The sequence below is a fragment of the Scophthalmus maximus genome, chromosome 4 (assembly GCF_022379125.1).
Source record: "Scophthalmus maximus strain ysfricsl-2021 chromosome 4, ASM2237912v1, whole genome shotgun sequence".
Lineage (NCBI taxonomy): Eukaryota > Metazoa > Chordata > Actinopteri > Pleuronectiformes > Scophthalmidae > Scophthalmus > Scophthalmus maximus.
Genome location: NC_061518.1, coordinates 8,439,623 through 8,570,000, shown reverse-complemented (window position 1 = coordinate 8,570,000; position 130,378 = coordinate 8,439,623). Strand labels below are relative to the sequence as shown.

Sequence of the window (130,378 nt, the reverse complement as noted above, 5' to 3'; positions counted from 1 at the left end):
TTGAGATTTGGTAGGGGGAAAAGCTATCTGAAGGCATCACCTTGGACATTTTGGAATTTTTAAGACATCTTATGGAATGAGCTGATAATTAATGGATCAAAAATAAATTTGTCAGATTAATCGAAAAAGGGAATAACCATTGGTGGCAGCCCTGATACAGTCTCTCACACTAAGCTCTAGATGTCATGCTCGTCAAAAGGGAAGCCGAGCGCAGATAAAGCCCGGTTAACTCTGCGTCACTTTCGGCACAAGCAGCTTTTCACAGTTAATCTGTGTTTCCAGTCTAAAAATACAATGTTGACGCCACCCTCTGTGTCATTAACTGGTTTGTAATACAGTAGCCTTTTTTTTTCCAAACTCACCCAGTGGCTTGTGTTCATCTGAACGGGACAGAGAGTATGGGGGCGGAGGTGATTCTGGGAATACAACAAAAAAATGAAGTATAAATTAAAATTGAAAGATTTATTGTCCTAATCATTAGTTATCAACTGAGTATAATAAACATGTGAAATGATTATGCCTCACACAGGATTAATTGCTGCATGAAATGTTTTTGAACCTATCAAAAAGCTGCAGATGTGAAAAGTGCATATTCATTGCATATTCAGTTATTTATATCATTCATCATCCTGGGCGCTGCTATAGCTTGGAGCAGGGTGATGTTTTCACCCTTCTGTGTGTGTGCGTGTATGTATTAGATGACAGAAAGATTTGAGGAAAGGATTTTCCAGGGTATCTCTAGATGATAAACTTGACATTTGGCTCTTACAGAGCAGGGCCGGTGTAGTACCGATGTCTGCCTGCTGCTGAGAACTGTGCCCTCGTCGCATCAATGTGCACAGCGAAAGAGCTTTTCGACTGACTTTATGCTGAATTCCTGCTTGCCTGCATAGGACGCTAGAAACTTAATGGGTGTTTCAATTGGGAAGCCGACCCCAGCAGGATTTCTCCCGGTGCTGTCGACGGTCAGTGTTTGTGTGAGTGTGAGTGAGAGATATATAAAGCGAGAGTGTGGCAAAGAGCGCTGCACACAGCTCTACAACCAGAAAAGGGCACGAAAAACTAAGTTACAGATTTTTAATGTCGTGTTAACAATTTTAGTATCATTACTAAACTCTGGCAGGACAAATATAGCACATATAAAGTACATATAGTATACAATGTGTGCACAGGGTATCGCCCCTCCGATGCTTTTGTTTTCATTGTTATGAACACACAAGTTCCCTGCCCACATGGGATTATAAGACACCAAAAGTACCGTTTCAGTGGTGAAAACTAACAGAAAATAATATATTTCTTACATATAACATTACTTTATACAGACATAACTATGTCTTCTGTCCCAAAATAAAATCCGCTGCAGAATGTTTCCAACCATAAAACACAGCTCAAGTTTCTTATAATCATCCATCGAGAAGAAGAAGAAGTCCGAGACATTTACTAAAAACGGCGGCCCTCAAATTATCATATAATGAATAATAAGAAACCAAATGTTTCCTCTTCACTCAGATCATTCAAACAGTCTGTTTCTATGGCTACTGGTAATGTCAGGACCATGTACCTATAACTGTGCACACAGATGTTTGTCTCTTGGCTAAATTCGGCTTAAAATAAGGCTTGTTTAATGAGGTGACATGTTCTGTGCCACACATCAACAGCCCGTCTTTCCTTATGCACCTTTCCTCATGAACAATATGAGCTGAGAACACAATTGCACAGCTGTAAACACATCTAGTCTGTCTGTTGGCCTTCTAATATGTACAAATCACGACCATAACTCAGATCCAACTTGTAGCTGCAAGTGGTCTATCGCCAAACGCTATAGTTTCCTTTAAAGGACAATTGAACTCGGTTTGTCAAAGTGTTCAGTTGCTTCTCTGCTGACATATTCAGTCACACACACACTCACTGAGCAAATCTGCTGTTTCTGCTGCTGCTGCTGCTGGAACAGTCTTCAGTCCAAAGTGGACGCGGGCTTGTGGCTGCGGCCCCTTTAAGAGCAGAGCCAGTAATTGCCGGAGTCCTCAGTCAGTCAGATACACAGCGAGTCAGTCTGGCGCCAGCACTAAGCAAACTGTATATTATCGGCACTCCTTCACCTAAATAACAAGAGGAGGACCTCCTTGTCAGAGAAAAAAGAGCCTAAGTGCAACTTGAGAGCGAACTTCAATTGGATGATGTGGGAAGCAAGCGAAGTTTGACGCAAATTTAACTGTGTGTGTGTGTGTGTGTGTGTGTGTGTGTGTGTGTGTGTGCAATGAGTTTGGAATGTCGAGAGGAAATCAAAATAGTGGACAGAGGTAAAGGCAGAGTTATGGAAGTATTATAAGGAGGTGGGGTATAGTCAATTAAACAGTGACATTTATTCTCAGGAGATTCAGTGTTGCGATTTGAGCTTTAAAATAATAGTAATCAGTGAAAAAGTCTGAAAAAAACAGATGACTTCATCAGGATAATGACTGAAGGAAAAGAAACAACTCAATTGGTGCCTTTTTCTGGCCCTGTTGAAGGTTTTAACGACATGCAGGCTTCAGGCAAACAAACATCTGACATAGGCTATTGGAAATATGCGCAATAATGTCATGTATTATTGAATATGGCCCATCAAGCTCAAGTGAAATCATGAAGAACGTCACTTTTCTAAGATTAAGCTTTGTGTCCGCCACGGGCTCACAGGGAGTCACATGAAATATGTGTGATGGTTTCATTTCACCGACGCTAAACTCTGTGGTGGTTTCCACCATACAGTTGGTCATTTGAAACGTCGTTCCTGAGGGCCCTTGGGATATAACCCCCCGTCCCTTCCCCCTCGCAAGTCGATGTCCTTACCTGGCCCACATAGGCGGCTGTAGTGATGGGGGTTGCAGCACACCTTGGCGCCGTCCGCTGCGCCAAAGCTCTCGCAGTGGCACAGTGGTTTGAGTTGTGCGGCGAGCGGCAGGTCGCTCCAGCGGTACAGCCTGCACAGGAGAAACTGTGGGGAGGCGCGATGAGCTCCGAGCCGCAGCTCAGTGCCCGGCACCATGACGCACTCGCTGGGCAGCCCTCCCTTGGCGTCCACGGCCCGCGCCAGGGCCTCCAGAGATCTCTCCTTGAGTCTCTTCAGGAAAACATGCGCGGTGCCCGCGAGTTCGTCCTCCAGCCCGGCGGGCCTCGCCGCGCACTGACAAGGCCCCCCCCCGACTTTCCCCGGGGCCCAGTGGGGGCTCCGCGGTCGCAGGTCCCATTCCCCAAACAAACAGCACGTCACCGTACTACTGTCGCCCTCCTGTCCCGGCCGACGGCCCCGGTGCTCCGGGACGCACATGGCACCGCGGTCATCGTCGGGCTGCTCCTCGTCCTCCCTCTCGGCGCACTCCGTCGGGGCCCCAGCCTCCCCCGCGAGTCCCGGAGCAGGGTCGGCGCGTGTCACCGACCGCTGCTCGTGTCTGTGGAGCTTCCCGGAGTGAATTCCGCAGGCGCCGCTGCGTCCTCCCTCACCTCTTCTGCCTCCATCCCGCCCGTCGCTCTCGGTGACCAGACGGCTTCTCCAGAGTCGCCGTACGAGACCTGAGCGTTTCGACTTAAACATACGACAGCCTAGACAGTTTTGGATGTGTCCTGTCGCTCCCGTCCGGGGCTCGGAAGATGCCACATCGATTTACAGTCGTCGCGCAACAGCGATGGTATGTGCCGGGTGCGCGCAACATGCGCAGCCGGTGGTCGCCGTCTCCTGGCTCTCCCGCAGCATCAGAAAGTCACATCCAGTCATGCGTCGCGTGGAGCATCACCGCCGGCTGCAGAGGGAGAAGGCTACAGCCACTGCTCGGTGACCTGCTGTCGCCGACTCAATTAAGACGAAAACTCATGCCAGCCCTCTCACAAAGCCGTCAACTCCCCAACACTCTGGAGATCCCGCACACGATCCACAAACCATAGTCAGACCTCTCGGGAAACGGATCCGTTTACATGAACACACACACACACACACACACGCGCGCGCACGCAAAAGAGCATCAGAAAAACACAACTCCAAAACTTTTACAGAGTTTCTCCCTCGAGCTTCGCGAACTCCTCGAGCTGTAAATGTTCACCCCGAAATAAATCCTCTCAACGCCGAGGTCCCGGCGATGTCTGTCGCTGCGGCGGAAGCAACGATCCCTCTGCTGAGTCCCGGGACAAAACCAGAGATGGTCGGCGACTCCGGTGCCAAACTCCAGGACGGATTCCGTGTTGAGAAGTTGTTTTAGAGAGAGCTGGATATACTCCGCTCTCCACTACCCTGCAAGTCTTACACACACACACACACACACACACACACACACACACACACACACACACACACACACACACACACACACACACACGCGCGCGCCAGCGTCAAGCCAGACAGAGTGAAACCAAATTGATAGATTTTCAAAATTAGGTTGACATGTTCCCAACTGGTTTGTTGGAGAGAAGTTAAAAAGCCTGTATATATATAAGCCTTAGTTATATTTCAATAATTTACAATATCCGGAAGGGTTTCCTGATTACCCAGATATACATCATTTTACCATCACCATTTGTGTATTATTTCAAAATGTATTCACCATACGCAGCCTATTGGAGGGTTTGCTTGGAGACTGCTTCAGTCGGCCAGGTTCAGCTCATCTGCTCCGACAGACTAAATGCTGCCAACTGATCAATAAGTTCATGATTTGGTCATAAGGTTTTCTGAAAAAGAAGTTGTCTTAAACTTAACCACAGGCTTTTATTTTGAAGCCCACATTGTTAAACACCTACTACTACAACATCTACTCTGACTTGACTCTCTCTCTCTCTCTCTCTCTCTCTCTGTCTCTCTCTCTCTCTCTCTCTCTCTCTCTCTCTCTCTCTCTCTCTGGCTCTCTCTGGCTCTCTCTCTCTCTCTCTCTCTCTCTCCCTCTCTCTCTCTGCCTCCCTCTCTCTCTCTCTCTCTCTCTCTCTCTCTCTCCCTCTCTCTCTCTGCCTCCCTCTCTCTCTCTCTCTCTCTCTCTCTCTCTCTCTCTCTCTCTGGCTCTCTCTGGCTCTCTCTCTCTCTCTCTCTCTCTCTCCCTCTCTCTCTCTGCCTCCCTCTCTCTCTCTCTCTCTCTCTCTCTGCCTCTCTCTGCCTCCCTCTCTCTCTCTCTCTCTCTCTCTCTCTGCCTCTCTCTCTCTCTCTCTCTCTCTCTCTCTCTGCCTCTCTCTCTCTCTCTCTCTCTCTCTCTCTCTCTGCCTCTCTCTCTCTCTCTCTCTCTCTCTCTCTCTCTCTGCCTCCCTCTCTCTCTCTCTCTCTCTCTCTCTGCCTCTCTCTCTCTCTCTCTCTCTCTCTCTCTCTCTCTCTCTCTCTCTCTCTCTCTCTCTCTCTCTCTCTCTCTCTCTGCCTCTCTCTCTCTCTCTCTCTCTCTCTGCCTCTCTCTGCCTCTCTCTCTCTCTCTCTCTCTCTCTGCCTCTCTCTCTCTCTCTCTCTCTCTCTCTCTCTCTCTCTCTCTCTCTCGGGGCCCCAGAGGAAAGCTCTGGAGCCATTGGTTGATTCCCGCCATCATGTGCCAGTCTAGACACTTTGGCGGCTGGGAGCCGCACTGATTGTTGCGCAAACACGGTTTCAAGTTTCTTAACTCTTAAAGACGCAACATCCTGCTCTGCTGTGCTCCAACTGGAAATGCACCGCTGAGTGGTGATCACAGTGAAAATCACATTGATCACGGGTGAACAGAAAGATTATAGCAGATACATGAAAAGAAAAGATTACAATAGCATCCCTCTCCACGACCTGTAAACTTAAAAGTACAACTTTTAAATATGTAAATCGATCCATAAAAGTTATTATACAACAGGGCTCACTTCAAAGGGATATAGTTAAAAGTGTTGCTGTTAATGGGGCAATTCATTATAATCAAGCCAACTGCTTTATATAGTTTTGACTACTTTAACCTATGGCTTTATATTTTATAAGTGTGCCTTTATGGATGTGCGTGTGAATGGGTGAATGTGACTTGTGCTGTAAATCACTTTGGGTGGTTGATAAGACTAGGAAAGTGCTTTATAAATACAGTCCATTAGAGCTGCAACAGTAAATCGCCAACTATTTTGATAATCAATTAATCGGTTAAAGTAGTTTTTATGGGGGGGGAAAGGTAAAAATTCTCTGATTTCAGCCTCTTAAATGTGAATATTTTCTGGTTTCCTCCTTCAATTGTGACAGCAAACTTAACCACCAAACACCAAACAACTAATTGATTAATCGAGAAAATAATCGACAGATTAATCGATTCTGAAAATAATCCTTAGTTGCAGCCCTACAGTCCATTTACCCGTAGCTCTAACAACATTTAAAATATTGTCTAAACTATAGGCCACATTTTCTCTATATTTAAGCAACCATAATAAACCTACTACATATCTATGCAGGCAGGTACAACTCCGCCGCGTGACTAAATCTTTTTTAGTTTTTAAAGTTACTAGATTTGTTGCAGAGTACAATCTTCGGTAATACAGCAATAGAGAGTAATGAGTAATGGTATCAATTGAACACTAGCAGCAAAGGGCACAAGGGGTAGATGGGGGGGTAAACAGGGGGTTAGGGTATCCCCCCCCCCCCCTTGGCATCTCGTCTCTGTGCCAGCGTGACTACCTCCACCACTGCTTGAGACGGGCATTTCAACAACACTACATGCGCAGGTTCAAGTGGATGTTACGGCCCTGGGATTAGCAAAGTGTTCCCGGTGGATGACGGTTCACACCTTGTAACAGAGGAGTTAATCCTGGGTGTGAGTGGCATGCCCGGTTACACACGCCGGTTCAGAACCAGTGTGGCCCATACACTCCACTGGTGTACGAGAGGGACGACAGGGCTGGCTTACGAAGTGAGAGTCAAGTTACAATGACAGGAGGAGAGAGTTGAGGAAGAAGAGGAGAGCTGTGTGTGTGTGTGTGTGTGTGTGTGTGTGTGTGTGTGTGTGTGTGTGTGTGTGTGTGGCTGGGCACCTGTTCAAAATGTGTTCCCCTGTGTAACTTAATCAGATGAAGAGATGCAGAGAGGAAGGAGTGAGGCGTTTTGGAAGAGCTCCATCTAGAGTTAAATGTGGTCTTTAAAACAACAAATAGCCAAATACATTTTTCAAATATGATCACAGACCCGTGAAAAGTTTAGTAACATTAGCCAACATCAGCCACTGCTCTCTGCTCTGGGGCTGTTCTCTAGTCCCCATGTTGTTGTTTTTTGTAGCATATTCTTCTGCTTTATCATCATCATCATCATCATAGCTTATTGATATGAAAAAATAAATAAATGAAAAGGGAGAGGGCTATTACATCAGCCGGGTCAAACACATAAATCGAAGTGGGTGTAACACACATTCCTAGCAGTCAACATTCAGTTACACATCGTTTCTTCAAAGTCAATAGTGGAAGATTCAGATTTTATAAAGATTGTATAAAGTACAAATACTACACAGTGAAAAATACTATATTACAAGTAAAAGTCCTACATTCCATACATCCTAATTAAGTGAAATTACAAATGTGTAATTGTGTGTAAAAAAATCTGCAAAATAAAGTAACAAACTAGACATACTCATTCTGCAGATCAATGGTTCCTGTGAATGAAACATTATTATGTAACAGATTATTAATACTGATGCATCATTGTATAAGCAGTCATTTACTGTTGTAGCTGCTCAAGGTATTATACACCACGAGCTACTTTAATCCGGCGGTTCCTAAACTATGGGTCAGCTCCTTCAGAAAGAATCACAAAACAAATCCTCATAAAACTTAGGACGTATTGGGGATTATTGTTTTGTATTTTGAAGTGAAGGCAGAAATGTCAAATTCTATTGTACCTCAAGCTACGTGGATAGATACCACTCGAGATAAGTAGTAAAATATGTATTTTTTTTGTATTTTGTGTGAACTGACCCTTTAACGCAATCTTTGTCGGCCAATCAGCTGCTGCTGTTGCCAAATAAAAGTATCCTGATTGTGTGTGTGTGTGTGTGTGTTGTGAGAGGGGGGAAGAGGAGGGTGGGGGTGTATAAAGGTTGGTGGGAGCATAGACAGGGTGTCCGGCACCAAACCACCTCCCAAAATAAATGCCGTCCCTGCGTCTCCGTGTCTGTCCAGCGGCAGACCCGCAGGCTCCCACAGCTCCAGCAGCAGCAGCAGCAGAGAGGAGTCTGGGGCCGGGCGGCCGGTCACAGGAACAACATGTCATCAGCTTCATTGCTCCCCTAATGGCTCTCCTCTGGACCAGAGACATGGCAGACAGTATGTTGCCACACCAAGGCAGCATTTTACTCTGCACTAACACACACACACACACGCACGCACGCACACACACGCACACGTGCATATATAAACATTCATGCACACACAAACACGCCTGCTGCCCACTCCCAGCCACTTACAGGCCGGCAGTGGAGAGACTAGGAGGCCCCCTTATGAAAACATACGGGGGTGCTGGAGATAATGTCTGGCCAGACCTCTGGACTCCGGCCAGGCCGGGCCGCCTAATCTGACGTCCATAGGAATCTCTGCACAAAAAAAACACTGCCAAGAGTTGGTAACGTTAGCCAGCTAAAATATTTATCCGTGTGGAGCTGATCCTGACTTAAAGGAGTAGTCCAACAATTTTTGGATCAAACACTTATTTGCTTTCCTTGCAGGGAGTTTGGACGAGAAGATTGCTACACCACTCTTGTGGCCTATGTGCTGGATGAAAATTAAACCTCAGCCAGCAGTTGGTTAGCTTAGCCTGTAAGAATAAGGGAAAACAAGTAGCCGGCCTCCAGTCTCAAGCTGTTGCTTTACCACAAATGAGAGTGGTACCAAAAGTCAAAGGATTCCTTTAAATATAAAGCTATAGGTAGCAGTACATTCTGCATAAAAAGTAGCAGTACAGTCTGCATAAAAAGGTCGAATTTGGGACAGAGTTTGATTAATATTCAGCATACTCCCTAAATATTGAGTGTGCACGTACGTTCGTGTCAAATCTCGCTGCAGTATCTCATCTCAACCTTCATTGGGACAAACAATACGCGTGAAGAGAATGAAAAAACAGTCCCGAGGCCCGACAGAACTGATCTCCTCGTTAACAGTTCTCACTTCAGCACACACCCGTCTCCGTCGGCTGGACTTGTGGCTCCACAGAGAGCATAATCGGACCTCGCTCTGCCCTCTCACTCGCAGTTCAGCCCTAATGCCACACCAACCCCTGTGAAACTGCACTCAGCTTCCCTTTCAATGAATTTCCATGCACATTTTCTTCCCTTTTTTTTTCTTTTTCAAAAGCCACATATTTATTTTGTTTCTTCCTCTCTGCGGGTCAGACTCTCACGCTCACCACTGGGGCTTAGGCGAGCCCGCTGGCTGCACTAGTTAGCTCATTAATCACTCTTCTCCTGTCCCCCTCCTTTCTGAGGAACAGAGTCACTAATTAATGGAAAGCACTTTATGACAGAACACGGGGGTTTCCTGGAAATTAACCATTAATCTAGACTTCCATTATATGTCTAATAGCATGAGGTGGGTGGGAATGGATGGGTTTTGAAATGGCTGGAAAAGGGGGGACGGCAGTAACGCAACGAGAGAAGTGTGTAAAACCTCATTAATGTTAATGCAAGCATTAGCCAAGTTAACCAACTGTGCAGGCTGCTGCATCACAGCAGCCGTATGTTCAAGGAGAGATGGAATCTCACGACAACTGGTTGTGTTTATTTGGACGCAGGCAGACTCGCGTGTTGACCATTTTGGATGCATTTATTCTGTAGTTCTAATTAAAGAGAAACTAAAGGCCCTATGAACTCACACACGGAGCAATGTAATTACATGCTGTGTGCCACAGACCATTAGGATATCAGGCCAAATACTAAATCATTATCAACAGATGCATTATATTTCCTCATGCCTGTGTAGTCAATTTAGTATTCTATTACACTTCAAGGACACTTGAGGTTTGGCCATATCTTTCCCTATCAACCAGTTCATTTGGGCACTTTGTTGCTAGAAAACATGCAGTAAGTCTGTTCTGTGTAACTCATGCTGACAGAAGTTATTTTTTCCCCAAGTTAACTATTCATTTTTTTTCAGTTTCTCTGTGGCAGACAGGCCAATAATCAACCTGTCACACACGCTCACTTCACTGTAAAAAACGATCACACACCGTGCTGACACATTCCAGCCTTTTCATATTGTATCTCCCTGGACAAGCACCAGAATCAAACACCAAGTCCAAGTCCTCGGATCCTGATGACACTGGGTCTGGTTCTAGTCAGTGCCAAGGTTGTGCAACATGATATTTGTGCATTTGTTTACTTTCACAGTATTGTATTTTGTTTAGACTTCCACTGGGGGGGAACAGTATCTCAGCAAACAAGGAAGGAAACAAGATGAAAACAAAGAAAGAGGAAGCGAACCCAGTGTGATGGAGCCTGTCCCTTGCTGATCCTGGTTCAGCCGGAGTCATGCAGACAGTGGCGCCACCGCCACAACTAATTGCTGCGGTCACTCACTGAGGACCATATATTTATTTATTTATCTATTTTTTCAAATGAAAGCAAAAATATCCAAACAAAATAATGAATGAATGGAGGGAGAGGTGATGTGGGCTGTTTTAGCTGTTATCACAACTCCACATCAGTCGTTGATCCTCACTGAGGTCAAGTGCCGGAAGAATAAGAATAATACGAGTTTGAAATTCGACTGGTGAGAGGGAGCCTCATATCGCTGGACAGATATTTTTAACACATTCTTAAATATAGCGTTGTCAAGGTAATTCTTCTGGTAAGTGCTTTTGTGGCATTTTATGCACACATAACTATCAAAATGCGTTTTTGTACTGTGATCAAAAGTCATGGTTTTGGGGCAATTAAGAGATTGTTGCCATCACAGAATGAAAAGTGAGGGGGTAGGAGGTTCAACGTGGCGGCTCTTCGGGATTGAGTCACACACACACACACACACACACACACACACACACACACACACACACGCACACACACTCACACTCACACTCACACTCAAAAAAAGAAATTATTTTGTACAAATCCTAAAAGAAATCACAGGTTTTAAATCTACTGACAAAACATTTAAAAGTGTAGAATGATTAAATTACATAACCAAGACACTATAAAACAATTGATTATATAAATAGATACAGACCAATAATATCTTATAACCATTAAGCTGTGGAAAAAACTCACCTTACTTTTATTTTATTTTAAATTTGATGTCATTTCATATCATTTGACTTCATGGCCTTCTTACAAGTTATTTTTATTTCACAAAAAAACATTAATTTAAAAAAAAGGTGAAAAGTACAGAAATTGGAATTCAAGGTGTGAGATGCAGCAAGGACATACATGGTTCATTCAGGGCTCTGGCTACGGAACAAATTAATTAAGTATTCAATGAATGAAGTATTTAGCGTCACAAGGCTTAGTTTTGAGAGAAACTCGAGACTGTGGTACAGGTTATTACAAACACGGAGTGTGTAAGAATGCAACACATTCCTAGGTGAAACGTGAATTATGTATGATTGATTTAGCTCCAGAGCAGAACATGCATTATTAACTTGACATGTCTGCCTCCCTGCTGATTTGTTCATTTGTCCCTGAATTACCTCGAATCCATGCAACCACAAACTAAGCAATTCATGCAGACGATGTTTTTTTCCAAATCAAGAATAACGTGAAGCTAATTTTCACCGTCTCTAACAGTAACGTATTTCATCATGGGATGGCAGCTGCATGGGGTTGTTTCAAGCCAGCGCATTACAACGTACAAAACGGGACTTTTATGCCTTCAAGTTCACGACCTTCACAGTTAGTATATGGCCTAACAAGGCTGAACTTTAGATCCGCAGGATATTTTACTCATTATGTTCACGATTTTCCCATGTTTCAGAGTTCACGTTGAAATCAAGGGGTTATCTTGGCTGTACTCTTCCCAGTTCTGCTGACCTGCCTGTGTTTTAACACTCCATCAGACAAATGTCTGACTGTTTCTTATATGATAGTACTCGATCGTGTTGGTAATGATATCATTTTTCCTATTTTTTGGGAATTATTTGATAGCAGACAGAAAGACAAAAAAACTACTGCAGGGCATTAAAAGTATTAATTTGTTATCATAATACTATTATATTGAATCTCAAGTTCTGCCACGTGTTGAATTCTTGGTAATCATGTTTTTTTTTGGACATATATCCATTATCAACATCAGACTCCACTAAATATACACAATCCAATAAATTCATTTCGCTGTGAAAATACTGTAAATGTTTCCTCTATATCAAAGCCTGGAGCCAGTTGAACCGCCTCTTTCCAACTTAGCCATCGTTCGAAAGCAAAGCTTTTTAATTGCAAACATAAACCAGTCGCACCACTCAAACAACTTCTCATGCACGTCTGTGACAAAAACTATTATTAGCTTAGCCGACATATTTGACCTGAAACTGTGTGCCAATTTGAATTAGTGGTTTGAAACTAGCTACTGAGGAGTGTTCAAACTTAGAGTTCAAACTTAGAAATGTACCTTAGCTGGTCGAACCCAATCCTGCTGCCTATATTACCCACAATCAACTCAACTGCCCACAATTTGGTCCGACGCCTTCCAAATGGAACTTGTGATCTTGTGGTTATTGGTGTGGGAAGTCGTGCATCTGATAAAACAATCATAGGTAGTAGCGTTATTGTTCTCCTACAATGGGAAACTACTGCTTTGCTCAGGTTTTTTTTTCATTAATTGACACAGAAAAAAATAACAATTGAGGCAGTTTGATAAAACATCTAAACCAGGCTACAAGATGGAGGCCGGAGCATTCATCAAAACTGTGATTGGACTTAAGTTATGCAAATTTACACACAGCTGCAACTAACAAAATGATGTTGACCCAAATGATATGAAGTAAAACTGGGCACCCCCCCACCACCCACCCACCGGGGCACGTGGGAAGTTGCGTACGCTACCCAGTTGCTAATCCATCTGTGAACTACAGTGCAAAAGGGCACAATATTATTTTTGATTTATGTAACAGGCATACTGCAGGATGGAAAATTATTGTGGAAGTGTTTATGTGCAGATACCTCATTCATCATAACCCATACATATGTTATTGGCTAATATTTCACAAGCAGCACTGGTTCCGGAAACACTTGAGAGCACCACCAAATGAACGGAAATATTTGGATATCTAAAATTAATGTGCTAATAGCCGTGGCACATTAACAGATGAGACATTATGTCCATGCTTTTTATTGATTTGTCATCTCTGTCTTGAGTTCGTGGTTGGTGACAAACAGGAGCAGATGACAGGCTGGCAGGGCACAGAGTGAGAGGTTAAACAGAGGTGACAATCTCTGAGGAAGGTGGAGTATTTGCCACCAAGTCTGATGCTCAAGATACTTTCACACTCACACACGCACACACACACACACACATACACACACACACACGAAATGCAGCAGTAATTCTTGTCGGCCTCCTTTTAAGGTCATGGTGGGGGCCGTGAATACTCCCTGGTCGGTGTCATCTTTAAGTGAAACGATGATGCTGGAAATAGCAATGCTTATTTGATAGCAGCAAGGGAACATATGGATCACAAGGAGAGAAAAAACTGCGTGGCTGCGTCTTGCTCTATTCCTGCTTTTTCAAAATGGATGTCCTGCACTGGCCACTCCTTCACCAAAACCCAAAGTGTACTCAGTGTTTTGGTCACTTAAGTCCAGAGTCAAAACAAGGCTGAAGTAGAGCAGAGATGATGAACTTCGGGAGGACTACACCCACAGCTATGCCAAACACAGCCCTGATTCTGTTTACACAGCGGAGGCTGAATGTTCAAGGGGAACACACTCTGCATCGCATGTAATTGCTCGTGATTCACTCTCTCGACTTCAAAGACAGGGAGTGCTGCAGTTCAAGGGTCAAAGGCTCGACTGTTGCCCAGATGCCCCCCAATTTCCTGTTTTGTCTGGCTCTCCGGGTCTAAAGGGATCTGAAATGTGAGGGCCATGTTCTGTCACAGCCAAACAGACAAAAGGCTCCACTGCTGTCATCTTATCACTCTGACTTCCATATATCCAGTTAGATTTTTGTCAAATACAATTTTAAAACAGTCATAATTGGTTAAATTATTGTTGTTTTTTTAGGTTACTACATGAATATTACTCACAGAACCTAGAGAATGAAATATAGCTTCAACTCCCTTATTTCATCTCGTCAGGATAAATGCATCTTTACTGCCATGATAAACAAGAACCTTGCTCTCCCACTCCCCCCCCCCCCCCAAAAAAAGACAGGCACTCTCAAATGCAGCAAGTTATTTTCAGAGATACTTCTCTTAAGCAAGACAATGTCCTGTTATGAAGAATGGAGAAAATGAGTTTGCATATTTAAAAACGAAGGTGTTGGGTAAATCCCTTCAATGCTTCAACTGAGGATTCTGCACATCTTCTTATAGAGAAACACAACAGTCAGAAAACTCAAAGTACATATGTGAGTTTTGAGGGGGTGGGGTCACTTGCAAGCCAGTGGCCCCAGTGCTAAATTACACTGCAGCATGGTCCCTCTCAAAGCCCACATCTGGGATTGGCCCTGACAACTGGATGCCGTGCTGCTCTAATTTTGGTTACTTTGTTTATAACCCTATAATAGAGACAGTAGAGGACCACAGGGCTGGAATGAAGAAGGAGTAAAAGCAGTCATTTTGTAAAAGCTTGTGGGGATGTTGATGTTTTAGAAAAAGTACAAAAATCTAGGTGAAAAAAAGAGCTATATACATGTATGACATGCAAGGGGACTTTGTGGATCGCCTGCCGTTTTGTTTCCTTTTAGAAAAGGATTTACACCATTGCAGTGATTCTCCTTCAAATCTGAAGAGCACAAGTTGTAGCTTGTAGAGTTGGGTAAGCATGGATGGAACAATAATGAGAAATCTGTAATTATATTGGGGGCAGATCTGGGCTTAGCCTGCCCACTCACTCTCTTCGGAGTCTGAGCATGAACATAATCACTGAACACACTTTGTTTGACTGTATAAAGTCACTTTGTGTACTTGATAATAATAAAAAAATTAGCAGGAAGACCTGGCTCAACCCGCCGGATGGAAACAGAAACATTAAATGTGGATATGGCAGCAAGCTGTGGAAGATTTTCTCAGTATCAGGGTATTCAAATGTCATCTGTACATTGATTTGTCAGATTCAGTCTTAAATCTCTCATCTCAAATATGTGAGCAGGTTCAGGATTCCTTGGAAAAAATGGAATTTGGTTTGAAGTGCTGCAGCCACTAACTTCAATGTGATGTCTGACACAATCTTTGACAATGTACATGTCACAATGTGATTTAAAGTGTGCTGCTTGCCATCAGCTGAAGCTGCAACTTTATTCAGGAGGCTGAAGTGCTGACAGTCTGATGGCAACAGGGAAATGTAAATTTAAATATTGACCTGTATTGAAAATGAAATCTTTCATACTAGGTGTTTTTATCAAATCAATTGGTGAAGTTTTGTAGTCAGAGTAGAAGAAAAAAAATTGAAGAATAAAATGACTGGTTTATTTGTCGAAATCATATATCAAGCTAAATAAAGGGAATATTTTTGTATTGAACGGTTACTCAGACAAATCACGCAATTGTGACCGTCACCCTGCCCCCCACCACCCCAATATTTGACATTTCATGGACCAATCAATTAATTGATTAATCTAAAACACATTACACGTTAACCAATAATGAAAATATTATGCATAAAATTGGTTTAGATTGATACTGAGCAAACTGAAATGTACTATGGAATATAAAATGGAACACTTTTGACTGAGGGTAAAATATCAGATGAAGTTTGGTAGAAAACCTTTCAGTTGGATCGAGCGATTTTAAAATGTGTTGAATGTATTTACTAAAAGGCACCAGAAGAAAATGTTAGTTTCCTAGGAAAATGTATAATTGCCCAGTCAATTAGTTCAACCATGACACAACTACTGAAAAAAAATAACATTCAAAATAAACTGCAAACACCAAAGGAAGATTTTTATTGCAAAAATGTTCCCAGTAAAAACTTGATATATAACCAGTTGATTTTAACAGCTCATGAATGAAATCTCTCTGCTCTCTAATGAAGGATCAATGAATTATGTTACACCAGAAAATCAGAATAAAAATAAAAAGACATTCAGTGGAAAAAAAAAGTGGCACTGGTGGAACAAATTCCGTTTGTTATTGGTGGTACAGTATTCAGGGTGTGCCTGAAAGGACATCGTCAGGAGGCAGTGTGACACGATTGTGTAACACAAAAGCTCTTAAATCTCTGCATGAGGACAAATGATATTTGGACAGTGTCTTTATTTTGACATTATCTAAATAGGGAACATTTAATTTCATATTTTAGGGAGAGAATTAGATTGCAGGAGAAGGCAGGAAGAAAACGTGGAAAACAAGATTCCACTGTATCAGATTTGGATGGAGTTAAACTTAATAACAGAATTTCTTCCTGAATAACTTACGAAATTCTAGCTATCTGTATATTAGATTCTGTGTATAAAAATACTGCTCCGTCCGCTCCGCAGCCTCAGAATCTCTTCATCTGTCTGCGCTCTTGTCTTCTCTGCTTCTTCTCGTTCACTTCCTCTGGAGCTGATTGGTTATCTGCCATGAACCAGGGGCCCAAGAAGTTCACCCACAGCAGGTGGAGGGCACGGGCCGGGGCCTGACGCAAAGAAGACGGGAGCAGATCGTCAGACACGAGTAGAGCATAAAAGAAAAGGAGTACGGCAGAATAGGAGCCGCTATCTCATAGAATTTAAATCAGAGAAACCGGACGGAGAAAAACATCTACAAAAGCTCTTACCAGCAACCAGAGGTACCAGAAATAAAAAGAGATTGAGCTGAGCACTTGAACTATGGCGGTGAGTAGGATGACGTCCTTCAGGTGCCTGAAACAGAACAAGCAGGCAAGAGATTATCACTGGTGCACACAGAAGAAGACATTTGTGTTGTGCTCTCTTTTTTGCAGTGGAGGAGGGCGAGCAGTGTTTTCTGTCCTGAGTGTTGTCTGCAAAGCTTCCTGTCCACAATATGCTTCATCCATCAGAGGGTTAGGACAGACTGAATGACGCCCGATAGGAAAAACCCCACAATAGCTCACAAGACGAGCGACTTCAGTAATATATCCACTGTATGCATATCGAAAATACATTGCTGTCTTCGAGGCAAAGCGCCTTAATATTGGCCTTTTGCCTCACGTGTTGGTCCTTCAGAAATGTCCTGACTCTTTTAGTTTACGTCCCCTGGATATAAAACCATATGCATTAAGTATTTTAAATGTATGTATGTATGTATGTAAGATCAAGATGCCATTTCTCTTGCCATTTTTATCTGAACTTGTTTGTATCTTGTAAGAAGACTTACTCTGCCATTCCCTGCTCCATGTTTAAGTCTATTCCTCCATCCAGGAGACTTCCATCCTCAGCAAACACTGGCTTGGCCATCGCTGACATGGATCGGTAACTCCCAACGTACACTGCTAGTGCAAACACGAGCAGCAGCTACAGGAGCCACACAAGGTTTAGTGGCAGGAAAGGAGAGCTGTGTTAATAGAAAAGGTCTCTGGATTTGCAGATATGAAGATTTTGAAATAATCTTGATCAAATAAACTCACCCATGTCCAAAATGTAGACGAACTGTAGAAAATGGCTAGATTTATGGCAGCGAATATCGCCTGTGGAGAAGGGTAGAATATTTGAAATGTGGATGACAGGACAGATAAAAGAGCTACAACAATCAGTTTATTGATCAACTGATCGATTAACCGATAGATAAGTTTCAGCTATTTTGATAATTGCTCAGTTTCTGTCATTTTCAATCAAAAACATGAATCTGTTCTAGCTTCTCAGTTGAGACAATTTTTCTTTGTCACAAATTATAATTAACAATAATTTACAAAAGGGGGATATGTTAATCATTATATTAATTTAAGGTTTTTGATAGTGTGAAAGGGGATTTTATTTATTTTGTCAAACCATAATGATTAACTGATTTGACTGTTAGTTCAATGAAAAGAGTATTTGAATGTGAAACATTAAAAAAAGTGTGAACATTAAATAAAGTGAAATGTGTCTGGCGTTTCAAACGGGTTCGAAAAAGTAAAAAAACAACAACAACCGTGATCCAGTGAGAACAAGGACAGACAACACAGAATTCTTTTCCTTGAACTAAAGTTAATGTTGTAAATATCAATGATATTTATGGCATTTATTTTGACTGAGCACACTAACAAAACACAAACACAACACTGGAGTTCTTACATTAGCTCCGAGGATGACTCTTTTGTAGAACCTCAGAGTCGCCTCATTCTCCTCGTAGATCTGCTTCTTTCCCTTTGTGCCAACTTTCCCTTTGGGCTGTTGGGAAAAACACAAAAAGGTTTCAGCATAATTAGACTGTTTTTCAAAAATATCAACTAAGCAACGCAGGTGCAAAACAGACTAAGCTTTTTTTTTGGTGCCTTTCTTCTCGTTCTTAACCAGACCTGCTCCTTTCTGAAGGCAGTGAATGCAAGTTAATATCTGACAGTTTCTTCTTAGTAACAATAAGTATTAATTAATCAAAAAAATTCATAGCTAATCAGAAATTTAAAATGTTTTAAAAAAGGGCATTCACATGATCTTGGAATTCAAATCAAAGTATAATGTTGGAGAAAAACTCTATTACCAATATCTACTTTTAGGTACATTGAAAACCAGAAAAAGTACATTAATTGAATATTAATTGATATGAATATGATAATAATAACATTAGCCTAATGTTATGGTGTACAGAAGGAACGATGAAATATTCAAGACATTTGTAATATGAAATTTAAGACTTTCCAGGGCCTTTTATTTTGAAAGGAAGTGAACTTTCCAACACTCCAGCACAAAACTTGAATTTCAATCAGATGACAGATCAGATGAGAACAGACTAACAGCAGTGTTCCAAGATGTTATTATGTGCAACGTTTTGACTTAATGTCACTATAATTTAGTGAATCTGTGGCGAGAAGGTGTTTGCCCCCCCCCCCCGTACAGATCGACGTCCAGCTCCTCCTGCAGCTCCTCCTGCAGCTCGTGTGAGTGTCACAGTAAACGAGGTGGTTTCCTCGGCTGTAAACAGGTGAATGAGTCAAGTGTTGTTGTCTCTGTCGCTGCTGCAGCAGCTGCATGTGTCTGATTCTCTCACCGCCATTCGCTCTCTGACCCGGTGCTGCTGATCGCTCGTCCACTGCCTCTTCTTTCACCCCGACCTCCGTGTGACCCGACGCCGCTGTTCTCCGTTATTGTACAACTGCATCAAAATTGAAAAACTAAGCCAGGAGTCTGCCTGCGCTGAAATGTCTTGGACCACATCAGCACTCAGGGAATTCGGAGGCTTACACTTCCGGCGCATGAAAGTGTCGTCATCAAATCGTGTTCGTCCTCCTGTGCATGTTGAGAAAGCGCCTCGTGAAAATTGGTAGCAGGGTGACACCTGCTGGTCTCTTTTATTATCACATTTTATTTTATTTTATAACTTACAATGCATTTCTTCAAGAAAAACACTACAATAACACATACGTCAACAACACATCATATTCGTATTGAATTCCTAACATGACCGTCTTATATGTAATATATATATATATATATATATATATATATATATATATATATATATATATATATATATATATATATATATATATATATATATATACATATATTTATATCACAGACCATTAAATCTGTGATGTACATTTTTGTTAGGGACTTGTGAACTGCAATGTCTACATTTTGTCTTGTTGTCCTTGTGTTGTATTCGTATTTTATTTGCTCATATGGACGCACTCTATTTGTCTGAAATAGAGATTAATAAAAAAAAAAAAAAATCATTTACTACGAAGTAATAGGGCCACGTTGAAAACATGAAAGAGAGAATACAACCGTAAATACATAGTTATTGAGAAGAAAGTCATAACATTTCAATAATAAAGTGATAATATAATGTGTAATATAATATATATTACCAAAAAAACATAATATCATGGGACTAAAGTGCTGTTTTAATGGGGGGGGGGCATAATACTACGGGAAAAAGATGGTAATATCACAACAAAATAGTTATAATATTTGCAGGAAAAAAAATACTCTTTCTTTCACAAAAGAGATCAGATCATTTTCTCCAAGTCAGTGTTGGTCTGTGTGTCCGTAGTACTCTTTTCCATGCATTTCTTTTTAAACCGCGGGTTCCCCTCCCCTCTTAATTTTCCCCTTCGTCGGCCACCGTAGCGGACAGCACGACCACTTTCCACATAACAACATGACAACATGACGCGATCCGCCGCTCTTATCGCTGTGTCGGTTCGCTTCTTGACAATCTAAGCACAGCTGGTGGAGAAGCTCACGCCTGAACAGCTCTATGCTTCAGAATGGAATATCTACTGCAGGTGAAAATAGGCGCTCTGGTCGGGCTACTGCTGCTCACTCTTCTCTTCGGATCTATCCCCGCCCGGGTCAAGTGGTTCAGACGCACGAACGGGACAGGTCGGGACACGCTGATATAGATGTATACATGTTTATATTTAAACACAAGCGACGCTTATAGGCGTGTGTTTACGTTTAGTTTGGTGGTTATGAAGAGAGAGAGAGAGAGAGAGAGAGAGAGAGAGAGAGAGAGAGCGTACATCACTGTCATATTCATTTTTCAAAAGGGAGTGTACTCAGGTTAACAATGTGGGTTATGGGGAACAAATTCAATGTTTACTTTTCAATTTTTTTTCATTTCACCGGAGCCGAACTAACAAATGACAATTGCTGATCCGTTTGCATCAGTCGTTCTTCTTCTACGACACGTTACTGTTAAGTGATAAACGAGCGAACCTTAAACTGACTGATTTTTAAACGAGGTTTGGTGGAAGATTCTTTCTGCTCGTGTTCCCACCAGCTCTGTGTGTCTGACCTAATCACGCTTTATGTGCAGATAACCGAGCAGAGGTAAAACACCTCTACTGTTTTTTTATTATCAACTGTGACTTGGAAAACCATTAACGACATGATACAAGCTGCTGACATTACAGAGTATGACAGAGGGTGGGCTTCAGTCATTCACCATAAGACAACCACCCTTATAAAAATGAGCAGTCATTTTGTTTTAATGTTGTATTTTCATCTAGTGTATGATGATCTGACATTGATTAATACATATAGCTCAATTACATTAGCACTGACATTAATGTCAAAATTAAAAATGTAATGTATATGTTCTATACTACCATTATATAACCCTCCTCTCACCCCTGGGTTGGAGTCACCTGATAGAGATCAAGCCTGAAGCCCCTAAAGCTTCTTACCACATGCTCACAGGGTCAAGATGGTGAATTCTGACTGAAAAAAAAGAAGAAAATGGAAGTGAAAGTAACATTTCTCTGCATTACTTGTGTGTGGGTGTGTGTGTGTGTGTGTGTGTGTGTGTGCGCGTGTGAGTCAGTTTGACTTATCAGGATGTGTCACATGATCTCCCAAAAATCATTTTCAAGGAAGGAAAGACAGATTGACTGATATGAAGGCTGATTACACATTAATGGCTTCAAGCAGTTGATAATAAAAAGTTAGAAAATGTTGATTGCCCCTTTAATGCCACAGATAATCATAACACACACACACAAAACCAGGGTAACACAACAAAAGATATGCCTCATTTACTTTTGCCTTCCATGCATTTTGGTTGTGGTAATTTTATAGTTGTGTGCGTGCGTTAATATCGAAACATAAGAAATGTTTTTGATTTTCATTTACAGAAGCCCACCACACAGTTCTGAGTCTGATCAGCTGTTTTGCCGGAGGGGTTTTCCTGGCAGCATGTCTGCTCGACATCATTCCAGACTATCTGTCAGACATCCATGCCGAGCTGGATGCTCGGAAGGTGGAGGTACGTCCAAGCATGGAGGGGTTAGGAAAAATACACATATTTCTTATACACAACGAGGCTGCAACCTGCAACTGATGATTGATTTTATTGGACATCTGTTAATCATTTAGTTTACAAAATTTCAGAGAGCAGTGGAGAATGCACATCTCTGTTTCTTAGAACTCACGGTGATTTCCTCAAAATCAAACGCCCAAAACATGTTTAATTGAAATTATAAAAAACAAATCCTCACATTTGAGAAGCTAGAAACTGGAGCAATGTTTAATAATTTAGTCAAATGATTTACCCATCAATCATAATTATATGTCAGTCGGTTAATTGACGAAATCATATGCACAATGTAAAGATTACATCTGTCTTTGTGATGAAGTCCAAAGTAAAATTAGCTGCTTCTATTTTTCAGTATTGTTAAAGAAAATGAATATCAGAAAGAATATCTTTCACAGTCTGAAACTTAAATCAAATGCACCTCTCATGAGAGTATTAGGTTTGCTAGTCGTGGGTTCTCTCCGGGTTCTCCGGCCTCCTCCCAATTCCAAAAACATGCAGAATGGGGTCAGGTAAATTGAAGACTCTAAATTGACCGTGGGTGTGAATGTGAGGGTGAATGGTTGTTTGTCTCTGTATGTGGCCCTGCGATGGGCTGGTGACCTGTCCGGGGTGTACCCCGCCTCTCGCCCAGTGTTAGATGGGATTGGCTCCAGCCCCCCTGTGACCCTTGAATGGATGGAGCGGTAGACGATGGATGGATGGATGTTCACAAATTATTGACTTTACAAGACGAAAAACTGCAAACTGTTTAATCTTTATATTGGTCTTATACAGACCAGCTTCCCTCTTCCAGAGTTCATCATGGCTGCCGGCTTCTTCACCGTCCTCCTCCTGGAGAAGATTGTCCTGAACTGCCAGGAAATGGGAGGGGCTCGGGAGGAGAGGGCACCGCTTATACCGGACAACAGAAATGGACACGGGCACGGCCACGGAACGAGCTCTGATCTGGAAGGCAGCGGCCACCACGTCCATGTTGACTTTCAGGCTCATTCCCCCTTTCGTTCGTTCATGCTCTTCCTCTCACTCTCGCTCCATTCAGTGTTTGAGGGCCTCGCTATCGGTCTGCAGAACACAGATTCAAAGGTAAGTAAAGACAGCGTACTTCACCTGATGGGAAAGTTAAATCTGTTCAAAGTTTCAGAGAATATGTAGCATTTGTTGTTTTCTCCACTTTCTTCGAATGAAATAGAGAGACACAGTCTTTTCACTCGCTTCAGTTACACAGTACAGTCCCTTAGACACAGTTTCTTTCATTAGACTTGAAATAAGTGGATGGCTTTATATCCATTCTAATATTTATTCTAAGATAAATCAAACTTAAACCTTCATGACTTTCACAAAGAATTTTCTTTGAGTGCAGAAAAAAAAATAGTTTCCACAAAAGAAAACTGTGCAGTAGCACAGATTCTTATTGTAACTTGGTTTTGTTTGTATCCATGAAACTCACCTAGGCTTTTAAGTCATTTTTCAGCTTTTTAGTTGAAATCTTTGTCTAAAAACCTCTACAGAGTCCAGTCCTCTTTGTCCTGCTGTTATTACTGCAGTAATGCCTCTCTGCATCTTTTTGCTTTATTGCATGTCATGCACTTGCCTTAGGAAAGTGCAGTTCAAACAAAAGTGGATCTTATACCACACCAGTCTCATATAATTGTTCACTGCTCCAGGAGCCAGGACCTTTTGACAGAAAAGGAATCTCACTGTCACGCGGATCAAATCTGCTTCTGGTCACAAGACAGCCTGAGCAGTCTCAGACAGTATACTATCAGTTTTCCCTCAGGACGTTTCAAACACAAGTGATTGTGTATTATGTGTGTGATCAGTTGAACACTATAAAAAAATTAATTGATGTATGCCAACTTAAACAAATTCAATTTGATAAATCCCTCATGAAAACACCACATGAATATCTTTTTGGTTAAAGCACTAAATTGCAAATCTGAAAAACCAGGTCACTCCACTTCCTTATTCTTTTTCTTTACAGTGAACTTGCTCTTCTCCACAATAACCTCATAAATGTTTTTGTGGTGTCATGACAATTTTCTAACCATAAAATAAAATAACCATAGCCATAAAATCTCTTTATTTTCTCCAGGTATTAGAGATCTGCATCGCTATACTTGTGCACAAGAGCATCATAGTGTTCAGCTTGTCTGTGAAACTGGTCCAGAGCGCAGTTCGTCCATTGTGGGTGGCCACTTACATCGGCGTGTTCGCCATGATGTCGCCTCTGGGCATCGCCATCGGCATCAGCGTGATGGAGGCCCAACTGCAAGCTGGAGCGCTGATCCAGGCCATCCTGGAGGGGATGTCAGCAGGGACGTTTATTTACATCACATTCATGGAAATTCTCCCACACGAGCTCAACTCCCCCGGGCAGCAGCTCCTCAAGGTGTTCTTTATCCTGCTGGGCTTCAGCGTCATGGCGGCTCTGACGTTTTTGGGATGAGATCTGTCAGGACGTGGCCTGGACTCCCTGTGCCAACTACTGCAGTGCCCGCAGGATGTCGGTTGACGTATGTACTGAAAGACGATTTGTCCCTGTCAGAAAAGAAGAAGTAGGTTTACTGACGCACTGTTAAGTTCAACCTCTGATGATTTTAGTGTCAAGTGGAGCAGATGTTGATGTGTTAGTGCTTTGACGAAAAGTTTCCCAATGGAGTAGTCGAGCAGATTTGTGTATATACATACATTTTTTTTAGATTTTATGTAAAGAGGAACCACTTACTGCAAAAGGCTTGTTACACAGAGTCCCCTCATTCTTCACTGGCCGTGGTTGGAAACATGCTTCGGAGCAGCAAACAAAACCACCATAGCTGACTTTTGACACTTTTGAAGAAACCACTGGAAACATAGGGTCATGTTGTATGGTCATGTAATTCATGAATTAATTCAGTCACGTCAGTATAGAGGTACCTCATTATTTTTATTATGTTTACATTTCATTTGAAGCAAATTCCAACTGGGAATTTGACAGCGTCTTGTTTCCAAAGAGAGCTCCATCTGTGCCTTTGCTTTTGTTCAGGTATTTCATGGTATGTTCTTGGTGCTGGCTGGTTGTTAATGATGTTTCCACTGACAAAGGTTGATTGGGTAAATACCTATATTTTAGTGTAATACTTTTAGGTGTAATTTCCAGTATTAGGCTTTTATGCTTTTTAAATAATTGACATTTCCCACATTTGTCTAGTAAATTAATGTAAATGCAAACTGACTCCCTGATTCCTTGAGGTGTAGGCAAGAAGAAAAGAGTCAAAAACACGAGTGGCAATGATGAGAAAACGATGTGGGATATCTTTTTATTCTTTCTGCACTTTTCCAATAAAGAATCAGTGATCATCTCCACAAATGTGCTAGAGACTTTTGCCGCCCACTATTTAAGCCGAGCACTATTATCTACATTATGCTGAACTTTGTCCTGGTTGAGTCTGTTCTGTTTTGCCACTTTGTCCACTCTCACTACAGCAGAATATCTGTCTGTCGTAAATAAAGACAGAATGCTGCCTTCCCAAAAACACCTTCTTAATGCAAATTGCATTAGTTCTCTTTTTTGAAACAGAAGCCTTAAATTTAAGGATATAAACTGTAAACGTATGCTTTATTGTATATTACTAGTGCACGCAACTGTACAACACAGTACGCACAGGAATCTGTGCGTGGGCCCAAACTGTATTTTTCATGGGTCATACAAATACTAAAAGTTTAATGATAATTAAGCATATGTGCGCCGAATCCACAAAAACTCAACCAGTGTGTAAGTGGATGTAAATAACTGCAGTTGTTCCCTGTTTCTCTTTAGTCACAAATCCGGTTTCAGTCTGTCATGTGATGGTCTGGTTGACTCATCAGCAGAACCAATATCAGGATGTGGGATTGTGTGAGGCTTTTGTTGTTAAAAACTTGAGATTTGCTAAATCTGATCTGAATTGTTTTTTTCACTGAAGGAACTCTGACAAAGACTGATGGAACAATTTACACAGAAAAAAAGAACTGCTATCACGAACACTACCAACATGTAGAAGTACAAAAATGTTTGACTGTCATTTTGTAAGTTGACCAACGCTTGTTTGTGCCTTATGATCATTTACCTCTATCTGTTGTCTGTAAACTTGATGAGAGTAAAGATAACAGAGACATTTTCTGCCTACTTGTCTGTTTCTGAGCCTATGATTGATGTTTAGTGGATTCATGGTAGTAATTATAATTAGAAATACAATTATACTTAATCTAGACAGTTGAAATATAACTCAAATTTACTGAAATTACTCTTTCATTCCATTTCATAATAAACACTGTATATTAACATGCTACTTAAAGATTTGAGGTAGTATATATATTTGAAAATACACAAAGGATAACTTTCAATTCATTTCATTACAGCTTTATGGTTTCCCAGCATACACAGTCAACTGCACTGAAGTTCAAGTATCTTGTTATTTATAGTTAATAAATGTCAGGTTTGTATGTAAGAAATAGCACACTATGAATCAATAATCATGATTTGAAATATGCTAATTAACTGCAATTTTTATGTATATATTTTTTTGTTGTTTTCTACAAAGGCCGTGTGTAAGCACTGAGGACAGAACGTGAGATCCTCCTCTGTTAAAACATATTGATACCAAAAGCCTGTTGTTAGTTTTAGTGCAGCATATTTGACAGATTTACTTCCCCTCCCTCCAATAATGAATCCAAAGTAATCCTAAATTGAATACTGCATTAATTGAATGTTTCCTTAGTCCCCTAGTTTTAAACAAGGCAGCAGATTCGTCGGACCACTAGGTGGGAGTGTTCATCCTCTGAAGGAGAGCCTCCCCAGAAGAGCCATGTATCAGAAGATTTTCTAAAACTTTTTAAAGTCCTCTGGCCTCCTTGATTAATTATCCTTGATCACAGAAAATGCGCCACTGTAGAAAGACCACCGGTTTAAATAATGATTGCTCAGTTATTATCATCATTATTATTATTGTATGTGTTGTATGGTCTACTGTCACACTGGGACATCTGGGGGAAAAAGGAGCTTTGCGGATGTTAGTAGTATCATCTCTGCTTTTCCCACCAAGACAATTTAAAATGTCTGCTGTGAAAAACTATGTGTTGTAAAATATTCCTGTGATTATAAGTCATTCAGTCCTTGTTGCCTTCAGACTTCAAACTATTTGAACTGCATCCAAACAGTTGAAGCAGTGTGATTCATAATGCAGAGGAAAGTGTATGCATTTTACAATCATGCAGGCCTATCCGTCGGCTTGCAAGGTGACATAACTGTCAGGAATCCCTTCACATCAAAGAACGTAACTGGGTACCGGAGACAAAAACACTTGATACATGGAGGCATTGTTAACCCCTGGTTGTTTCTGCGAAGGGGGGGTCGGAGGTTATTCATTAGCATCCACTAATGAGAGGAGCTGATAAAGGAACAATAACAGAGTACAGTAGGCCTGCCAGTTCTGGATGACAGAGGCCTCAGTGTGTGGAGCAGGGAGACCCAGCAGAGCATTGAGCTTTAGTGGTGGATGGACGCATCCTCTGTTCACCCACAGCTCATTAACCTCTCCTGTCAGCTCGGCGACTGCACTCTCTGCTCCGTCAAACGTCTGCTTTGTCATGCTGCGATGGCATGAGAGGAGAGACAAATATGCAAGCCACGGTTAATCTTTGGTTGTGCGAAACGGTGCCAAGTGGTGCCGTTTTTGGACATGTCTCTACTAAAACCTGTCTAACTTGTCTCTGCTTCACTTCATTAGCATGACATTTGGGACAAGTAATGTTAAGATGTTGTGCTATGGATTTCCAGAGGTGCTTGTGCTATAACTGCATTATTACATAGGGCTTATTAGCTCTTAATGTGACATTTTTCAGGGGGCCATAAAATATTTTATCTATGTTGTGTTCCATCTTCATTTACTCTGACTCAGTAACATCTATACTGCTATATTGCTACATCTCTGCTGTAATCTCACAAGTCTCACCTTTATATAGACACCAATATTATTCACATGGACCTTGTAGTTGCAGAGATATACTCTTTTCAATTTTGGCATGTCATTTTCAAGCAGGGACCTGAAAAAAAGGCTGGAGTGGTTAACTATGCATAAGTAACTCATACAACCCAACTTCAAAATCAGTGAACTATCCCTTTAAGTAACAAACATGAAAGCTGTCTTTTGGTCTTCACATCCAACTCTAGACAGGATATTTTAATAGAAATAGTTCTAACTATTATTTTCAATGCCTTCCTTCATAAATCAGGGGGATGGATCAATAAATAATGAAAAAAGGGAGCCGAGTTGTCTGATGTTGTGCGATCATGGATTAGTAATCCATAATCTGGGCCGAAAACAAGTGGTTCCCTCTGGGGGAGGGGGGGGGGGGGGGGTTTCAAAAATGCAAGGAGAGGAATGTGTAATGTGGAGCTGAATGTGTGAGTTCTCCTTCACAGGTGGTCTTCTCTCTCATACGACAAATCCCACATTTAATGTCACGTGCTGGTTCAACGGCCAGGCCGACATGAATGTAGGCTATGGCTTTTGCATAATTTTTTTATTTTGGGCGTGGGGAAATCCAGACTATGGCCAGAGGTGCAAAACACACCAAACACAGGATGAATCAGATGAACAGAATAGTTTCAGTTTGTCAAATTCTTTTCTAAAATGTTGCTGCATTTTCATGAATCTTGTGTTCATGTTTTTGTTTTATTTTTGCTGTCAGTTTAATCCTTTCAAATTTGATCGTGGCAATTTTGTCAATGATTTTATTCTTTGTCCGTTGAAAAAAATCTGTGATATCTGTGTGATTTATAAAATGTTGTTATGTCTTTATGTTTGCATTGAGCAACAGAGTGATAGTCCAGGTCTTTCTACTCCAGCTCCCCCTGCTACACTCCACAGTTTGCAGTATGCAGATTATGCCACTCATGGTAATCCACTGTGTCCTTTTAATCCTACTCAGAGTGACGTTTTCCGTGACTCCTCCCCTCCTGGTCCTCTCTCCTCCTGTTGTCTCCTCTGCCACTACGACTAATTCTCTCATTCCGTCTGCCTAAGGTAAGGTTGCTCATCTCGTTCGTTTGAATAACCTGGAAATAAAGATGGTAAAAGACTGATAATTACCAGCGTTCACTGTAATCGGTGACTGAGTCGTGAGGTGTGTAAAGTCAGTCTCCATGCATTGTGTGTTTTGTTCATTGTTTGATGCTCTGTTTTTGAGCTTTGATCAGTAAATAGTTTTAAACACTAAGTGAAGTTTTGCTGGGGTGGAGCTGGGATATCTGCATCATGATTCTTGGCAATCTTGGTAATAATATTAGCAGTAGAAGATCATTTATAACCATACTAATTTAACACTATATGGCCATATACAATATGTTTTTTGAATGTTTTAAGAATTGTAAAAGAATGTTTTGCAGATTGAGATCACTTGATCAGCAACCATGCACCATGTCCTGTAAATGCAGCTCTGATTTTGGTTTTGCAGTTAAATTGGTTTAAAGCCCCAGTTTAATGTTTTACTATTAAATTCAAGTAACAAAGATTAGCATCTGATTTTACATTAAACAAAAGCCCAGTGAGCTCTGAAAAACCCAGTGTGTGTAATCGTTTTCTACCTCCAAATGTTCACTTCTCTGTTTATTTGGACAAAAAAATCTGTTACCTCACAATAAAAAAATGCTTTTTTTAATAATCTCAAACTGTGCCTCCGTTTCCTAACCTAAACAAAAATGGCATATCTAGCACAGCTTGAACAAGAATGTAAAAACATGTATGTGTCTGCATATTCATAAAAAGTGCCCAATATATTATTTTGTGTTTTACAAAAAGAGCAAGAATGTATTTAATTTATTGCTATATTACAGAATAGGATAAAATCTTTTCAACTGTGCAGCAAACAGAATATTTAAAAAGAAAATCCAGATTGTTAAAGGAATTATGTGTTGTTAAACTATTGCAGTTTTTCATATATAGCCAGGCATTTTTTGTGTAAATTCTGATCATACTTAAGAATCAATCTGTAATAATTCAGGTTAATGGGAGAGCAGTGCTCAATAGATAAGAATTGATTTGTTTTGTTTTTGATCCTGTTATATAAGCAGATGTCTGCTCTGATGTCTGCTCTGAACCTAAAGGAAATATTGGTGTTTTTTTAAAATCACTCAGTGATCGTGTTTGTGCCAATCTGTCTTTCTTCACAGCGTTGGTGAAGCTGCAGAGAGACGCTTGTAACCATGGCTGCTGTAAGTATAATCATTTTGCATCAGTTCAGGACAAGTCCTTGAGTGTCCCTTTGTCTGGTTCCCGGGTCAGTGGCTGAAAACATTGGGCCTGGTTCGGGGTCTTGGACGTTTGACAGTGAGCGCATGATGCTGCTTGATGCTGTTATTGTGCCACTGGACGCTGGCTCTGGGATGGAACCTTAAGCTGTTTTTTTGAGAAGTGGCTTTAGAAGTCCTTTCTGTAATCACGTGAAGCAGATTAACCAGCCGTCCACTCACTGGTGTGTGTCGTTTGGGGGTCTGCTCCGGCTCAGTTGGGTTGTGGGTTCTCAGGTCCCCGTGCGGTGCATCAACTGTGCCGCATCGAAGTCATTGTAATGAGCTGCTGCTGATGTGAACAAGCAAGTGGACTTAAAAGAACGAGCGAAAAAAAAATAAATCTGATGACGGACAATAACCTGCATTAGCTTGACATGTCCTTTACACATTCGTCCTCATTCAGACTGGGTCTTTCCGTATGGTGTCAGAGGAGGAGCAGGCCATGCGCTCCAAGCTGGAGCATTTGACAGTGAAGGATCACGGGCCGGTGTTTGGGCCGTGCCAAAAACTGCCTGGCCACACTGTGCAAAAGGTACGAAATACTGTATACAGATGAGTTCAAATCAGCATATTTAAGTCCAAATTGTTGTGACATTTTAGTCCCCGCAGACCCCAAATATCTGTCTGATTGTCTTCTGTTCCTGTGAAATAATGTCCTTTTGAAATAGAGCATCGGCTTTCTCATTCAATTATTTTCCCTCCAGGCAAAGGATGAGCTGAATGAGACGGATGAGAGCCGGGCGTCGTCGCTGAAGGACCTGCGGGCCATGATGAAAGAGAAAGCGGCGGCCGGGGACGACCTGGCCAAACTGATGCTGGAGCGCTTCGGGGACGAACCCGACTCCCTGCTGCTGCGCTTCCTCAGAGCCCGCAAGTTTGACGTCGTCCGAGCCCACGACCTCATGAGAGGTGAGTCACAGAGGAGGAGACCACCTGTCAGTCGGCGCAGCTTTGTGTCAATAGCCGCTGTTGTCGGGAGGCAAACTGAGATTTGTCTCATCACATGTGAATTTGTTTTGGTGTCCGTGTGTTCTCTTTGGTTCAGACTCTGCAGATATTCTCCAGCAGCTTCGGTAATTGAGCGTGAGAGCTCCTTTGTGCTCCTCGTTTGCGTGAATCCTGCCCATCACTGAGACAGGGAGGCACATGTTCATTAATTGGGAGCACTGAGATGCTGCTGAGTTTCTGGCGGACAAAGACCTCCTTTGTGTCCAAATAGGACAGCAGGTTTACTGTAACTTGTGAACCCGCCGCGTTCGGCTAGGAACTTCACAGGGCCTTGCTCTGAGGGGATGAAATAGCTGAGAGAGGTTTGACTCTCTAGTGAGGAAAGTCCATGCCTCTGGCTTTCTTGTTGTACACTCTCAAACTATTTTAACTTTGTTGTATTTTTCAATTTTCCTGATAAGCAAAAACATAGAGGGAAATGTTGCCTGTGGAGATTTTCATTCATCCAGGTCATAGTTATCCACTAGGGTGTCGAATCAGGAGCAATGGACTCTGTTGTAGTTCTATGAATAGTCAACTATTCTACTACTACTTCTAACTACAACCAAGTCCATAGTTAAATCACCGCAGTTATTATCTCTTCTGTAACCTAAACTCTGTTTTATTAATCCCATTGGAAAGCCATGGATTTACATTGTTACTTGATGTAAACTTGCTATTACTCAAATGCACTCAAACCAAACCCTTATGCTCATAAATAGCTGGACAAAAGTCACATGAGCAGGACATCGTGCTTCTGTTATTTGACTAGTTGGTCTTCACAAAGACAGACGCACAAGAAAAAACGCACGCATTTATGATTATGATTATGAATAAGAGGATCTATTGAGTGTAAGAGGGGAATGTTGTTGTTGTTGTTTTTTAAAATTTGAATTTCTTTGAGCCCAACTGGACTATTCTTCTAGTCTTCAGTTTGTGTGATGGGAATGTGAACTTGTGCTTTAGGGTTAATTGCTATTTGCTCAGTACAGTACACACACATACACACAGAGACACACATACACAGAGGCGCACACACACATACACACACACACACACTCTTGTCTCACAGGCACACACACGTTTACCATGGGTTAATTGGTGCGCTGGTATGAAGAGGCTTAGCGCAGCACTGTCGGTCCAGTAAAACAGTGGTGTCATTGTGACAGTTTGTGAACCGTTGCCCAGCGAGAGAACGCAGTTTCCCCTTTTGAATCTTTTGCATTACTTTATTCTGTGATAGAAATATGTTATGTTAGTGGCAGCTCAAATATGAACCATTTTGTGCCAAATGTGTTTTAGAGAAACATAAGCTAATGTTACTTTTAATACTCTGTAACCTAATCAAAAATGAAATAAAAACACCTACCTTCAGATATGTCCCTATAATTACAAGTTTAAAAAAAATTCTGTTTTATTCTTAAAAAAGAAGTGAAATCATTTATCTCCCCAATTGTCTATTTGCCCCATATTGAACAATGCTGAAGAGGAGCTGGTTGAGTCTAACTGCAGACCCTTGCTCTAGGCTACATGCGCTTCAGGAAGGAGTATCCTGAGCTGTTTGAGAACCTGACCCCCGAGGCGGTCCGCAGCACCATCGAGGCGGGCTACCCGGTGGTTCTGCCCAGCAGAGACAAGTATGGCCGCGTGGTCCTGCTCTTCAACATCGACAACTGGGACCTGGAGGAGATCACGTTTGACGAGGTATAGCTGCAAAGCAAAGTCACAGCTGCACAGGGCTGCATGTCAAACAGCTGCATGTGAAGGCTTGGGCAGAAAAAAAATAATATTTTGTTGATTTTTAATGTGTAAGTGCAAGCACTCCAGGGAACTGATTATAAAACCAACCTTTCTTCAAGTGTTAATTGTTCCTAAAACATATAAAACTAATTCAACAGTAATCAGGGCGTGTGCAAGTGTGGGCCCCTGCTCAGTCAGTAGTACTCTTTACCAAATGTGACCTTTGTAGTAAACTTTGCTAACTGTTAACTGTTGTGTGGCACATGAAACACTGCACTAAAAAAGAAAAAAAAGATTCCACTGAAAGTCAACAAATTCTGCATGTTACTGTCCTGCAGTCAAAGAAAGTGAAACTAAAAATAGTTTTTAAAAAATGGACTACCTCAAGAAGCACAAGCTGAAGCTCATGGAACGACCCTCACCGTCCCCTGACCTGTACAAGTGTGTGTGTGTGTGTGTGTGTGTGTGTGTGTGTGTGTGTGTGTGTGTGTGTGTGTGTGTTAGACAAGTGAGAACTTGAAGTGATCTCCAGGATGAGTGGGTCAAAACTCCCTAAATTGAGAACAGGCAGACTCTTTGTTTGCAAGATGTCATATCTGTCAAAGTGGGGTTGATAAGTATTGACTTAGTAGAGGGCACACACATTTGCGCACGTCACAATTACTGTTAAAGCGTTTCCTTTTTTTTAAGTTTGAGAAATATAAACAGATTATTTTCACATATTGTGTTTGCTGTATGGGTTGTATTATAAAATATATAATTTGACCAACTGCAAACACACAATTTCAAGCTGTTTTTGTATTTCTGTAAACAATAAATCTGTGTGTGTGTGTGTGTGTGTGTGTGTGTGTGTCAGATCTTGAGAGCATACTGTGTGATCCTAGAGAAGCTGCTGGAGAATGAAGAGACCCAGATCAACGGCTTTGTGCTGATTGAGAATTTCAAGGGCTTCACCATGCAGCATGCCTCGGGGATCAAGCCGATGGAGCTCAAGAAGATGGTGGACATGCTGCAGGTCAGATCAGACGCAGAGAGAACACTGAGCATTCATGGATGTGGTGCCTCACAACTGTGAACCATTTAAAAAAACGCTTTGACCTTTCCTGCAGGACTCCTTCCCTGCCCGTTTCAAGGCGGTCCACGTTACCCACCAGCCCTGGTACTTCACCACCACCTACAACGTGGTCAAACCGTTCATGAAGAGCAAACTGCTGGAGAGGGTACGGACAGTCGCCGTCAACACTTCAATCCACAGCTGACGCTCGGTATAGTTTTCTTTCGTCTGATCAGGTTGCATCTCCCCCTCAGGTCTTCGTTCACGGTGAAGAGCTGGACAACTACTTGAAAGAATTTGATGCGGACATCCTGCCGGCAGATTTTGATGGGAAAGCCTCTGTTGCCGACTACCAGGCCGTCACCACCAAGCTCTTTGGCTCCGAAGACACTGCTCTCTGAAAAACAACAAATCACTCATGCCATTTCAAACCCAAGAGTTATAGTGTCCTTCACCCTAGGTGCTTCTTTTTGATCACATCAGATACGTGCTCTATTTTGACGCTAGGTTGATATATTTTATTCTTATTCAGGCAGTTCCTATGAGCAAAAAGAGGTCAGGAGCAGAGGATGGTTTTCGCAAAAAAGCGTAATACTATAGGAATGAGAACAGAGAAGGATGTTTAGATGTTACAAAGAGAATAACTGATGGTTAATGCTTGTGATTTTATAGTTCTGCTCCTCTTCTGATTATTTTTCTTGTGCCTGTACAAGCAGACGGAGGATGATGAGAGAGTTGGTAACGCGATGACGTAGCTCACAACCAGAACGGGGTCAGCCCGCGTTTGGTTCGGTGTTCTTTGCCTTAAACATGTATTTCACAACGTACAGAAGAGCATTGGTGCCTACAGTCCTGTCAGATGAAAAGAGAACAGAAGTGCATTAGTCTCTCGAGAGTGAATTTAAGAAAGGTATGAGGAGGGAAAACTGATGAACGGATCAGCCTGCATTTGATTGTTGTTCTGGGAGCAGGGGCCCCCCGATGCACTGCCATGGGAACAGCCTCGTTTGTGTTGTTACACTCAGACCCCTGATTTACCACAAAGATCCATTCTGCAGTGTGCATTGGATTGTCAAATTTCAATAAAATAGTTTTTTTTTCGTGTTTCTGTTTGTGGATTAACATGAATTCTCCTTTTTATCATTTGTCCCCTTGTCTTTTCGGCAAACTTGATGGGCGTTTCAATATCAAGATTACCAGTGTAAACCAGGATTCCCTTATAATATCATGCTGGTTTTCATCTAATTATGTGTCATAAAGGACGTTAAGATTAGTCTGGCCTAAGTCAATATGGAAATCCATCTCTCCCGACAAGGTTAGGCTGGTTTTCATGTGGAGCCACAGTCTATCTGACTGACTGACACCGTTTTCCTCCCTGAAGGTTCTTTATGTTGCTCTAAGCTCATCTATGCAAATATTTAAAAAAAAAATTACAAACACCAAATGCATGGTTGTAACTAAGTAGTGAGTTGCATTTCTACATTTGTTTTCAGTTTAAATGTCACTTTCATATAATACAAAAACACTTTATCCAAAACACAAGAAAGCAATCTGGAGGTATATTCATGTTGTATTACAGATCATCTGAAGGAGTTTATGTAACATCCTTGAATCATATATCCAAATATTTAGCCATGTTAGCTATAATCCTTGATATGACCTAAATAAGAGCTTCTGTTACATTTAAGATGAAGAGGTCTTAAAAAGGACATTTCACCATAAAAAACAAAACACTTTTTCATTTGAGAAAATAATTTATTTTGGAACACAACAACCATATTTTCTCTCATAAATGGATCACACACACACACACACACACACACACGGACACACACCATTGAGTCATGTTGTGTGACTATGTGCTCCGTCTAGTTTCAGCATCAAAATGTGTGTAAACACCTAAATTAAAGCTGCATAATGATTATTACTGTAGGTCGACACTGTGGGCTCTCATCCGCCTGCTTAGGCTGATCAGATTTAAACTTGAGAAATTAATTCAAAAGAACAACACTGAGCGGCCGTAGTGCATGGATTCATTGACATTTAAGTCACTTAGGTTTATATTTAACTCTCTCAGTTTCCAAGCAATTGGAGCCGAGCCCACAATGTTGAAAAGAAAGATGTCTGAAACACTGCGGTTAGGAAAAAATACAGAGGAGCACATGATCATATCAACAGAGTAAAACTCATGTCAGATCCCACACACGTGAGGCAATTGAACGTGACATGTTTTGGTCTAATTGACTTTGACACCATTTCCTGCCACATTAGCATTAAATGAAAACAGAAATTTGTCCTGGTTGGTTATTGCCTTTAATTTTCCTCCCTTGTCCCTCAAATATTTCAATATACTCTCTATTTATACATTTCTTTAGCTTTTTTAGTTTGTTTTTAAAGTGAAGAAGTTTTGGTTATTGTCAATCAGAGGTGGTGATATGACACAGTACACACTTGTTTACTCATCAGCACTCACACTCTGATGCATTTGCACAAGACAAAACGTCATAAACAACAATACAAAATACAAAAAAAAATACACAAAAGAATCAACTAGAAAAAAAATACATCCAAATAAAACATCTTAACCTGCTTCTTTGTGGAAAATGTGGGGGCGGGGGGACAGACATCTTCAACGAACATAAAATGGCTTCCACTGCAGAAAACTGGGTTTGCGCTGGTGTCGTCAATCGGCATCAGATTTTTCTATAAAGCAGAATAAATCTAAACCAGACATTTTTTTTGATGCCGTCGAGATGAGAGCTGTGGACAGAGTGAACCGTGAACTGAATTACCTCAATGTTTTAATGTCACATTCACCCCGAATGAGAGGACGTTTGCCTTTTTAATGACTGGCAGTTGTAGTTCGCTTTCCCTGACAACAGATGGCAACAGTGATCTGTGGTCTGAGCGATGCAGGATGAAAAGTCATTAGAGGAAAAGAAAGTGGCTGGTGGCTCAGATCGGTGAATCCCCCCTGAGGGGATTTCATTATAAAGTCACAGAATAATCTCTGTCACGGTCGTGGAAGTTCAAGCCGTGACATCTAAACAAAACAGTTCTCGATAAACCAACAAATTATGCCAAAGAAAAAAAAAAACTTGATTTAAGTAGTGATCATATTCACTATTACAGTGCTTTTCTTTGGCAGAAATAATCTCAACTCAATCCACTCTCTCCCAGAATGAATCTGGATAATTATTCTTCAGCCATAATGTTGCAAAGTGCAAAGACAAAGACTTTATTCGTGTTGTGTTTGCAGAATCAGAGGCAACGTATTTGAGTGTAAACAAAAACTGAAAGACTGTTCTGTATGCACATCTCAATGATGGACAGTGTGTGTGTGTCCCATTTATGAATTGCCTCACTGTGCCAAATTTGGGCAATTGGAATAAACGCTTCTACTTGCCAGGTCTTAAAAAAAACACAATCCTTGGCCTTAAACGGCTCACGAGATGCACTGTTGTCAATCCCCTTGTCGCCCATCTGTCTCATCACAGTGTTCAGTAGCAGGTTTTAGACGACAGATTTACTTGGCTGGACTTTGCCATGGAAGAATAATCCCTTAAAACAAGGTTTGCACCAGACTCTCAGTCAGATTCAGGTTTTTAAAAGTCCACAGTTCCCAGTACGTTGTGATCAAAACTGGATTGCGACTAGTTTTAGGTTGTTAATTGCAGCAACAGCTTCAACACTAGGCCCAGTTATAAAAACAGAAAATGCTTTTCAATGTGGTCTTTGAAACTAAAAATATTCCCTTGCATTAAACTCTTGTCTATTCTTTCTTGCATGCAGTGTCCTCCATCTATTTATACAATATAACAATCACCAGTATGTTACAAACGACCCACTAAAATAAACATTTGGTTCAGCGTTTGTATCCTCAGTCCTCCTACTCATCACACCTCACAGCTCAGATTATTTAAAAAAATAAATAATCTAAAAGTCTGCTTCACACTGCTGAATTTTCCCTTCAATAGAACCACACGGACCAAACAGTAGACTGAAGGTTAAAGAGTTCAAAAATCTGCTGCAAAGTTCTATTCAAATATTTCTGTTAAATTAGGCGTGTTCAGGTTGGAGAGTCTGTGTTCGTGTCTACGCAGTCAGAGAAAGATATCAGAGTTTTGACAGGACCTGCAGCTGATCAAAGGCAAACCAAAGAGTAGGAGGGCTCAAAGACACTGACGACAGAAAACACGGGGAACACTTGAGTCATCTAACTTCTCGTCATCATCGTTGCTCCCTCCAGTTCTTTTTCTCAACCCTACGAGACGATGTGTGAGTTAAAAAATAGAAAAAAGAAAAGCTTGTGGCATACAGGGTTTAAAGTGCACTGAATCAAAGTGATAGAATGCGACCAAGGGAATGTGTATGAATCCCGTGTGGGGTTGATCCCTGGTCATGTCTGGTAGGACACCGAACATTCTCAAGTGCCAGAAGGATGTTATGAACTGGAAGTAAAGTGTAAAATCAAACCATAACAATTACGATGTTTTCTACTGAACATTTTCTACAAACCACAGAGCGACAGTCCACCCAGAGGAGTAGACATTACGAGGGCCAACAGACCGTGAACAGAGAATTTGGATCACACCAACCAAACACAAGGATCACATGCTCTGTCACGAGCCTCCAACTCTCCGTCTACATGGGCGCACACAGACATGTGAACTACATCTGTGAGGTACAAACATACTACAAAGACGCTGTGTTGGTTAAGACAGCAGACTAGGCTACATGGCCTTGCCGGTGATAAGCAGGGAGCTCCTTAAAGGTGCAATAGACGGACACCTTCTACACCACAGCTTATATTTACGTTAAAAAGGAGGCTTCTCGTGTGCTCTTATTTTTCACTGGACTACCTAAAGAGGAATTCTCCTTTTCCCTCTGATGCCAGCTTGAGTTTACCTTTCGTCATATTTGGTCAATGCCTCCATCGGCCAGGGATCATTGCCGTGTACATGTAAAGAAACAAAACGTCAAAGTTCTCGCAAACGGAAACGAGCACAAAGGCAGTTAGTCGTTTTTTGTTCCTTGACATAATGTAAGGTGACGGTGATTACAAATGGGAACTGTGGTGAAGGCTTGAAACATGTGGGTCAGTAGCAGAGAGTAGCACCAGAGGAGAAGGCAGAGAAGAGAGAGCAGTTTTAGTTCAGGTGTCTCCTCAGTGCTGGGACAGTGGTGTTGGATAGGGTGAGAGGGAGGAGAGACAGAGAGAGAGACAGACAGAGGTCAGAGGTTTAGGCTTTTCCCTCCGTGCAGGAGTTCTCACTCAGGTGGCCACTTTGGCACGGCGGTTTCTGTTTCTCCCACTGGCACAGGGCATTGGCGTAGCCCACAATCACTTTGTCCATCCAGGTGAGGGGCTGGGGGAAGAGCACCGCGCCCTCGAAGAAGCCCAGGTGGCCTCCGTGCAGCGTCAGGGCAAAGATCACATTCGACTTCTTTGCTAAAGGGCGACACAGAACACAGCGATTAGACCTCTGTACACTGTACAGTGCCAACTCCTCAGTATCTGAAAAGCAACCATGGACACAAGTCAAAATATGGGTTTGCCAGGGATCATTATGCCAGTTGAAGATAGTAAGGGTGAGTTTGCCTGGTCGTACTGATAACAGCATGAATCAACGTCTGGCAGGTGGCAACTACCGCTGCTGAAAGTCTGAGCCGTCCGTAAGTTGATAAAGACTGAGAAAAGGTAATGAAAAAGAAAAACTAATTCTCTCTTGAGTTACAGAAATTTGTGAATGTTTTTCCAAACAACCCTGACTGACAGGTCAGTCATCTTTCCTGTCCATGTGCTTGTGCACAAAAAGATTCAAAAATATATATATTTTTTAAATGTTTGCTGTGACTGGTCTGCGCAAAACCTCAACCTACTCAAACTCCTTTAGGGGTGAACTGAGATGCTGACATATTGCCAACCAGGTTCCAAATGCTCTCATGTATGCTCTCATGTCCACATATTTTGGGCATGTGGTTTTAAAACTCCATTCATGAGATTTACGGGTATGACTGATACTACCTCTGTGTTTTTCCTCAGTATATAAATACAGCAATCCATTCATATTGATTTAATAAATCCCTAAAACTCAAAAGTAGGTCATATCTACAGAGCAGAAAAAATAGTGGGAGCTTTCTGATTGTGAACCTCTGTAGAGTGCTGCGACTGCAGACGACCCGTCAGAGTGGTCTCCCGAAAAGGTTTGGCCTGGATTTCTTTATTCTCCTTCTCTTATCTGGGTTAGTGGGGGAGTCTGATGCGGTTGACTAGTGATCGAGATCCCACAGGGCTTTCACCACTGTGCACTGTTCATGACTGCCGCCGATCCCGCGACAACTGAGTGCTCGTCCACACCAGGAGACGCCATCGCACCAGGCCCCGAGTGACCGGGGGGGAACAGAGTAGTCTGGAGAACATGTTGTACTCGTAACAAGATGGAAGAAGCGCAAGGTTTAAAGAAAAATACACTGGCACATCAGTCACTGTAGCATGACTAATAAATTATTGCAAGTCCACTGTATCAAACCCATTGGTCCTTCTCCCAGAGCTGGAGTCACACTAAAACTTTATCTAAATTTGTATCACAGCAACATTCCGTGCCTGAATGCAATAAAGAAACAACACTGAGCTGAGTAAACCTGGTTTAAGTGCAGTTTCAGTCACACCGAATCCAACACGTTCACTTCCGTAAACTCTTCTCATCAAACATTTTAAATCTGAGCTTATTTTAGCAGCAGCACAGCGAGTGTTTTTTCTGTCGAGTCCTTTCCTGGTAGTCGTGTGTGTCAGTCACTGTATGACAGCTGATCCTGTAAGATCCTCTCTGGAGACCCGTGTCAAATAAAATCGCTTGTACTTCCAGTCAGGACTCCTCTGACCACACCCTTACAAGGGGGATTTTCCTTTTCCAAAATAGTTTAAGTGGCAGTTAGTTTAAATATAACACACGCTGAGGAGAAGGAAGGCTTGTTACGTGATATGAAATGTACGAGCAGTCAAACTGACTGGATTTTTATGTTTGAGGAAACGAGGTAAGAACTTTTTTTATTTCTTGGTTAGAATGTTTGATTTGGCTTGTGAAGGAGTTAAACAGATAGAAGGAAACCTCAGTTCTATGTATGAGTGATGGTTACAGCTGCGGTGAATAATAAATAAATAAACATTACTCATGCAATTGACCTCTGTGCCTCTGTGCCACACCCTGACCTGCTCAGGGTGCTGAGCCAGCTCATAAGAAAACCCTTAGAGACTGCAGACTTACTTAATGAAAACTAAATCTGAGGTGTCAGCCTCAGACATTAGTCAGACGGGAAAAGTCTGTTGATAAAGGAAAAGAGACTCCAATTGTGTCATGATCTGCCTGCGGGTTGGTTATCAAACAAAAGTAGAGAGCTGCACTTTACAGAGCCAATTTATTTTTATTTATTTTTTTTGAAATCTGGGATAAAATAGATAAGTATAATAGAACATGATAAATCTTCAGTGTTCATTTTGGCAGGTAAATGCCCAATAAAAAATAATAATACCTTCAAAAATGTTCTTTAAGATTGCAGAGGTGATCGTAGAAGACTGTTTTTTTTTTTAATAATGGTGTTTAGTACTGCTTCTGATGACATGACGCAGGTTGCTGGTTACCTGCTAATGTGCGAGGGATGGTCAGCAGTGAGCCATGAACCAGAGGATCATCTGCAGAGTTCACGAGCAGCAGTGGCACATTCACCTGAGGAGAAGATAATCAAAAATTCATACATCAAATACACAGACAGATCAAAAAGAGAAACAAAACATGAGATTATGTGAGGTGTATGCAAAAGCAGCTCTTACATTGTGAATATAATGAACACAACTCTCCTTCTCATAGTACTCTTTGAGAGAGCTGTGGCCATGGAATTTCCTGTCAAAAACCCCCAAAAAAGAGGAAGAATTAGAAGAAATTTGCTAGAGATGGAAATCTGAGAAGAACAGATCTGATATTTACTGATTCTCGACACTCACAAATACATCAACATTACTGTCAGCAACAGCTACGGTACAGATAAGAGCATCTTAAAATCTCAGATCTTTAATCTACTCTATCAAAACAACCCTTTTACTGGATGTAATCCCAAACGTTCACCACATACCTCATGACGTTGTCGTCGATCTGCATGAGGGAAGTCGCTGTGTACAGTCGACTAAGGTCTGCATCGATCACTTTAACGGAACTTCCTCCAAACAGACTGTGTCTGTAACAAGCAAAAATTCACAAAGACACACAAACGTCATTAATAAAGTAAGTTACTTAACATTAGTTCAATGCAGTGAGGGACTGGGAGTTAGGTAGGGGAGTGGGGGTTGAACTTTATGTTTAACATTTTAAAGAAGCTAAGAACCACATTTGTTAATATTTTATTGAGATCCTCCCCTTGAAAAAAGTACTTCCAACTAATACTTCTAAACTATATAGCAGTATTGGTAAAAATACGCAAGTGTAACTCACAGACATTTTCTCTTTGCAGTTCAAAACAATGTCAGAATGACTCTGAAGATACTTGGCAGTATCGAGAGGATGTGGCACAGTTTAATGTGGGAAGTTTAGGGAACGTTCAAAGAATTGACAAATCACCCTAGATGTGAAGTTGTGGTGGTGTCTTGCAAACACCAGAAGACAGCTTTGTAAAGATAAACATGTTGATCTAACTTAAGGGTAAAAAAATAACAAGTACTTCATAATGCAACAGTGATACCTGTGTGAGAGGATGATTTTCTTCATGTTGTCAGCCATGAGAAAGTTATAGAAGCGTCTGAACTGATCCCACTGCAGGAATGTTTCCTGGGCCCTGAGATACAAACACACAGGAAGTAAGCTTTGTGCAGCCGGTCTGCATTCCAAACAACACACTCAATGTCCTGTGTAATCCACTGGACAAAGGGTCGCACTGGTGGAGAGTAGCCATGGTTTGAGGCATTAATATGCAGCTCACTCACAGAGACGGGCTGAAGCACAACAACGGCTACGGCTATTCAAACAAATAATGACCATTAGAAAAATGTTTTTGTTATTTCAATACCATTTGGTATGGTATGATTTATTGATCAAACACTATTTGCTAAAAAAATTGACAGACAAAAGTCAAGGAATGCTGACTGACGGGCCAGATGAGCAGAATACAGTCAATCCACCGTAATATAAAAGGCCAGTGTCTACTACACACCCTTCCCTCACTGCCTACACCCAAACCATAACAAACGCAGCCTGTCATACCGCCAGGAGACGCTAGCTGCATTTAAAACACAGAAGGTGTGGCTCAGCCTAAATGATCACGGGAAGCAGGATCCACATGTACTAGTGGTTTTTAAACAACATTGTGACACACTGGTGTGTCCTCAATGAAACGTGACTGTGTGCACAGAAGGGTCTATTCAGGGCTGGTTTCAGCCAGCCACTTCAATCCATCACATTCTGCAGGTTAACCCTTTGTGCATTATACCAGTCTACTCATATAAAAAGGATTTTGGCGACAGTGGAATAAAAAAAATGACTGAATGACCATCACAAACTTGTTGCCTAAATTTCTTCAAAATTACAAATAACACGTTATTTATCAATTCAATTTAAAATATCAACACAATATGTGAATGATTCGACAGCATGATTGGTAAACTTGTGTCTAAACATTAGATTAGATTATGTAAGCACAGTTCATATTTAGAAGAGTGTGCACATTAAGTGCTGTAAAGGGGCTCTAATGATGCAATGCATTTTAATCAAGAGATGAGAGGACGACGATGACCCACCTGAGAGCGCTGTACCCCTGACAGACGCTGACGCAACACAGCACTCGCTCCTGGTTCATCCTGTTCTCGCCCAGAAACTTGCATACAATGTTCCCACCCAGACTGAAGCCGACCGCAATCAGCTGGGTCTGAGGATACGTCCGCTTGATGTAACCAACCATGGATGCAAACTCCCATGTGCACCCTGTAAGAAAAACAGTACAGAGTTACAGATCAATAAAGAGTAAAGCCTCTGAAGGACGGAGCATTTTTTCTCTGCTCAGCAGCTGCCGTTAAAGGTGCCTTTAGCTCAGAGTATCACATTTATTTATCTCCATTAGACCTTTTCAATAAGCTCAGCTCTGAAAGTTCTTGTTATCTTTAATTCTTGGAGCTTTAGGGTCACCAACACACTCATATAGCCTCATATAGTCAACTCCTTGGTCTCACCATAAGTGAACATTCGTGGAGAGGTAAGCTCAATGTTGGGAAGAGCTCCCAGGTGGTTCAGGACAGCACAGCGGTAACCGTCCTTCTGGGCGTGATCCACAAAGGTCCGGATGTAATGCTTCTCACTGTGGTTACCAATACCAGGGCATATCACCATGGTGATGTCACCTGGTGAAACAGGTAGAAGGGTTGGAGAGATATTCGGCAATAAGGAATATGTTAGCACAGATAAGAGGGTGTCTCCCCCCTAAACAGCACTTGAAGACAAGGCACTGCAGCCGATACAAAACGAAAGGATGATTGCCATTGCACTGGCAAATAAACCTTTAGCAAAACAAAATGGAAATAGTAACACTACTTTTTTGGGGATAAAAAATGTCATGTGAGTCATGGGGTGAGGTCCAATTGTCAGATTGGCTTAGGAAGTTTCCTAAATCTTCAGCAGCCATGATAAGAGCTGTTCGGATTCTCTAAATGCATAAGAAAACAGCTTCAATGCTTCCTTTGCTATCTCATTTAGCATAAGGTACACTGGCGCTTCCTTTGCGAGAGTAAGGAGATATAGACGCCACACAATTCATTGCGGCAGCGATATTTAACGTGAGGCGCCATGCACGAACGTAAACAATTCAGTAAGGTATAGAAGAAGTAGAAGAGTATGAATATGACCCAGAAGAGACGCACCTCATCATGTCAGTTACTGTAACATATGAATCATTTACATGTGATGTCACATGGTGGTAAAACACAGAAACATGCTGATGCAGCCGCTACGTTTTTCGTAGTTCATCTTCGGAAATTTGTAGTTTCACCACGGCAGACACACGTCAATACCATCCACCTTCACGTGATGGCGTAGTATAGTGAAAGTCGAGTCGGATTCTCTAAGCAGCGTTGTCGGCTTTTCCTTAGTACTATGAGTCCTCCTTTACACTTTTCGTATAGAATAGTAGATAGGAATAGTAGATAGGAATGACAATTCGACCTCACCCTTAAGCTTTCTGTGGGGACTATGAGACTAAAGGTGAGGTAGCAAGGTCAGATTTCAGCTGAGGCATCCAGAGAAAATACTTTTTTACTGTCTTAACACAACTACATGACAGACATGGTATGCCTCATCAAAAAGATCAAGAAATCAAGAAAGAGTAAATTATATTATCATAGCCGACCTGGAAAACTTCACAAAAATAATGAAAGCTGGACAAAAGCCTATTTCTATAGATCAAAATCTCAAGTTTGTCTCAGAGGGATTCACAGCTTACGATTCTCCCTCTATCCCTGAACCTCGAATCAAAAACAGAACCATCAGGTACAACAAAATCTAATAAGTACTGTCCGAATAGCAGCAAACAAAAAGCATGAAAATGTTGGAAAAGAGATCTTCACCTCCTGTTCGGTGGTCCCCCTGTGGCTCAAAGAGGTCAAAGGTCGCAGTGGCCCCATCCTGCATGGGTAAGTACTTCCTGATTCCACTGGGGTGGGGGGAGTACACGCGGCCAAGTTTACCGTACAGTGCTGTCTGGAGGTGGCCGCTCTTTCCCCACAGTAAGGGAGGAATGTACCTGGAAAAACATCAACACATTGTTATTCTGAGCACCAACATTTGCCTCGGTGGTTGGACACAGATATGAACGTTCTGGCACACGGTTTGCATACATGGTCACATTTCTGTTCCAGCTCTTGAAAGATTGCTCCAGGCTCTGAACACGCTTCAGTGTTCGATGTCAGTCTTTTGTTATGTTCTGCTAAGTTACGCTGTGCATGTGCACTTTAAAATTCCACTGACACCTCTGTAGGAGTTAGCTGTGGGAGTGGAGACTTTTGGATTGTGTAATATTCCTTTAAAATGTTATGCCTTATGTTGTGCATTATCACAAATCCCCAGAAGAGACCAGAAGCTTGTGAATAACTCAGGAAAACCTTTTTAGATACTAGTATTTTTTTTCCAGTTCTTTATCCCATCATATAAAGGAAAGTTACATCAATGCAATATTAAAGTCTCGGCTGGCAATAAGAGCAACAGTATAGGGCTAACAGCCAAAACATCCTTTTGTTTGTGGTCAAAATTTACAGTATAGAGATTTTTCAACTATTCCTGGGGGATTTAGTTCAAGGTTCAGTAAAAGACACACAGACTTCAGAGAAACTCTTACAGGACCAAAGTGACCTGTTCTCAGTGTTTGGAAATGGCACATTTGTAAACGTTACAACAGATAAAGAGATACTTAAGATCGGCATAAATGTAGACTGACACTAGGGGTGTGTGCGGTGCATGCGTCAAAACACACAGACAGTAGAGCAAAGGTTCAATTACATCAACAGTTGCACAAGATCTTCAACCTTGTGTTTCCTCATCTCTTACCGTGGCGCTAATAATTGCTGCACCTATAAAAGACACTGTTGCATAAGAGAATTGTCAATCACAAAGTCGCCTGCTTCCATTCAATGATAATGGAATCACCTCCAGCGTAGGTGAGGTGAGGCTAAAGCACACTCTTCTAGAAGCTACTCTGACGGTTTATGAGAGGAAGAAGAATACCTCATTGTTGTAATGTGGGGATAAAAATATCAACAGTTTTGTTTAGTTCTACGTTTGCAAGTCTAACAACTTAAAAAAGCTTTCTTCACAAAAAATCCTTTAATTAAAAGGCCCAGTTCCTATTTTGTAACCCGAGATGTGCATTCTGTGTTCCTCAACTGATATTAACTGAAAATGTAGGCATTCGGTTGCAGTGTACAAATATTTATCATTAAAACACTTGAAGTTATAATTTACATGATTAAAATATATCTTGTTGTCGAGTCTTAGTTTCTATATTAACAAAACCTTGGGCGTGACCATAGGTTACGGTCTCTTTTTGAATATGGGTGATTTTGGATTTTTCTTCTGCCTTTTAGAGGAGTAAATGTTACCCTCCCGAACAGAAAAACGGATACATCAGTGGGGGTTTGATGTAGCTAAGATCTAAAAGACCACTTCAAAGTCCAGAGGTAATGTCACTGTCTTTTGATGCTAACAAGCTGAGAAAACACCAAACACTACAGTTGGTAAAAATAGATACTAAATGGCTTGCCCTGATGATTTGCTAAAAAAATGATTTAAAAATGGGTTAAGTTCAACATTACAGTAACTGCACCATGCTGACCCAAATCTATCAAGTGCTCTTTAATGCTGTCATTTAACTTTTCTTTCTCTTTTGACTTTTACCTGTTCTAACACTCTTGTTATGAAACTCTTTTTAACAGTGGGAACCAAGGCGCTCTTCGAAAAAAGGAAATCACTTGTTCTTTGTTGTCCATTAGCCAGGGCCTCAGTGTGCATGTTCCCAAACAACGTTTTTTGATTGTTAACCTCACAACACCCCTCTTATGCTTTGCGCTGTGTAATGGATCTGTTATGCAACACCGGAGAGTGTCACCATGGGTTACAAACGTGACTTTTCAAAAACACAGATGATGCTCCAATGCCAGCAACAACCATGCAGACGGGTTCCAGTTATCTCAGTTCAACGACACAGCGAAGCACAAATTCCCATAAGAAAAACAAGGCAGTTCAGGACGGAATGGTAACAAGCCAGACACAAAGGTAAACATCAGCGTGCCCTTATGATTCACTGCAGCTGAAAGCCAAAGGGCTCGGTAACAATCGGTTGCATAAACAGCCACTCCTGATGAAGACGTGGCGCGAGAGGCCCAACAGAGCTGAAAGTCCCTCTGGCGTATTAAAAAAAACAGCAGACGACAGGACGTGGAGAGTGATGCTCATTCAGGAAAAATGACAAAGTGTACACCGTATAACGCCGCTCCTTCTTAAAAACTAATTGTTTGTATGAGTTCCTGATCTCAGATGAAAGATTCAAATTATAGTAGACATCAGACTTACCCCGAAGGGAAGACTAGCATTATCATGGGTGTAAATCCCCTTGCCCTGCAGTGCTTGAGTCTAGATTTGTAACGCGAGTTTGACAAGCCCAGTCTATCATGAGATAACCCTGAAAACACAGCCTTGTATTTAATTGATAAGAGAACTGAGGGTAAAGCCAGACATATCTTCAGTGCAGACATGTGGCACACTGAGGAACACTGATGACAGATGGGACCGCTGCCAGACAAACTGCTACCTCTACTGCAGCCCCAGATGGCTACGCAGCAGCGCCATATCCATGGCCACACTTTGAGTGACAGACTAAGAGCTGAGAACGCAACTCACTCTTTGGTCAACTGAGGACAGGACTTGAGAAGGAATCGGTTGAGGGCCGTGTCCTGGTAGGTAAGGTCCGGGGGCGCGGTGGGGCTCTTGAGGTTCAGGCAGCGGACGATGATGTAGAGCACCGTGGCCACCGCCGCCAGCTTCATGCCGTCAAACATGGCCGGCAGCTCCGGGGAGATGGTGTGCACGTCTGACTTGTGGGTGTTCATGATGGCGCTGAAAAAACAAAACAATGGACAAAACATATTTTCAGTTCACTTCACAAATTTCAATGACAAATATATTCACTGATTTTCACAGTCAATGAAATGAGAACTGAATTTTCAAAAACCTCCCATCCTTTCAGTATTTAATAATAAGTACAAAAATCAAATGATTTAACATCTGACTGACCTAAATATTCCTCTTGGTGCCAAAGGCGCTGTAGCAACAGATCTGTGAGAATCCAGGGAGAGAGACAGAGAGCAAATCAGTCAGATAAAGAATAACAAGAATCAGTTATTTAATACATGCCCCTCAATGTACACTACATAAGAAGCCTTGCTACATAAAACAGAGAGGTGTGGACATTACTTTAAATAAATCATTACATTCAGGAGATGCACTGTGAGTTAACACTGAGTAATATGGTTTCTAAGGCACAATACAGTTATATTTTAGAACATTTGCTTTAAAGTTAACATGTCTTTTAAAAAATATAAAAACAAAAGTCCTCTCTGGTTTGTCATAACAGAAAAAACCCCCAGGAAGAGTAAAAAGTACACAAAGGCCACAGTATCCCCAGCTAACAAAGAAACAGGAAGTTGTGGTACAGGATTTCAAATTAGAAGACAGTGTTTTGTATTGTTTACTTACTTTGTATGTTCAAGTTAGCCTCCTGTAACACCTTGTTCCAAAAGTCTGAAGTCACAGTGACGTGGTCAAATCTTAGAAACAGAAGAATAAGACACAAAAAAAGTTCATTGAGAATATTATACAGTAAATCACCCATTTTTCTCCTTTCTAAACAGGTTCCTTACACCATGGTAATACAAGTGTCCCCAAGACTCCTCTTCAATGTGTTTTTATTCGGGCTGCAACACTAACTTGAATTAATTGATCATTTGGTCCAGAAAATGTCAGATTATTTGTGAAGAATGCCTTTTATAAGATTCCACAGCCCAAGGCCACATCATCGGAGGTGTTATTTTGTCTGTGGGACAGTTGAGTTAAACAGTGCACAAATAATGTATGAAGCATATCACAAGTTACTCCCATGCAGTTTTTTCAGAATTATGTTTGAATCTAGAGAGAGAGAGAGAGCCGACATGAACTCGGGGCTTATTTAAGAAAACAAGGGTAAGGACAAATCCCCCAAAAAATGAATAGATGTGTATAAGTTAAAGGGGAACCTCTTTCGGAATAGATGTGATGAGGAACTAAAAACATGTAGCTCAAGTTGAAAGTTGATAAACAAAAACACAGCTGAGATGTTATTATCTTCATGTTTGAAAAAAACAACAGAAAATGTAGTTGTACTCTAAGTTTCAATTTTTGATCTTTTTTTTAGAGTTGCCAATTAAATAATTTGTATGAAGGGTAGGCATTATGGATAACTTCAGTCTAAACCTTTTTGGTCTACTTATACTTGGTCCATTCATATATTTGTTATCCTTTATTCGTTTTGTCATTGTTTCATTTGTTTAGTATGACATTTCTTGAGGGAATAGCTCATGTGGACCAAAATAATCGGAACGAACCAAAGATCAATCTAATTTGAAAGGCTTCGGTTTATTTTAGGCTGCTGGAGGTCAAAGGTCATTAGAGACAAACCGTGAATCAGCCCACCTGTATGTTTTAGTTTAGTTTAGTTTTTTAACATTACATCCAGAGATATCAGGAGCAGGTAAACAGTGTTCATCTCTCCACATGGTCCAGTCCACATCGGAGCAATTTTTTTAATAGAAGCAACTGTCATATTAAAACGTCACCACTCCCAAACAGACGTGGATCCAATTATATCCCCAGCTTCATAAGATCAGCTGGATGACTGTGCCCAGCTGATTCCCGTCTCCTGCACTGTCCGTGACAGCTGCCCGTGTCTCTTGCCAAGACAGAGACGCTGTTCTTTTAACTAACAAACGAGCCGATCATCTCGGCTCTTCTTCGTCTGTCACGACGCTCCACAACAAGCAGCAGGGCGAGAGGCGGAGTGAGGCACCGACACGAGGGCGCGTTGACTCAAGCTCTTGTTGGTATTTAGCGTGAGCCAGCTGTTCAACGTGTTTCGCTGCGAAGGCCAACCGGTCCGGAAAATTAAAAAAAAAAAAAGAAAAAGAAATAATAAACCCCGTCGCCTTGTGGTGGACGAGGTCGCTGGTGGATGAAGCGCGGCTTCACATAGAAGCGACACAGACACGCGATCAACACCGGTGTCTCCTTCTTAGTCTGTGTTTCACCGCAGTCGATTTTATGACCCAGAGCATTTGACGGTTCGATTCCTTCCGCCCATAGTCGATGTACCGAGGCAGCAGCAGCAGCATCACCCGAGCAGCGACGCACCGCACACGCACTTACACGGACACGCTCGCTCACTCACTCACTCACTCACCTGTCTCCGCCGGGAGCAACAGTCAATCCGCTCCTTGCTGCTGGGAAGTCCTCATTTATATTCGTGGCATTTTATTTATTTATTATTCGTTGGGCTGGTCGTTTTGTCCGGTCCGGTGTGGGTACGGGACGCCCTCTGATTCGGTGCCAAGGCTAGCAACAGCAGCTCTGGCGGCGGTTTGTCATCTCCGATTCCACTTCCTACCAGAATCGGTCATTTGCATACGGGCTCTCTGATTGGTGGGAAATGGCATGTGACACGGCATCCTGAGCGCTACGTCACTCGGCGTCCACGGGTTATTATCCCTATATTGTTTGTTAATTAATTACTTGAATAATTTCATCATAATGGCATTTTTTTAAAATAATTTACACAGTGTGTGTTTTAGTTTATTTTCTCATATGATTTTTCAAATCATTGTTAGTTTATGCAATAAATTACAAAATTTATTGCAGGGCAGTGCACTAAATTGAAAAAAAGGTCTTAGCAGTAAATTACGGATTTTTATATAAAAACGTAAAAAAATATATATCCATTCATTATAATAATAATCATCATCATTATTATTAATATTAATGTTAGTATTTGTACTAACATTAATATTAATATTAACATTAACATAATTTCCCCCATGAATATGATTGATATTTAAAGAGGGCTGAACCAGATCCTTCCCGAACGTGATAGGAACGTGAGCTAAACCTGTTACATAACATTCCAGCTACACGGATCCCTAGATCCCTATACAGCAGCCTATACTGGCAGAACCAGGTTATAATACAGTGTAGGTTATTTTTGTTGTATGAATAAGGTAACAATGATGAAGTCACCAGTTGCTTTAAACATAAGGGCACCATGGACCTCAGCTGGAAAGAATCCGAAAAGGACATTAGACACAAAACGACACAAAAGGGTCAAAAGTAAAACACAAAGATGTGAAAAGGCGACAAACAAACACAAAACAAAATACAACACAACTAAAAGTAGATACAAAACACGCACAGAAACGAAAGAAAAAAAGTTAGGCAGCTTTTTAAGCACCCAGAGGCCCCTTGTGTCACAGCCTGTCCATGTGTAGAGTAGCCTATAGCTGTGCAGTTACATAAGCGCAGCTATGGAGTGAAACATGATACCTCAGCCAGTAGAGTCCCACTGACAGACCAGTGCCACACCTGTTGCAGTTACAGTAATATCCACCTGATGGAGACAGAGTTTAAGAGATTGTCTTATGAGGCCCTTGACCCCAGTGATGTAAAAGCATATATGCATTTGGTAAAGTTTTATTGTGCTTAGACGCCACGAGAAAGCTTGAAATTTGTACATATATATATATACATATATAGTTGTTATACTGAATGACAGCCATTTAGTACATTTTTTTATTCAATTAAAGGTTTGCATTTTCAATAGCTCGCTCATTTATGAATGTATTGACATCAACCCACCTCTCATGTGTCTGTGACATCCTCTTACAACTTTCACAGCTGTGCCTTTGTGAAACAGGCCTTAGCAAATATCTTGACATCCCTTAAAATGTTTAATAGCTTCAATTTAAATATTGGAAGTAGGATGATCATTTGGAGGCTGGGTTACCTTAACCCTTACCGGGTGGGCAAGGTGAGCAACCAGCTGGGGGTTCAGGACCCCCAGATTAAATAATTTAAAGGTTAATACGACCATGATCCAGATCCCACCAATAAGTGCATAAAATGTGACGTTTATTCTCTTTCATGTGTATTTGATAATCATCCTCAGCTACAGGTATTTTTATTTTGATCATCCTAAGCGCAACAAATGAAGAAAGAGAGAAAAAGAACGACAATAATAGTGCAAGGGCCAAAATAAAACCCTCCCATGAATGAAAACACCGGGAGACGGTTCTCTGACACGGCTCTGATTGCCCCGCCCCTTTGTAAACGTCACATGTCTCTAACTCGGGTATTATGAGAAAATCCCAGCTGCCTTATTCATCGCGTCGTCGTTCCCTTTTCATTAAGTTCCGAATTCCATGTTTTTTTCCGTCAGCACTTGAAGGCGGCATTGGAGAGAAGGTCCAGCCCCCGACGAAACAAACAAACAAACAAACAAACGGCGGAGCAAACAAAGTGAGAGTAAACAATCATGAAGCGTCCCGGAAATTCAATCACAGCGTTTCTAACGACATCAGCTCTTCTACTTTGCCTGGTTTCAGTCAGAGGTGAGTCCACTTTTTAAAAAACGACATCCTGTTGTCTGACAATGTCGTAGCCTTTCTTTAAGTTCTCTGCCTCTAACACCAGGTTTTCATTCACTTTTGATTGTGACCTCCAACTGTTCCCACTTTCCTTGACCTTTTCTTCCCTTTTTTCCTTTAATGATGCCACTAAAGTCTAAAGTAGTCAAACTGGCCTGCTGCTGCTGCTGGTGATGGGAAATGTGGGGGTTTTAATGAATGAAATGTGCAGCAACAGGCTGCTCATTCCAACTACTGATCTGTGCTAAATGTATTTCATTTTGCTTTACAAAAGTTTGAGCGTAGTAATGACTGTCTGCAACGTTTTCCACCCACAAATTACCCATGAAAACAACGTCAACATTCAGGATGCAGTCATGACCGTGGGCAGTTTTTTCCCTGAGGTCAGTTAATATGTAATTTGTACACTACACCCATAAAGTCCAAGATACCAGCTTATTACTGTCACGGTGAACTGGGTGATTAACTGTGAGACTACCCCGTTATTATATGTGAGACTCTGCTATTACAAAGTAAAGTGGTTACATTGTAAGAGGTAGGTTTATAAACAGAAGCCGACTTGTATGGGTTTTTTTCTGGTTTTGTTTCTTGCATCCATCACCCGCAGAATGGAGTTTGTGAAATACATTTCTCTGCATATGTGGACACAATGCGTCGCTGTTGACAATGCATATGTTGAATCTGTATTTTAGGGTTGTATTGTTATGTATTGTCGTCCTGGGGAAACCTTTCTGCTCACTTGAAGAGGTGCTGCAGATGGTGTAGGAAACTAACACCATCTGCGGCCTACGCGAACCAGCTGTCCACTCACCAAACTTTAGTTCAACCTGGAAATGACCTGCACTTCCAACTCCGGGTCTTAGCCTGTGTTTGTATACATTCAGGGCCCCGTTGCTTTGCCTGCTACACACACCTGTCAGTCAGGTGTGCTGCCTGTCCTGAGCCGCGACACTGTCATGTTGTGTAACTGCTCATTCCAGAAAGAGCTGCATGCCTCCGTGAAACGTGGCTAATCCTGCAAGCTCTTAATCCAGCACACGTGCTGTTGTTCAAAATTTGTTTACACTGATACAGTAGACGATAGACCACACCATTACAATGAGTCGGTTAGAGCTGAAACGAAAAGTCGATTAATCAGTTAGTCAATGTACAGAAAAATAATTGTTGAACATTTTTATAGTAGATTAGTTGAAAAAAGGCATTTTTCAAGCAAACCGGTAAAACTGTCTCGACCTCCAGCTTCTTTATTCTGAGGATTTGCTAGATGAGGCCACCTTGCTCTTTAGAAAAGGGTGACGGGCATTTTCCCACTATATTATGACAATGAATGAAAAAAATTTATGAAATTAATTCAATTATGAAAATATTGTTGGTTGCAGGAGACAAACTATCACCACAGCTTATTTTAAATGCTGAAATAGACACTATTGCATATATATAAATATGAAAAAGATAAACAAAATACTTAAAATATTTTCAGTTTTTACCTCTGCCATTCAGTGCTCCTTTTTTCAGTTGCCAGTTTTATCAAACCGCATAATAAACTTTTGTAGCAAATTTAGTTTTCCCAGTAAGATGTTTTTTCATGGCCTGAAAATGTCACAGTCACCCAGCCCACCTCCCTCACCTCCTCAGCCCAGTTTTAAAAAAAAAAATCCTTTTCCCAATGTGTGGAATGATTCTTGGAGCTGGAGGTTAAGTTACACTTTCATTGTGGCAGCTCTAGAGTGACTCATGAAACTGTGCCCTGCCGCTCCCACTGGATATTCCCTGCCATCATTTCCTGATCTGACCAGGATCTGTGACTCAGCACTGCAGCACCACGGTTGTTACCAACACACAGGCCAGATACTCCAAACACTGTGGATCCACCTTTTCCCCCCAGTAAAGTTACAACCTGGGTGCGTGGAGTTTGAAAGGCATTTCACTTTGTGAGGGAGGTTCTCTTAAGAAATTCACTAGTGAATGGGGTTAAGGGGAATGAGTCATGGCCTACAGTGAATGAACTGTAGAGTAGCTCAGAGTTAAGAGATCTCAGGCTCCGCTGCTTCAGTCGTGGTGATTCTCTTCCCCGAAATCGTACTGTTAAATACACATGTTCATGTGCTGTAGTACATGCAAATCTACTACATGCCATTTATTTTATTGTTATTTTTATGATTTTGAATGAGTTTTATAGGATCTAGTTGATCTTAACTTACTGAAGAAACCTCCTGAGCTCTCTTAAATCAAGGAGCCTTTTAGTTTTATCTTTCACCTGAGTCCAAAATGTTAGTTACCTAGGACTGATTTTATGATGAATTGTTGTCACTCACTCCTTGTTTCACCACAGACTGCCTTCATTTCTTCTACTCAACATACTGAGCAGGAGCTTGTTCTGGTCAGCCGTGGCTTAATCTTGTTGGTGGAGAGAGCAGCATCATTAGCACAACAATAACACAAGACCAAGAGTTTCCTCATTCAAAAAACTAGTTCAAGGATCCAGTTCACTGCGGCGTCTGGCGGCAGAGAAATTGTTACCACTGCTTTCCACAGCAACAAGTTGAATAAATACACCTACGTAGTTCAACTTAATGCGCCAAAATGTGAGCTTCATTTGCTCAGCTGCATTGTCGCTGGAGTCATCTCACACTCTTTTTTCCAAATCTCATTCATCCAGGTGACTACTGTGATGTGAATCATTGCCACAATGGAGGGACGTGTGTGACAGGTGTCGGAGACGATCCCTTCGTCTGCATCTGTGCGGATGGCTTCGGCGGAGACACCTGCAACCTGACAGAGACAGGTATAGGAAGAAGATGAAATGAAATTCATTAACTGACAACTAATAATTGTTGTTATGCACTAAAACTAACATATCCCCCCCCCTTCCTCCTCTCAGGACCATGCAGCCCTAACCCCTGTAAAAACGATGGATTATGCGAGATCATTGCTCCGACCAGACGAGGAGATGTTTTCAAGGAGTACACCTGCAAGTGCCAGCCCAGCTTCGAGGGAGTGCACTGTCAGATCAGTGAGTCACTTGTTGCCCCGAGCTGCCCTCTTTTTGTCCGTCGCATCGATAAAAACACACATCTGCACTTACATCGTTGTGTCTCCACTGAGTGCACATCCATCTTGTAATTTTCCACGGAGACACGACATAATATTAACTCGATGCATTTCAGTATATTTTATTAAACCAGTAAGTGTTCACACTCTTTTTTATTGCCTGAATAAAAAGAAGAGCATTAAGACACGAAAAAATTATAATTGCACTGATTTATTTTAATACACAAAAAGTATGAAAACGGGAGAAAGACGAGTCAGATTTTGTCAGTAGTCCTTGAAGTGTAAGACAAATTGTAGTAGGCTCCACTCACAGCAAAGGTGTGGACATGTGAGGTTTTCCCGTGCTGTCAGCTCAGCAGTTTCATGAAAGGGTCTCATTCAGTGGGCTCTGTGGTCACTCTGTTTGGCTTATTAGTAAGTTGAATCTCTACAAGTCTCTTAGCGTGCAAACACCTTCCAAACAGGTTCAACATGGAATCTGTTTTTGCTGAAGCTTGACCAAATCAGATGAAGAATTTGATAAGTTCCACCATATCCTCTTAATATAATGGTTAAATTGGGTTGGAATTATTGCAGAGGTTTTGGTTTATTAGTAGAGGGATGACTGAGAGAAGGAGGGAAATAGAGGATTATATTCAACAAGTGTGAGTGACGTTATCCAAATCCTCTGGAAAAAGAAAAAGGTTTTTGATCTATGGCTGACGCCCATTAGTGGGAGTTGAAACAACTAAGCTTTGTGTGCATGACTGCTGAGAGCAAAACTCCTACTGACGAAGAAAGATAGAATTATAGTTTGAAAATGACTTTATGTTTTGTGATGGAACAGCTCACCGGCCCACAGCCCACAGTCTGACCACCAATTGTAGTGTTTTTGGAGCCTGGTCTTCTACTCCTAGTCATTTTCTAATTTTGACTCAGACAGACATCAGAAGTTTGACTATAATGGGCTGGTACCTGTTCCTTTTATTATATATTATATATTAAGATTAATTAAATTATATAGATACTGTTTATTGACTTAGCCCATTTCAAAGGCTGACAAGATTAAATCAGCAATAGTCGCATTTCATCTGAAAATCATGGCACTCTCAAATTTTGGGTGCCAAATTTCATGAATTACTTGGCTTGAATTTCTTGCTGATGTTTTTGCCAAACAGTGAAAAATGTTAAGTACAGCCAGTATGGTGCGGGCTGGATTTAGAGAGCAATTCAGCAAGGCTATTTCACGGTGTTTGTAGGGTAATTTGTTTCTCGTGTTATTAGCTGTGCGGTGCCAGTGTTGTCACTGCCATACAGGCATTTGTGTCTAAGTTTGAGCAATCCTCTTAGTGTTAGCGGGAACCAGAATTAAACAGACGGACCCATGTGGCATTACGTCGTCCTGACATCTACTTTAGTCTGGATTCTTGGGTACAGGAAAAGTGACACAATATATATTTCTTTTATCGTTCTTTTTTCCCCCTTCAAAATCTTATTTTGGATCAACATTAACGCAACCTTGCACTTGCGACAATGCTTATAGGTTTTTTATCGTATCATATATTACTTTGGATGCATACACTGTACCATGATAAATATAGATAGATACATATTAACCTACATATCACCCTAATACATATGTGACATAAACAGACACAAACGGTAGCTTCCCTCATACATACATACGCACATTGATAGATTCAGTTGCCTCTGATTAGCTAGGGTGAGGGAATAATATCAACATACACTTGAAGGCAATAAATCCCTCAAAGAACTACTGTTATTGACCAGGTCATAATGTGTAATAGCAAAGACAATTATTGCCAAAGGTTCTAAAAACAGGTTCCTGCCGTTTTCTGTCTCATCAGCTATGTGTCCCTCAAAAACTCAAAAACCCAGCAGCATATAGAGAAGCATTACAGACAGTGAGGTCTGTAATGTTGTTGGATTTGGTTATTTTTTACTATTGAGTAGTGTTTGAATGATCAGCAGTTGGTTTTAGGTCATGTGAAAAGATGTTGTTGCTGTCGTAGTTGACATTATGCCTCTGCACTAGTTAGAGCTGCTCTCAAAGAACGCCACCTTGTGGAGCTTGAGGGGTGTTTCATGGGCCTTGTCTGGGAATGGGGGTGCTGATGACAGACTTGCCGTGTTGCCATGGCCACTATGGTCGTTGGAACAATCTACGGTATAAGGAGGATACACTGGAAAACCTCACATCCAACATTTACTGACGGGTTTCACCACATCAACAAACCATCCTGAGCTGGAGAGAACAAAAAAAAATGATGAGGCAGAGACAAATTTTGTTTTAACTAAATGATACAGTTACAGTTCTCTCTTCACGAATGATCTTATAATACATCCATACTGTGGCCTGGGTCTTGTCTGACCGTGTCTGACCATCAGTCCAGTCCAGAGTATCCCGTGTCTCGGATCTACCTAACTGCCAGCATGGATATAGAAGACATTTAGATTACACAAATTCACTGGCACAGCCCAGTCACCTGTCTGTCACCCAGAGCTCTGTCCTCACCATTCTCATTAACCAGTTGCTACGAAACGCACACAGATATAACCTCATAAATCTCCTGGGCATGGTCACATTCATCGAGCCTAGACACAAGATTTCACTATCAGCTGTGGCCTTTGACCCCTAACCTGCCGTGCCCTTTAAACTGGTTCAGGGGGCATTTCTGTCATCGTGCCCACATTTTAGAGAGACGACTGTGTGTTGCAGACACAATGAGTCTATTGTAGCCCTCCACCTGCCTCTACCTCCCCTCTGTTCTCTCTGTGAATTTTAGTGAGCAGGTGTCCATCACATCTGTGACCATCAAGTTTGTTAAAAAAAAAAAAATGTTGGTCCTTAAAAAAAAAAAAAAGTAAAAGTGAATTGTTCTTTTATTTTCAGATGTGAATGACTGTGTCAACCAGCCTTGTAAGAATGGGGGGAAATGCAGAGATCTTGATGGAGACTACACCTGTCAGTGTCCCTCACCATATGTTGGAAAGCAGTGCCAGCTACGTATGTTCACTTTTACTCTGATTTACATGTCCATTCACTTGAAAGTGGCCAATTTTGTCAGACATACTTCTGCAAATATGTATTTCACAACAGCTCCATTTATCAAAGAGCATATCTCTTAGATTAGCCAGATTATGTGCCCATTAAATATGATAATCTCTAGTGCAATGAGTTGCAGAATGTCCTGATCATGGACTTTGCTGTTAGTTTACTCAAGCATAAGTATAAAAAATATATAATGTTTAAGCTAATATAAGATTTATTCAAATTAAATGTTAATATGTTATTATTAAATAAAGAGAACATTACTGTGTTTGATTTTACTTTTTAGAACTAATTCCAAAAGACTGGCAAGATATATTATTTTCCCTTTTTTTTGGGTAATACATAATAAACCTACATAACCAAATGAAAGCTAGATTACTGTTTTTTTTCCTAACTATTTATAGCTTCAGTTTCCAGTGGGGACTGGAAGAAATGTTTATTCTTAATTTTGGACAACTAGAGGAACAATTAGCTGAACAAAAATTGTTTTAAGTATTTACTTCCACCTTTGGTAATAGACTCATTGCAATGTCCCAGGTTGCATTTCTCTGTTGGGGATGGAGGGAGGCGCAATTGTAGAGTCGCAGATTTCTGCTTCCTCTTTGCACTACGGCATTCTGGGTCTCCAGCGCTGGGGCCCGGAGTTGGCTCGGCTCAACAACCAGGGCATCGTCAACGCCTGGACGTCAGCCGCCCATGACAGGAACCCCTGGATCGAGGTGAGAGAAGCTACACTGAGCACATCAATGATGACTGACCTGAGAGAGCGGTGAGGTTCACTAACCCTCGACCCGCTTGTTGTTGACTCCAGATTGATATGCAGAAGAAGATGCGTCTGACGGGCATCATCACTCAGGGCGCCAGTCGCATGGGCACGGCTGAGTATATCAAGGCCTTCAAGGTGGCGAGCAGCTTCGATGGAAACACTTATACCACTTACAAAATGGATGGCCAACGGACTGATAAGGTTAGACCATACCTTGTATTAAATAGAGGTTACTCAGGATTTGTTAAATGCTCATCTTACTCACATCATTTTCCCGCATCGGTTTATTGCAGGTTTTTGTTGGCAACATAGATAACGACAGCACAAAGACCAACCTTTTTGACCCTCCAATCGTGGCCCAGTACATCCGCATCATCCCCGTGGTTTGCCGCAGGGCCTGCACCCTGCGCATGGAGCTGGTGGGCTGTGAACTCAATGGTAAAAACAATTGTGATTCTACTTGGCACATAGAAGCAGCAGGTTAAAAAACAAACTTGATATAAACGAAAAAAAGACAGATGGCCTTTACAGTAGGATTTATGATGTTGCCATTGTGAAATAACGTTTAAATTCCTAGGAAAAAGCGAAGAAAGGCTCTTTTGTTTATCTCCCCTTTTGTCTTCACTGTGTTGATTTCTTTTTACTGTGGTTTCGCTGACGAGCAGAATGACAGTCAAAGAGTTTATCCAAACTGCCAAAACATCCAGCCGTGGTTTGACCGCATAGAAGATGTCTAGTATAAACAGAACTCTGTGGGCTGCCCTCGCTGTGTATTGATAGAAATAGCTGTTACAAACACTCACAGATTGAAAGACACATATTTGTGTTTTGTCCACCTCAGTCCTCTTGTCCTTTGTCTTTGACATTCACAGAGGAACATGGTAAATTCATATACGCTGTATTCAAAGCTGGATGCACTCTGCATGCATTCTTCTGCCCTGTGCACTTCTCTGTATTTCCTCCACTTGCTCATTGGTGGGTGTAATAATGACTTTAATCAGTCACAAGCTTTGTGACAGTTCCTAATTTTCTTTAAAGGGTGATGGTGGAAGCTGATTGGTCTTTTCTTTGGGTGTATTCATTTGTCGCCCCCCTCTTTTCCTCTCTTTCTCCCCCTGTGGCTTTCCCTCCCACCGTCTTTCCACCTGCTCTTGATTCACAGTTTATTCAAACACGGCAGGTTGCTCAGAGCCTCTGGGGATGAAGTCTCGTCTCGTCTCAGACGGGCAGCTTTCCGCCACCAGCTCTTACCGCACGTGGGGCATTGACACCTTCACGTGGCACCCTCAGTTTGCGCGACTGGATAAGCAGGGAAAGACCAACGCCTGGTCTCCGGCCTGCAACAACCGCTCCGAGTGGATCCAGGTGAGGAAAATCAAACTGGTTCAATATCATTATTGGTAAAAAAAAAAAATTTTTTAAATCCTTTGATGGCAGCACATGTTGCAGAGAGTCACTGTTTTCGTTGTCCCTCCATCAGGTGGATCTTGAGAAGACAACGCGCCTCACAGGCATCATCACTCAGGGGGCGAAGGACTTTGGGGTGGTGCAGTTTGTGTCGGTGTTCAAAGTTGCTTACAGTAACGATGGCGAGTCATGGAATACAGTGAAGGACGAGATCACCGGCAATGATAAGGTCAGACATGTTTTAATCCCTAAAAGGACTTTCCCTAATACAGTATACTGTATATGTTCTGTTTGTCTCAAAAAGAAGAAGAATTTTTGGGGGTCAGTCTCTTAAGAGTGATGAATAATCTCTTTTTTCAAGGTGTTTTTGCATCAACCCTTGACTTTATGTGGTAATATGCGAAGCCTACAGTTTTTCTAAAAAAACAGTCATACATAATTATCAGCCTCTCAGTTTCCTTTTGGGCTCTCTTTCTTAAAATAACAATTTACTTCTACCGAGAGAACTAGTGCTTTTTTTTAAAACATTTTTTTCTTTCCTTTATTGGGGCATTTTAATTACAGTGTCTAGACCCCCAAAAAAAAGAGCTTTGATGTTTTTATTGGGCACAGAGCCAGTAGGCTCATGGCATAATGGTGCTGCTCGGGGCTTTGTCTGAACGCTCTGAGCAACCTGGGCGCGGCTGGTAGGACCCACTGTAGTTTGTGGAGTTGTCAGAAAGCAGCACAGCTCACATTGATGAAAAAAACGACGTCTGATAACAATTTGTCCCTAAGACATTTGATGGGTTGTGTCCAACGCAAATTACACTTGTGTTAGTCAGCAGAAATGTCAAAGGAAAATTGAACAAAGTTGAACAGCCCACGCTTTGTATAGATTAACCTCTGCTCAATGAGTAATCGTTTTTGCTTTAACCACAACCCAAACATTTATTTGCAGCTTTTCCAAGGCAACGTTGACAACAACACCCACAAGAAGAATCTATTTGAACCTCCGTTCTACGCCCAATATGTCCGAGTCGTCCCCTGGGAGTGGCACGAGCGCATCGCTCTACGCATGGAGCTGCTGGGCTGCGATGACTAGACACTCATCCATAAACATGTACTGTATGTGCTCCACGCTCATCCAGCTGCCCCATCTCTGCAGACCGCAGTGGAGAATGCATCTTGACCAGAATCATCTGTTTTGTATTTAACGGCGATAGCTTGGACTTAAACACTTGTAGCACTTTCTGACTAGTGACATTTTTTTTTTATGTTTATGTTAATAAATTGTTTGACATTGCAGCTTGTTTGTGCTCACAGAGAGTCGCCTGTTCAGTGTCATTGGTTTTAGTAGATCTATACACATTTGCACAGGTTTGCTTTTTGTATTATTTTCTCCCTTTAAGAATCCGGATCGATTTCAGGCTCTGTCAAGTCTGGAGTCTTGATAACGGTCCTTTCACCTCGGAGCTAAATTGCCGGTTTTCAAACTTTTCTGTCCTTCCTGTTTTAACAGTTTTAACAGTAGAGTTTTTCCAGATGCTGTTTTCAGCAGGGTCTGTGCAATATATTGTATATTTTTTGGCATTTCCAAGTATCCTGGAAAAGAAAAAATGTCAAGGAGCAGGAAATTTAAATTTTCAAATTTGAACTGCGGCACACTCAATGAAAAGATTGAATGACAAAATGTTGGGCTTTTTACATTAGGTTTTTCATGTGATGTATGTATTTTCCAAATTTTAGCAGTTTTTTCTGCTTTATCCTTACATTTGATTTCATTGTAATTTGATAATTTTTACAACAAATGTGAAATAGGTGAAAAATGTCTAGAAAATAAGCATAATTTTACTTTTTTTTTTTTTTTATTAAGCATTGCTCTTGTACTAAGATTATTTAATAAATGTTATGAGAAACCCGTGTATTTCTTTCCAATCAATAGAGATGAAACATGTTTTTGCCTTGCTTTAGTAAACTGGACCAGTTGCAACAGTGTTGGTCAGATGATGATATAAACCAAAATATATATATATATATATATATATATATATATATATATATATATATATATATATATATGTTCTTGAGGAATGTAAAGGGACTGGATCCAGAGCACGTATTACACAAACGGTCTGAGTTCCGTTTGTGCAATACGACTGAAACCTCTCAATTTCAGGGACTTGAAACTCTCAGAAAAAACAGAATTAAATGTTTTGACGATAAACCGGCTGTCACTTGCATTCTGGTTTCCTGCCCAAAGCACAAACTGTTGTTTATGAGGGTAATGACACGCTGTTAGCCCCTCATCTGGCTGCTCAGATCACAGTCCTGGTATGCCTGGCCCCTGGCAACAGCTTTCATCTACATGCAGTGGATGACGGTGCATCCCTGTCCTCACTGTGTATGTCCATGCCTACTGTATGTTGATGTGTATTTTGTATATGTTTTCCAGAAGGATTTCCTATAAAAGATAATTGGGCTTGCAGGAAAACACAGCTGCCAGCTGGACTGATGTGGGGACCTTCTGCAGCGAACATCTGCTTTCAGAGAGTTTAGGAGTTGTAGCCGCAAAGTATCACCCCACACAATATGAGCCTTTTCTTCTTTTTTTTTTATGGTTGAGCCTATACAGTGAAAAAATACACAAAATTTCTGTGATAAGCGTTTGTGGGAACAGGACCAAAACAAGTGGTTGGTGCTGTAGGACAGTGATTCACAGGGCAACGTTTTGCAGAATAAAAAGTTCACTTTTAATAAAATCATAATCATACCTTAAGTTCATATTTAGTAGTTTAGTTTATTTTAGTAGATACTTTATTTATCCCGAGGGAAATTCAGGCATCCAGCAGCAGTTACAAACATACATACATTAAACATACATCAATCCTACATAAAATAAAAATACAAAATTAAATTAAATATTAAACTATAACTATAAAAACTAGCTTATGACAGTGCAAAACGGGAAGGGTGCAAAATGGATGTGCAAATGAAGGAGAGTTAACAGTCCATACGTTATGGTGTTTGGAGAGAGAACATTTTATTTAGTGGAAATTTTACTTTAATCATCAAAAGTTACTGGCAGTAATTCAATTAATACACACAAATACAGCAAATACAATAAGACATTACATACAAAGACGGGCAAATTGTCTGAACATACAGCAAAACGAAAACACAAGAGCATAAGTGACAACACAATATCTATATTGTTAGATTTGATATGTTAAATTTGAGTATGGAATTCAGAGGGGGAAGGTGACGTTTGTGGGAATAAAATCCACCGACTGAAATATAAAAATTGAAATTTCATTGGCAGGACTTGTTATCGTGTCCGATATTATTAGGCTACTGATAAAAACAACTGTGGACCACTTCAGACGAGGCATCACTGTCCAACATGCTGGGCTGCTGTCCCAGTTGTTGAATACAACAGATAGGATTATTGACCGTCCGACCATATGGTTACCCTTGCTTTCTCATCAAGGATCGGAGGAGACTACGCATGTGATTGATGCTTCGAGTGCTTTGAGCCGGTAAACCAGTTTCCTCTCTCGGAGACGTTTGACTCCTCCTGCACATCCTTTTCCTTCAGCTCCTCAGCACCAGGTCGTTTCTTCCGTGGGGACTGAAACCACGCAGGCACAGCATCAAGGTGGTTTGTGGTGAGTTATGATAAGGGAGCATATCATACTCTTTATAACGTGAGTCTCTTTATTAGTCAAACTAACCTCTGGATTTCGAGACTTTTGCATTTCGACTTTTTAAAAGAAAAAAATACAGTTTTGTTCTCACCTGGCCTCCAGGTGCGCTGTGATATATTTATAGCCTACCTGCAGTTTGGCAATAAAAATCTGCTAATTGGTAATTGTTAAGAAAGAGTTGTTCGGTTGCAAACATTGTTTTTACGGACTTTGTGAGGCGAGAACTTTCCGGGTGGCAGAAGCTGTGACCCTTTTTCACGAACAACGTTAGAGCTTTCCAACATGGTGTCACGCTGCCCCCTTGTGGCGCTGTCAGGCCACAACACCCGATTTTAATTGAGCTACTATTTCTCTCCACATGTTTAAAGATTGCACAGAAGAGACCATTTGGACTCAGGATTTGTCCTCGCAGCCTGGATGATGATTCGTTGCCTCCAAACTCTGCTGCTGTTGTTGTTGGGGACTCGGCTGACCCAGAGTGCCCCCACAATCCAAAACAATTTCTTCTACCGCGACCTCTTCGGTGGAAATGGCAACAGAGAAAGTATGCACATCATGTATCATTTCATCTGGCTTCAGGTTTCCCATACAAATAAGTGTAACACGTGTTCATTCAGTCCATATTTGTAAGCTCTGTTTCTTTGTATGTGATGTCTATATTTCCTACAGTTCCTTTCAGTGGTGTGAGGATCCATGTGGACCCCGCTCAGGCATCAGTGTTTGCAGTCAGAGGGAGCAACGTCACTCTGCCATGCAGGTTTTGGTATGAGCCTGAGTTGAGCTCACCAACAAGAGAGGTCAGGGTCAAGTGGTCCTGGCTCCCCGCGTCTGGGGGACAGGAAGTAGACGTGATGGTGGCGATCGGCTCCCGATGTCGAAGCTTTGGGAATTTCAGGTTGTTGAAAAGGAAAAGTTATTATTTCGTGCTAGAATATTGTTGTGTGATCTTGTCTGACTTTAACTACAAGTCACAGTGTGTCGATGTGTCTAGGGGCCGTGTGCAGCTCAGACGAGACGTCCCAGGTGATGCTGCACTGTTTATGACTGAACTCCAGTTGAATGACACGGGCCGCTACCGCTGCGAGGTGGTGGACGGACTGGAGGACAAGAGCACTTTCATTGACCTGGAGCTACGAGGTAATCTTCATTCAGTGTTGCCAGATCTGACTGTCAAAAAGTTTCCTAATCCCAATCCTTTTCCCCCAGCTCTCCGGATAATGCAACAAATTGAGCCTTATTTTTTTGGACTATTTTTTGTTATATTATGGAAAATTAACTGAGCCGAATTTACCACTGGTGCTTGTTTAGTTTAACTATTGGATGGACAGAAAATTATCAATAATGACTTTGTTACCGATGCATATTTCTCAGGCAAGTTCTGGAGTTATAAGAAGCATATTTCTTGGGGTTTTAAAATGATGTACATGGGAGATTATGATATGATCTGAAAGTGTGTAAATATAAGTCATATTTATATGTAACTTTGTTTAGATTTTAGAGAATTGCCTCTGGGTTTTTTACACCCCTCAAAGCAATACTAATTATAATTGTAGTATTAAGAGAAGTAGTCAGAGTAGATGTACTAATGGCAGGAGTACTGTGCTACTCCAAGGTGAACATGTTAGTGTCTATACTTCGAAGGCCACACACTTTGTGTTACAGTTTATCTTATTCCTCCGCCCAGGTGTGGTGTTTCCCTACCAACACCCTCGGGGTCGTTACCTCCTGAGCTTCCTGGGAGCCCAGCAGGTCTGTGAGGAGCAGGACTCCTCGCTGGCCACCTTCACACAGCTCCTCCAGTCCTGGAAGGAGGGCCTGAACTGGTGCAATGCCGGCTGGCTGGCTGACGGGACAGTCCAGTACCCCATCACCCGACCCAGAGTGCCCTGCGGGGGGCACGGCCTCGCTGCGGGTGTTCGAAACTACGGCAGACGGCGCCTGCACCTTCATCACTACGATGTCTTCTGCTTCACCTCCTCACTCCGAGGTTAGACGGCTTTTTAAAAAAGAAAAGAAGCGGAAGGTGGTGTGAGACCAACGGTGTCAATGTTTTTCAATGTTTCCTTCAAAGGGAGAGTCTACTATCTTCAACCCTATCGCAAGATGAACCTGACCGAGGCTCAGCAGGTGTGTCATGAGGACGGGGCGGAGGTCGCCAAAGTTGGACAGCTCTACGCTGCCTGGCAGTTCAGAGGGTTGGACCACTGTGACGCTGGCTGGCTGGCTGACGGAAGCGTTCGCTATCCCATCACCAGGCCACGCAAAAACTGTGGGCCCTCCGAGCCAGGGGTCCGCAGCTTTGGCTTCCCACCACCACAGCACAAGCATGGAGTCTACTGCTACAAATCAGTGGATGAATGAAAGAATATAGATGCCCACAGCTCCTCTTATTCGGTCAGAAATGTAAAGTTGACTGAGAAAATATTTTGAAAATATATTAGAGAGTAATGTCTTTTTAGCAGTGTCATTAATACTGTGGTAACCACTGGTTTTCAACCTGGGCTCCATAATTGGGTCGTAATATGATTAGATAAGAGGTAGATAATGAAATATTGCAAAATTATATGATACAAATAGAAAAGAACTCTACAAAAGATTCTATATGCATGATATACAAAGAGTGCACGTAACTACTTTGTGAAAGTAGGCTAAAAATAAACGGAAGAGGATAACAGAATAAACTGTTTATCTTGTGAGGTCCTGGGTGATTTTACATCTCCGTGCCTCGAGAAAACAATCACTCTATGCTTTACTTGGTAATCGACAGTGTTGATGCTGATTTTTCCTTCCGAGGGGATATTTTCAGTGTATAATGGACAGTGAAGATGAAGATAGGAAACATGGGGAGAGATGGGTGTAAAAATAAATAAGTATCCCGCTTGTAAATCAAATCAGCGATGTTGTGGTTATAAAACTCGAAAACCAGGATGATTCAGCAGGTTGGGAACCACAATTGTTATTGTACATTTTAATGTAGCACACGACAGAAAAGCATTTACTTTACTGTGATCTTGTCTCACTGTTCATGGCATACACTGTTAAAATTAGCATTTGCAAATTTGCATTAGCTCTTGTACTGGAAAGTCTATTCAAACTCAGGCATGTGGATTGTGAGTTGAGATTAATGTGTTCCTTACACTTCTACTGTATAACCATGTACCTCAGGTGATTTTCACACAATAATTATTTTACATAACTGCAAATATAACTTATTTTTGTATAACAAATGCCTTTCATAGCTATTAAAGTAATCATACATAAGATTTGTGTCTGTCTTTCCACACAAATATCCAAAAGATCAAGAAGGCTGGGAAAGAAAATGAATTGGAATTTAAAACTGAAAATACAAAAACAGAGTTGAAGGATAGAAAATACAGGCACTTTAATTACATTAAAAAACAATTTACAACATTGGATTAACAGACAGGAGCTTGAATTATGTTGTCTATTTAAGACACACTGGCAAAAGTATTGGTATTGGTAGTGTCTCGATCGGAGACCATTTCTGCAGCTGTAGTTGGCTGAGCAGTCTCTTTATCCAGTACATTCATATGTCTTGTATCAAGGTACAGTAACTTTTATACACAACATGCACATCTATAACTACACAAAATAATGCTCCAATAAAAAAATGGTACTATTTTGAGTATGGGAAAAGGGGACAGTAGCAGCACACTGGAATAAAGAATATTCCCAAAATCCAGAGGTAGTTGTTTGAGGGTCCAGTCAAACCTTTTCATCCTTGTTTCTTGTAGTTTGATCAGTGTACTCTGACATCTCTATATTTGTAACTAACCAGGAGCCCATTTCACAAAGTTGAATTGTGAGCACTGAATACTGGCAAATCATAATCATTACATTTTACAAATTACTGTTGCAAACAAATTGCAGACACATTTGAGAGTCCTTTTGGATTTTTTGGGGGGGATGCTAATGGTCTGCAAGTATGACACTTGTTTTGATCCATAAGATTTAAAATACACATGACAGGAAATTATGCCATGTTGTAAATCCCTGCTTTCCAATAAAACATTACACACAAAATGTTTCTAGAGTGTATAAACCCTTTTCTAGTCAAACTCAGCTTCAAAGAGAAGTCTCTCAATTTTCATCCTGACATCTGCCTTTTTCTTGAGGGACAGCTTTTTGAACAGTTTCACAAGGTTCATGAAGTAGAATTCATCACAGTCTTGTGGTTTTTCTATGTTTGTCTGGACACTTTGGTGACATTTAGAAGAGTCTGGCGCCGTAGTTCTGTTCGTTTGCCCCACAGTGTCACATTGGCTGGGCTTGGGGATGACGGGAGACACTAGCTGGCTGCTGCCCGCTCCTTGGCTTCTGTCCGACTCTGGGACGATGGCGATGTTGTCACTGTCATCGCCGCTGTCCTGTGGGGACAGCAGAAATATTTTAAATGAAATGAAATCAGTATGGTCTTGTTACAAAAACAAAGGGACTTGTGTTTTTAGGTAATATGACGCAGCGTTTAAGTGTGAATGTCCAAAGCTGGCTCTGTCCTTGTCTGTAAATGTTGACTTGACAGGGGAAAAAATTGACAAAAGATAGTGAGAAAAAGTTCTGGTTATTCATGAAGAACAAAATTAGAAGTAGCCCAAGATTTACATCACCCACTACCAGGATGGGTCCATGTTGGTGCAGATACATTTCTTTATGTGACAGAATATTAATCCAATGTGTTAAATTTAACTACTTTAGGCAGAATGTTACACGGCTCACTTAAAAGTGCATCATACATTATCAAAGCCTTACTATGTAATATGAAGGGGTCTCTCCAGGGGTTAGCGATGGAGCGCCTAGTCCATCCGTTTGCTCTCCCTGTGTCTTGCCATCCTCTAAGGGTTGGGCTTTCTGCTGTTGAGCATTGTGGCACAGCGACAGATGACTAAGGATATCTATTCTCAATATCGCTGTGGCTGTGCAGTACAAACAGTGGTAATGTTGCTGTTTCCTGCAAACCAGGCCGCATCTATGGATCGTGTGCTCTGAAAAATATGAACGCCACATTCCATTATCAAGGAAACGCTTTGCCGAAGCCATCAGGTCATTACAGAGCAGAGGATGTGGACACCTTACCTCCAACGTAAAAGGCTCTCCTCAGATGATGGGCGAGATGAAGTCGAACTCTGGAGAGCGTTGTGGGTTTGAAAAAAGCGGTGGAGCAAAATGGACAATGATACTGGCCCGGCGAGCAGCAACTCTTGCACTTTCGCAGAGGAGGAAGGACCAATCCCTTCTGGATCGACACGTGAGGCTGGAAATAGCAAACTTAATTAGTCATAAAGCCGATACATTCAACAGAGTAGAATCTGTGCTGACCAGGAGGACAAGAGCAGCAGCAGCTTCAAATTAAACTAACTTTTGTCATTTTAAAGACGAATGAACACAGAGGTTGAGATCTGGGGAACATTTTGACAGCTGCTGTTTCGTCTTATCGTACCATACATGAATATTAACTCAATCATTATTATTGACCTCCATAAAAGCCATTGTGTCTTCATTTCTCGTCCTACGATTAATCAATTACTGGTTGGCTATATGAAATGTCAGAAAAAATGGATTTCTAAGTATTTGTCTAAAGGCACCATGTTCTTCCAATTGCTTGTTTTTTGTCGGAGGTCTAAACTTTGGATAACATTTCTCTCACCAGCGACACATATGGTGGAAGACCTGCACACGCAACGACCAAGCGCACGTGGTTCAGTGTCAAAAAATAGTCTTAAAATGACGATAATATTGTTAATCGCAATAATGTCTGGGAGGATATATCGTGCAGTGTAAAGAAGTTATCGTGACGGGCCTAGCTGCTGGTCTGTTGTGATGCGTCTGGATTGAAAAAAATGATTCACTTGGACCTTTCTATCAGGTTGAAGTTGATATTTCTTCTGAACTCCTCAATGACTGGTCGGTGCTTTGGAGTTAAGTTGAGACTAAAAAAAAATACAAATGGAGACCATGGTCCATTTACACAGTTAGGTAAAGGTTGAAAATGTATCTGTACATATACAGTATGCGCTTTATCCATTATAGATACTGGCTGTTTATTATTTGGGCCCCTATTCTCAAGCTCCAGATAGCAAGTCACATTTCACTCATCTCCAATGTGTCCTATTTGATTGTTTTTGTATTTTTAAAACGTTTTTGTGCATAAACTAAACTGAACCAGAGCTGCAACAATCAATCGATTACTAAATTAATCGCCAACTATTTTGATAATTGATTAATACGGGGGTTTTTTAAAGGTCAAAATTCTCTGATTTCAGCTTCTTAAATGTAAATATTTTCTGGTTTCTCTGCTCCTTTGTGACAGTGAACTAAATATCTTTGGTGTGTGGACAAAACAAAACATCATCTTGGAGTTTTTCTGTTTCTTTTATGGACCAAACAACGAATCGATTAATCGAGAAAACGGTAGACAGATTAATCGACTATGAGAAAGCTCGTTAGTTGCAGCTCTAACCTGAACTGAACACAAACCCCTTGATGACTCTACTTCTCTCACCCTGCCAGTCTCCTCTGCCAGCAACATTTCCATCTTTCAAGACCTTCGTCATTCCTGTATGTCCGATCTGATTTCGCGGTTTTCTTTGTAACGAGATGTGTATTCCTGTCTCCCTCCCTCCCCCCACAGGCTTCACTGCTCCATGGTTCTTTCTTTGCACTGTCACCGCCCCCTGCTTAAAGCTAAATGTGCTCCTCTCTTCCTCCTCATTCTCTTTCCTCCACACCATCATCTCTTTACAACACACCACGTCCTCCCCTCTCTGGTCCACTCACAACAACTACAACGACGACGACGACGACGACAACAACAACAACAACAACAACAACAACAACAGTTGTGGCTCCAGCTCGTCGCGTCGACACACTCGTGTTAAAATCTCGTCTGCGACCACCACTCGACAAACGTGTCTCACGTCCTTTCCTTCCACCTTCCGTTAGTTTTGTTGCAAAGTTTGAACCGTTTGCGCCAAAACACCATTCCGCGACCTCCTCCTCCTCCCGCCATACATCGATCATTGTTATTGGTCCGTGTGTTTTCTTACTTTTGGCTGCTGCTGATGATCACTCTCCATCTGTGCCCACAGAAAACAACAGCGACAACCACAACTACTCCACCTTTAATTCTACTACTTTTACTACTACCACTACTACTACCACTTCTTCTTCTTCTTCTTCTTCTTCTTCTTCTTCTTCTTCTTCTTCTTCTTCTTCTTTCTTTCTTTCTTTCTCTTCTTCTTCTTCTTCTAATGACTTTCCGGCAGGCTGTAACACCGTGGAGCGCAATGCTGCCCCCTACAGTCCAAGAACGGCTATTTGACCTATATATTATTTTATACAGGCCACTAGGGGGGGGGGGGGGGGGGGCTTTCAGGACTTCCATGCCAGCAAGTTGAACATTTGTTTCAGATGAAAATATAGATAGAATAGAAATCCCATCTGACAAGCCTGTGAGTAAGTGTTGTCTTTCAGAACTGTATTTATTACATGAGGAAAACAGATTGCACCATTGCCATAGTTTTATTTATTTCCTGGGACAGTGCAGTGGTTTTTACTAGAATGCCTCTCACATGCTGTCCTTTGTCGATGCATGTGACAAAAAATACATTGTCTGTTGCTCAGTCCAGCTATTAATTGGTTAACTAAGAGGGTGGAAATCCTCTGAGACTTTAATCTCTTGATTTTGTAGTTTTTTCAAACCTTAACAGCATCTTAAACTCAGTTACACTTTCCATCTTCGAATAACCTTTTCTTTAAAACGACATCCTGTCCAGTTTAAGGGTGACATAGTGCCCTGGATGTTAGGTACACTAAATCAGATTGTGTGTATGTGTGTGTGTGTGTGTGTGTGTGTGTGTGTGTGTGTGTGTGTGTGTGTGTGTGTGTGTGTGTGTGTGTGTGTGTGTGTATGTGTGTGTGTGTGTGTGTGTGTGTGTGTGTGTATGTGTGTGTGTGTGTGTGTGTGTGTGTGTTTACCTGTCATACAGTCCACATTGATAACTGACAAGGAAAACAGGACCAAAAACGGACAAAGGTTTAAAACCAAAAAGGTTTCACAACCACCAGGTGGCAGTCGGATCTTTGGCTGCTTTCAGTAAGTTCAGAACAAAATGTACAGCCACTACTACTAAACTGAATTTATCTTTCTCATCTCTATAACAAATACACAACCTGTAGAGAAACTTAAGGTTTCATATCCTGATCAGCACTATTGCAAGGCTATCCGAGCCTTGATTCAACATGGCCCACCAACTGCATCATACAGCCTGGAGAGAGAATTTCTTAGAATTCACAAAGAAGAAACTGCAGTCATGCAGAAAATATGGCATTTATGGAAATCCAATCACATTAAATGTGAAGAATGCATGATGACACAATTATGGTGGTGTGTGTGTGGGGGGGGGGGGGGGGGGACTAGACTAGTACAGTCAGTGAGGTATGTTCACACCCCTCAGTAACTCTCAGGTATATGAGACATTTCCTGGCCGTTATTTACTGTCCAGCAGATGCAGCATTTCAAGTCCTATAAAATAAAATACGGACCTAGAAAAAAAATACTTCATCACAGTGAACCTCAGGTCATACTGGAGTCAATGCTGTGACTGGTCATATTGACCGATGTAATTTGGCTGAACTAGCTGTAAGATATTGTCTTGGAAAAAATGATGCATAACTTTACATAATCGCATTTATCAATGGTCCCTAACCAATGGCGTAACTTGTGTGACACAATACTTGTGTGAGTAGAAACAATGACATCAGTAAACTCATGTTTAACTATGAGGGGGGGGGGGGGGGGGGGGGGGGGGGGAGCAAAGCCTAGACAGCTTACAGGAAAATAATCACGTGTTAAAATTCCCAGAGAACGGGAGAGCCTGCAATGACATTTGATCAAATAACAGACAAAAACTTAATGAATGAATATTATATTACAAATATAAATTAAATGTTTCAGTTTGGTTAGATTTAGAACAAACAAAGCATATTTAGTTCCATCTCACATGAAAAACATATTCTGAATGATACCTCCAAAGCTACAGTATAAGTACTTTAAACTATTGACTTATGATTGTCCAAGTGATATGTTGTATGTATATTTTGTGCTACTTGTTACAAACCTTGGCTTGGGATTTGCAAAAAAAATAAGAGTCAACACAGTAATCAAAAGTGCAAAAATGTGTTTATGAAATGAAACATAACAACTCAAAAGGAAATGTAAAGCATGGGTGTTGAAGTAAAGAAAACATAACGCAAAGGCAAACCTATCTGGTGAAGGCCATGTGGAGGGCTGAGCAAATGAGACAACAACCCCTTGGATGGAAGTGATTTTAAAAACATTAGGTCTTTCTCAGAATATTGGATGTGAGACACTGGGCTCTACCAAAAGGTTCCAGTCAGGTATATAGGCTGGTTTCCATAATATGAAATTAAAATAGAAAATGAGAGCAATCTGAGTTGTCATTCAACTTCCTTATTATACTTATTTTCAGCAGTAGGAGTAGAACCCAAAGAAAAAATAAGAGTTGTCAAGTTGATGAAGCAGGTATTACATACTGTGTCTGTCACCAGTCACCAGTGCTCATCTGAGTACTTCACTTTTCACTGGTTAGTGCATGTGATATAGCAAAGGTGAAAAGCCTTTTTGACTCGATACAAGAGTGGATTGTGTCTCTCACCAAATACCATAACACTAAAATTAAAAATTTGACAAGGAACATCAGTCAAGCGAGAGCTTATCATTTATTTTGTGGCTTCCCAAGGAGTTGCTTAAAAAGCATGCAAATAAAACATCACGTCACACGAAAACATCTAGACCGAATAAAAGCATGAGAGCAAAATAGGATTTACGCTTTACGCTTCTGGTTCCAAGAATGCCTTTCAGTACCAAGAATTTCTTACATTGCATTTTAAAGGTGATGTATTGTCACTAGATCACATGGTGGTCAAATGAAAAGAGTCAGGTGGAAGAAATTCATCTTGCTTGTAAGATATTAGTCTTTTATCACAGCATTGGTGGAAGTGAAGAAGTGTATTTGCCGCAGCTCAAACCCCTCAAAACATTTTACATAACCATTTTTATTTTATTTTGCAGTATATTGTTGTAGATTTCAAGAAACTCCAGAAAGAAACCCCATGGCCAAAAATTGTCAGAATGTAGCAGAGTCAAACTATGAATAGAAATTTCACAAACCCAACTGAGTTCCCAAACTTGGCGACTTCCTCTTCATAGTTGAGGTTGTTGAGGATGTAAACACCAACATAAGTAATATATAGGTATAACCTCAAGAAAACTATGTCATGGAGTTGGTTGGTAAGTTTCTAAACAAAACAGAGAGGTCAGCTGAAGGCTAGTGAAAGAAACACCACAGCAATGTGAATGAGTTTATAGGTGTTATCATCTGTTTCTTTTGTGCCTGATCCAAACACTTATATCATAATATGACATCTTGCATACGATGTGTATATTGATGTGCATTGTGGTTAAGGGACTCGCTAATAACACTGCTGAGTGCAACTAACACAAAATTAATAAGGGGAAAACAACTGACAGGTCACCGGTTGCACTTCATTTTACACGTAATAGTAAATAAGAAGAAGCTGCCCATTGTTTCCCAATAATCAGATGATCTAAATGCTACCAAGAATGAAGTGCAAGTAATTACACACTATGTAATGCACTTTTTTAGCAATTGTCTTGTTGATTGTCTGACAGTGTTTTCCCCCCTCGTGTTTTCCTTCTTCATGGTGATTTTAACCCATTAGCCTCTGCTGTATGTGTCTCTGCCATCAATTCATTTAACAAAGATTTTGTGATGGTAAAGCTCAAGCAGTGCCCCCATAAAAATACTAGAAACACTAAATAACAGACCTACAGTAAATATTAGTGATCTTAGCTTTTGACCGGTGTTCCCTTTTGTTGTGATTTCTGTATTACCATGATAAGTTTTCTGAACTTTAATAAGGTCCAAATGAAGCTGCTATTTAGCCTATACCTTCATTGACAAACGTCGGGGTGGACAAATAATAGAAACTCTTGGCCCCTATAACGCCGTACGATTCAACAGCACCACAGAGCGTGGCCTTCAAAATGACCAAGAGGTTCAATCAACACAAACTGAACATTATAATCTTCATGTGTTTACTGCAGGCCGATCTTTTTGACTACATGAGTTTGCAATTTCAATGTCCAGAGTGTAATACTGGAACACTGTATATATTCTGTTCACTATATTCTGTTTATACTGTTCATATTATTTCTATTTTTTTGGATTTCCTCGTGATTATATTGTTTGTGTATTTTATTTATTTATTTTTCACTGCTGTTTGTATTTCAAGAAATACCCCCCCGCCCCTTCTTCCAACACTGGTGGGCAACTACTTTTCTCCGCAGCTTTTTTTTCATTTCTTGCATTTTTAATTATAAGAGTTAGATGGTGGGTTAGGGGAAAAGCGGGGCGGGGCTGCGGCGACACTCGCTCCTGATTGGCTGCCGTGAGCACGCCTTGCTGCTGGGTGTGTTTAAATACCCAATCATGTCGCCGTGTCTGGTATGTATAGCGTAGACGGCGAGCACACAGCCCTCTCTCAGTGGAAGGCCGCGTCCGAGCGACACCTCGTCTCCGCCGTTCCTTTACTCACTCAACCCAACTGCCATGGAGGAATCAAGTAGTTGACGTTTCCTATTGCAACCTTCTCTTTTTCAAGCTTTCTTCCCGTCCGATCACCGAGTCTCGCAGCCGGTTTGTTGACCCCCTTCGCCACGTTTTTTCCTCAAGAACATTCGAACCATCCCATCCGAAAGCATGAAGTTCATCATCGGCATCGGCGGGTGAGTGAGTCCCGGCGGGCGGATGAATGGCCACGGAAGCTGCGCTACGTGAAGCTAAGCTAAGCTAACCGGCTAACCGAGGTGCCAGGCCGCCGAAGGCCTGCCACACGTGGGCAAGGGCGGTCATTGAACTCCGCTATATATTTAAAAATTTGAATGTCAATGTAAGGGTGCAGTAAATAACTAAGTCAATGCTCGTCCTGCAGCTCATGTAAACACTTAGCTCAACCCTCCCTGGGTAATCGAGTCAGTCAACAAATGAAGCTGATGGTTATAGTGATGTAAGAAGGAGTGAGGAGAACCCCCGCCATGCATCCAGGCGACCCATCCCTTCCACATCATATAGACACGAACACCTGTCATTGCATGTGACGATACTTTGTTATCAAATGCTCTGATGTTGTTTTTTTGTTTTGAACATGTTTAAGTTAAATGGGATGTCATGGTAAAATGAGGTTTAACATGCGGGGAGCTGTTAAATGTGTTCCAGCCCTATCACATGGACGACCCTGATTCTGTGAACATCTCATCATTTTCTTTTGCATCTTGCCACCATTCATTCCCTTCATTGCTTTGTTTCCATGCAGCGTAACCAACGGAGGCAAAACCACCCTCACCAACCGGCTGATCAAGAACCTGCCCAACTGTTGTGTGGTCCATCAGGATGACTTCTTCAAGGTGAGCCACAAACACACGTACGCACATCTCCAATTTTGAATTTTGGATATAGTTAACCCCGAAGGGATTGGATTTGAGTAAGTTGGTGGGGTGTCAACACGTTGCTGGCCGCGTTACTAGATACAGTACGAGCTTGTGTGTTTTAAAAAAACTCTTATCAGTTTTGAACTTTGCTAGTACTGAGGCAGAGTGTACAGTAGTACCAGTGGAATGTACCTGGGTACATCTCTTCAATGTATGTTTCAGCCCCAAGATCAGATTGAAGTTGGTGAAGATGGCTTTAAGCAGTACGATGGTAAGCCTGGGTTTTTAATGTAAGGGCTGATATGTGTGTGCGTGTGCTTGTTGGGCCGCTGTGTTTATGTTTGCACCGCTGTGTGGATGTTTGCTCCTGTTGTGACATGGTGACTCATTTGTAATCTGCATGCTTTTGTAGCCTAACTTGAATACCCAACACATGCTTCTTACTGTACTTGCTCTCTTCAATTATCTGTACGCTTATCTTTTTCTTTTTCTTTTTTTTTCCTCCCCGTCTTTTCTCTTCAGTCATCACTGCTCTGGACATGGACGCCATGATGAGCACGATCTACGCATGGCTGGACAACCCAGTGAAGTTCGAGAAGTCGCATGGCGTCAATAACACCCTGGATACTGAGATCGTCCCAAAGTCTGACCATAAGGAGGAGGAGGAGGAGGAGACTCACATCCTTATTGTGGAGGGCTTCTTGCTTTACAGCTACGGGTAAAAAATGCAATATCTACATTTCAGTTTTTCCCCTACTGTAAAACAAATTGGAACATTATTTAATTTGTCTCTGCCCTTTTTTAAAAAAAAAAATTTTTTTAGACCTTTGATCGACGTGTTCAACAACAGTTACTTTATTTCCATCCCATATGAAGAATGCAAAAAGAGGAGGTGGTAAGTGCTTCAGTGTTTAGTCCCTGGTGTTTGTAGTCTAGTCTTGCCTCTTATTACATGTTTTTCTAATTGGTGCTGTCTCTCTCTGTAGCTCAAGGAACTACGCGGTGCCAGACCCCCCCGGCCTGTTCGATGGTCATGTCTGGCCCATGTATTTGAAACACAAGAACATCATGGAGACATCAGATGTTGGCGTTGGTAAGTCTGTTTCCATTTTTATATGAAATTTTTGCTTTTTTTTTATGCTAAAGATTAAAGTGTCTAACATTTCTTAAATGTATTTGCTATTACAGTGCAGCTAGATGGAACCAAGTCAAAGGAGCAACTGTTCAACTTTGTCTATGGCGACATCCTGAATAACATCCAGAAGACTCTTTAAAAAAAGGTACGCATCATCAGACTGTCCTGTTATCAAGTCTTTCAATTCAAATGTGAGCGTTATCATTTCTTTTTCTTTTTCTTGCAGGTCAAACAATCGGCTAAAAGGAGCATATATACACACACACACAGCCAGCAAGCAGAAGACCACCCTGCCATACGTTCCTAACCTAGCAGTTGACTGCTATGAAATAAAAGAAGAAAAAAAAAATGCAAACGTTTCACTGACAGCATCAGGTGCTGGCATGATTTTTTATAACAACCATATTTATTGCTTTGTTACAGCTCACACTCCAAAGAGAGCTGATGGATATGTTCAGAGGATGGATGCACTTGTGTCAATAAATAATCCTCTTGATAACTCTGTGCTCCTGTAATTACTTTGAGATGACACCCTCACTACAACTGTTATAAGAAGGCAGTATGAAGTCACAACTTAAAATAAACCATTAGAAGCACGTCTGTAAGAAATTTTGCATGTGTAAAAATGCATATATATAAATTGTGTTCAGTATTGCTCCCTTGTAAACACTGAACTGCTAAGTCGGGTGCAGTGAACTGGCAGCTTTCATATCTCACTCTCCGGCAGCAGCAGTTGTGAATGATAAGTGGAGTCACACGGCTGAACCTTGTCACATCAGGTTTTGAGCAAATCGCTTATCTAAATCCAGACACACTCAGGTCTGTAAACCTGGAGTTAGTATGTAAATAGGTTAGTTTTAAAGGTCATCTTTACCTGTTTATGAAGAGCAACAGCTCTCTAATGCAGATCCAAGCGAACAAGTTGAAATAAAGGCACAGAAATTTACTTGACCTGCCTGGCTTTACGTTAAATTTAGAGTCAAGATAATAGACCAAGGTCTTGTTAAGCTCATGCAACATGCTTTTGTATATTGGGAGCTTTTTTTTTTTTTTTAAGCATTCTACAAAAATGAAAGCCTGGAAAGTGTGCAAAGACATTTATTCTGAAAATATGCTTTACCCCATTTGCAATGGACTTGCTCAAATAGTTTGTCAGATGCTTCCCAAAAGTATTCTTCCCGCAAGCACACAAATGGGAATATACACAAATACATATTACCATGTTTTACGAGTATACGCAATAGGAGGTTCATTACGACTATAGGCTGTGTCACGTATCTGAAAGTGAAAAACCGCATGACTTCTGCAAAAGTAGAGAAAGTGTTTAACAATATAATAGCATGAATCTCTATCAGCTGTGGTGCAATTACATAATGCTGTGCGCATTAGGCCTACATGTGTGTGTGTCAGTGCAGCATTAACTTTCTCGCAATGGAAAAATACAGCTGGTGAAAGCTTAAATTAAACATTCAGAGAAGTATCTGAGTCCTGGTGTGTCAGGTCCCTGCTCTGAGGGAGCAAAATCTGTTGGCACGCAAATAATGTTACTATAGAGGAAGAGTGGAAGTAGGTTACATGTCGAGAAAAATAACACCTTCCTTTGCCACCATATGAGGAGTTGATTTTTTTTTCTTGTTATTGTGTGTATTATCTATTATAGTAGCTGTTTTAAAAGATCCAATTCATGAATTAATGTATTCATTTAGATTCAGAATCAATGTTTCCCTCCAAGTGTTTACCCCCTTCTTTGACAAGTGTGCCTTTTTAAAACAAACATGATATTTTTAGATCTACTGCAATAAATCTTTTTTTATCATACACTGCTCCAGTGTGTCACTGTGGATAAAAACTATTTTCAAAGGATGATATTGCAGTGCATGCAGGACAAGTGGAGCCATGACAAAAAGGGTGTTGTATTATTCCCAGCTTATACAGCTCTTGCGTGGGTCTGTGGTTCCAGAAGGACTGCGTGATTATTGACATGTCAGAGTTGCTGCTGCAACAGCACAGACACAGTGAACATCTGCCTCATGAAACATTTTTTAACATACTTGCATCTAACAATGGGTTTTCAAAAACCTGCGTATTGTTATTTACTCAAGAATTCATGATTGAGGTTTCATTGTTACTTTGATGCATTTTGATTGGTCTCAAACGACCTCTCATTATTTTCTTCTTCTCCGTCCTTTGACTTTCCAGTACATAAAAACATACCTGCTGAATGTGTCACGCTCATAATCGTTCCCATCAGCCCTTCCAGTGCGGCCAATGATCCTTTCAGCCCCATACTTTTTATGGATTTCTATATGAATTGAGTTCAGACCGACACATTCAAATGTATCGAGGGGGAGTGACAGATAGATAGTGTGTGGGAGATCTTGTTACAGTCCTGTCCATCATGGGAATGTCCTGTAGCCTACTTCAGTTTCAAGCAGGACAGACACTAAAGAAACTTCACCCTATTGGTCTCAAATGCTGTTCTGTTGCTTGGACCAAACTGTTTAAGGTATAAAGTTCCACTTGGTTGCTAAAGCAGATCCTTTATTCACAATTTACAAAAAGAGATTTCATTTTTGGAGTATGTGACATTCTACATGTGTGTTAATTTCCTCATATGGCTCATTGTGTTAACAGTAGCTCATGATATGCTTAACTTCAATGGCAAAAATCATTTTTGAGTGGTGTTAATTTCCTCAGAGGGTAGCTAACTCATTTTTAAACAGGTGTCACTTCACAAATTGTGCAAGCAGGTCAGTCTAGACTTGAATGTGAGAGATAAGCAAGCAGTTATATAACCTCGACTGCTGCTGGCAGGGCCTCCCTTGGAGAAAAGAAGAGAGCGAAGACTGTTTCAGATCTGCACTAAGACATGGCTGCATATGTTTTATTGACATTATGCTTATGTAATACTTTACCTTTCTGTGCATCACATATGGGAACAGCTGAAAAAGAGCCCCAAAAAATGAGCCTACTCTGTACTCCTTGTCCTCACATACAATACTTCATGGATGAATAGCACCATGGTGGTAGAGGACATCGTCTTCTGACACCCGTACTGCCTCTGGACTACAACAAACCCTGCAGTTTTCTAAACCACACCAACCACCACACTGGGGTTATGAGGGCTGCAGTACTGGCTCTTGCTGGATCTTGTTTATGTATGCGAGAAAGTGTGTGTCAGCCTGCCTCTCCGTCTGCATGGGTGTACGCGTGTTTGTGCTGCACTCGTCCCTCGCTCTGTCTCCTCAAACACCTCTCTATGGTGCATCAGAGGAAGCAACAGTCTGCTGCGGTCGGCTCAAATAGAGCATATAAACAACACTATAAATCCTCCCTTCAGACCTCCAACTCTGTGCAGTTAAAGGTCGGATTATAACATCTCACCTCAGACAGGTCCGACAGGACACGGCCATGCAACCACTAACCATCCTGGCATCAGAGGTGACTGCAATTCTGTGGCCACCTATCTGAAAACAATTTCTTTGTCTCGCTCACAGCTTTGCAATGCAATTTCCTCCTGTTTTCCTCTGTTACCCAACTGGGGGTAAAAAAGCACAACAAAGACCGGGCACATTTTTTTAATCAAATCATCCTTTTCCTCCACCACATGCTCTGCTCTTCAACGCCTCCTTTTTTCAGCCTGCAGTTGTTTCTATATTTATTACTTTTACTACAGTCTAAGAGGAGCCCATGAAACCACCATTCATTCCATAAAAGGCCGTGTGACGTTTGGGGTTGTTGTGAGAACTTGATTTGATAATGAGACTAAAGTGGAAGTGAGCTGAGCAGGGTTAACCTGCACCTGCCAGGCTGATGTGAAAATAGCTCTGTTTCATCGACTCTGTCTGTGTTTACACTGAGTGGACCTGACCTCGGGTAAAATTGTACCCTGATGCAGACACAACAAGCAACCCATAATATGAACCATAAAATAATAACATGACAATGAATCATTTTTTCTCATAATACTCTGATACCTTGAGTATATTTCTGAGATTCACACTCTATTTGCATTAAATTACCACATAGCAAACCTGTGGCTACCTAATATTCCAGAATAGAACAAAACTGGACACAATACTTCAAGAGCAGCAGGAGGCTCCAACTGTCGTTTTTTTAAAAATTCTATGACAGTAATATTATGAGCTGACCATATGTTTTGTTACAGCAAAACCAGTAATGTGAATGTTGTGGAGTGAGAAGTAGAACATCTCCGTGTGAAATGTTCTGGAGTCAAAATACCATATAAATCAAAACAAGAAAACAAGGACAAAACTGCTTCCAATCAATGCACAAGGTTCAAATAGATGTGAAATGTTTAATTACTGTTTTGAAGAGATGTGGTGGTTACAAAGTAAACTGTTGTGCTTGAATATGTACCCTTTACCATCTGTTGAGTCAGAGAAACCTAATTGCTAATGTTCTCCGTGCCCACTTATCCAGACTTGCGTATGAAGAGTTATATAAGACCTGGTTAAGAAGGGAAAGTTTCACACCACAAACAGATATGTTTTCCAGAGCCAGTCCACCTCTTCACATGGTACAAAGCGTGCATGAATTCTACCAAATGGTGAAAACTGAGGGAAATAATAACATGATCCAACCATCCTTAGTGTGGGCCCGAGGACCATATCCTGTTATGGTGGGTCTGGGAGAGGCCTGGTGCTGCCAGTCTCATGCAGACCACAGCCTCCCACTCCTCACCCGTGTGAATCACTGTTTACTCAGACAGGAAGGCCGCCCGCTACAACATCATCAACTGCTGCTGCTCCATGTCTGTGACTCGCTTGTGGCTTTGGAGAAGTGGGGGAGTTGTGTTTTCCCCGACGGCCAGGTTTCTAAAAGCAGAGACGAGTCAAAACCAAGAGCTTGGAAGAGCAGCGCCCACCTGCGGAAACCGCTGCTCCTCTGAGCTGTCCACCTCTGAGGCCTTACACGCCCCCTCCTTCTGGACGAACAAAGCAGCATTCCATCAAAGTCCCAACGAATCAAGAGTAGATTCTGTTTAAGGTGTGGTTGGTAAAATATTATGATGCCAAAGTGTGAAAACACAGAAAAAAAGCACCCAGCCTGTAAGATATTTTCAAGTGAACAAATGAAATAAAGATTAGAGAACTGTGGGATATGACTGAAATATCAGGACAGAGCTAGTGAGCTAAGATTTTGAGTTGTGCAAGGATTCCTTACTGACCAGATTCCATGCACTTTGACTCTCTAAAGTTGATCTAATTTAATTGTTTGTTTGCTTTCATTCACATATATAAATAATCTCAAAGCTCAACAAATATAACAATAAAACATGTCATGCTTGTTTCGTGCTCATTTCTGATGAGAAAAAGAAAAGGACGTGCTACATTGAACACTAATAACTGACAATTCATAATGGACTCTGAGTCCTCTACATCTGCACAACTTTTATATATCATGGACCCGAGCAGAACGTCCCTTTTTAGCCTTCACATTACACTGACCCAGTTTCAGAAAAATGAATGAGAACATTTAGGGTTGCAAGAAGCATTTACATATGGAGCAACTGTATATACAGAGAAGAATGTCAATAAAAACCAAAGTTAAAGTGCAGAAACTATATGCAACATGTGGTTTCCACAGCACTGTTTCACTTCCATTAGTGTGCAATCAGGTGGCCCCTCTCTCTGAATCCGGACCCCTCCATGGCCAGTCTGTGGTGCAGTGTCCGCTCCAAGAAGGACTGCGTGGGGGCGGACCGAGCCGTGCTGGTTTTGACCGACTTTCGTGCCGTAGTAGTGAGTACAAAATTAGAGTTTTATGTGAAATGCAGGAGGTGGGTTAGATGCATGGTTGTGTTTGGATGCAGAGGAATGTTGCCTACTTTCATGTAAACAAACTCCTGTTTGTGTAACTGGTAAATGTCAAAGGTGTAAAAAAAAACATGAACAAACATCTGCCCAGTGTTTTCCAATTGAATTACATTTTAATATGTTTGGGGACAGGCTGAAGCAGAATTGGGATCCATCAGTCCTGGTGCTCTGTTCCACCTGTCAAAGCAAACTTGCCGTCAGCTACGTTCACTTGGCCCCCAAGGTAATCAGAGGAATGTAATTAAACATTCAGAATGTGTTCATTCTGAATGTTTAATTGTGTGCGATGAAGGGTTGGAGGTGTCCTTCAGCACATGGACGCATCATGGAGCGAGCTCTGGCGAAATGAACAGGCCTCTGCTGACATCTGGTGGACTGAGATGCTTAAAACAGTCAATCATTGCACTTGTGGGACAAAGAAAAGGGAAGTGTACACCTTGTTACAGACATGACACCAGAGAACCTGTTTTACATTACAATTTAACTGACAGTAGCGCAACAGCAGGCAAGAATCCTAAGACATGAGACATACCGTTAGAACTTATAGTACAAGAATCTCGTGCTATAACTAAAAATACTATCATGGCACTCGAGTGCTCAGTAGAGTGCAAACCTCCGCCAAAGGCCGAGCAATTCTCGGAAAGAGAAAAAAAAAGTCCGGGATCGGCCCATTCATTCACATCCACACTAATATTTAATGGGCTCGTCCCGCAACCAACTTTGGTAGATAGTGGTTCACTGTTTTTTTCATAATCCTGCTCACAAACAGGCCCTGGACTAATAAGTCAACTCACTTCAAACCAGTCTGCATTGCTTTTATTATTAATGGTACATTAATGGTACAAACAGTGGAGACATAAGTAGTGCATAGAAGCCTCTTGAAAGGTTTAACAACTTTACAGATTCTGTGTATGGTTTCGGGCAAAGTTTGGCGCATATTATTATCAATTACAATATTTACTGGACCCCAGTAATACAGTCAGTCAAATTTAGTGCAGATCTATTTGATTTTAAACAACATTCAACACTAATAGGGCAAGGGGCCCAGGGAACAACACATTAACACTTTTTAAAGATAGTAAACACAGTGAGTCTCCTCCTGGTCATTGTGTGACGGTTGCAAAAGACACTCTCAGCGAAGTGCTTGAGTTTTTGTCGTCACACGTCGATAGTGACAAGTACCAGCATTTCATGATTTAGTCCATGTCTTTGGTTTGTGGTGAGCTTGGTAATGTCAGAAATAAAGGATCTGTTTAGCAAGTTTTAGCCCCTTTACTCAGAATCACATATGCTGTTTATTAAGTGGACCATTTTCCAAAGCATGTTTCCCATCATCTCTTTCAATAAAGACTGTTTCACACTTTCCAGATAAAAAAAGTTGCTTGCTGCAAGTTTGGCTCCTACTGCAGTGTAGGTATAGCAGTGAATAAACAACAGGGGTCAAGCTACTGGATAACCACTCACATCCTCAAAGTCAAAGTCTGTAACGCTGCTGGAAACAAAGACAAACCAAATGTATGTTTAAAACCATTCTTATTTTAACAGCTTTGTATGTCCTACGACATGTTTGCAGTAGCTGTCCCTCAAAATTAAAAAATGTATTTCAGTATTTTCAGTGTCATGATGATGATTATTATCATTATTATGTATTAAGCTCATTTCAAGTGGATTTAATAGCTGCCTGGATGGCAGGGAAACACATTGATAAAAATTATGGGGTGTTGGGGCCCCTCGACACCCCATCATTTTCATATAACCACAAAGACTCCAGTTGGGATATGTTTGGAAATCATAGTGCTGCTGTTTTCTCTGATTCTCTAGTGTATTCTGTCAAATTAAGATCCAAACACTAAAAACTAAAATACAAGCGCTTTGGAAAATGGTCAGCACTAATGTAATGCTGTATTGTTAAAATGTAATAAATAGGCCAAAACATGCTAAACCACCTGTCTTGTCATTTAATACAGCAGGCATACAGTGCTTGGGGATCCTATGTTCTTTTAGCAGGTTTGGCAACAAGCTGCCGTTCTCTCTCCAGCTCCTTCTCACGCTGCTGCTCCTTCTCCAGAGCCTCCTTCTGCTTCTGCTGCTGCAGCTTCAACGCTCTTTTCTGGGGGAAACCAACAGTTAACACACAATCAGTGAATGATTTGTTTAATCCGCTTCTGTCTAGGAACATGGGCTCAACTGTAGCAACCCAAGCGAGACAGCCGTGTTAAATCTGACTGAGACGAGAGATACCTTTAGCTTAGTTGTCCTGTCGTGGAGCACGATCATCTCTTTCCTTATGTTCACCAGTTTATTGTGGTAAACCTTTGCCTCTGTAAACTAAACACAACAAAATGGATTAGACATCATCCCTGCGGCCTGGTTTACAGAACACAAACAACAATGGGTGAACAAATGAGATTAGAATTCAGACCACACATACCAATGAATTGAGGTCGGGTAAGGCATTACATTCCCTGAACTTGGTGACTTCCTGGTCCAGTGTGTCTAACAATATCAGCTGATTTTGTCTAGTTGAGACAAAAAAAACCCATGTAGTTTAAGGGAGAAATTATTCCATGTGCATTACTCATGTTTAAAGACATCACCTTAATATTCTTCTGCAAAACGCTTGACGGTCGACATACTCACGTGAGCTCTTGAAGTGCTCGTTTAGAGTTCTGAAGATCTGGTAGGTAGTGAGAGAGAAATCCCTCTGTGAGTTTATCCACTGCTTCCTTATCCACACACACATTATCTAGAGGCTCTGACATCTCCGGATCCAGGGATTCCTGCAGTGCCGACTGAACATCTTTTAAACATGACAGGAAAAAAAAGTTAAAAGAAAGTGTTGAGTATTGTGTTTGAATTGTGATGTACTTCAGGTTATGTCTTGGAGACAATCAAGTACATTTTTACTAAATTTGAAATCATTTATTCACCATACAATGCTAGTGTAACATACATACGATAACAGGAAATTTTGCCCTGCAAGTAATTTGTTCATAAATATACTGAAACAGATTTATTGAATCTTGCACGGTGATGAATTATCTCTGTCAGTGACCATCTTAAATCTTTTTCTATTCTTGTGTCTCATTCATTCTTCTCTGAATATCAGGCCTAACCTGCTGCAGTCACTGGTTGATGCTGCAGGATTCACATAACAGAAAATGACCCAGGGAAGACTGGTTTTACTGTTAACTCAACTCAAGTCGACTAAAACTCAAAAACATTTATAACTTGCTATAATCTCTTTACTCAACAACCAGAGGTGGGAGGAGGGCACTCTGCTGGTTTCAATCATAAAGTGGATTTACTTGTGATATGATGCAAAGGATGGCCACAACGACATGTTGATTTTATTAGGGTTTTTTTTCTTAATGCACTTTGTATAAAGTTGCATTGTCATAGTATAATTAACACTCACACACACACACACACACACACACACACACACACACCTTCACTCTGGGACGGTCCTTCATCTTCCATCCCGTCTACCTCCATCTGCAGTGACTCTGTTGTCCCAGACTAATTTTTACAACCTGAAAGCAGACACCGGGCAATCACACAGATGTTCTCCCTCGAAATGTTGCCCCACCAGTCACAGTTTGTCAAAACTACACGTCGGGCACCCACACGTTAAGGAAGTGCTTAGCCTTAGCCGCTTCACAACGTTCACGCGGACGCTCGTTGAACGTCCCGCCTCATTCAACATCATCTTACCGGTTTGAACCTTTAAGTGTTCGGTTGATTCTGACCCTCGCGACTGCGACGAATTGAGCTTTGTTGACCTCAAGACAGAAGAGAGAGACGGTTTGTGAGATATGTATCTTTTAGGGGGTTTGGTTTGTTGCTGCGTCCGAGCGCACGTCATGTGACCCCGCCCACGTCACGTGACCCCGCCCACGTCACGTGACGCCGCCCGCGTCATCACGTGACTGCGGGCGAAACCTAACCGATCTCGCTGATGCGCCTTCCGAGTGCGGAGGAGGTGGAGTGTTCGGGATGTTTACACCCGGTTCATCGCGACAGTTGTTTCTACTCTAAAGGTCGCACAACGGGAACGAACATGTTCAGGTGAGTGCGGCTCGTGTTGTTTTTAAACAAACCACCGCACTCGGCGGGGCTTGTCCTCTAGTCGCCGACTGACGCGAGAACATGGCTAACCTTTACTAGCTAGCTTGTTACCGTCCGGCCGAGGCTGAGCACTAAAGTTGATCGGCTCGTGAGTGATTTCTTTAACCCGTCACATTCACAGTGACACACGTTGATGAGCTGTACTGACGTGACATGAGAGTGTCTGTGTTTTGGGGGTGTCATTTTCTTTTTGTTGTTGTTGTTGCGGCTCCAGGTGCCAAGATGGAAAACAAATGCTGACGCCGCGTCGAACAGGTGGACAGTGACCCAGACAGACAGTGATCCAGACAGACAGACAGACAGACAGAGAGACAGACAGTGATCCAGACAGACAGTGATCCAGACAGACAGACAGACAGAGAGACAGACAGTGATCCAGACAGACAGTGATCCAGACAGACAGTGACCCAGACAGACAGACAGTGACCCAGACAGACAGTGATCCAGACAGACAGACAGACAGACAGACAGACAGAGAGACAGACAGTGATCCAGACAGACAGTGATCCAGACAGACAGACAGACAGAGAGACAGACAGTGATCCAGACAGACAGTGATCCAGACAGACAGTGACCCAGACAGACAGATAGTGACCCAGACAGACAGTGATCCAGACAGACAGACAGACAGACGGACAGACAGACGGACAGTGATCCAGACAGACAGACAGTGATCCAGACAGACAGACAGACAGACAGACAGACAGACAGTGATCCAGACAGACAGACAGACAGACAGACAGAGAGACAGACAGACAGACAGACAGACAGACAGACAGAGAGAGAGAGAGAGAGATCAGCTGGTTCTTACCTCCCCTCGTGATCATTGAAGATGTCCGCTGGGAACCTCTTCAGCAAGGTGCGCTCCGCCTTCAGGAGGGAGCGCAGCGACTTGGACCTGAGCGACTCGGCGCCCTTCGACATGTCCGACGAGCTGGCGGAGGACGAGGCGCCCAGGTTCAACAAGCTGATGGTGGTGGTGTCCGGCGAGATGTCGGACTACTCCGCCGGAGCTCCGTCCAACGGGGTGCCGGTGAACACGCTGCTGGTGGCGGCGGACGACGACGACGACGACTCGCTGCTCGACTCCTCCTCGAGCCTGGGCAGTCCGATCAACATGGACCCCTGCGACAACTGCGCCAAGAAGAGGGAGAGGATCAAGCACCGGAGGGTGATGAGGAGGCTCGTCATCGCAGCCGTGCTGTATTTCCTGTTCATGACAGGGGAAATCATAGGTTAGACATTACCCACAGTTGTGTCCATCACAGTTTCTCACAGAGTCCAAGGCGATGGGCTGAATTCTTCACAACCAACTGGCAACTTAAGAAGCCCCAAGTTTGCTTCATGTCGCTTGGGTCTACGTGATTTTATTGATCAGTATGTCGATCCAGAGAATAAAAGTGACTTTATTTATATGTAGTCCTATAGACCACTCAAAGCGCTTTACAGGAAAGTCACATTCACCCATTGACACACATTCACGCAGCGCTGCTATTTACCGCGCATTTTTTCCGTCACATTCATACACTGTCGGAAGAGCCGTCAGAGGCAAGTTAGGGTTAAGTGTCTTGCCCGAGGACACAACGGCATGACTGGCGACTGGAGGAACCCTCAAAGTGTTGGGCAATCATGAGCTGACTCAACTGCTCTCTGGAACTCTACTGGAGGGATGGAAATCCATTCTTTCCCTGATTTTGGTGTTTTGATGATGGTGGTCGAAAACGTCAGTGCAATAGCCCACGTGCAATTTTGTTTTGCAGCATGAGACAGTGAACCTTTGTTCTCTGAGTCAGTGGTTTCTAAAAGCAAAGAGGTGACTGGAACGCAGCTTCTTTAGCGATGTTTTCTTAACTGTTATAGTGGGACTTTCCACCACTTGATAACATAGATATCATTTTCCTATAGTCACATTACTTCATATTCTAATTTATGTTGATGTTTTCAAAATGTAGTTAGGTGGTTTATGTATATTCACATGGAGCCACAGCCACGCCCATTTAAACTTGCGTGTTGTATCTCAAAATCTGTGCGTGCACAAATAGCTTTGACAGGTCTCAGCATTTATCATTTTGATTAATCACATTGTGTTTTACCCTCAGGTGGTTATCTGTCAAACAGCTTAGCCATTATGACTGACGCCGTGCACATGCTAACAGATGTGGTGGGCATTCTGTTCTCCCTGCTGGCCCTATGGCTGTCCACCAAGCCGCCCACCAAGAGATTCACCTTCGGACTGCATCGCCTTGGTACGCTTCTTCCTTCACGCTTCTTCTTTCACTTCCCGTGTCTCGTCTTCGCTCCGTCTTTTGTGACAGATATATTTGGTTTCGATGCAGATGAATCGAGAAAGAAAGCCTGTGTTCAGCAGTGTTCAATCCAGATCAGATTACTGATACTTACTTTAGATACGCTCATACATAGAGATGCATATGATTGATTTCGATTTCTGCCTTGAAAATTTAGACCCCTGCAATCTTTTATCATCCATCACAGTGTAACTGTAATACCAATTTCTGCAATCAGTCAGTGTGATAAACACCATGGAATTACATTTGCACAGCAGGTAGATTCTTCAAAGTGTTCCTGAAAGAGACTCATTGAGTCGCCTGAAGCTAAATTAAACACGTTTGGTGTAAACAACCATAAAGAACAGGTTGACTGGATCTTAATTAAGGTGTAAGACGGCAACTGTCAAACAAGGGCTTTGTATATTAATGAACTTGTGCAGCCACCAACTTTGACATAGAAAAGTGCACTGATGAGTTTTGAACTCTGTGGTGGAGGCAACACCTCTCTAATACTGGAACTGAGAAAACGGCTTTATGATCCTCTTTCTAAACGTCACAGTGAAGCTGGTTCTGACTCAGTATAAAAGGTACAGCTTCTGTTACAGTTAATCATTATGTTGTGGTGATTTGCGCATTACTGTAATCCATATGTCTGTAATCTCAGGATGGCTGGAATTTAGTTTTGTTTTCATCGAGGGGTGACATTCGGTTAATAGGGCATCTTCCTCTGCATAAATTTGGAATAAAAGTAGGAAAACAAACCCTGTATAAAACAGTATTGTAAAACCCAATCAAATGCATAAGAGGAAATATCCGGTATACAGAAACTGTTCGTAGCATGGACCCTGAAAGATTCTACATCTTGTGTGTGGCAAAATAAGTTACTGAAGAAGTTGTAGTCAATATCATAAGGAATAGGTCCAATCCCTCTAATCATCAGAAAGGATTCAAATATGTGAATTGATTGTAAAGATACAATTTTAACTGACTAAATCAATAAAATGTTAAGGTACGGTTATGAAATCTGCCAAATACATCTCCACTGATATATTTGGCTTAATACTGATATATGACAGATTTAATTGCCCCATCCCGGTTACACGACCTGTATTGTGCGAGAGAACACAAAAGGGCACATTCTTCCTGTCCGAGAGTTAATGTTGAAATCATGTTTTTCTCGCGTCTCTTATTGTTATGTTCTGAATGTGCTTTGCTTATACAACTGATTGTGGTTTTCCGGTCTAGAGGTGCTGTCGGCAGTCCTCAGTGTGCTGCTCATCTACATCCTGACGGCCGCACTCCTCTATGAGGCGGTTCAGAGGACGTTTCACCAGGACTTCGACATAGATGGAGATGTCATGCTCATCACTGCCGCTGTTGGAGTGGCGGTCAACCTGGTGTAAGTAAAAGGCTCATATGTAAATGTTTGTTTGGAGAAAACTGACCTCTGCCTTATTGATTTAGCTATAAATGAAACGTGAATATTTAATTAAGCAAAAATGTAACGGTTCAGTACAAGGAAACGTCTAAACACCACTTTTGAGCTTTAAGTTGCTGATGCTCGGTGTGTGATGTTTGACCACAGTTAGTAGCTGATTAAATAACTTTGCACTTTCTAAACAAATAATTAAATTAAATCCCCCTTTCTTTGTTTTTTCTCGTGTCTTTTGTTAGAATGGGTTTCTTATTAAACCAAGATGGCCACCTCCACGGCCACTCTCACGGCCACGGCCACTCTCACGGCCACGGCCACTCTCACGGCTCGACAGCTGCGTCAGGTTCACAGTCGGCGGGGTCGGGTGAGCAGCAGAGGTCGCACGGCAGCCTGGCTGTCAGAGCAGCCTTCATCCACGCTTTGGGAGACCTCCTCCAGAGTGTCGGGGTGCTCATTGCTGCCTACATTGTCCGTTTCAAGGTACTGTGACTTTTTAAAGAAGTGTTCAACATGTGTGGCAACAATTAGCATGGTTTCTTATGTTACTTCCTTAAATTGTGAGTGTTTCTTACTCAATCATTTATTATTGGAAAGGAATTTATTGCATAATTTGAGGTTTGTTTCTAGGTACATTTCACATTTTACATTTAATTCATGCTTCACGGTTGTGCAATATTAGCCTTCAGGAATAACTGGAGAAGTACCAAATAATCTTTCCAGGAAAGTTTTAAGGAGATTGTTGCCTCTGTCAAGGAGGTTGTGCGTTTGAGTTGGTTTGCTTGTTGGTTTGTTTGTTTGTCATCAGGGTTAATCAAAAAGTTAAGGATAGATTTGCATGAAAACATTTTTTTAATCAAAGATAGGTTTCAGCTAGCCTGGCGTAGCTCAAATGTGTGTCTCTCGGTTCATTTTATTGTTTTGAAGGATTCTTTAGCATTTTCGAGAGGGATTGTTGCTCAGCCTTGGAGATGGTCTGCGCTCTCTGAGTGCTCTTGTTTAGAAATATGAGTTCCTCCCTCAGCACAGTGTGAACTACATGCTCAGTAACAAGGAAATGCAAGTGATGACTTTGTTAAATCGCCCGTTGAGTCGTGGCGGGAATTTTAATCTTGTCACACATCAACTTTCCGGACAATTTGCTTTCCCAACAATGGCCAGTGACACCTTGTTGAACTAGTGGATTTGTACCACGTAGTTTTTTAATTTTCCTGTGATGAGTAATTGCGTGAATTAATCATAGGAAGTAATTATATGCTTCAAAAAAATATTTTTTTTAAACTTCAATTTCAGTTGATGTGATGTAACCCTGTGTCTTCACAGCCAGAGTTAAAGTTGGCGGACCCCATCTGCACCTACATTTTCTCCGTTCTGGTTCTTTTCACCACTGTCCGCATCATGCGAGACACAGTCGTCATCATGCTGGAGGGTGAGTCTCGTCTCTTGTCAGATTATGTTGTTTAGAATTAAGGGTATGGAATGAGTAGTTTTGGTTTTTTTTTTTACAATCACACTGCATCAGGTGTTCCCAGGCACCTGGACACTGAGCGAATCAAAGAGGACCTCCTGAAGCTGGAGGATGTCCAATCAGTTGATGAGCTGAATGTGTGGGCGCTGACCAGTGACAAGGCTGCAGCAGTAGTGCATCTCCAGCTCAGTGAGTGAAACATCAGTACACACGATAAGAGAGAGGGATCTCAGGGGGAAATGTTGATATATATTCTTGAATATTATTATGAAATCTAGATTTTACATTAGAAAAAGTAATTCATCTATATTTACAATTACCTCCTTTCTATTTACACCCTTAGCAAAGGAATGTATAGTACAATACATTTGATAGTTGTAGTAGCTTCATAATCCTAAAGTCAATCTAAAGTGCATTCAGACACATTTGATTTGTTGTTTTAGCCCCAAGTCAGAAAGAATACATATGCATTTTTTGTCTCCAGTCCACTCAAAATATTGCATGATTACATGGCCAATTGTAAAGTCACTGAAAATGTAAAGCCCCAGTGTGTAATTTTTGTACTTTTCAGGCAGCATCTGGTGGTAAAGTTGCAAACTGCAACCAACTGAGCACCGACATGGGGACACTTTATGATGGCGCACAGCTAATTCCATTTCCGGTTTGCTTTCCGGATGTTTTCTGCCAATTGTAGCAAATGAACACTGCATGGTGACAAAAAGATGTTTAATTAACTCACCAGATGAATAACAGATAGTAAAATATAATCCATTTGAATTTTTCTCTTTGCAAAGAAACAAATGCTTTTTATATTGTGTGAATAACCTGTTAGTTGTATCTTTGGTCTTGTAATGCATCTCAGAACATGAAATATATTCACATTAATCAGCGACTTTGCCTCAAAAATGCATTTTTGTGTCCACAGCGCCCTCTAGTGCGGACAGCTGGGAGGAAGTCCAGGCGAAGGCCCGCCACCTCTTGGTTCACACCTACGGTCTCACCAGGTGCACAGTGCAGGTGCAGACTTACAGGCAGAGGCTGGTGCACAGTTGTACTCACTGCCAACAGTCCAGCACTTAGAGAAAGACACACGCTCACATTGACTTCCACAGTGTATTTTCTGGAGCTGGACGGCAGAGAATACAGTAAACGTCGGCCCTGGATGGATGTCGCGAGGCTGTCACAGCTCAGTGCCATAGCAGGAGCCACATTGTTGTAAGTGTGGAAAAAGACTGGTGCCAAAACACAAACGCACATTTCTAATAAAAAGGATCGCCACAGCCTCCAGGGACCTTATGCTCTCTTCTGAAGTGTAGGTTGAATGCTGAATGAAAAATAACTTGCTCTTAATTCACCATTAAAGCCTATTCCACAACTGATGTTATATCATCAGATGTAAAATTAAGTTTTGGTTAATAGGTCTGAGGACTGTATATTAAGATTGTATTCCTTGACTTTTGGGCATCAGCGAATGAAAAGGTTCCTCCTGTCACTTGATAATAACTGTGGTCACAGTTCATATATGCTGTGCTCCTCACCTCTGGCACAAGTGAGGCAAAAAAACAAAACAACCCCTTTATTATATTCTCTGTTTGAGACTTAACAGTTCATCTAATGCACTTAATCATTAATATTCGTCAGCCAAAGTCTGTTGTATGGCAGATTTTTTTTGTTTAAAAGACAACAACCTTAGATATTCTTAACGTAGTCTCTATTGACTTAACTGACCAACAATTAAAATCACTCATCCCTTTTGACACATTTATTTTTATGCTAGTTAGTCTCTTGATTCATTGTGCTGAGCAGCCAACTGACAATCAGTGTTACTGACTAAAGACTTCAGATTTCAACGGACCTCTTGTGGTTTCTTACACTCTATACACAGCTTTTTCTCATATCATTAACTGACAGTGTAATAACGCAGACAGGTTAGGGAAATCTTCAGTATTTCATAGTTGCATCGGGAAGAGGGTGTGAGCTGAAATTTGCCAACAAAGGTGTTAATAGTGTTTTAAGTGTTGAGAGGCTGTGGGGGGGAGTTTATGCAAACGTTTTCCATGTTCCTGATATTGTTCTTCAAGGGGAATCAGGAACTGGATGACTGTTTTTGTTTGTAATAAAGTATTTAATCGTTTTTGTTGCTCAGTATCTAATTTCTTTGGACAAACCGAGGAGGAGGAAAACAGTGTGGTTAAGCCCTGTTGTGTATACAACATACAACATATAAAAGCAACATAAGAGAATAAAAACTAATTAGAAAGAAATTATAGAGTTAAAAAGAATAAAATATAGAAATAAAGTGATAATCAAATAAAAACAACTATTACAGGTGTTTGACCCATCTCCATCCTCATTTCTGTTGTTGACGAGTCATTCAAGCACATTTAAACAAGAGCATCCACCTCCATCTTAAATACATGATAGGTCATTATAAAAATATGATGTGAAGATATGAATCAAAATGTCAACTTTTGCCCCTTTATCTTATAATGGTGAAGAATCCTTCAAAGAATATCTGGATCAGACAAACTGAACCAGTCACCTAATAAGCTCACGACAGCAACTAAAGTATTAACAGATTAAATGTAACTGACTCTGTATTATGTGGTTTGCTGGATGTGTTGCTGTCACTCCAACTCTAGGTGGTGCACTATGTAGCTGAAAAAATTTCTTTCATGACGGGATCATTTTGAGATAACACGGATATATATATAGTTTGCGTTACACCTCTGTATATACCTCATTTAACCCTTTCAATGCTGACGCACACACGGGCTGAAAAGAGGCATTATTTTATTGCACAAGTTTTAATTAGCAAATAAAGCTGTGCTTATAAATATTTATGCTCTACACATTTTGTACATTGATATAAAATGAAAATAGGTCAATTAGGTCCTGAAATGTGTCAACGCTGCTGCGTATGTGGATAACTGTCTGCGTTAGAAGACTGAAAAGACTAAGTATAATAATATAATGGAGCATATTGTATTTATTCTGTAAAACAAGGTTAATATTTTGGTTATAGCTGATAGACAAGAGGGTTTTATTATTGTCAACATGAATAAAATGGGAGTGTCTCTTGTTTCCAGGCAACGGGTGCATTAACATGAGGCCACTGAAGCAGAGGGAGTGAACTTGTGTTTGCCTCTGAGCAGAGCCAGTAGTTTACAGCATCCACTCACCTGGCCTGCCTCACTTGAGTGTACCATAAAAAATACTCGACTGAATCTTCGCAGTCGCCAGAGTCGGCAGTTACATTCAATTATTCTGAAGAAAGAATATGTATTTGTTTTTTGTTTTTTACTTTAAGGACTTTTAAGTCGTAGAAGTGTGGAAGCACTGAATTGTACCACTAACAAACACGAGGGGAAATCCACCCTCACGTCTCTGGCAGTGTGTTAGCAGTACCTGCTTTACTCACTGGTCACATGGTGTCACAATGCCTGTGACCAGTCACGTACTCAAATTCCAGCACCACACACCCACACACACACACACCCACACACACACACACACACACACTTCCTCGTTATTGTCTCACTGTAGGCCCTTACTGTAACTTGATAGCTGAAATTAAGTTATGACTAGCACATGAAGTAATGAGTAGTCATAGTGTGTGTGTGTGTGTGTGTATATATATATATATACACACAAACTATGACAGACAGCAAAAAGGAAGAATATGTCTTCAAAAAGAAACACTTGTGGTTTGCATGTAAAACCTTGTGTTACCGTATGTGAGTGAAACCAAAGAGGAAAGTGTTTGCTGATAAGTGCAACTCAGACCAGGAAACAATACTCATGCCTCTCCCTCGCTCTTCCTCCCTTCACACTTGTTGTTCAATGTTTAATAATTAATCAGAAATCCATTCAGATTCAGGGTGCAGCCATAGGCCGTGTGTCAGACACTTTGGGAGTGTTTTTTCTCCCCTGTCCTCTGAGATACAAGATGGACGTTGAGAGGATTGTCTCATATTATGAAACACAATGATAGTGTCGAATGTCCATACAACCATAAACTTAGCAGATGAGTGCATCTGCCCATTTGCTTGGCTGTAATCACTTTACAGCCGTCCTCGCTGGCAACACCAAAACATTTTCTCAATCACAATTCAAATCATATTTACAGTAAACGATACAACTTATCGGCGCTGCGTTTATTGTCAGTTATTGTCCAATGCTTATTGAGAGGCGGAACGGACTAAGAATATTAGCCTGAAGACATCAATGTGAATTTTCCTCCATGAACATCTTTATACCTTTGAGAACAAAAGCAACAATCTGACAAGGACATTTTTGTGTTCATAACAATAATTTAATGACACTGTGCAGCACATTATTTTCTTAGATCACACGTTGTGTCTTTACATTAAGACACTATCATACATTCACATCTACTGTAGGAACATCTGGGTTACTGTGTGACTATCAACGGGGCAGTCACATTTACCTCATTCACCTCTAATTGAATATAGATATAGCTCCCTGGTATGAGTATGAGTATCTGTCACCATAGTTTTTCTACTGTTGAGGATGGGCGTCCGTGGGTTTAGCAGGGGTGAAATCCCACCAGTGGAACAGAAGCATTTCCGCACACTGAGTGTCAAAGTGTCCTAGTTTGTGCAGAAAGGATTCTGTTAGACTGATGGGGGTAAAGGTAGGCAGGTAGGTAGGTACTTGGTCACACTTCATTCGAGCAGATTTCTGCCTTTTCTTTTTTACTTTTGGAGACTCTTCACCAGCTCCAGCGTCTCCACTGGTCTCCACCGCTGATTGATGGTGATGAGCTGCAGTGAAATGCCAAAAATGAAAATCAGGCTTCCCCTGACCCATTTGAAACTAAGCAGAAAGGTAACATGAATAGCTACACACTGCCAGCATGTGTGGCAACACAATCCTCAAAAGCCTGACACTTGCTTGATAACATATCTTCCTGCTTGGACTTAGGGCTTATTAACAATCATTAAAACATTAAAAACATACAATTAAATAATAAGAGAATACCTTTTGTGGTTTCGATGGGTCCACTCTCTCCCACGGCTCTGGATTGTTGGTCTTATTCATACTAAAAACAGTGAAGGGAAATATCAAATGATTAACAGGCATTTCTTCGATGCCAGAGGCTGATTAAAAAGTAATCTTTAAATATGAAAACAGGTTAAGTGAAATTGAAAGCATTATTAAAAGAACACAGTGGAGTATAATCACACTCACATGACATCAGTTTTAGTAAATAGAAAGTAGAAGGCAGCAGAGGTGGCTCCTGCTGCAGCAAAAGCCATGAAGCCTATCAGAGGGATCAGCTGCAACAGGCATCAAAAGAATTAAGCTTTCGAATGTGTATCACAACATCAAAATGCCTATGACATTGCACATTAGCTGTAAAACCAGCATCCATAACACAAAATCATTTACCATATTAAAACTATAAACAGCTCACCTCCTTTTTCTTTCTCAGCATTTGGAAAAATCCAACCATTTTTGTTGTTGTTGTTGTTTTCAAATACCTAAAAGAGAAATTTATAATAATTCCACTTAACAATTAAGGTTAGAAACAATTCAGTGATGTAAAAGTCTACAGGTCATGAGAAGCAGCGATGCGTTGGAAATCCTCACCTGTTGTCTCAAAGAAGAGCTCGGCGTCTCTCGGCGCAGCATCCTGTGAGCCGGCCTGATGTAGGCAGCATTAGGGGCAGTACGAGGTGAAAGGCACGTAGACAGACAGAGCTTCCTGAATCGAGAGGCAGCAGCGGCGTCCAATATTTCAACCAGATCCACTTTGCTGATGATCAATACATTTTCTGGTTGTGCAGCGCTCTCTTGTGGCCACAATTTTAAAGTGAAAGTCAAGTGGCTGGTTGACGTTTTGACTCGGGGGAGGAAATGCTCGACAGTGACAAAAAAAGAAAACGCAGGACACCAATTGTCACGTTTTACTAATTTATTATTATATTTTCTATTACAATTCATCAAAGCATAGGACATGGTCATGTGTGGTTTGTCATCTGAGGGGTGTTTGATATGCGTGGATCTGCTGGGCAGTGAGGGAAGGGCTCATTTTTCGGAGCGACTGGAGGAAGTAGGTGTGTTTGATGACAGAAGCCTCCATGTTCTCCTCTTGTAGTGCCAACAGAGCGGCCTGGAAAACATACAAACACAATACAAATACAATCTGTTTGCTTATGTCAGCATTTAGGGTTTAATAAAAAGGCTTTTCGGGTTGGGCTGAACTATTAATCAGAAATATTATCGAAATTGCAATTTGGCCAAGTGCAGTAAACAATTTGATAAATGTAAAATATTTCACAACATTCCATTGTACTTTAAATGAAGCATTGTGGTACTACAGTGAGGCCCCTGCCTACAAATCATATTCTCCAAACATAAGGAAACATGCTTGTTTGATATAGACTCCAGCAAATATCACATCATCATTATTACATTTTTCTTTTTCACAGAAAATAAAATGCAAAAATTATTATCCCCACGAAAATTGTGGCTCAAATTACAACTGTAATAATTGTCAAAATAACCACGATTTCATATTTTTTGCACATCATTCAGCCCTACATTTGAGTGTGCTTTACACTACCTCTTTACACAGGTTCTCCAGATCAGCTCCAGAGTAAAGTGTGGTCTTTGTCGCCAGATCCTCCAGACACACATCAGCATCGACGGGCATCGAGTGCGTACACACCTTCAGGATGGCAAGTCGAGCCTAGACACATGAAATGATGCATATACAAAGTCAGCCAGCTATTTATTTGCTCTTTAAAGGCACATTGATGCCAAACGGCACAGAAGATCATTTAACTCACCTCTTATTTTTCATATCATAACATTTTTGATTTGTATTCACCTGCTGGTCGGGCGGTGGGACATAGATGAGGTGGTCCAGTCTGCCGGGTCTGAGCAGGGCACTGTCTAAACAGTCAGGTCTGTTTGTGGCAGCGACAACCATCACATCTTTGTTGCATACTTCCTGGCAGTCCAGCTGTAACAGAGCTTATGTCGTAACTCATTCACTGAACAGGTTCCTACCTATCCGATGTTTTCCATGTGATGGACGATGATGCCCTGAACTCATCAGCATCACATCTGACCTGTTCCTGTGTGTGACTCTCCTCCGCTCCCTCGGCCTGGAGGATTTTCTCGGTCCCTCTCCTCTCCAGCGTCTTCAGGCCGACCCCGTCCATCTCATTCAGGAGCACGGACAGGAGGCGTGTGTGTACACCGTTCGGTGTCTGACTGCTCGACCGTGAGCCAATCAGAGAGTCGATTTCATCGAGGAACAGGACACAGGGAGCACAGGCCCGGGCCTGACGAAACAGCTACGTGTGGACAGACAGGTGCACGTGTTTAATGGACGAAAACAGACAGGACACGAACACAGCAGTTATTCACGTGTGTTTTCGTTACAGGCTGTGAAAAGAACGTACTTGTGCTAAAGCCTTTTCCGAGTCTCCGACATAAGGAGAGTAGAGGTCAGCACCACTGACGGACAGGAAGGCAGAGTGAGAGGAGGTCGCTGCAGCTCTGACAAGCGTCGTCTTTGCACAACCCGGAGGTCCGTAGAGCAGAACGCCACGGGGCCGACTGAGACCCAGACGTACAAAGGCCTCGGGAAACCTCATTGGCCACTCAATACTCTTCGATGTTCGGACACAAGAGAGGACAGGAGTATCAGTAAACGAGCTCAAATGACAACTATTTGGATTCTACATTGTGTAGTTCAAGCATTGCATTTACCTGTCTAAGTTTGAGTTTGACCTCATCCAGGCCTCCTATCCGCTCCCAAGACACTGGGGAGAGCTCGGTCCTGCCCAGGCTGCTGCGCAGGCAGGAGGGACGCACCAACTTCAGCGCCTCCTGGAAGTGCTTCATACGCACCGCCTGCTCTCCTGAACCCTGCAGGAACAATGTCAAAGAAACAAAATAAAATTATAATAAATACAAGGTCTTCAGCAATCTGGAGTTTTTAAATCTAATTTTCGATTCAGTTCAATTGACTTAATGTCATCATGATAATCCACTCATTATTAACATTACTTTCGAAATAGATATTGAGCAATTGAAGATTGAATGATTGCAAAGGGCATTTTTTAAATATTAATGCATACAACATTGTTGTAAAAGCACTAGAATCCAATATGTGCAAACCACCTTAAATGTACACAACCATATGTACAATATAATGTGAATTCAAGTGCATCTATTCACTTACGGAATGCTGAACCAACTTTATAGTACACACATCTCAAACTGTTTTTTTTGCCTTTTAAAAATATTTATATGTGTTAGGTTGCCAAATACGCCCCATAATATCCTTCTCGCTGTAAAGCCGAGCGATAAAATGAGAGTTTCCTGTTTCCAGTATCCAGACAGAAAGAACACAATTTTTGCAAGTGATAAAATATTAGGTGTTTTGTTTCTATATAATACGTTACTTGGTGAGTTTACCTTTGAGTTTTCCCGTATAGCGCTCATGGCAGCCTCCCTGCACAAGGCACTGAGGTCTGCTCCTACGTAGCCCGAAGTTCTCTGTGCAAGCTCTGCCATGTCCACAGTGGGACACACAGGAAACCTGGCACACAGAACAGACAATATGGCTTTTCTCTGCTGCAGTGTGGGAGCTCCAATGACAACCTGAAACAAAGATGTACAGAGTCAGAGATTTACATTTAATATTTCTGTATTGATTTATGCATTTTTTCTTCGTACCTCTCTGTCGAATCTTCCAGGTCTGCGCAGTGCTGGGTCCAAGCTGTCCGGCCGGTTGGTGGCTCCGACAATGAGGAAGCGATCAGAGCGATTCATCCCGTCCATCAGCGTGAGAAGCTGAGCAACCAGCCGGTTCTCCGGTGTCGATGAGCCAGTTCTCCTTGGACACAGGGAGTCCAGCTCATCTAAGAACAGCACACATGGACCCTCTTCAGCTGCAGACCGAGCGCGCTGAAACACAGCACGCAGCGCCTCCTCGCTCTCACCTGGCCGTGACCCCACCACCTGAAATAATCATTTACAATTACTATTAATCATAATCAACTGTAATTACAAACAAAATGATGCTCAATGTACAAACAAAAACTGAAAAAAGGTCAGAAAGTTTATGTTGGTTGTAAAATCAGTGTACCAGGACAATTATTGAATAAAAGAGATCTCTAAAAATCTCTAGTGGTTCAAATTGCTTAAGTAATTCATTTGAATGATTCTCAATCTATTACCAAAAATATAAAACATCAACAGGTCTCTGGCAGGACTCCTTATAGTTTCTCATCATCACAATGTGACTTTTTATCTTTTTATTAAAAACTTTTTTAAGGAAAATGTTGTTTCTTAAAGGCTCAAATTGTCAAATCTGTTGTCACATCATGGACCCCCTCGGCGCCTGAACTAGAGATTTGGTGTAATGATATATAAACCCTGAAAGAGACAGATTGTCAACTGACAGATCTACACAGAAATAGTAATTTTAGCCTTTAATACCTGTGAGGTCTTTGTCATCAATCTCAAATATTCATTCACTGGATTAGGGTTAGGGTAAACCCCAACAAACATCAAGTTACTCTATTTTTTGACAGCTTCTCAGTTAAAATGACAATTTATGAGAATTTACTACTTGATTGAGACTGGAAATTTCTAACAATGGAAATGTTTAAGATAATAATGTATTGTAATGAATCACATAGACTATTTTAGAGGATGTCATTATTTAAATTTTTTTTTACCTCTGGCCCTCTGACCACCACCAGGCTGGCTCCCACCTCCCCCACCACTCTGCGGACCAGCAGCGTCTTGCCCACACCCGGAGGCCCCACCAGAAGCACACCCCTGGGACACGACACACCCAGAGAGCTCAAGGTTCCTGGATACAGCAGGGGCAGCTGCAGCATCTCTCTCAGGGAGGCACTCACCTAAAATACAGTAAAAAATAAATGTAGGTGTCACATAGTTGGAATGAACTCCGCAGATGAACATCAATAATGTCAGTACAGTGAAAACATGCTGACCTCCTCCAGACCCCCCAGTGACACTGTGTTCTGGTCCTGCAGCCCACTCCTGTAATGCCGGACCGTCTGGATGCCAGCGATCTCCACACCGGTTTTCGAGGTGATGAATCCAGCACTGGCAGAATCCGGGATGATGCTTTCAATGACAACATATCTAATCTCCGTGTCAAAATCCTCCAGATTTACCACATGCTTCTCGTGGACATGTACCCCTTTCAGCATGTCTTTCACGAGCTCATGAACAAGGCGGGAGGGTGTGTGCTTCTTAAAATCAAAACTCTGCACTACCACAGTTATCTTTACACCTTTCAGTTTGGGGCAGGGTAAAGGCGTGAGCTGGCCGGGGGCCAGGTGCAGGTGCGTGGGAGGCTGAGAGATCAGGCCGGGAGACGAACTCTTCAGGTCCATTTGCAGAAAGCCCTCAGCCAGGTCAGACCGGGGCCAGGCGGTGCACAGGCAGCTTCCCCCGGGGACAGACACCAGCAGGGGGGAGCCCAGGCTCAGACCCAGCTCCGACATCAAGCCTGGACCCAGCCTGCATCTCTGAGAGCCCCGGTCTGACGGGTCCACTGACAGCAGCCTCAGAGACGTCATTGACCAGCAGCAGCCACACCGACCACACTGACAGTGAAATACAGAAAGACAAGCAGATGGGATTAACTCTTAGACAATGGTGACCATCTGGTGTCAGGGTTCAGTTTGTTTAATTGTGTTTGGATTCATATTTGTCTCTTGGTAGTAAGTTTTCAACTGTCGCACCTGCACATGTATTGTGTCCCTTTTCTTCTTCTTTTTTTTACATCACAAACACAGGGACACAGTCCAGATCGTAAAGTATTTGTACAGTTATTGTATTCGAAATAAAAAATAACACCATATCAAATCACTACAAGGTTGTAAAAATATTGTTTCTCTTCATACAAACAAACACGGAGGGAAAATACAAGAAATCAAGCAATAACAAAGTCTATTGACATGTACAGTGATTTGAGAACGCTTCTGTAAGACACATACAATATTCATAATTTCACAATATTAAACCATTGTATCTAACGGTCCAGAGATAAATTAGATAGTCAGTTAAGCATCAGCACTTTCAGCTCTTCTGTAAATTGTTTATCTATAAAACATGCTCCGCGTATTCGCTCATCAACAGATTGACTCCACATGGTAAATGAAATTCAGATACATTACTGTGGCTACATGCTACATGCTACTAGCAACCACTTCATTCTTGGCGATAAAAACATCTTAATGATTAAAAGTGTCGCTCAGTGACTCACCAGGTAGAGGACGATACAGGATACAAGTGACTGGAGGCTAAGATGTTACGAAGTCATCAGCAGAGCGGCTAATGTTTACAAAAATCCATGTGCCGTTAAACGCACACGGTCAACCAAAACCTTGTCCTGGGACAAAACTGCTTCCGGTTTGCAAACTTATTCGTTAATCTTATGATTTCCAAGGGAAAAAAAGTTTGTTTTTAGATAATGTACGATAAGAAAGGTAAATCGTATGAACTGATCCTTAACAATATTATTATTATTATTATTAGTAGTAGTAGTATATCTAGTATTTGTCAATTGAATCAAACGCAAATGACTGAGTATTCACATTTTTATTGTTTTATTTTATTTCATTTTTATTAATCTGTTCTTTCACCCTCACTCCAAAAGTAGCTGCGCGCAAAATATTTTATTTTAACTACATTTAATATACACTCATTTATAGTTTAAACCTTGCTCAAACTAATGCAGTGCGATATAACAACAAATCCTACCTTTTGAATGTTTTAATGTTCAGTTATACTCAGTTTATTGAAATTTTTTGTAGAGAGGTGTTGATTCAACTGTACGATAGTTGTGAAGGATGTTGTTTGTGGCGCAAAGTAATAGTCATGGTCGTCCAACATTTTTTCCAAACTAGGTTTACATCTCTCGCTGGTCCTCTGGCGCCACCGTGTGTACAGAAAAGAAAATGCAGTTGATATAACAAACGGAGCTCAGAACCGTCCAATGCTGCATTAGTGTTGCCAGATTGGGCTGGTTGGTGTCAATCCAATTAGTTTCACTTTATTACATTGTTTTTAAACTAAGAGGAGGCAAAGATGGTGAAATGCTCAGGTGCATGTGGGTGTTGTAAAAACAACATGGAGTTAGTTATATTGGTTTGGGTGCTTATCAACAGCAGAGGTAAGCTTCGGTTGGCTGCTTTAAACCCCTTAAACTCGTGTGTAAAAACTAAACACAGGCATAATTATCTTCCATGACGTCGACAGATAAACGTCCAAACTTTCTTAGTAATAATTAAAAGACGCTTCAAAACCTGAATTAGAATGAAAACATGTTTTTTTTTTAAATTTTCGTCAGTGTCAGAGATTTTTTCAAATATTTATTCTGAACCTTCAATAGTTAGATAACAAAGAGAAGGCGCTTATATACAATTCGATTTTACAATTACAAAAAACGACTTAACTTTCTTAATAAGTAAGTGGATATACACAAAACACCCACTAAATAAAAATTAGAAATTGTTCGTCAATGGCAGGGAGGGTTCTGAGCTCTGATTGGGCAACAACTTTGTGTTAGTCTATGACTGCAAAAGTATTGAATATATCTGATAAAAATGTTGATCCAAGCCTTGATTTGCAGGTGGCCTGGCGGGCTTTCAGTCTCAGTCTCTGCAGGGAGGGAGTTTGTCTTCCTCAAGAGAGGTCAACTCACGTGGTTTGCTATTTATACATCAATAGTGGAGCAGTGGTGTCCAGACTGCAGAAGGTCGTCTGTCTGAGTTTTGGTTGGACGCCTCACTGCCACAGGTGACCCTGCTGCTGAGGGAAAGTTGAACCACATTATCCTGCAGATTCTGTAAATCTGAGACTGAGAGGCAAGTTTGCGAATCAACCAGCCTTCCATCGTGTGAAAGCATTGGTGAAAATGGAGGTGGAGGATGAAGGACACCGTGTGATTCAGTGGGAATAACTGAATGAATGAGTGAATGGACAAAAATAGCAACTACACTGTCAGAAACAACAACTAACCCTAGCACCAAGTAGAATACTACAAGTGAATGAAATTCTGTGGATTTTTATTGTAAACACAACATTTATTTTTTTTTACGCACGAAAATCCTGAGCTGTCCCCTTCCAGTCCACTACACTCTCTCTGACTTATCTGTCTGTTCGCCTGCCACTCTCTGCTCCTGCCCACAGCAACCAGGCCAGACTTGGCACAGTTTCCCTCTGCGCCGTCATAATTCCAGATCTCGCGAACAAGCCCGGAGTTTGTAATCAACCCTGCACCGTGTGTGTGTGTGTGTGTGTGTGTGTGTGTGTGTCGTGTCCTGTAGAGCTGAAATGTCACTGCTGTCCCTAGGCCTCGCAGCACAGACAGCCTGAGAGTGTGACTCCAGGGCCCAGGACCTACTCAGAGGTGGGGGATTATAATGTTCTTCGTAATTTGACGGCGGATTCAGAAGTTGAGTCGACTCGTCTACCTCTGCTTGTCCGCGTTCATATTCAGGAGCCAGAGGCAGTCTCGGGGCAGACGCCCGGTGGCCATGTCGACCCTCCTGCGCTGCATCTCCAGCTCTTCTGTCACTTTCCTCCAGCGAGGGGTCCGTCAGAAGATACCCGGAAGGAGGCAATTCAGGACTTTCCCCGTCTTATGGGACCAAAAGGCCGCCAGAGGTAGGACACGTTAACCTTTGGTAAAACCTCCCTGCTTAACCTGAACTTATTTTTCCACAGCAGACAGGTTGGGTCTGCGTGCTTTCTCTGGTTTGTGCTTCCTCTGCGTGTGAGTGGAGGAATGGGGAGCGTAACAGTTCACCCAAGGACACACTCCTTCTGGCCCGAAGAGTGGAAAACTCTCACGAACTGTGAGAGCTGCAGGCTACTTAAGATGTTCCCCAAAAATAGGGAACAGTGTGGGTGTAAACCATGTGGTAACTTTGCGCTGCTCACATGCGGGAACACACGAGAGGTCAGTTAAAGGTGACACATAAGTCACCTAGTCTGGCAGATTCTGCTGATAGTCCCCTGTTTACGGCGTCAGTGCTGTTTGTTGCCATTGAGTGTATGTGAATGTTTGGCCAGTTACTGAATGCGTTTTTTAAGTTTGATTTTGATAGCGTGTCTGTGTGGAAGTGTAGGCCGCACAGCGTGTGCTGGCCCAGAGCCAATCACCTGCTAATAATGTCACCGCGACGTCGAGGTCACCACGCCGTGTACGGGGAGAAATGTGTAACCTGACACCGCGTGAATCTCGGCTCCATACGCATGCTCCGCTGTGATGTCGCACAAAAGTTTAAGACACAAAAAATGCCCATTTTTTTTGTCTCTTTTTTTACACTGACAGGTTCTAATATTTATCTGAAAAATGTTTTTGATTAAAAAAAAAACAAAAAAACTTGCAAATGCGTTCCAGGGCTTCTTATGTGCCGCAGACTCAAAGTACCAGCTGGTTTCTGTGTGTCCAGGTGTGCTCTACAAGGACGTGGTGGTGGGCGTTCCCAAGGAGACCCTACAGAATGAGCGTCGTGTGGCGTTGTCACCTGCCGGGGTGCAGCTGTTGGTCAAACAGGGCTTCCAGGTGCAGGTGGAGAGCGGAGCTGGAGACGAATCGAAGTTCTCCGACCAGCTGTACAAAGATGCTGGCGCCACCATCACCGACGTCAAGGGGGCCTTTAGCTCAGACTTGGTCCTCAAGGTGAGAACACATCTGACTAGTTTATTGGATATTACTGTATTTTTAAACTCATGATTTGCAACGCCGCTTCTCTGCTTTAGGTCCGAGCGCCGAGTTTGAGCGAGGCAGACCTCCTGAGGCCTAAGAACACGTTGGTGAGCTTCATCTATCCGGCTCAGAACCCAGAGCTGATGAAGAAGCTGACAGAGAGGCAGAGCACCGTGCTGGCCATGGACCAGGTGCCCAGAGTCACCATCGCACAGGGATACGATGCACTCAGCTCCATGGCTAACATCGCCGGGTAATGACCAATGGACATTCACATGCAGATATATATATGCTGGGAGCCATTCAGGAATGTCTAGTTAGATAAAACATGACTCTGTTTTTTTGTGATGTAGGTACAAAGCGGTGGTTCTGGCTGCCAATAACTTTGGCAGGTTCTTTACTGGTCAGATCACAGCAGCAGGAAAAGTACCCCCTGCTAAGGTAACGGTCAACACGAGTGTACCTCAAATAAAATATGTAACAGTGGAGTCTGTCAATCTCCCTGTACCATTATGTACGTGGATATGTTTTGCTGAACACAGGTCCTGGTTATCGGAGGTGGAGTGGCTGGTTTAGCAGCAGCCGGAGCTGCCAAGTCGATGGGAGCCATAGTCCGAGGATTTGACACCAGGTATAACTCGGGGGGCGGATATATGGACGACAGACTGTGTGATGTTGGTTGTGATGATCATGATTTTGACAATAACCCGACTGTCTCCTGCCGGCCAGGCCCGCAGCCCTGGAGCAATTCAAGTCATTCGGGGCAGAGCCTTTGGAGGTTGACGTCAAGGAGTCCGGCGACGGAGTCGGAGGCTACGCCAAAGAGATGTCCAAAGAATTCATTGAGGCGGAAATGGCCCTTTTCGCCAAGCAGTGTAAAGAGGTGGACATTCTCATCAGCACTGCCCTGATTCCAGGTCAGTCCCACCGGTACCCTCTCCATATGGTGTTTTTTTTCTTTCTTGCATATTAACATTGGACCAAACGATAAACATGAAAGAAACAAAGCCAGTTGAGACTCAACTACTCTAATCTGTCCACATTCGGCCCACATTTGATATCCTGCAAAAAAAACGCCCCGGAGCTGACGGATACAATGTCAGATACAGAGTTAATCATATAGCTGCTGAAGACCCAGATATTTTTCACGAGAGTTGGTGGGGACTGAATCAAATCTGAAAACTTTTGGGGTCTTAAAGTTAATACTAACGTTGCCTCATGTCTGCTGATTGTAAGTAGGATATCAATTGCTAGCGTGTGAGCCCAATCAACTTGTATAAGCTTGTTCAGATGTTGGTCTTCCCATTTGTGTCCAAAAATTGATCACTGCTGCTTTGATGTGGACATATGATCCCTCTCATTTGTCCCTTTTTAAAATGTTCTTCTCATGCAGGGAAGCGGGCTCCCATTCTGATTAAGAGGGAGTTTGTGGAGTCGATGAGGGACGGCTCCGTGGTGGTGGATATGGCTGCAGAGGCAGGTGGGAACATCGAGACCACTAAGCCTGGGGAGCTATATGTTCACAAGGTGAGCTTTCTGCTGGCTGGAATCAAAAAGAAATTCGGGCTTTATGATTAGTTCACCTACAGTATGTGTCAAATGGACTGGTGGTTTAACTTTTCTTTTATTGACTAGGGTGTGACACACATTGGCTACACGGACCTGCCCAGTCGCATGGCCTCGCAGGCCAGCACCCTGTACTCAAACAACATCCTGAAGCTGCTGAAGGCCATCAGCCCAGACAAGGAATACTTCCACTATGAGCCCACCGACGAATTTGACTATGGAACAATTGACCATGTCATCCGTGGGACTCTTGTTATGAAGGTGGGGTTTTTTTTTATTTGTTGTAACTGTCTGCTGGCAGCCTCCATCTCCGCTGGCGTCCCTCACTCCAAGCGTGAGTTATGGAATCCTGTCATGCTAGGATACTTTGCCAAATGAGCACTAAGAACCAGACCCCGGCTGGGAATAGCTCATGTCGGATTCCAGCAAGAATGTTTCAAAATATACATACTTGTCCAGGAATTTTGACTTTGACACGTTGTTTACGGCAGAGAAGTCATGCAACCTCAACAGGACATATCGGTTTACTCCTGGTTGAAGTAAGCATTATTCAGGCTCCTTAAAAGACAATTTATCTTTCAAAACCTCCGCTAACTGGTTCGTGATTGCTGTTTGTTCGGCATAATCTCCGACGCAGTCTGTGAGCGCTCCCACCATCCAGGCGAGATCACCCACAATGCGAGACTCCAAAAGTCTTGATGTGTGTTTCTCACGCAAAAGAACTCTGCGGACACCGTCTGCCTGTGTTCTCACAGGGTCTCTCTGGTGTGTTTTCTGTCGTATCCAGGAAGGCAAGAACATGTTCCCATCACCGCTGCCTAAAACGGCCCCCCCAGCACCAATAAAACAGAAAACCATCATAGAGCTGAAGGCTGAGAAGGCAGCAGCGATTTCTCCCTTCAATCGCACCATGACCTCTGCTGGCGCCTACACTGCAGGTCAGACACAAACACACAGATCCGTGCACTCCGACTTCTGGACATGTGGCACAATTTAATGCTCTGTGAAGTTATTTCCCAAGGGATTTGTAAGATGTTTTCTGTGCAAAAGACACGTATACTGGAAATTAACAAAAAGTTATTGATAATTATTAAAATGAACCCTAAATTTCTCAGGCGCTCGGTTTTTCGTATCATCTCTATTATTTTGATTCATTATATTTGTATTAGTTAAAAGGTTGGAAGTAAAAAAATGCCAAACATTTTGATGAGAGCCTCTAAATTGTACAGAGTTTTGAATTTGAATTTCAAGACAACCTCTCAGGTTTTAGTGATTGTTAGAGAAAATCATCAGGAGAATTTGTTGAAGACAAAAATAATACCTGGGGATTTGGGACTGGGACTCGTGAATGTAGACACTCTACGATAATTAAAAACAGTGGGAATATATTTTTCCGTTTTTTGAAGTTTCAAAGAAACTATGAATCATCACACTTGCATGAATGTTTTGAAAATGTACATATGTGTTTGTTTTTTCTATTAAATTATTGAAAACTGCACATTTCTCTCACTGCAGCAACACAGAAAGAACTGTACACAGGCATAAACACAACAACAACAACAACAACAACTACAACAACACTGCTCTGCTGTGTCCCTCTGCAGGTCTGTCCACCTGTCTGGCTCTCGGCGTCATATCCCCCAACGCAGCATTCACCCAGATGGTCACGACCTTCGGCTTAGCTGGACTCGTGGGATACCACACTGTGTGGGGCGTGACCCCCGCGCTGCACTCACCCCTCATGTCTGTCACCAACGCCATCTCAGGTCAGGGTTCTATACAAACGGGTCGTGGTCAAATTGTTTTTCTGACACTACACAATCTTAGATCTCCTTCTCTCCATCAGGTCTGACAGCTGTCGGAGGTCTGGTGCTGATGGGCGGAGGTCTCACGCCCTCCTCGACGCCCGAGTGTCTCGCCCTGGCTGCTGCCTTTGTGTCTTCCATCAACATTGCAGGTGGATTTCTGATCACCCAGAGGATGTTGGACATGTTCAAGAGGCCCACTGACCCTCCCGAGTACAATTACCTGTATGTGCTGCCTGGGGCTGTGTTTGTTGGGGGATATGGAGCTTCCGTGGCAGCTGGATACAACATTGAGCAGGTGACAGGACGTGCAACTCTATAACTCACTGGAGTAGTCAGGCTGGTGTGCGCCTGAGCCGTGACACAAGTTTTTTCGGAGGCGCATGATGGAATAACAATTCCCAGTCTAAAATATGTAATTTTATTTTATAAATAATGTTGCATTATTTATTTTGAGAATCACTATTCTAGATGACTGTTCCAGTGTTCATGATGACCACTGCTCATTCAACAGCAAAATACATACGTTTTTGTTGATGAGTTATTAAGAAAATGAAATGTCAGAGAATACTGAATAAGTATCATGGTACTGAAGGTGATGGACATTTCTTTTAATTTGATTTGTGGAACCAATGATTGAAATTTTCTCTAGCTTAACTAACTGATTAATTGACCAATTATTTGGTTTTTATTATTACTCTAATTGTTATTTTAATACTCACTACTTAATATGTTTATATCTTTAAATTAGTTTATTCCTTATCATGAACTAAGAGCATCTTGTTGACTGACTTTACTGGGACTGTACTTGTGATCGGGCTCGACACAAAAAGTCTGATTTGATGTTTGTTTTCTTTTCTACCTCAGATGATGTACTTGGGCTCAGGCCTGTGTTGTGTCGGGGCACTTGCAGGCCTCTCAACCCAGAGCACCAGTCGTTTGGGGAACACGCTGGGCATAATGGGAGTGGCAGGGGGCATCGCTGCCACCCTCGGCGGCCTCAAGCCCTCGCCAGAGCTGCTGTCACAGATGTCTCTGGCTATGGCCACTGGAGGAACCCTTGGTAGGTACAGCTTCATGCTTTTAGACGATCTGTAATTTAGATACACGTGAAGTTCTGTGCTCTTTTCAATCACTGTGCTGCATCATGGCATTGAGAATACCTACCCAATGAAGCGTCCCTGGGTTTCAGTCTCCACTTAAAAAGAAACTAAATCAATAAAGCCCTGGCACAGCTTCTTTGAAGTTTGTTTAAAAAAACCTGCAAGACCATTACGAATGAGTTACAGGTTATTAACTTTGCATGCAACTCCCAGGGTCTCTTCTTTTGCTTATTCATTACAGAGCATCAATCATCCTGTCCAGATACAGACGAGTTGAATTCGTCATCATGTCTGAATGTTGTACATGTTAAGAGTAATTTAAGAAAGCAGGATGATGAATGATGTTATAATCGACAGACACACAGAGCACGAGGGTCCACTCGGTGTTCCATTAGCGTCCTTGTGTTTTTCAAGAAAACGCACTTAAGCGCTTAACTTGCGTTTAATCAGATTGGCTTTAAAGATCAGGGCCTGTAACTGAAAACAGGTGTTTTCCTTTTTTAAGCATTTGCTCTTTTTACAGCTTCTTACTTCATAAAGTTGTTTTTTTTGTATTTAAACCCAGCCAATATGCATGAGAAGTTTAGTGTCTGGTGTTTGACTCAGCCAAAAATAGTTATTCACTGAGAAATTTGTCTTCTTTTTTCTTCTTCCTATTTTGGGCTCACCGTTACACACCGACCGCAGGTCTGACCATTGCCAAGCGTATCGAAATCACAGACTTGCCGCAGCTCGTGGCAGCCTTCCACAGCCTTGTGGGTCTGGCAGCTGTTCTCACCTGCGTCGCAGAGTTCATGATTGAGTTCCCCCACCTGGATGCTCACCCGGCCGCCGGTGTTGTCAAGACCGTGGCGTATCTGGGCACCTACATCGGAGGCGTCACCTTTAGCGGATCACTCGTGGCCTACGGGAAGCTTCAAGGTGATGGACTGTATTCCAATGATTGTAGCAGCTGCTGGAGAGTATGTACAAACAGCATAGTGTTCGCGTGCCCCCCTAGTCTTAAAGTCAGTAGACCTTCATTAAACACAATAAGGATTAGATTCATGGATGGTGGGTCAGACTCTCAGACAAGCAGATTCGAGAAGTCTCAGGGTTCAAAGAACCCTCCTCACTGGCCAAGACAAATGTGTGCTTGTGTGTTTCATCCCGTCACAGTATTTTTCCCTCTGGCATTACAACAGTCATTCTAATGAACATTTTCCGGGATGTAGGCGTCCTGAACTCCGCCCCTCTGCTGCTGCCGGGACGACACATGTTGAACGCCGGTCTGATGGCAGCGTCAGTGGGAGGCATGGTGCCCTTCATGCTCAGCTCCACTTATGGTACTGGTATGGGCTGTCTGCTGGGAGTGTCTGGGCTTTCCACCGTTATGGTGAGTTTTTAATAAGCTGAGAACAGGTGAGGTACATCCTGTCTAGGATGAAAAATATCAATCACTGGTTTGAATTAATTGATGAAACAATATTTGTAGAGGAGACACTGTCTGTGACCATTGAAAGAAGTTTTTGATATTAAGATAAAATACTTTAGAAACTTAATTATAGCACACGGTTACAGTCCTTTTTAAACTCTTTACTGTTGTTACAGTTACTTTCTTTTACACAACTTCTCCGACCTTCCAACAGGGTGTGACCCTGACAGCAGCCATCGGGGGCGCTGACATGCCCGTGGTCATTACCGTGTTGAACAGCTACTCTGGCTGGGCCCTCTGTGCTGAAGGTTTCTTGCTAGACAACAACCTCATGACCATCGTCGGCGCTCTGATCGGCTCCTCCGGTGCCATCCTCTCCTACATAATGTGTGTGGTGAGTAGAGGCACGCGTCCGGCCATATCAGGTGCACAACACACCAAGCACAATTCCCCTCAGTTCATTTTCCTCCTCTCCACCAAGGCTATGAACCGCTCCTTGCCCAATGTGATCCTGGGTGGGTACGGCACCACCTCCACAGCCGGCGGCAAGCCCATGGAGATTGTGGGCACTCACACTGAGGTCAACGTGGAGCAGACCATTGACATCATCAAAGAAGCAAACAGCATCATCATCACACCAGGTACATGCAACACAGCACATCGTGGACAGGGTCAGAGAGTTCACTGGGAGGTTATAAGGAATGTCCTTTTCAACTTTGTCAACCTTCGTTCCCCTAGTGGTTCCATGTGGTATTACAGTGTTGTCACTGTCGTAAAGGCAGCCGTTGTTCCCCCGTCAACGGGATTCTTTTTCACTTGCTAGTTTGAGTTGTGTTTTTGTCGATTCGGCTGTTCCACCATCTGCCATCTCCATCACTGGGGATAGATACTCGGAGAACACTATTCTCTTCCTTGTCTTGGTTACGCAATGGGTGCAAAAACCGCGTCTCCCGGTGGCCAAGAGAATAACGCGATGAAAGCACAAGGCTTACAGGGGACCAATATAATTGCGGATGGTGTCGTTTTTTCTATCGTCATTACACAGTTTATGCCAGAAGCTTGTCTTTTTCTTTAGGTCAGCCAGGACTTATTCTACTTGTCAAAATAATTTATACATTTTTATAACTGGCAGAGTTTCTCAAGCTTGACGTTTAGACACAATATAGGGTTGATGTCCCAAGGTTGATGAAGCAAACTACGAAAAATCTAATAATAAAATAAATAAATACTTTGCCGTATATATTTGACAAAAATTTCATCTTAAAATATAGAATTTTGGGGAGATTCTTGTGTGCTGATTAAAATGCAACACAAAAGTATTCATACTGGAGAGATCCAGAACCACTTGAGGAATCCTATAGCTGAAAGGAATTCTCTTTTGGCGAATACACTTACTTGAATACAGCGACTGATGTTAAAAGTAATATTTATTTTTGTCCCTCTGGAGACACAGAGGGTTTTACACCACCTCTGATGTAAATGCATTTGTACACCCCGAGTCCTAGGGGGAGTTCCCCTTTAAATTTCAGCTCGAGCCAATTAGCAATCAGTGCGTTAGAACAACACCAGGGAAAATCTGTCGACATTTAAACACTGTCATTTTGTGTTGAAGTGGTCCGACAGACAGCTTAGTCAACAGCATCATTTAAAATACCTCGTGGTCAAAGAGTGCACAGGGGTCAACGTGTCAACAGTTTTGAGTAATTTACATTTTGGTTGAAACCAAACTGTAATCTGCTTCTTTTTTTTTTTTTTTGCCATTTTAGCTCAGCTAAAAACGTTGGTGGTGATAATAAACCATGCACTCACACTGTAAACATTAACAAAAGCTTCTGCCGCAGCAGCAAGGGGAGACGCTCCTGAAAAATGACGAAGAGACAGGTGTAGAAAGGGGGTTTTTGGTTGACATCAGATTATCTCATCACTGGACAGCGTGGATCCTCCTCTGCACTCCAGCTGCAGCTTTTTAGCTCGTCTCGATCAATAACGTCAGCACCCTCTCCCCCATCCGATTAACTTCATCTGACAAAACGGCTGAGACCGACTGCTCTGCCAAAATGCGGATCAAAAATGTTTGTGCAGCAGCTCTGGAGAAGCTGGCCGTTTTTTGGGAAAACGTTTGGAAATGGTCCGAATCTTGGACGCGCCGACATGTCAGCGTGGCGTCCACAAGAGGGAGCAGTTTGTCCACAAATGATCCCACAACCAGCTGGTCTGTCCAGGCAGAAATGTAGCACATGAAGTGACTGTCAGTAGTAGAGAGCAAAGGAAGGTGGGTTTGATTTTTTTAAGGGTGAGATGATGACCACCCATTGATTTATTAAATACAAAAAAGCCAGGCTTGTCCGACAACAGAGTAGACGTTGAGCGGCCCGAGTGAGAGGAACCGCTCTCGGGTCACTTGGATGCCTGGATTGCTGTTGTTTTGCGATGGCTCCGAACCAACGCAGGGACAGCTGTGTGGTCCGACATGCTGCTTCGATTAGAGAAAACAGTGAAAAGTCATCGGAGCTATTGAGCCCAGACTCACGACTTCGCCATGCGCTGTCAACAACAAAGCACGGCAGTGTGGAAACAGAAGGCTCCAGTCGCCTGGGGAATTAGAAGATACGGTTTACGGTCGACTCGCTTCAAAAAACTCGATTATGGGTACTGCTGAACTCTACAAGGTACCTGACCGCCAGGGTTAAGTAGGGGCCACGCAGACACAGGGGAAGGAGTTCTTTGCACGCAGGGGACCCACATGAACACACCACCGCATGCAAAAGTTTCCTTTTAGAAAAATGCTTCTCAGACCAATGTACCGCTATGATTTAATAAAGTGAGGAGACTTGTGGTGAATGAGGACGGGAAGAGGAGGACAAAAGGAAGAACTGGCTTCCCCCCCCCCCCCCCCCTTTTATAAAACCCTCTCTGAATGAACAATAACTGTGTTAAATGCTCTCTTTTTTTTCCAGAGTGGGCAATAAACAAAACACGAATTCTGGAAATCTGAAATGCTGAAATTGGATAATGGACTCGAAAAACCCAAAGAGGGATTACAGAATCTCTAGATACTTGTAAATTCAAGGGGATTATATTTTAAGATTCAGAATGAAACTTGTTATGCTTTTGTTTGCTCTTTGTGTTGAGGTTGGGGTCTGTGTGCGGCCAAAGCCCAGTACCCAATTGCAGACATGGTGAAAATGCTGAGGGAACAGGGGAAGTCCGTCAGGTGAGTGTCTGCACTCACGCTATTCATCTCGTCCACAAACAGAAGCTGCTTGTCCGTCCTCAGATGGGGTTAGACGGGAGAGTCCACAGTCACAGACTGTATTCTTCTTCTTCTTCTTTTTTAAATAACTATTTTAAATTAGGCAAATAACAACTTATATGTGAGGAAGAAATCTTTTTATTCTGTTAGTAAAGTGGAAAAATGCCAAAATACTCTTTAAAGAAATTGGACAGTGTGGAAAGACAGAATTACTTTTTTTATAGTGTTAAAGTAACATTTCTTATATATATATAAGAGGAAAGGTTAACTCCACCAATATGACAACTTATAATAACAAAAATAAAGTTTTGCACTGTTCAAGCACACAGTATACACATGACACATGAAATCATCAGCAATAACACAATGTACGCTACAATAACAGGGAGGGGTCAGTCTGCTGCATAATGAGTCATTTTAAATAACATTTTGCTGAGAAGTCTTTTTACCTAAAGGCCTTTTGTTGTAATGGACTCTGCTTACTTTTATTATTATTCTTAAGTAAAAGATATACACACGTTGGAAAAAATCTGAGCTTGTTTTTAAAAAGCAACAGGTGCATGTGTACCTGTGGCCCCGTCTGAGCAGGGCATCCTTGGTCAGGGAGTTGGGTGTTTTAAAATCGGTCAAATGCCATTGTTGATGAGCAGTGATATTTTGTGTCCGTCTCCGACAGGTTCGGTATCCACCCAGTTGCCGGCCGTATGCCCGGCCAGCTGAACGTCCTCTTGGCTGAGGCCGGTGTTCCCTATGATGTGGTGCTGGAGATGGATGAGATCAATGAGGATTTCCCTGGTATTGTTTCTTTCTAATCTTGAGGACCATTTAATGCTACAGGGTTGTCATTTTGGCAGAAAGGCATTGGATAATATTACTAGATCAATTATATCTAATAAACCCCCCCCTTTCATCTACAGTTGTAAAAGCCTTGTGTTGCGTCTTGGTATTTGGACATGCCATGTTATCAGGGCAACAGTCTTGTTTTCTTAGCAACCAGGCATGCTGTCTGCGACATATGGTTCTGTTTATGACAAAGGGAGATAAGTGTGGTGCCAGAGAACCCAGTAACATTAGTGAGGACAATTGCAGAACATTTGGCAAGCGGTTTTCGCGTTCATCTGTTTTACGTATATGTCTGTGCGTCTCTGGTCCACAGAAACGGACTTGACGCTGGTCATTGGAGCCAACGACACAGTGAATTCCGCAGCACAGGAGGATCCCAACTCTATAATAGCTGGCATGCCCGTCCTGGAGGTGTGGAAGTCCAAACAGGTCCGTCTGTCTTTTCTTAAATGACTTTTTGATATGCATTGATGACCCGACAACACAACTGCATTTTTGTCCGTGTGGTACAAAAGGTGGTCACGTACACTCCTTTTCTAAACCTTATCCCAGGTGGTAGTGATGAAGCGTACCTTGGGCGTGGGCTACGCTGCAGTGGATAACCCCATTTTCTACAAGCCCAACACATCGATGTTGCTGGGAGATGCCAAGAAGACCTGTGACAGCCTGCAAGCCAAGATCAGAGAGAACTTCTACTAATTAACACCCAATATTATCCGATGTACAGTAGTTCTGGAGTTCAGAGGCAGGTTGATAGATAGTATATTTCCAGCATATAAGATTTCAGGTTATATATTTTTGGAGAACAGACGTATTGGGTCTGCAACTGAGGTGAATCTAGATGCCCCAGAATCATAACATGATTTTGTTTAGTTTTTTTGAAAGGGACATGAATAACTCGACACGAATGTGTACCGATTTGTAAATAAAAATATTGAAACATTCGAGTCATTTTTCTTGCAAATAATTACATTCTATTTTTTAATTTTTTAATAACAGAGAAATCATAGTAACTGTAATTTGGATGCATCGCAGTGGGGAGAACAAAAATAAATAACACCATCTGATTTTGGTCATTTTGCCAACAGTAACGTTTTAGTTTTAGTTTCTAATAATTACTCCTGCATCAAACACACCTCATTCACGTTATGTAATTGAAAACAAATGTTTTATTGCATATTTTTCTACATATAGATGCCTTAGTATCCCTTACAAAAAAATACCACTCTGCCACACATACTGAGGTTGCATGTGAATCTGCTCTTTAGCTACAGTTCATTATAGTCTCTTGTTGCAGCACTCTTCAGCATTTTCCAGCAGAAATCTTGGCTTTGTTAACAACCGAGTGCAGGTAGGAGTAGAAGAAGAGAATGTTGTCATATTCTCCGTTGTACTCCTGAGCGAGACAATGCTCGTGGAAGTCCTTGAGGAAATAATAAATGGCCTCGATAGTGGACAGGTAGGAGTCAGGTTTGCCCTTCTGATGGCGCCAGAAACATGTTTTCCTCGTCCTAAGCTCTACCTGGAGCAAATCTGGAGGAGAACACAAGGCGACAGTGAGATCATGTTAAACACTGTTTTTCGTGTGTGTGGTAAATTTGCCCTTAATAATCACCAGAAGTCAAAGCTCTTTGAAAAGCTGCATAAACACAATTACCTTGCAGTCTCTCATCTGTGCTGATTTTGTTGGTCTGGTTCCATGTGCTGTCAATGAAGACCACCCTCTGTAGGGGATACATCCTTGACTCAAAGCCCTTTGCCTCATCTGGGGTCACAGTCTCCTGGTTCTCTGCAGTGTGTGTGGCCCCTTGAACTTCCTCACTTTTCAGCCTCTTCATGCAGGGTTCATCAGAGTCGTGTGACCTGCTGTCCGTCCTGTCATGCAAACACTGCATCATGTCTTGAACTGAGACAGACCCTGGACCAGGGAACACCAACACCACCTCGAGAGAGAGAGCGAAGAGAAAACACAGATTCAGAGTAGAGGATATACAAAACCAGACTAGAGAAAATGAAAAATGTGTTTTTAAGAAATGTTCTGTTGCCAAATTTAGGAAGCACTGAAGAGGAATAAGGTTTGACAAGAAGAGTAGAAAAACTCAAACATAAGATTTGACTAAGTAAAATAGAGGAGGAGGCAAGAAGAAACAATTTGAAACTGCCAAAGCCAATAAACATGCTACATGGCGTGTGTACTAGAGTCACTGTAATTCTGTATTTGATTATGCGGAATATATCTAATGTAATGAAACTTGTCAGCATGAAATGTGAAAAAACAGAACTGACTATCCGCTAAATGTTTTATTACTCCCACATTTGTCATGATGAAGTTGTATGCGATAGGGATCAACTGATAAGTATAGTTCTGTTCATCATAATGCACACAAAAAAGCACTTAAGTCAATATCAATGTGAATTTAGCAAAACGCAAGCAATGAAAACAACTCAAAAGCATCTGCTTGCAATAAAAATAAAATTAAGATGGAAGAAGATGCAAATAAGGTGCTTTTCTAATAGGTAAAAGAGAAAGAATAAGCTGCAGATATTTGAAGACAGGAGGGAGTACAAGAGCTGAAACAATCATGATTGATTAGTTGATAAGAGAAAATATTCAACGGTTATTTTAACGATTCATTTTCAAACAAGAAATACCAAACATTTACAAGTTTGAGCTTCTTAATTAATAGTTCCAGTAGGAGTATAAGTATACATTTCTGCTTTTCTTTGTACTGAGATAATAAATTGATTATTAAATTGGTTTTCATTGAGCAGATAGAGGATGTTACGCTGAGCTTTGGGGAAAAATAACAGGCAGTATTCACCATTTCTTGACTTTTTGATTCTACAGACACAATGATTGATCAATTACTCTAGAAAATGATTGAAAACCAATAATTAAAAAATCATTAGTTACAGCCACTGACAGCTAAAACGTGTAATGATGAACAACAACTAACCTTGTCCTTATCAAAGTCAGGGATGCAGGGGTACGTGTATATGGTGACGTCACTTGGTGCGAGGATCTTGGCGTGGATCGCGGTGCTCTTGCCATCTGTCTCATTTGGATGCTTGATGATGTCAATCTTCACTGGGAGCTGAGCACAACGCACAATGTGTAGAAGACGGATACATTTTAACCACACCATGTGCATAATTTCATCGATCTTACACAAAAAAAAGAGGAAATGATTAAAATGTTTCCACTACATTTGGATATAACTATTACAGCAACTCCGAGGCTGAAGGCCTCTCTCTGAAGAACTATCAAGTGAGTCCTAACCTCTTACTCACCTTGATTAGGGGGATTTCTTGAAGGCTGACACCCAATAACGAGCAGCATGTGTAGCAGAAAAACATCCTTGATCCTCCACATTTAGAGCATTTCAACCTGCCCCTCTGCTGCGCTTTCTCCAGCACGGCATGTGATGCCAATTTTAGACCGTGGAGAGGCTGCTTGGCCAGCTCTCGAGTGCCTGATGAATCGCTAGAGACTGTTGTTTTGTCACGGCAACCGAGCTGGAGATGCTGGTCCTGATCCAGGCCGCTCATACTTGCTCTTTAAATGTTGACAGACCGGTCCTGAAGTACGTGGGACCTACGTTCACTGCCGAACTAGAATGACAATCAAATGTTAGCAGAGAGAAAGTAATGACAAATTTACACAACATTAAAAATCAGCGGCGCAATAATGTGGAAAAACCATTAAACAAACTGGGGATTGTTTAAAAAAAAATTTTTTTTTAAATCTCTTTCTGTAAAAGCCTCCCCATGGGTAATGGAGAGGCTTTTACAGAAAGGATTGAGTTGTGAGATATTTGGTATATTCATATAATAATAATAATGTGATGAGAATGGATGGTTTTTGAGGATTTTAAATACAGAAATAATGTGATATAGCTTACATTACGTATTTTACTGGTTAAGAGGGCACATAGTTATTACTTGCAATAAGTAAAATCCAATTCACCTCGTTTAAGTAACTCCTTTAATAAACCCTCACTACCAAGTGTGCATGTGACTATGTTAACAGTATCTATGCATGTAAGTAGGTATGTATATGTTTTTGGTTTTTTTTAAATGTACACATTTTTGAAGAGAGGCTGATTAATCTATTTGGTCATTTTGGAGGCTGCAGTTTGCCTTGTTGCTGTTGAGGGACGGTTAATACCAGGAGCACCTCTGTGCAATGTGATACAGTTCAACGCCTGCACAAACTGCATCCTCCAAAATCAACTGACAACATTTCAATAAGACCTGAACACGATCACCTTGATGAAGGCAGGATGCAAACGGGGACTGCTGCAGTGGTCTGCGTTGAGCTGAGCCTGCTGTTCCTAATAAACTGACAACTGTGGACAGCGTTGGACACTCTGGCTTGAAAAGACAATCTCTTCAGCTAACGCGACAACACTTAATGAATGGATATGCATTTATCTTAACAATCGCGACTACGACCAACGCAGTGATGAGCATTTGAGAGTTTAACGGAACACCGTTAACGTCCACAGTGGAGCGACACTTAAGAGTGCAGCTAACACACTGGCTTCATGCTAACGAAGCTAGCTCCTCCTGTTAGCATGCCTGACTTCAACTTAGCAGTTCGTCGCTTCCGGTGTTGCTAGTAGACGCACAATCACAGCGGTTTAAGTGAGATAACAACCAAATACCAGAGGAGACGTTAGTGTAGTTCAGCTTAGTCGCGAGCAGTATGTTGCCTACAAGCTAGTCCCCGGTTAAAAACGTGACTACTGGTGTTTACGACACGCTACGACGTGAGCGTCTTCTTCTACGCCGGAAGTAGAATTCGGAGGGGAAGGTGAAGGTAAACACACTGGCGGTGGGTGGTATTATTAATAAATCTATGGTGGTATTATCAGTAAATCTATGGTGGCATTATTAGTAAATATATGGTTGTATTACTAGTAAATCTATGGTGGTATTATTAGTAAATATATGGTTGTATTACTAGTAAATCTGTGGTGGTATTATAAGTAAATATATGGTGGTATTATTAGTAAACCTATTCTGGTATTATTAGTAAATATATGGTTGTATTATTAGTAAATCTGTGGTGGTATTATTAGTAAATCTGTGGTGGTATTATTAGTAAATATATGGTGGTATTATTAGTACACCTATGGTGGTATTATTAGTAAATATATGGTTGAGATGGTTGAGATGTCTTCTGTGGTACTGTAGAGTGTTTTTGTGTCAAGCAATGTTCAGGCAGTCTCAGAAAAATGTTATAAAAGTTATAGTAAGTAAATGAAGTTATTGTTGTAAAATATAGGTCAAACGTTGACCCCCTTTAATCCTTCTTTACAACACAGATGAAATGAGTGTGTTTCACATATTTCAAATATATTGTAACAATTTTTTTTTTACTATCTGGCATCATTCATGTGTAGCTGTGGCATCAATGGGTTGTGCTGTCAAAGAAGTTACATTATTTTGTAATCTTAATTTGTGATTTCTCGAAGGATGGTCAGATCCATGTGTTTGAAGTGTAAGTCACATCTCAGCTCTTCAGCTTTTGAAATAGCATGAATGAAAATGAGTGCTAAGTGAAATGAAATGGTAATTTGGCGTAATGATTTGTTTTCACTCTGCTACAGTGGAAATTCCTGGGATGCTCTGCAAACATTTATTAAGCAGCTAGTGTCCTTTACAGTTATGTGGCAATAGCAAAATTATGGTTACACAGATATTTCCCCAACATGGCTGATCAAAGGCAACACTAGTGTAAAATATTAAAATGGGTTTGTCTTTTTCAAAGCCAGATGTGCATGGTGTGATGTAAACCAGATTGTTTTATGTCAGATTTAAAAAGTACCTGAACTGTCACACTTTTTTTAATGAAACAGACAATCGCATGCAGACGTGCATGGCAAACAGATGTGTATCGAATGAGACCTTTCAGTGCCTGTGATATTAGATTCCAAATAATCCTTATACTGCCATATGTGAACTGTTGTTGTCCCAGGTTGCTTTGAACATCGTGGCAGTGAAACGTAGTTTCTCATTATTAGTCATATGATTCACACCAGGCTTACCTGTCATCCATGCAGGCTGTGTAGATATTTTTGGTGACTTCTCTTTAAATCTTGTGTCTGTGCCAAAATACCTTGTCTGAGGGTTCTTGCTCCACAGATTCAGTGATTGTGCTTGAAAATCTTGACAGAATTTTGCTGTGACTGTGCATTCATTTTGCACAAAATATGTGTGATACAACAGAGTAATTTACCAGCACAAATCTGATTATTTGAACAACACAAAACAATGTAAAATCCGTAGCTTTTACTCTCAAAACCCAAAACGTTTTAAGATCATCAATATGTGAAAGAAATGACTTTGCAATTCAGGCTGTCTGTTTGATTCTCTCTCTTTGTAAGACTTTTGTCTGAGTTTTGATAGTACACCAACCATGTAGTGCACTAAACAATTGCAGTAGGTTTGGCCTTGACCTTTCATGAATATGGTGTTGGCCTGAAAAAATAATCCATCTCTAATGTCCATTCGGTGAAAAAGAACCAGAAGCCAGCAATGCCATTTGTGTTTCTTCCTTCAGTTTCATGCGACTGAATAAGTGCGTGTTCTTTTAAGTCTTGAGTGTAATTGGGGATTATAAACATCATTTTAAAATAACAATTCATTATTACTCTGTGTGGATTGAATTCGCTGTCAGGGAATGTTGTGGTGAGTAGCTGGATGTCCTGATCTGCTTTCACAACGATCTGGTGTTCTGGGGATTCCGTGCTAAGGCCTGCAAACAGAGAATTCCCCAGGTTGCATAACCCCAGAGTTCCTCTGGGGAAATGAAGGTTTACGGCCCTGAAATGTATCAAGTTAAGTTGCGTGTTCCCCTTCCTCCTCGGGGCCTCCCCTTTCTCCAGCTGTCCCAAGACCACCTCTCCACATCGCACGAGACTCCCCAGCCTCTCTCCCTGTTCCTCCTCACTTGCATTGTTTTCTCATCCTCCCCCTTTCTGTTTGTCTCACACTATCGTTGCCTGCAGAGCTGTTCACAGCCAGTGTCAGACTTCCTTCAAACTCCCTGCAGGCATTGCTCTTGTCTGCACATGCTGCTTGTAATATGGGATGTGGTTGTGTGTGTTCATGCTTCCACACATATGCAAATGTGGAACTACTGTTCAAAACCACTGCAATGAATGGCTCATATCTGTCATAGAATAGTTATTCATCTCAGTGGGTCCATCAAACTAGACAATAGCTTGAGCAAAGAAAAATAAATTAGAATAGACTTAACATGACTCTAAATTATTATCAGAATTTGCATGTTTTGTATCAGTTTGTCTGATGTGCTATATCAGCCAATGTAGAATTTTGCATTCCACTATTATTTACTGCGTCATTAACATTTCTGTTTAAACAATGTACTTGCACACAATCAGTGACGACATTACAAGGCAAAATCTTGTATTGTTAAGAAACTGTATGTCATTGCTGGCAAGTTATAACTGGTTTCATAATTTTCGATGTTTGATAAATCTAATGCTTAACAGATGAAGACAAGTGCACGGGAATCACAAAATTTGTTGAATGTAAGCAGTAATACTGTTTTTAATACTAAAAACAGTATTAAAATGATTTGTGATTTCAGGAGCATTTTACTAAACAAAATCTGTGGGTCTTGGATCACCTTGTAAGTATAATTTATGCGCCTGGCATGCATGAGTTGCGTTTTTCTCTTGGATGTCTGCTGCTTCACGTCTGTGACATTTCTCTCTCGTTCTCGCTGGCTTCTGCCTCTCCTCGTACTGCTGGGAATACACAGCCTTGAGTCTGAAATGTGTTTACATTTTGAGCATGTTACAAATTATCTGCTAAGACTAACTTTGCGTGACTTGGCAGAAGCCTTCACCTTGCTCAGATGTTGTTTGGGTCAAACGTATTTCAGGGGTTTGCTCTCTCAATTTGACTGTCTTTATCTGACAGGGGTTCTCCAAGCCAGATGTGAACCCAGAGAAAAGGTAAAGCTTGCAGAGCTCCGTGTTGGTGTGTGTTTTTGTGCCTGCATGCATAGTTTTATATGGATGTTCGTATGAGCGTATATTGTGTGGGCAGCCTGCCAACATGCAATAAAACTCTGCTGATGCTCCATATGCAATACATTCAGAGGGAATTAGTGAAAGACCATGTGGATGTATTTTATCTGCCATCATAACTGAGTAGACTTAAACTCCCACATCTATCCCTCACTTATCAGACTGAGAGTCTAGACTTGTCTAATTAATGTATATCATGTGCCTTGGCTTGTCCAAGACACTTAAGTTTTCCCAAATGTTTCTTTGCAATTCATACTCAGTTTTCTTAAAGACTTTGTTGTTAAATTGTTTAAGCTGGGAAATTGACGGCTTAATATCTCCAGAGGACTGCAGTAATATCAGAGTTAAGCAAACACTGCAGTTGCTCAATGTATCCCATTTTCTCTACAGGCTTGTGTGAATTATGGCATCAGAGATTGAACAACCCTAATTTTTATCAAATGATATTCATAGATAGGGCAAAGAGAAATATGCAACTAAGAGATCACATTTTGTAATATTTTTTTGTTATGTACTTATAGGCAAACATGTGATAATAACAGGGTCATCTTTCTTCTAAAGATGTCTGATGAGCATGTAGATATTAAAAAAAAAATGTAAAAACATACAATTCTCAAATTTGATTTATTGAGTTAATGAAGATGTATTTATATTTTGTGAAAGTGGGTCAGCAAAAAAGAAAAGAAAATCCCTCTTCATTTTTCTCCAGAGCTTTCTGTTCAGCTTCATAGTTTCATACAATACGTGGCAGAATGAAGGCATTGTTCATGTGCAGCTTTTCTTCCCGAAGTAACGTGAAGCAATATTCATTTGACACTATCTTTCAATCTAATGACATCCTCTAAAGGGTGTTCACCATGGCCAAATTCATGGGGGACAACACTGCTCAAAGACCTGTGTTGTATTTGAACCATGTGTCTGGTGTGAAAGAGTTGTTGCAAAGTGACTTTATACATAGAAGTTTGTACATTTAGCAAGTCCACAAGCTGATATTTGTCTCAAATCTGTCAGACCAAAGCAGGAAAAAGTGCTTGTGAATATTGAAAAAAAATGTGTAAGTATATAGGCCATTGCTGTTTAACATGTAAGTAAATAAGTAAGTAAACTTGAGAACCCATAAATGCAAGCTGTAATATTGAGAACAGTTCCACATTAAATGATTCAGATAGAACAATGCACATTGTAAGGAAAAGAGAGGTTTTAACATATATAACTCATAAATCATGAATAAATAAAACAAATAACTTACAACCATGAATTCTAAGGTACTGTAACGTTGTAGCAATTTTAGACTGATATCATGCAGAAGCCCTTTAAGATTAAAAAAAGGGTTGGATAAGTTAAGGTAAGAAATAAATGGATCTGTGCATTAGACATGCTTATTAAAATGGGCAAGTCTTAACACAAAATTAAAAAAGAATTAAAAAAATAAATAGATATATATCTTTGAGTATTGTTAGCTCTGAAGGAAGGAGATTGCATAGCATACACAGTCATCATGTTGTTACGTGCGTATTTTAATCTGGATATCTTTTCATCAGCAGCAGTGGAATACTTTAGTATTTCAAGAATCACACCTTGACAATAAAGAGGGGGGTCAGTGAGCAGCTACAATGCATTTGACCAGAGTCTCGTTTTCAAGGCGAGAAGAACAGTTGCTGTTGTAATCGTATCTACTGTGCCTCTGTTTTGTGTGCTCTGAGCACCGGCACCATTACAGAAGACAAGTCCAGCTTGCTTCAGCACATCTAAGTCAAGCCAGATCTCTCCTCTGGACCTTAGTGCTGATCGTTCAGGTTTCCTCATCTTGCTGCGCGGAGATTATCTTCAGAAAAGAATACAGTCCTGACTGCGCGTTATTGGTCATATGTTTTTACTGATTTATAACATAACACTTAACTGTTTTATTCGAAGGAAATATAATATCCAACTCAAAACAACAATAATATTGAGTTTGTGTACCGGTTGAAGCAGTTTAAAAAATATTTTAATATTTTCTTGTTTCAACATCTCATCCGAGGATGAGATACTTCACCGTACGCATCTGATATCTGTTGTTTTTTCTCATATGAAAATGTCATCATATCAAGGAATATTACACAACTAATATACAACTTGACAAGAGTGGAGCGTGATAATGAGTTTACATGTGTTTTAATAACATATATAATATGTGATTGAAATCATAAACAATTTGCGACTCAGTCCTCTGCCTTTTTCAGTCCACCCTCCTCTCCTCCTCCCGGCATTTCATGGGGATGAAGTGAGATGCTATATGCTCCCTCCTGGTCTTCTTCCCTCGTATTGGCCTCCCCTTCTGTGACAGGGCAATGAACATGTCTTTGCCGTTTTTAGTCCACCTTGAAGAGGAGTAAGCGTTGAAGTAGTTTTCTAGGAAAACCTCTTTGAAGTTGCAGTTTTCATCATAGGTATCCTGTTTTGGAAAGATATAAAAGCTTTAAAAGTAGTGCAGTTAATATCATTTGTCTTTATTGTCATTTCTTGGCATTTGGTTATTCAAATGGAAGTATTGCAATAGTTTCTGCTTAAAACCGTGCACATTACCTTGCCTTGCACCACTCCAGCCTTGTTCATAGAAATATAAAGTTGACTCTTCACGCCTTTGATGGCCAGAATGCCCCCCTCCGACACTGTCCTGATCTCCAGGATACCTGCCAGACAGTCACACGGTCAGTAAAATGAGACATATTACAGGACAGATGAGACACCCTTGTCATGCAGCCTTCACTCCAGCTCCGCACTTTGCTCGACATTCATCATCATTAACAAGCGGGATGGCAGTTCCTGTGGTTAATCAGACTGTGGTCTCTCTGGCTTTATTCAGGGCTTGTTAACTGGCCTGGGTGGCCGTTACACAAACCACAACCTATGGTCACAGCACAACATATGGGAGACAGATTAGGCCTCACTCTCTCTCTTGGGATTGAGAAAACTACTTCCTTTCATGGGCTTTGCACGCTACATTTTAGGCCTGCTCTTCAAATAGATGGGAGGGAAAAAACACCTATTTTAACATGTCATATTTTTGTTCATGATCAAAAAAATATATATTTTTATTATGCAACAAGAATAAAGAGTACATATGACTATATGTACTCTTTAATATTCCTAGAGGCATTATTTCAGTGTGCGTATGGTGTTTTACCTCCCTCGGAACTGAAAGAGCTCATGACTTGTCTTGCAATCAGATACAAAGTGTAATGTAAAATGTTGTATTGCCATGGAGATAAGCTCTTAGAGATACAGCATACTCTATTTTTCAGTTCTTGTGATTGACGGTATGAGGTCACATTACAAGTTTGGTGAATCATAAAACATCCAAAGCTGAAAAACCTGTAACAGAAGGACACCGCCAAGGTATGAACCAAAGACTTTTAGATAACATTTAAACCTCACTGTTAATATTTTACATATTGTAGGAGTTCTTTCATTTGGCAGGCGGAGATAAAAGGG

The 130,378-nt window shown here is 41.7% G+C and overlaps 16 protein-coding genes across 28 annotated transcripts in view; 7 read left to right on the top strand and 9 right to left on the bottom strand.

Annotated features, from left to right (window-relative positions):
- The window catches only part of LOC118302553 (mothers against decapentaplegic homolog 6-like), a 22,442-nt gene extending 18,163 nt beyond the window's left edge, over positions 1-4,279 (bottom strand). Inside the window, exons 1-2 of one of the 2 annotated variants that reach the window (XM_035628782.2) lie at positions 2,830-4,279; positions 363-416 (exon numbers count right to left, since the gene is read on the bottom strand). In XM_035628782.2, coding sequence (XP_035484675.1) covers positions 363-416; positions 2,830-3,571 — 796 coding nt within the window. In that variant the 5' untranslated portion in view covers positions 3,572-4,279. The remainder of the gene's footprint in view (positions 1-362; positions 417-2,829) is intronic. The other variant, XM_035628783.2, reaches the window with a different exon arrangement.
- Positions 4,280-15,980: 11,701 nt separating this feature from the next.
- tmem208 (transmembrane protein 208) lies at positions 15,981-19,416 on the bottom strand. Its single transcript, XM_035628781.2, has 6 exons — positions 19,193-19,416; positions 18,280-18,375; positions 17,634-17,693; positions 17,384-17,520; positions 16,824-16,908; positions 15,981-16,682 (listed from the first exon to the last, which is right to left on the bottom strand). The coding sequence occupies exons 1-6, from the start codon at positions 19,196-19,198 to the stop codon at positions 16,545-16,547; spliced, it is 522 nt and encodes a 173-aa protein (XP_035484674.1). The 5' UTR covers positions 19,199-19,416; the 3' UTR covers positions 15,981-16,544.
- An 861-nt stretch (positions 19,417-20,277) lies between these two features.
- Positions 20,278-26,100, top strand: slc39a1 (solute carrier family 39 member 1). Of its 2 annotated transcripts, none has more exons than XM_035628766.2 (4): positions 20,278-20,435; positions 21,786-21,916; positions 22,742-23,050; positions 24,060-26,100. In XM_035628766.2, the coding sequence occupies exons 1-4, from the start codon at positions 20,408-20,410 to the stop codon at positions 24,411-24,413; spliced, it is 822 nt and encodes a 273-aa protein (XP_035484659.1). In that variant the 5' UTR covers positions 20,278-20,407; the 3' UTR covers positions 24,414-26,100. The 2 variants fall into 2 exon arrangements, with proteins under 2 accessions (XP_035484659.1, XP_035484658.1); XM_035628765.2 differs by having other exon boundaries at positions 20,279-20,532.
- Positions 26,101-28,845: 2,745 nt separating this feature from the next.
- On the top strand, positions 28,846-35,160 carry LOC118302871 (retinaldehyde-binding protein 1). 2 transcript variants are annotated; one of them, XM_035629373.2, is made up of 8 exons: positions 28,846-29,010; positions 30,156-30,197; positions 30,679-30,807; positions 30,980-31,184; positions 32,788-32,966; positions 33,859-34,017; positions 34,112-34,222; positions 34,311-35,160. In XM_035629373.2, the coding sequence occupies exons 2-8, from the start codon at positions 30,189-30,191 to the stop codon at positions 34,455-34,457; spliced, it is 939 nt and encodes a 312-aa protein (XP_035485266.1). In that variant the 5' UTR covers positions 28,846-29,010; positions 30,156-30,188; the 3' UTR covers positions 34,458-35,160. The 2 variants fall into 2 exon arrangements, with proteins under 2 accessions (XP_035485266.1, XP_035485267.1); XM_035629374.2 differs by lacking the exon at positions 28,846-29,010 and adding an exon at positions 29,022-29,110.
- Positions 35,161-35,790: 630 nt separating this feature from the next.
- Positions 35,791-51,266, bottom strand: LOC118302266 (monoacylglycerol lipase ABHD2). Its single transcript, XM_035628286.2, has 12 exons — positions 51,070-51,266; positions 49,335-49,405; positions 48,873-48,914; positions 48,480-48,695; positions 45,656-45,831; positions 44,270-44,437; positions 43,841-44,024; positions 42,790-42,882; positions 42,187-42,288; positions 41,888-41,957; positions 41,699-41,783; positions 35,791-39,508 (listed from the first exon to the last, which is right to left on the bottom strand). The coding sequence occupies exons 4-12, from the start codon at positions 48,686-48,688 to the stop codon at positions 39,300-39,302; spliced, it is 1,296 nt and encodes a 431-aa protein (XP_035484179.1). The 5' UTR covers positions 48,689-48,695; positions 48,873-48,914; positions 49,335-49,405; positions 51,070-51,266; the 3' UTR covers positions 35,791-39,299.
- A 1,726-nt stretch (positions 51,267-52,992) lies between these two features.
- On the top strand, positions 52,993-63,467 carry LOC118302733 (EGF-like repeat and discoidin I-like domain-containing protein 3). 2 transcript variants are annotated; one of them, XM_035629115.2, is made up of 10 exons: positions 52,993-53,266; positions 55,962-56,087; positions 56,184-56,315; positions 59,247-59,360; positions 59,943-60,124; positions 60,217-60,372; positions 60,465-60,609; positions 61,352-61,536; positions 61,652-61,807; positions 62,519-63,467. In XM_035629115.2, exons 1-10 carry the CDS (start codon positions 53,191-53,193, stop codon positions 62,660-62,662), a joined length of 1,416 nt encoding a protein of 471 aa, XP_035485008.1. In that variant the 5' UTR covers positions 52,993-53,190; the 3' UTR covers positions 62,663-63,467. The 2 variants fall into 2 exon arrangements, with proteins under 2 accessions (XP_035485008.1, XP_035485007.1); XM_035629114.2 differs by having other exon boundaries at positions 61,334-61,536.
- Positions 63,468-64,930: 1,463 nt separating this feature from the next.
- On the top strand, positions 64,931-68,483 carry LOC118302633 (hyaluronan and proteoglycan link protein 3-like). Of its 2 annotated transcripts, XM_047331709.1 has the most exons (6): positions 64,931-65,225; positions 65,633-65,808; positions 65,934-66,159; positions 66,256-66,401; positions 66,949-67,251; positions 67,336-68,483. In XM_047331709.1, the coding sequence occupies exons 2-6, from the start codon at positions 65,682-65,684 to the stop codon at positions 67,623-67,625; spliced, it is 1,092 nt and encodes a 363-aa protein (XP_047187665.1). In that variant the 5' UTR covers positions 64,931-65,225; positions 65,633-65,681; the 3' UTR covers positions 67,626-68,483. The 2 variants fall into 2 exon arrangements, with proteins under 2 accessions (XP_047187665.1, XP_035484827.2); XM_035628934.2 differs by lacking the exon at positions 64,931-65,225 and having other exon boundaries at positions 65,570-65,808.
- A 138-nt stretch (positions 68,484-68,621) lies between these two features.
- LOC124849928 lies at positions 68,622-72,491 on the bottom strand. Its single transcript, XM_047331710.1, has 4 exons — positions 72,329-72,491; positions 70,359-70,536; positions 70,035-70,267; positions 68,622-69,652 (listed from the first exon to the last, which is right to left on the bottom strand). The coding sequence occupies exons 1-4, from the start codon at positions 72,356-72,358 to the stop codon at positions 69,335-69,337; spliced, it is 759 nt and encodes a 252-aa protein (XP_047187666.1). The 5' UTR covers positions 72,359-72,491; the 3' UTR covers positions 68,622-69,334.
- A 4,352-nt stretch (positions 72,492-76,843) lies between these two features.
- Positions 76,844-79,448, top strand: mibp2 (muscle-specific beta 1 integrin binding protein 2). 2 transcript variants are annotated; one of them, XM_047331705.1, is made up of 8 exons: positions 76,845-77,112; positions 77,700-77,790; positions 78,037-78,085; positions 78,337-78,532; positions 78,638-78,709; positions 78,801-78,907; positions 79,003-79,093; positions 79,174-79,448. In XM_047331705.1, the coding sequence occupies exons 1-7, from the start codon at positions 77,087-77,089 to the stop codon at positions 79,086-79,088; spliced, it is 627 nt and encodes a 208-aa protein (XP_047187661.1). In that variant the 5' UTR covers positions 76,845-77,086; the 3' UTR covers positions 79,089-79,093; positions 79,174-79,448. The 2 variants fall into 2 exon arrangements, with proteins under 2 accessions (XP_047187662.1, XP_047187661.1); XM_047331706.1 differs by lacking the exon at positions 78,037-78,085 and having other exon boundaries at positions 76,844-77,112.
- A 6,141-nt stretch (positions 79,449-85,589) lies between these two features.
- Positions 85,590-88,658, bottom strand: bloc1s6 (biogenesis of lysosomal organelles complex-1, subunit 6, pallidin). Its single transcript, XM_035628666.2, has 6 exons — positions 88,507-88,658; positions 88,242-88,325; positions 87,430-87,589; positions 87,221-87,308; positions 87,031-87,117; positions 85,590-86,899 (listed from the first exon to the last, which is right to left on the bottom strand). Exons 2-6 carry the CDS (start codon positions 88,285-88,287, stop codon positions 86,780-86,782), a joined length of 501 nt encoding a protein of 166 aa, XP_035484559.2. The 5' UTR covers positions 88,288-88,325; positions 88,507-88,658; the 3' UTR covers positions 85,590-86,779.
- A 936-nt stretch (positions 88,659-89,594) lies between these two features.
- Positions 89,595-96,242, top strand: slc30a4 (solute carrier family 30 member 4). Of its 3 annotated transcripts, XR_007030571.1 has the most exons (8): positions 89,595-90,155; positions 91,020-91,166; positions 92,454-92,607; positions 92,883-93,123; positions 93,964-94,069; positions 94,163-94,297; positions 94,680-94,769; positions 95,034-95,174. XR_007030571.1 is itself a non-coding variant. In XM_035627361.2 (7 exons), exons 1-7 carry the CDS (start codon positions 89,753-89,755, stop codon positions 95,186-95,188), a joined length of 1,341 nt encoding a protein of 446 aa, XP_035483254.2. In that variant the 5' UTR covers positions 89,595-89,752; the 3' UTR covers positions 95,189-96,242. The 3 variants fall into 3 exon arrangements, 2 of the variants coding, with proteins under 2 accessions (XP_035483254.2, XP_047187496.1); XM_035627361.2 differs by lacking the exon at positions 94,680-94,769 and having other exon boundaries at positions 95,034-96,242; XM_047331540.1 differs by having other exon boundaries at positions 94,680-95,177.
- Positions 96,243-98,401: 2,159 nt separating this feature from the next.
- c4h15orf48 (chromosome 4 C15orf48 homolog) lies at positions 98,402-99,814 on the bottom strand. The gene is made up of 5 exons (XM_035627368.2): positions 99,725-99,814; positions 99,549-99,615; positions 99,323-99,411; positions 99,113-99,173; positions 98,402-98,895 (listed from the first exon to the last, which is right to left on the bottom strand). The coding sequence occupies exons 2-5, from the start codon at positions 99,585-99,587 to the stop codon at positions 98,827-98,829; spliced, it is 258 nt and encodes an 85-aa protein (XP_035483261.1). The 5' UTR covers positions 99,588-99,615; positions 99,725-99,814; the 3' UTR covers positions 98,402-98,826.
- Positions 99,815-100,034: 220 nt separating this feature from the next.
- Positions 100,035-105,542, bottom strand: spata5l1 (spermatogenesis associated 5-like 1). Of its 2 annotated transcripts, none has more exons than XM_035627359.2 (11): positions 105,402-105,542; positions 104,119-104,739; positions 103,837-104,022; positions 102,830-103,114; positions 102,569-102,754; positions 101,858-102,016; positions 101,548-101,757; positions 101,212-101,439; positions 100,968-101,102; positions 100,701-100,826; positions 100,035-100,247 (listed from the first exon to the last, which is right to left on the bottom strand). In XM_035627359.2, exons 2-11 carry the CDS (start codon positions 104,710-104,712, stop codon positions 100,110-100,112), a joined length of 2,247 nt encoding a protein of 748 aa, XP_035483252.2. In that variant the 5' UTR covers positions 104,713-104,739; positions 105,402-105,542; the 3' UTR covers positions 100,035-100,109. The 2 variants fall into 2 exon arrangements, with proteins under 2 accessions (XP_035483252.2, XP_047187495.1); XM_047331539.1 differs by lacking the exon at positions 105,402-105,542 and adding an exon at positions 104,878-104,907.
- A 1,845-nt stretch (positions 105,543-107,387) lies between these two features.
- Positions 107,388-119,782, top strand: LOC118301790 (NAD(P) transhydrogenase, mitochondrial). Of its 2 annotated transcripts, XM_035627357.2 has the most exons (21): positions 107,388-107,549; positions 107,640-107,806; positions 108,598-108,827; positions 108,908-109,107; positions 109,208-109,295; positions 109,397-109,485; positions 109,584-109,771; positions 110,248-110,381; positions 110,490-110,681; positions 111,208-111,358; positions 112,025-112,186; positions 112,267-112,523; positions 113,093-113,288; positions 114,016-114,249; positions 114,543-114,703; positions 114,957-115,136; positions 115,224-115,383; positions 117,875-117,956; positions 118,672-118,790; positions 119,152-119,267; positions 119,391-119,782. In XM_035627357.2, exons 2-21 carry the CDS (start codon positions 107,677-107,679, stop codon positions 119,535-119,537), a joined length of 3,216 nt encoding a protein of 1,071 aa, XP_035483250.2. In that variant the 5' UTR covers positions 107,388-107,549; positions 107,640-107,676; the 3' UTR covers positions 119,538-119,782. The 2 variants fall into 2 exon arrangements, with proteins under 2 accessions (XP_035483250.2, XP_035483249.2); XM_035627356.2 differs by having other exon boundaries at positions 107,416-107,806.
- A 205-nt stretch (positions 119,783-119,987) lies between these two features.
- On the bottom strand, positions 119,988-123,645 carry dtwd1 (DTW domain containing 1). Of its 2 annotated transcripts, none has more exons than XM_035627364.1 (5): positions 123,506-123,645; positions 122,130-122,450; positions 121,796-121,933; positions 120,496-120,781; positions 119,988-120,371 (listed from the first exon to the last, which is right to left on the bottom strand). In XM_035627364.1, exons 2-5 carry the CDS (start codon positions 122,385-122,387, stop codon positions 120,142-120,144), a joined length of 912 nt encoding a protein of 303 aa, XP_035483257.1. In that variant the 5' UTR covers positions 122,388-122,450; positions 123,506-123,645; the 3' UTR covers positions 119,988-120,141. The 2 variants fall into 2 exon arrangements, with proteins under 2 accessions (XP_035483257.1, XP_035483256.1); XM_035627363.2 differs by having other exon boundaries at positions 123,107-123,641.
- Positions 123,646-127,509: 3,864 nt separating this feature from the next.
- Positions 127,510-130,378, bottom strand: part of fgf7 (fibroblast growth factor 7) — a 10,919-nt gene continuing 8,050 nt past the window's right edge. For both annotated transcript variants that reach the window (XM_035627366.2, XM_035627365.2), the window contains 2 exons: positions 129,470-129,576; positions 127,510-129,338 (listed from right to left, as the gene is read on the bottom strand). In XM_035627366.2, coding sequence (XP_035483259.1) covers positions 129,123-129,338; positions 129,470-129,576 — 323 coding nt within the window. In that variant the 3' untranslated portion in view covers positions 127,510-129,122. The remainder of the gene's footprint in view (positions 129,339-129,469; positions 129,577-130,378) is intronic.

What these genes read in the sequence shown, in the direction of transcription:
- mibp2 (XM_047331705.1), top strand. Translation starts at nt 77,087, where the DNA reads ATGAAGTTCATCATCGGCATCGGCGG. An exon ending in TGGCTTTAAGCAGTACGATG is followed by an intron (nt 78,086 to 78,336) that starts GTAAGCCTGGGT and finishes TTTTCTCTTCAG; the next exon opens with TCATCACTGCTCTGGACATG. An exon ending in GAATGCAAAAAGAGGAGGTG is followed by an intron (nt 78,710 to 78,800) that starts GTAAGTGCTTCA and finishes CTCTCTCTGTAG; the next exon opens with CTCAAGGAACTACGCGGTGC.
- c4h15orf48 (XM_035627368.2), bottom strand. Translation starts at nt 99,587, where the DNA reads ATGGTTGGATTTTTCCAAATGCTGAGAAAGAAAAAGGAG. An exon ending in TGCTGAGAAAGAAAAAGGAG is followed by an intron (nt 99,412 to 99,548) that starts GTGAGCTGTTTA and finishes TGCCTGTTGCAG; the next exon opens with CTGATCCCTCTGATAGGCTT. An exon ending in TTTACTAAAACTGATGTCAT is followed by an intron (nt 99,174 to 99,322) that starts GTGAGTGTGATT and finishes CACTGTTTTTAG; the next exon opens with TATGAATAAGACCAACAATC.
- slc39a1 (XM_035628765.2), top strand. Translation starts at nt 20,418, where the DNA reads ATGGAATATCTACTGCAGGTGAAAATAGGCGCTCTGGTCGGGCTACTG. An exon ending in TGGATGCTCGGAAGGTGGAG is followed by an intron (nt 21,917 to 22,741) that starts GTACGTCCAAGC and finishes GGTCTTATACAG; the next exon opens with ACCAGCTTCCCTCTTCCAGA. An exon ending in TGCAGAACACAGATTCAAAG is followed by an intron (nt 23,051 to 24,059) that starts GTAAGTAAAGAC and finishes TATTTTCTCCAG; the next exon opens with GTATTAGAGATCTGCATCGC.
- bloc1s6 (XM_035628666.2), bottom strand. Translation starts at nt 88,287, where the DNA reads ATGGAGGTAGACGGGATGGAAGATGAAGGACCGTCCCAGAGTGAAG. An exon ending in AGGACCGTCCCAGAGTGAAG is followed by an intron (nt 87,590 to 88,241) that starts GTGTGTGTGTGT and finishes CATGTTTAAAAG; the next exon opens with ATGTTCAGTCGGCACTGCAG. An exon ending in ACAGGACAACTAAGCTAAAG is followed by an intron (nt 86,900 to 87,030) that starts GTATCTCTCGTC and finishes GGTTTCCCCCAG; the next exon opens with AAAAGAGCGTTGAAGCTGCA.
- tmem208 (XM_035628781.2), bottom strand. An exon ending in ATGGAGCAGGGAATGGCAGA is followed by an intron (nt 16,909 to 17,383) that starts GTAAGTCTTCTT and finishes GTTCTGTTTCAG; the next exon opens with GCACCTGAAGGACGTCATCC. An exon ending in TCTGGTACCTCTGGTTGCTG is followed by an intron (nt 16,683 to 16,823) that starts GTAAGAGCTTTT and finishes TCTTTGCGTCAG; the next exon opens with GCCCCGGCCCGTGCCCTCCA.
- LOC118302266 (XM_035628286.2), bottom strand. Translation starts at nt 48,688, where the DNA reads ATGAACACCCACAAGTCAGACGTGCACACCATCTCCCCGGAGCTGCCG. An exon ending in GGGGGACCACCGAACAGGAG is followed by an intron (nt 44,438 to 45,655) that starts GTGAAGATCTCT and finishes CTGTTTCACCAG; the next exon opens with GTGACATCACCATGGTGATA. An exon ending in GTGTTCATTATATTCACAAT is followed by an intron (nt 41,784 to 41,887) that starts GTAAGAGCTGCT and finishes TCTTCTCCTCAG; the next exon opens with GTGAATGTGCCACTGCTGCT.
- LOC118302871 (XM_035629373.2), top strand. An exon ending in CTGGCCACACTGTGCAAAAG is followed by an intron (nt 30,808 to 30,979) that starts GTACGAAATACT and finishes TTTTCCCTCCAG; the next exon opens with GCAAAGGATGAGCTGAATGA. An exon ending in AGGAGATCACGTTTGACGAG is followed by an intron (nt 32,967 to 33,858) that starts GTATAGCTGCAA and finishes TGTGTGTGTCAG; the next exon opens with ATCTTGAGAGCATACTGTGT.
- LOC124849928 (XM_047331710.1), bottom strand. Translation starts at nt 72,358, where the DNA reads ATGGAGAGTGATCATCAGCAGCAGCCAAAA. An exon ending in ATCATCAGCAGCAGCCAAAA is followed by an intron (nt 70,537 to 72,328) that starts GTAAGAAAACAC and finishes TGCTATTTCCAG; the next exon opens with CCTCACGTGTCGATCCAGAA. An exon ending in AGACCCCTTCATATTACATA is followed by an intron (nt 69,653 to 70,034) that starts GTAAGGCTTTGA and finishes CTGTCCCCACAG; the next exon opens with GACAGCGGCGATGACAGTGA.
- spata5l1 (XM_035627359.2), bottom strand. Translation starts at nt 104,712, where the DNA reads ATGACGTCTCTGAGGCTGCTGTCAGTGGACCCGTCAGACCGGGGCTCT. An exon ending in TGGTGGTCAGAGGGCCAGAG is followed by an intron (nt 103,115 to 103,836) that starts GTAAAAAAAAAT and finishes TGATTATTTCAG; the next exon opens with GTGGTGGGGTCACGGCCAGG. An exon ending in AGAGTCACACACAGGAACAG is followed by an intron (nt 101,103 to 101,211) that starts GTCAGATGTGAT and finishes GCTCTGTTACAG; the next exon opens with CTGGACTGCCAGGAAGTATG.
- slc30a4 (XM_035627361.2), top strand. Translation starts at nt 89,753, where the DNA reads ATGTCCGCTGGGAACCTCTTCAGCAAGGTGCGCTCCGCCTTCAGGAGG. An exon ending in CCTACATTGTCCGTTTCAAG is followed by an intron (nt 93,124 to 93,963) that starts GTACTGTGACTT and finishes GTGTCTTCACAG; the next exon opens with CCAGAGTTAAAGTTGGCGGA. An exon ending in AGTAGTGCATCTCCAGCTCA is followed by an intron (nt 94,298 to 95,033) that starts GTGAGTGAAACA and finishes TTGTGTCCACAG; the next exon opens with CGCCCTCTAGTGCGGACAGC.
- dtwd1 (XM_035627364.1), bottom strand. Translation starts at nt 122,387, where the DNA reads ATGAGCGGCCTGGATCAGGACCAGCATCTCCAGCTCGGTTGCCGTGAC. An exon ending in AAGAAATCCCCCTAATCAAG is followed by an intron (nt 121,934 to 122,129) that starts GTGAGTAAGAGG and finishes CGTTGTGCTCAG; the next exon opens with CTCCCAGTGAAGATTGACAT. An exon ending in CTGACTTTGATAAGGACAAG is followed by an intron (nt 120,782 to 121,795) that starts GTTAGTTGTTGT and finishes CTCTCTCTCGAG; the next exon opens with GTGGTGTTGGTGTTCCCTGG.
- LOC118302733 (XM_035629114.2), top strand. Translation starts at nt 53,191, where the DNA reads ATGAAGCGTCCCGGAAATTCAATCACAGCGTTTCTAACGACATCAGCT. An exon ending in CTGCAACCTGACAGAGACAG is followed by an intron (nt 56,088 to 56,183) that starts GTATAGGAAGAA and finishes TCCTCCTCTCAG; the next exon opens with GACCATGCAGCCCTAACCCC. An exon ending in ACAGGAACCCCTGGATCGAG is followed by an intron (nt 60,125 to 60,216) that starts GTGAGAGAAGCT and finishes TGTTGACTCCAG; the next exon opens with ATTGATATGCAGAAGAAGAT.
- LOC118302633 (XM_047331709.1), top strand. Translation starts at nt 65,682, where the DNA reads ATGATGATTCGTTGCCTCCAAACTCTGCTGCTGTTGTTGTTGGGGACT. An exon ending in CATTGACCTGGAGCTACGAG is followed by an intron (nt 66,402 to 66,948) that starts GTAATCTTCATT and finishes TCCTCCGCCCAG; the next exon opens with GTGTGGTGTTTCCCTACCAA. An exon ending in CTTCACCTCCTCACTCCGAG is followed by an intron (nt 67,252 to 67,335) that starts GTTAGACGGCTT and finishes TTTCCTTCAAAG; the next exon opens with GGAGAGTCTACTATCTTCAA.
- LOC118301790 (XM_035627357.2), top strand. Translation starts at nt 107,677, where the DNA reads ATGTCGACCCTCCTGCGCTGCATCTCCAGCTCTTCTGTCACTTTCCTC. An exon ending in GAAAAGTACCCCCTGCTAAG is followed by an intron (nt 109,296 to 109,396) that starts GTAACGGTCAAC and finishes TGCTGAACACAG; the next exon opens with GTCCTGGTTATCGGAGGTGG. An exon ending in TGTCACCAACGCCATCTCAG is followed by an intron (nt 112,187 to 112,266) that starts GTCAGGGTTCTA and finishes TCTCTCCATCAG; the next exon opens with GTCTGACAGCTGTCGGAGGT.